The sequence below is a fragment of the Pelobates fuscus genome, chromosome 3 (genome assembly GCF_036172605.1).
Source record: "Pelobates fuscus isolate aPelFus1 chromosome 3, aPelFus1.pri, whole genome shotgun sequence".
NCBI classification, from domain to species: domain Eukaryota; kingdom Metazoa; phylum Chordata; class Amphibia; order Anura; family Pelobatidae; genus Pelobates; species Pelobates fuscus.
The window spans coordinates 176,284,575-176,428,753 of record NC_086319.1 but is presented as its reverse complement, the minus strand read 5'-3'; the positions used below and the strand labels follow the sequence as shown (position 1 = coordinate 176,428,753).

Below are 144,179 nucleotides of genomic sequence, written 5' to 3'. Positions count from 1 at the left end.
TTGCGGCCCCGGCCCGCGCGGCAAACCGCCGGGGCCGCATATGGAGGGGTCCATCGGGTGGCCCATGCTGTCAGGGCCACCCGATGGATGTGGATTGTGTGAGGGGGCCCGGTCAGCGCTGGGCGCTTTAACAGCGCAACCGGGCCCCCTGTGATGACATCACAGAGCTGGGAGGAAGTGACTGCACATCACTCCTCCCAGCTAACACTGAGAGCCGCGTGGGAGGAAGACCAGGGAGTAAGAGTGGGAACTCTGACTCCCAGGGCCGGCGCGTCCATAAGGCGGCCCAGGCGGCCGCCTTAGGGCGCCCAAGCAGGGGGGGCGCAAAAATCAGAATCCCCAGCCACCGGCTAGGGATTCGGATTTTTATACAGCCGCCCGCAGCCTACCTTGCCCTGCTCTCCTGGCTGCTGGCTCCCTCCACAAACGGTCCGGTCTTGGAGGAGGTGAAGTCTGTGCTGTGCCGCCCGGGCCCGCCCCCTCCTGATGATGTCAGGAGGGGCGCGACTTTCACCTCCCCCAGAGTCCCCTGCGGTCCGATGCTGGCAGGGACAGGCTCCCCCTGCTGGCTGGCTCCAATATGGCGGCGCCCATACAGTGGAGCCCGCCCGGAACACAAGTGAGAGGGAGTGAGTCAGTGACAACACTGAGGTAAGGGGAGGGAGACAGGGAGGAAAGGCAGGCAGACAGGCCCAGCGGATACCTGCTAAGGAGAAATAATAGAAAATAGGGCCACCAAGCAGTATATATTCTGGGCACAGTGTATGCACCCTGTTTGTTATGTTCCATGGAGGGGGTAGACATGTGGCAGGTTGTGGTGGAGTGTAAGCAGGGTCAGTGACTTTTGGCCAAGGCAACAGCTTGTGTAAGCTCACTGAGCAACTGACTCCGTGAGTGTTGTCTTATCACCCTATGCCTGTAGCGGACAGGCTGGGTTCCACTCTGTACTTGAGAGGATTTGTGCCATCCATGGTGCCATGTCATGTGGCATCATTGCAGCCGCCGGTGGTAGTGGGAACCATTTCTCCGAGTCCATGGGCCCTCCTCACCCGTATATCGGGATCCCAGGTGATGGTGTGTGGACTGCGGGCGGGTATATGGCCCTTCTTGGCTCCCCACCTTGGAGGAGGGCGCCAAACCAGTGCTTTGTGTATATGCTGTGTCTTGGGAGTGTGTCTGTCTGGTCTCTAGGCTCCTCCAGAAACGCTGACATATTGCTTCATACGCTGCGTGGAAAGTAGTTTCCCAGCTTCGGATGGTTTCTGTGGCGTCCGCCATTTTGGAGAGACCACGTTGCAGGTCCCTTAAAAGTAGTCGCCAAAAAGCAATCATGAGGTAAGTGCTTGCTTGGTGGAGACCGGGATGACCCCCGCCAGCCCAGAGGGGGAGGAAAGGGTAACGGGACCTTGGAGTTTCCACTTGAGGGCAGTGTCACCGAGGATGAGGGTTTGGCCGCCTGTATGCATGTATGTCTCTGTATGTATGCATGTATGTCTCTGTATGTATGTCTCTGTATGCCTGTATGTATGTCTCTGTATGCCTGTATGTATGTCTCTGTATGACTGTATGTATGTGTCTGTATGTATGTATGTGTCTACATGCCTTTATGTCTTTGTATGTATGTTTCTGTATGCCTGTATGTATTTGTCTGTATGACTGTATGCCTCTGCATGTCTCTGTATCCCTGTATGTCTCTGCCTGTATATCTCCGTGTGACTGTGTCTGTATGTCTGTGTGTGACTGTTTGTGTATGTCTCTGCCTGTGTGTCTATATGTCTCTGCCTCCATATCTATGTCTACATGACTTGGAAGAAAATAAAATACACACAAAGGGATCTGGAGGGGAGGGACACACAAAACGGACTAAGGGGAGAAATGGCCACATAGAGGGTGGAGAAAAAAAAAACAAAGAAAGCGGCTGGGGGTAAGAGACACAAAAAGGGTCTGGGTGTAAGTAAGAGACATACAAAGGAGGTTGTAAGACACACTAAAGAGGGAATAAAATACATTAAAGCACAAAAGGGGTAATACATTCAAAAGAGGGGATATGAAACACTAAAGAGGGTAAGAAAGTAAGAAATCCAAAACGGGGGGGTTACAAGACACACAGGTGAAGATGCACTTTTTTTGCGGGGGGATGGGGAGGGGTGGGGGGGGGGGGGGGGCGGCTAAATGCATCTTTGCCTATGTAGCTAAAAATCCTTGCACCGGCCCTGCTGACTCCCATCCACCTGAGCCACCACTGGACCCCAGGGAAAGTCACCCTCCTGAATCTAAAAGGTAGGAAACAGGAGGATGACTTAAATATAATGTGTGTGTGTGTTTGTATGTATGTATGTCTTGTGTGTGTGTGTGTGTGTCTGCATGTGTGTGTGTCTATGTATGTCTTATGTGTGTGTCTGTATGTATGTGTGACTGTCTGTTGGTATGTGTGTCTTGTGTGTGTCTCTATGTATGTGTCTTGTGTGTATGTGTGTCTGTCTGTGTTCCTGTATGTGTCTTTGTGTGTGTCTGTATGTGTGCCATGTGTGTGTCTGTATGTGTGTCATGTGTGTGTGTGTATGTGTCGTGTGTGTATGTATGTGTCGTGTGTATGTATGTGTTGTGTGTATGTATGTGTCGTGTGTGTGTATGTATGTGTCATGTGTCTGTGTGTATGTATGTGTCTTTGTGTGTGTCTTGTGTGTCTGTATGTGTGTATGTATGTGTCTTTGTGTATGCATGTGTTGTGTGTGTGTCTGTATGTGTGGTGTGTGTTTGTGTCTGTGTGTCTGTATGTGTGTCTGTGTGTGTGTGTCTTGTATTTGTGTGTGTCTTGTGTGTCTTGTATGTGTGTGTGTCTTGTATGTGTGTGTGTCTTGTATGGGTGTGTGTCTTGTATGGGTGTGTGTGTGTCTGTATGTGTGCCTGTCTGTTATAGTGGACTATAGTAAGTGGGCTACCTAGCTCAGCCTTCCTACTGGGCATTGCTACAAGGAAGGTTAAAAAATAGAAAAAAGGGGGAAAAAAGGTGGGGAGGGGAATTGAGGAGGGAGAGGAGATGAGCTGACGCACAAATGAGAAATCATATTATGCGCAAACAGAGAAGTCGTCTGAATATCACTGAAAGAGACCTTCGTTTGTTCCTTACGAAAATCGAACCAGATATCAAATATTTAGTCTCGCAGCATCAACCTCAAGGATCTCATTAATCACTAGTAAAGGTAATTTCAATTTACTTTATTGTTTTCTCATTAAACTTTATAAAGTTAAAAACCTTATAAACCTGCATTAAGTAGAAATAAAAAGATAAATGTACGGACATTTTTTTTTTTTAAAACACCCTCCTTTCTAAAAAATATTCTGCATTTGCGCGAAAACTGGTGGGCGGTAAGGAAATTTTTTCAACCAAAAAGATGCATTAGTGGGCGGTAGGTAGAAAAAGGTTGACTACCACTGGTTTACAGTGTGTTATTCCACAATAAGATTACATGAGGAGTGTTTATACATAAAGTAAAACTTTTTCAAGACAAGTGACAACTGTGTATTATATAACATTATGCGGTAATTTGCGCTGTGATGGAGTCTAAGCAGGGGGTACGCTCTTTTCAGTTAGGGATTCATGTGTTTTGTCTGTTGGGCCGGGTCTGCTGTGTGTGCCCCGCGATGCGTGAGCCAATTGTACCACAATACCTGCTGCACTTTCCCTTTTATCCTCAAAGCCATTTGTTAATATAAGCAGGCATTATCTAATATCTTTGAGATCTCCTCCAGGGAGGGGATCGCCTTGTTCTTCCAATGAAAGGCTATGGCCATTTTAGTGCCCGTTAGTAGGTTTACTATCAGGGGGGTATGGTGTTTCTGGTACAGAGTGAGCAATATATGCAACAAATATCCCCCAGGCGTCAGCGGAAGGGAAATGTGGGTAATCATGCAGATCAGAGCTTGTAAGCCTATCCAAAGTGGCTTACTATCTTGGCATTCCCTGAAGACCACTCCTACACTCACTACATACACATTTTCTCTGTCTCAGACTATATACCAGGAGCTTCTGCCTGCTAGTAAGACTCTAAGGAGACAAGTGGACATGTGAGTGCTAGGGGACAGTCCTTAGAAAGCATGGAGTAGGTGCATCATTTGATGCATTTATGCCAAGCTCAGGGTACTGCCTGCATAGTATGCCCTTAGTTGGACAGCCTGAATGATTGGCAGGCAGCTTGACATGCATTCATGCTAGGTTGGCCTTCCAATTCTTTGAACAGACATACCTCCTTTTTGGGCATGTTCGCCTCTTTTGGCAGTTCTGGTCATGTGATTCGCATCAGTGAGACACCCTTTTACCGCGCCCATTGACTTCCTGTTTCACTGGACACTGCTGTTAGGGGGTATGGATTTACTTAAAAGATGAAAGCATAAATTAGAGCGAGATTAGCATTGAGTATGTGTTTTCTTTTAGCTGCATCCTTTGAGTTCCCTCCAACATCATCTCCATCAGATACGTGCTTGGGGGGTATGATTGTTTTAGTGTTTTTGGTCGATAAGATTCTGTAATTTGGCCCATCATAATTGTCAGCACCAGGCCCACTGGGCTCTTAATCTGGCCTTGATGGCATACCATTTGTAAAAGTAGACAACCCACGGTATTCAAAATGGGGTATGTTCAGTCTTTTTAAGTAGCCACTTAGCCACATACCCTAGCCAAAATTAGCATTTGTATTATTTTTTTTGCCTTTTTCACACATAAACTGCCATTTTATTGATAATATTATCAGTATAATACATTTTACTGCTCTAGTAATGGTGACTTGGAATGTTACAGGGTCAAACATAAGATTTGCCAATTTCTGTTTTTGTAAATTGCTATTTGCCAGATTGGCTAAATCGTCTATGAGACAGTATGGCAGCCCAGAAATGAAAATTAGCCCCACCATGACATACCACTGGAAAAAGTAGACAACCCAGGGTATTCAAAATGGGGTATATCCAGTATTTTGTAGTAGCCACTTAGCCACAAACACTTGCCAAAGTTAGCGTTCATATTAGTTTTTTGCATTTTTTTCATATAAAAACTGCACTTTTACTGATTTCATCGTCATGATAAGGTGTATTGTCACTCAGATTTGAGTTCAGAGAAGTCTCCCGAGTATAACAATACCCCCATGTACAGGTTTTATAGTGTTTTGGGGTCCATCCAGGAGGGCCGGAACGGAAGCAGGGGGACTCCCTGGGATGCCAGGTGAGTCCCCACACCGCGATCGCCGGCGTGGGATCGCCGGCGACCGGGTAAGGACAAAGGACGGCGGGGAAGTGCTATGCCACCCCCCGGCGTTTAGAGCCAGGTCCCCATGGACGGCATAGCACGCCTGCCGTCCTTAAGGGGTTGAAAATAAAACCTGTTATATGTTTGTGTGTTACATACAAAAAAACTTTTTTTACTACAATATTTATCAGAGACTGGCTACATAAAAAGTGTCAAAATACCCTTAGGTAAACAGTCTATTTGTCTACTTTATTTATATATATATATTTTTGTGTGGGGCGATTTTGTTTTCTGTGATTGCAATTAAGTTTACAAAAGAAACATACAAAGTTCTAACATCATTTCACATTGAAATGCATTCTACTCCATGTATTTTGTGACCTATAACTACCAAAAATAACCTGAAATCGTTGACATATCATGTATGTAAATCTGGACAAATAAATGCACTTATTTTTATAAACTTTTTTTAAGCTGTACAAATGAATTTTTTTTTTACATTATTTATTTTTACGGTGCACAGATTAACATACAGGTATGTGTTAACATGTCAGCGAGGTCATAGAAAACAAGCAATGTCACTGATGTGAAACATAACATGTCAAGAATGCTGCACGTTTTAGAAATGAAAAAAGAAAAAATGTAAGGGTAAAGACAAGAAAAACACAGTGCAGGTGAAGTGTAGTGTTAGGTTAATAAGTATAAAAGCTATATGCACTGAGATTAACTGATTGTGTAAGAACTTACAGGAGCCCTTCCCCCTCACTTCCTCCAAGCTTCCTAGCTATGAGTCCCACATAGAAAAATAAAAAATAAAATTCCCATATAGCATGTATTAACATTGGGTGTATTGTCAGGGATGGAGTTGAGCCTAGCTTCGAATTCTACACAGAGTCCCATCACAAGAGTTCCGGTGTTAGGCCTAGTAGCCTCCATGAGAGGAGACATGTGTTCTCAGTGTGGAGATCGGGCAGGCTTATATTGATTTGCATGGGTTGTATTGATGGTTTCTAATTTAAAATAAGAACACAAGTACAGAAGCTAAAGAAAAAACTGAAATACTAATGTGTTTTATGGGACAGTTCAGCTTAAAGGGACACTCTACTACCAAAATACAAAACCAAAACATAAAAATCACTGTTAAGTAGATATACTTTCTAGTAGATATACATTCATTTAATTCTGCATTATTTCATATATAAACAGCTTGCAAAATCTGCAGTTTTCTTGCCTGCAGCCTCTGCAAGCCCACCCCTTGTAACCCAGTTCAGACTTTCTGTAGCTGTCCAATCACAGGCTTCCCAGTGCAGCTCAATGAGAGGTTTTTGCAAGGCAGGGGCTCTACACAATTGCGTTAAATTGAGTTAAACAAAAGGCTAAAAGTAACAGTACCTGGTGTCAGGTGGGTGTAACAAGGTTATTTTATAAAAGTGCCAATCTGCACTTTTTGTAGAATGAAAAAAAGGACATACTCTTCTTTACCTAAAGTGCCATAAGGTTTACACAGTGGCAGAACTACCAGGGTCGCAAAGTTTGTGCCTGGACTCAGCAGAGTTGAAAGTGCAAGCAGGGCAGCAGCGGGTGGCTTACTTTACTTAAAGGACCAGCTCAATGAAGTAGTCTGGGTTCCAGGTCCATCTAGTGTTAACCCTACAGCTGTAAACATAGCAGTTTCAGAGAAACTGCTATGTTTACACTAGGGTTAATCCAGCCTCTAGTGGCTGTCTCACTGACAGCCGCTAGAGGCGGTCCCGCGCTTCTCACTCCTTCCCTATGAACTGTTTGAATGCGTGCGTGGGTCTTGCTGCGCATGCGCATTCAGCGCTGACGTCGGCAGAGGGAGGAGAGTTCCCCAGCGCCAAGGGAGCCAGCGCTGGAGAAAGGTAAGTGATTAACCCCTTCAGCCCCCTTCAGCCCAGCGGGAGTGGGACCCTGAGGGTGGGGGGGAACTAAAGACCCTATAGTGCCAGGAAAATGAGTTTGTTTTCCTGGCACTATGGTGGTCCTTTAAAATAAGAAACAAGATGCGCCTAATGGTGTAGTCATAGTTATAATAGGTCAATAAGCAATACATATTTATAATAACAATAATATAAATAGTAGGACACCATTAGTGGGTGAGGTTCTTCTGTTGGTATTTGATAACAAATGGTGTGAATTAGCACTTCATACTCCATCAGACATCTATTTTTTTTTTAATTTGAAGTTTATTGGTTTTCAAGATATCATAAAATGGGGGGGGGGGGGGGGAGAAGGGTAGGTACAGAAGAAAAAAGGGAAGGAGGGGGGGGGGGGGTAAGCAGTCACAATACAGATTTACATTTCATTTCCATTTCGGCTATACAATCCAATTCCATCAAAGTTATAGTGTTACTTAGAAGTCATTGCTAACCCTGCTTTTCAATTACGTCATAACAGGCTAATGGGTGAAATACAGTTAGTACACATTCCTATTGCTTTGAACCCTCGCGTTGGCTATCAATTCTTGGTGCTTCTCCTGAGGGCAAGCTCGGCCCTTCATATATTCCTATCTTCCCCTCTGTTTCTTTCTCCCACCTCTGCTATTTACCCAAACCATGTCTGTTACTCGTCCTGTATATAAAGACATATCTGAGTACGTATCGTACACTTGTCCTATGTGTGTTACGAGGAAGGTATTATTGTGCTGTCCCCGGAGCTTGCGGTACCGGGGAGTCTGCGTTTTTTCGTCTCCAGGAGCTCCACAGCTCCCATGTTTCTCCATAACATCGTGTATGAGAGTGTATTGTCTTGTATTGTGTTTCATAGATTCGTTGTTTATCTATGTCTTGTAGGAGATGTTGGATGCTAGGGACAGTGGTGGACTTCCAGGACTTTGCTATTACTCTTTGAGCCGTTAGTAGGATGTGGTATATTAGCTTTTTTGGTACGGCAGGTAAGTCAGGTGGGGTGTCTAGTAGGAGAAATACTAGGGGGTCTAGGTCGAGGACAACGTCTGTGGTGTCAGCTATGATTTGTTGTACAGTCTTCCAATACCTCTCCAGTTTGGGGCATCTCCACCAGATATGCATCACTGAGCCAAGGTCTTGTGCGCATCTCCAGCAGGTCGGGGGTGTGAGGGGGTACAATTTGTGCAGACGGGTTGGTACCATGTACCACCTATACACAGTTTTGTAATATTGTTCTATAAGTGGGGCAGATTTAACTGCTTTCCGCACCGAGGATGCTATATGCCTCCATGTGTCCTCTGATATACTAGTGTGCAGGTCAGAACTCCAGTGTTGTGCTTGTGTGGAGTCGTGATACGACTGGTATGGTTGAATGAGTTTGTAGCTTTCAGATAGTGGTTTGAATGTAAGCGGGGGTATTCCAGAAATCCCTATTTTTTCCCATATCGAGAGTTTCTCTGTTTGTCTGTGATTGCGTGTTTGTTCTTTCTTACGTCCATGTAGGAAGGAATGGAGCTGTATGTAGGAGTATTGGGATGTTTGTGGTATATCGTAAAGCTTGCACAATTTCGAGAAGGGCAGTAGCTTGCCTGCCGCGTGTAGATGCGAGAGGTGCGTAGCTCCCCTTACTTGCCATGGTGTTGCATGGAATGTTGGGATACAATAGGTGATAGCTTCTACAGGGGTTGCCATAGACAGGGGGTGGTTCGATTCGAAGCAATTCCTATGTGCCTCCCAGGTGTGCAGTGCTAAGCCAATTTGTGTAGGCAGAGTCGGGATGCCTGGTCTAATGGACTTATGCAGCCACAGTAGGTTAGCAATCTGGAACGGAGCTATAGCTTGGTTTTCCATTTGTACCCACTGGGGTTGATTCTTACTAGTGAGATGTGTGAGCAAGGAAGTCAATATCGCTGCTTGGTAATATGATTTAACATGGGGGAACGCCATCCCCCCCTTCCTCACAGGGGCCATCAACACTTTTTTGTACGTCTTTGAAGTAGGAGTTTGGTGCTCGCCAAGGGAGGTTCCTGAATAAGTACTGAAGTTTTGGCAATATGGTCATTTTTTAGTGCTATTATGCGCTCTGTCCATGATAGGAAGAGGCGACCCCAACCTCTGAGGATCTCGGCACACTCCCTCCAGACTCTATTGTAATTGGAAGGGAACATTTCATTCGGGTTTTTGGTGAATACCAGGCCTAGATATTTTATGTTCCCAGTTCTCCATTCAAATGGGTATTTCTCCTGGAGGCCTGCTAGTGTTTGTGGGTCTAGGCGGAGGCTCATAGCTTGTGTTTTGGTGGTGTTAAGGGAGTAATAGGACAACTCTCCGTATTCGGTGATGATCTGCATAATGTTGGGTAAGGATTTGTCAGGGTTGGTTATATATAGCAGAATATCATCCGCGAAAGCGCTAATCTTTATGTGTTTCCCATGCCAGTCTACTCCCTCGATCCCCCTATGTGTTCGAATAGCTGTAAGTAGCGGTTCCAAGGCCAGCACATAGAGCAGGGGGGACAGAGGGCACCCCTGTCTCGTGCCATTCGAGATCTTAAAGGGTTGGGACAAGAACCCAGCTTGTAGCACCTGGGCCGTGGGGCTTGAGTACAGGGCAAACATCTGGGTAATAAATTGTTGTGGGAATCCGAACCTCTCCAACACTTGCCTGAGGAAGGGCCAGCCCAGGCGGTCAAAGGCTTTTTCCGCATCCAGAGCCAGCAGCAGACCCCCTGGGCCCGACCCCCTCATCTTTTCCAGTACGAGGGACAATTTCCTAGAGTTATCTGTTCCCTGTCTCCCCAGTACAAACCCCGTTTGATCGTCGTGTATTAGAGTCGGGAGGATTCTGCTCAATCTGGTGGCCAGGATTTTAGCATAGATCTTAGCATCAGTGTTTAATAAGGAAATAGGTCTAAAGTTTTTGCATTGGTCTGGGGGTTTCCCTGGTTTGGGCAAGGTAACAATCGTAGCCAGCAGCATCTCGGGAGGGAGCTGCCCTGTGTCCGCCGCTGCGCGAAAGGTCCGCACCAGCCACGGGCCAATTAATTCTGCGAATGTTTTGTAATATGCGTTGGGTAACCCATCTGCCCCCGGAGACTTCCCCGCGGGCAGATGCTTGATGGTGTCCAGGACTTCATCTAACGTAATGGGTTCGAGAAGGGCTGTGAAGTGTGCGTCGTCAAGTTGCGGGAGGGGGAGCTTCTGTAAGTACGAGCGAATCGAAGATTCGTTCAGCGGGGGGACGTTAGGTTGGTCTTTTAAGTTATATAAGTTCGAATAGTAATTCGCAAATGCTTGCGAGATGTCTAGGGGGTTTTGTACCTTTTTGCCTTCAGTGGTGTGCAGATAAGATATTTTAGACGCTGCTAGTCTTGCCTTCAACCTATTTGCAAGATATTTAGTGGCTTTACCACTATGGTGGTAAGAGGTTGCTTGCATTTTTTGCAGAAAGTAGGCAGTTTTTGTGGCATTTAGCTCAGTCAGTCGGTCCGTCAGGGTCTGTACCTGATTAGCCAGTGCACTAGAAGGGTTTGTTTTATTTTTGGCAGTCGCTATAGCCAATAGTTTCTGGCATTCTACCTGTGTTTCCTGTCTACATTTTTTTAGGTGTGATGCGCGTCCGATAAAGAGTCCTCTCACCACAGCCTTGTGTGCTAACCACACAGTTGAGTCTGACACCTCTCCCCTGGAGTTCGTTTGGAAATAATTCTCTAATTCCTTTTTTACCCGGGACAGGAATGTGTGATCTTGTAACAATGTTTCATTTAACCGCCAAGTCCCTCTCCCTTTAAACTGGAAGGAGTCAGAGAGATCTAGATATACCGGGCTGTGGTCCGACCACGTTATCTCACCAATGTGACATTTCGAAACCTGTGCCAATGTCGCTTGGTCTACATAGAATGTATCTATGCGAGTGTAGGTATTGTGTACCTTGGAATGGAAGGTATAATCCCTTTCCCCAGGGTGGAGGACCCTCCAGCTGTCATATAAGTTGTGCAATGTAAGATGTGCAGTTAACGATTTACCCAAGGCTACCAAGTGTCCCCGTCTCACGCTTTGGTGTATCGCTGACGTGTCTTCCTCAGGGGAGGTAATAAAATTGAAATCACCGCAGAGGACCAACCCTCCTATTTTTATTTTTTCAATTTGTTGCAAGAGGCGCCGAAGGAATACCTCTGTTCCCGTGTTAGGGAAGTATGCTGAGACAAGTGTGTATGGGGCGTTATTGAAAAGGCCTATCCGGATAATAAATCTGCCTTGCGGATCAACCAATTTCCCCTGTTCTACAAACGCCACATCTTTGTGAATTAGAATAGACGTCCCTTTGGACTTAGTCTCTGAGACTGCATGGTATTGAACCGGGAAAAGTTTGGTATATATTTCGGGGGTTTTGGTGTTTTTGAAATGAGTCTCCTGGATACAGGCAACATCAATCCCCTTTGTCCTAAGCTCTTGTAGCAAAAGACGTCGTTTACCTGGGGTATTCAACCCTTTTACATTATAGGTCAATAATTTCATAATGGTTTAATAATACTATGTAGTACCAATTGCTAGGGTGTACTCTATCGAACTGGAGTGATGCCTTGCGCGTGGTGGTTATTGTCAAGTTCTGGTACTGTTTGTGGAAATAAATTGTCTGGGTAGATAACATGTGATCTGCATACCTATGGATGGGGCGGGAGGGGTAAGAGGGGTAAGGAGGGTTTAGGACAATTCGTGGGTGGTGTACCCAGTATGACTCCCAAGTGCAGAGTCGCGTTCCGCCGCCTAGCCAGTAGGTGCGGTTGGTGGGGGGGATGTCGGTGAACCCGTCTAACATGTCGGATATTCACCTAGGAACCTCAGAGCATTTGTAACATCAACATCAATCAGTTCTTAAATATCTAAACAACTAACAAACAGAGCTAATACAATTATGGTTCACTTTCCTTAAACATCATGTGAGCTATTTCAGGCTACATATCTGTCTGTCTCAGCCACTGCTGCTCAATCTGAACCCCGTTTGGTTAACCATGCGTAAGGGGCAGAGTCATAGTCTAACCAGCAGTGTATGTTTCCTAGTTATAGAACTATACGTGATACAACCAGTAATAAAACAAAGTTCATGTGTCACCATAAGGCGAAATGTCTTTGGCAATGTCTAGTTGTTCAGCTCGACATGTAACTGTGGAGTTTAAAGTGAGTGTGTGACATAGTTACGTGTATCTTGGGTGCTTCATTGGGTCGACCACTCCGGCGACATTCTCGGGACTTTCGCTGCTTTAGGTGGGCCAGTGGATGGAAGTGGGAGCCCCCAGTCGCGTAGCTTGTGGATTCCTTGGGTCGCATCTGTGATCAGGTGGATCGCCTCTTGGTGGGATATTAGGAGTTTAGCCGGGTACCCCCAGCGGTACTTCACATTTTGGTCCCTCAGGATCATGGTGATGGGCGCCAGCGACTTCCGAAACTGTAAGGTGGCGGCTGAGAGGTCTGCAAAAATTTTAATAGACTTGTAGTCTTCTGGCATGCCAGCGGTTCTGCTTGCTCTCATGATCTTCTCCTTAGCATGGAAGAAATGTATCCGCGCTATGACATCTCTCTCCGCCGTCGGTGGCAGGTGCTTTGGTCTTCTCAGTCTATGCGCTCTGTCTATGATCAATTGGTCAGGGTGGATTTCTGGGACGAGTGCCTGAAATAGGTCGGCCAAATAGTTGTGTAAGTCTGCATTTTGTATTGATTCCGGTATACCACGGAATCTGAGGTTGTTCCTCCGTGCTCTGTCTTCTATGTCTGCCAATTTTATTCTATGCTCTTCCAGGATATTATCCATCTCCTGGATTTTATCTGCCAGGCTATTGTGGGCTACAGCATATTCGTCCATTTTGGTTTCTATCTGTGCTGTGCGGGACCCAATTTCTTGAACCTCTTTGCGGAGTTCTAGTGTGAGCTCCTGAAGCTGTTTTTTCATATTTTTCTGTATGTTTGCAGTGAATTCCGCCATCATTTCGCGGATTCCTCCCATCGTCAGTGGTTGTTCCTCTGATGTGCGCGAGGGTGAGGGGGAAGATTCCCGCGTTTCCTCATCGCCGCCATCTTGGGTAGGCTCCTGATCCTCTCTCCGCTTGGAGGCCGCGGTTTTTGTGAGGAAGAATGCCGCCCGGTCGGTCTTTCCAGTTTTGGATTTTTGTCTCTGGGACATGGCTGACCTGTTCACTGAGCAGTAGGTAAGGCTGTAACTCGTGTTTTCGCTCGGTATACCGATTATTTATTGCTCTTTTGGTTCCTTGTAGCCGGAGCTTTCTCTACATGCGTCTGTCCAGCTCCGGTAGCAGGCCACGCCCCCCTCAGACATCTATTTTAAGACATGAATGGACGACATGGGAGGATATTATAAGGCGTCAATATAAACTTTGACCATGTTTCCCACCCAACTGAATAGTTGTTGATCATTTTGATAAAAAATGTACCATTTATAACAAAATTTATATGACATATTATTTTACATATGATTCATATATTTTTACTTTCTTCTGTATTTTATGACAATTTACAGTAATATTTTGTTGGATGTATATTACTGTCAGTATTCCCTGTTTTTTTGTTTGTTGTTGTTTTTATTTTTAATATATTATTGTCATTGTCAAATTATACAATTTAATTTATTACTATTGTAATGTACAATTCTCTCTAAAAATTATCAAAAAAATGTGAACAGTATAAATAGTAGGAAACAATATATGTAAAAAAGCAAAACAATGGTAAATAAAAAATATATTGTTATTAATAATATTAGTACTACTAATAAAAAAGTAAAATTTTCTAAAAAATATAGTAATTAAACAGTCCCAAATTAATGTTCTTCCCTTAGGGAAGCCAAAATGAAGCTTCTTATGGTAGCTTAAATCCTTAGATACACATGAAAAAGAACAGATATAAAGAAGATTCAATAGTGCAATATGTCAAATCAAATGAAACACACACAACCCATAGGTGTGTGATTGCCAACTCTCATGAAGTGGAGCTAACACCAGCTCCAGTATATGCAACGTACAGTGGTATAAATCCCCACTTATGGATTTGTAAGGGTCTGTAACGTGACCTTCAGCAACAGGATAGTGACCATGGAGACCATACAAAATAAGAGACATAAACAAAATAGAGCTCTCCACTTGGGTAAGTATAAAGGCGATAGTTTCTTATATGCATACTTTTTATCTAATTCTTATAAAGATATCTATAAATATTTGTTTACACTTACGTTCCTCATCCTGAGTTCCTGATTCCAGCACCTTTGCACTTTTGGGACTTCTACCATTGGAGAAATTTACCCTGTGTCTGCGAGAAGACATATATGCGCTATAAGTTCAGAGCCAACTTTTAATGGGCTCTGAAAAGTGTGAGTGTTTTTGGTCTCTAACACTTATTTATATGCTGTATATACAGATTACACTATGTTGTGTTCTGCTTTTATCTTTATATAGGATAGTCTAATTTTATTACAAGACACGGAGGCTCATATTGCATATCCCTTTCTTTACTGTCCACCAATAGCAGCAAAGGATATAAACAGAATGAAAAAACAATGAACATACAGTGACATAGGCCCCTCCCTGCACAGGTCCCAGTATAAAAGGCAGCACTTCCCTTCCATTTTTCTCTTTCTTTGCTGCTCCAAAGATAAGTAACAGCTCACATTTTTCTCTCATAGATTACTTATTTATTCTGTCAGTTATGGTTGTTATTCTGCTATTTACTGTCATTTTGTCACGGTTCTCGCCGCGACATCCAGACTGCAAGACGAGGTCGCCCCAGAAGTGCCCAACAGGGGATTTGAACCTGGGTACTTTGCAGTCCTGGGCCTGTTGTTTCTCCTCAGAGCCACCTTACAGTTCTAGTATTGCCCCTACTCCGATCTTGCCTTGTATCCAGCACTGGGGGCTGGCCGTTACCCAGAGCAATCCTACCTTCCTCCTGACTCAGATGAACCTATGGAAATAGGATTGGCCCAGCTCAAGGTGACTTGTGAAGAAAGAGACCGGCGGAGAAATCATGGCCTTTGTTTTTACTGTGGTGAAAGAGGGCACTTTATCTCACTCTGCCCAATTCGCCCACATCGGCCAGAAACCGTTAAAGTTGGGGTTATGCATACCCATCCGGCCAAGTCTGCACCTCTGCCTGAGAAACGCCAAAGTCGCTGTCAGTCTGGTCCACGCTCCGTGACACATAAGAGTACTCAGACCACAGCAGTTAATACTACCTGTGTTTCTCTAGAATCAACTACCAGTACCCCTGAAGAATCTCTGCCTCCTGCTCCGGAAACATCTGTACCTCTTCTTGAGGAAACTGCTGTTCAAGCAAGCACCACTTCCTACCTGCCCAAAGGAGAATTACCTAGCAATGCACCTAAGGAAAAAGGTACAGAGATACTGACTCCTGGGATCAAGGTACTTACAGCCTGCTCCAAGTCTGGTACCATAAAATCCCAGGATGTAAAAGGACTCTGCTCTGGATACCTGAATTATAAAGACTACCTGAGTGAGATTGAGACCGAAGATGAGGAGTACGATTTCCAAGCAGAGCCTGTTCACGCCCGGAGGGCGTTCTTGACGGGAGGGTACTGTCACGGTTCTCGCCGCGACATCCAGACTGCAAGACGAGGTCGCCCCAGAAGTGCCCAACAGGGGATTTGAACCTGGGTACTTTGCAGTCCTGGGCCTGTTGTTTCTCCTCAGAGCCACCTTACAGTTCTAGTATTGCCCCTACTCCGATCTTGCCTTGTATCCAGCACTGGGGGCTGGCCGTTATCAGTGTCTGCTCCAATATTCTCGCACACCTGAAGCTGATGGCCGTTAGCCAGGTATTTAACACTGCCTCTCCCAGAAGGCAGGGTCAGTTCATTGACTCTGGTTCACTTGTTTAGTTCCTGTCTCTCCGTATCTACGTTCCATTGTTTCCTGTTTGATTCCGGCTTCTGACCTTGGCTTTGTTCTTGTTGTTCCTGTATTCTGGCATCCCCTGACCTCCGGCTTACCCACGACGATTCTCCTGCTCTTGTCCTTGTCTGTACTTCGACCTGGTTATCCTGAAACAGCCCCCGTGCACAGACTCACAGGCCAGGTGAGTTCTTCCCTGACCACCTTGGCCTGTGTTTAATTGCAAGGGTAAGCATATCTCTGCACACTGGACTCCCACCAAGGTAAGCCCTGACAGAATGAACTGACCATAATGGAGTCTGCAGAGATGTCTCAATTGCTTACCCAGCAAGTATCCAGCCTGGCCCAGACTGTCTTGGAGCTGCAGCGAGAGGTTCGTTTTCTTAAAGGCACGGTACGCCCAGCCCTGGAACCTGGTTATCCTGAACCGTTTACAGTTATGCCGGAGAAATTTGATGGTAACCGTGCTTCCTTCCTATGCTTTAAAGTGGATTGTGAATTGGTGTTTTCCCTGAAGTCTCGGACTTATGCTAATGACTTCATAAAGGTCCGAGCAGCTATTAACCTGCTGTCTGGTAAAATTAAACAATGGGCTCATGAAATGTTGCAGTCTCAGAGTCCTGTCCTTGCTGGATGGGATGCTTTCATGACTGCCATGGAAGCACAGTGCAAGACTCCTAGCAAGACCACTGTGCCTAAACCAGCACCACGTCCCAGAGGATCCCAGATTCCCAGAAACAAAGGGAACCTGTACCAATACCACAACCCCGTGCTGCCTCATTATGCTCCTGTTCCTAGGAAGGCCCCAGAGCAATCCTACCTTCCTCCTGACTCAGATGAACCTATGGAAATAGGATTGGCCCAGCTCAAGGTGACTTGTGAAGAAAGAGACCGGCGGAGAAATCATGGCCTTTGTTTTTACTGTGGTGAAAGAGGGCACTTTATCTCACTCTGCCCAATTCGCCCACATCGGCCAGAAACCGTTAAAGTTGGGGTTATGCATACCCATCCGGCCAAGTCTGCACCTCTGCCTGAGAAACGCCAAAGTCGCTGTCAGTCTGGTCCACGCTCCGTGACACATAAGAGTACTCAGACCACAGCAGTTAATACTACCTGTGTTTCTCTAGAATCAACTACCAGTACCCCTGAAGAATCTCTGCCTCCTGCTCCGGAAACATCTGTACCTCTTCTTGAGGAAACTGCTGTTCAAGCAAGCACCACTTCCTACCTGCCCAAAGGAGAATTACCTAGCAATGCACCTAAGGAAAAAGGTACAGAGATACTGACTCCTGGGATCAAGGTACTTACAGCCTGCTCCAAGTCTGGTACCATAAAATCCCAGGATGTAAAAGGACTCTGCTCTGGATACCTGAATTATAAAGACTACCTGAGTGAGATTGAGACCGAAGATGAGGAGTACGATTTCCAAGCAGAGCCTGTTCACGCCCGGAGGGCGTTCTTGACGGGAGGGTACTGTCACGGTTCTCGCCGCGACATCCAGACTGCAAGACGAGGTCGCCCCAGAAGTGCCCAACAGGGGATTTGAACCTGGGTACTTTGCAGTCCTGGGCCTGTTGTTTCTCCTCAGAGCCACCTTACAGTTCTAGTATTGCCCCTACTCCGATCTTGCCTTGTATCCAGCACTGGGGGCTGGCCGTTATCAGTGGCTGCTCCAATATTCTCGCACACCTGAAGCTGATGGCCGTTAGCCAGGTATTTAACACTGCCTCTCCCAGAAGGCAGGGTCAGTTCATTGACTCTGGTTCACTTGTTTAGTTCCTGTCTCTCCGTATCTACGTTCCATTGTTTCCTGTTTGATTCCGGCTTCTGACCTTGGCTTTGTTCTTGTTGTTCCTGTATTCTGGCATCCCCTGACCTCCGGCTTACCCACGACGATTCTCCTGCTCTTGTCCTTGTCTGTACTTCGACCTGGTTATCCTGAAACAGCCCCCGTGCACAGACTCACAGGCCAGGTGAGTTCTTCCCTGACCACCTTGGCCTGTGTTTAATTGCAAGGGTAAGCATATCTCTGCACACTGGACTCCCACCAAGGTAAGCCCTGACACATTTATTGTTCTATTGTTTCTTCTTTATTGACAGATTCAATACTATTCTTTTATTTGTTTCTATTAAGGAATCTTTTCTCCTCAGTTTATCTATTTATGTTCATTATATGTCATATTATTGTCTCCCAGGGTTCCAGACCTTCTGTGTGAAATATCTCTCTGTGCACTCTCAGTTTGGCTTTTCTATGATTTGCTCTTACCTTTTCTCGCCATCTCTCCTCTCCCTGTCCTCCGGCTCCATTTTGCGCTGTTTTTCTCCATCCTGTTCGGCTGTTTTGTGCATGAATCATGCCGTCTGGCTAAATTCACGAACACAGACCATTCGTTAGTTTTACCGGCATATAGCAACATTCACCTATTTGCCGCATTCGACTAATTGGTTCGTCCGGTTTACTCATTCGTCTGTTTTACATTCATCTGTTTTATTCACCCAAATTCGCCTTTTTTACCGCACGTTCGGTTCTTTTCTATTGACGAATTCACTGTTTTTTGCCGCGAGACTCGCAGCGGCCATTTTCCGACTTCCTGTCTCTCATACTACCTCGTGTGTGTCTGTGTGCCTCTGGTCTGGACCCTAGTGAGATCCCTATCATTCTCTTTCCCTATAGTTTGGGTGACTAACCTTACTACCTTGTAAACTCACTAGTAGGAATATTGAGCTGCATCCAATATGCCCAAACCCAGGATTCCTTCCAGCTCACCACCCTCTGGGGTGATGGATGCCCCTTTGCCTCTGGGAGAGACCCCTGTCATCTATGACAAGCCATCTACTCTGGCAGATAGACCCACCCAACCTGAAGGGGACCAATTCTTGGCGCTACAGTGCTCGATGACAGATGCCATTATGGCAGCCATGGGGTCCATGTCTTCTACCCTCTCCCATACCATCTCCCAGGCCCTCCTGCCACATCCTTTGGACGCGCAAATGTCAGGTTCCACGACGCCTCTTCCGCGTCCCACTATGGACCTGTCTGAGGGCGCACCCAAGAAGGCGACCCATAAGTCCGAACACCCCTCTGCATCCAGAACTGTTACGACTAGCGTACCTATGAGCGCCCCAGAAAGTGTGTCCCACCCACGCAAAAGAGCCTTTCTGCGCCAGGCAGAACGGGCGCGGCTCTGGAAATGTGCTAGAGCACAACCTGAGAGTGACTCCGACTCAGAAATTGGGTCAGGCGAGGAGGCTATGGTTGAGTCGGATGACAACTCTGATATTGAGACCGCTGAGCTGGGCCTTGACCTCCTTCCCTCTGCTCAGGCAGAGATGTCCGGAGGTGACATGGGGGCGCTTCACCCCACAACTGCGGGGTCTACCCTCTTGGGTCCGTTGGACGAACCTCTCTTCGGCGGAGTGGCTCCCAGCGGACCATGTAGCCAAGTACCTTGAAAATTGGGTACGACGCCCGCTCAGTAAAGCAGCACGGAACAAACTGAGGGCAGAGTGCCCAAGGCCTACGGTGCCATATAAAGTCTGTGATACCCCTGAAGTTGATCCGAAAATTACCCAGTTCCTAACTAAATTGGGCTGGAACCCACGTAAGGGCCTAGACTCTGCCTTGAAAGCATGCCAGGATAAACATTTAGATATATTTGGCCCACTGGCAAAACTTTTCGAACTGGCGGAGGATGCCAGAGCTGGAAACCATATGGTTGACTCCGAAGACCTCCGTGGTTGGGTCCAATGGGCTATTTGTATTGCCGGGAGCACAAACACCTCCCTCTCTATTGAACGGCGTAAAGCCATTTTGTTTAAAATAGAGCCTAAACTGGCCAACCTTGCCCTAACAGAGGCTGGGAAGGACGCCCAAGGATTACTATTTGGCGACTTCTTCATTAAAGACCTGGGACGCTTTGTGGGGGCATTTACGGCCCTTGACAAGGCCCAAGCCTCCATGAGACGGGTCTTTCAGGGACAGGTCTCCACCAGGGCTGGCAGATCCAGCAGCCGTCTGTCCGGCCGGTCCTACTTTCAGTCCCGTGGCTCGGGATGAGGCTCTTTTCAGCACCGCTCCAACTTCCAGGAGACAGGTACTCGCTCCCCATTCTTCCCATCACGCGGACGCATGTAGCGATCCAGAGGCTTCCATTGTAGCACCAGCTCCAGAAGACCCTATGGTGAGTTTACTCATACCTCATGTTTATTCGCATGTTTATGTAGGAGGCAGACTCCAACAGTTTTTCCCAGCCTGGGCACAGATAACCTCTGACCCCTGGGTACTAAACACCATTCGAAGTTTCCACATAGACCTTGTAAGGAACCCTGTAACTATCCCTCCTCCTCGACTGATCTGCTTCTCCCTCCGGGATCGCAGGTCGATCGACGACAAGCTATCCTCGCTCCTCACCAAGAGAGCGATAGAACGGGCACCCCTGGGCTCCACGGGAGTCGTAAGCAATATTTTCCTAGTGGAAAAGAAGGGCGGCCAAATGTGCTCAGTCCTAAACCTGCGCCCACTCAATGCTATGGTCAAGTACCGCCATTTCAAGATGGAGGGTATCCATCTGCTGAGAGTTCTATTCCTTCAGGGGGACTGGTTGGTAAAGCTGGATCTCAAGGATGCATATCTCACCGTGCCTAAGCATCCCGAGATCTCTTGCATTTTCATTGGCGGACAGGGACTTGGAGGTTCACATGCCTGCCCTTTGGCCTGTCATCAGCACCATGGTGCTTCACAAAACTGCTGTGTCCAGCTATGGCCTGGCTACGCAGTCGAGGCATTCGTCTAATCATATACCTAGACGACATCCTACTCATGGCCCAGGATCGCTCCATACTTCTGGCACACCTGCGGCTGGCAATGAACCTGCTCTCTCGTCTGGGTTTCATTATCAACCAGGAAAAGTCATGCCTGACTCCTGCCACTCGTATGGAATTCTTGGGATTCCTAGTGGATACGGAGGCGGCCACTTTGAGCCTTCCAGGGTCCAAGACTTGTTCAATATACAACGAGCTCCGCAGGGCTCTCATACGGCCGCAACTCACCTTGAGGCAACTGGCGCTCCTCATCGGCCTCTTAGCATCCTCCATTCAGACAGTGTTCCCGGGTCCGCTCCATTACCGTGCGATGCAACTCTTAAAAATAGCTCGCCTGAGGGCCGGTGCATCCTACGCGGACCTGGTATCGCTCGACAACGAGACAAAGGACGAATTGCGATGGTGGATCCTCAACCTATCTGCTTGGAACGGCAGGGCAATCTTTGGCTCCATGCCGGAGTTCACCATCGTCTCAGATGCGAGCCTCCATGGCTGGGGGGGCTCATTGCGAGGGTGTGGCGACAGGGGGTCGCTGGTCAGAATACGAATCCCGACTCCACATCAACGCATTGGAACTTTTGGCAGGCTCCTTTGCGATCCGCAGCTTCGCGAGGGACCAAGCCCATACATGCATCCGCCTCCGCATGGACAATGTATCAGCGGTGAGGTATGTCAACCACTTGGGCGGTACTCAATATGCGGTCCTGGCCAGATTGGCGAAAGACTTTTGGGACTTTTGCTTAGACCAGAACCTGGTGGTTCAAGCGGAATACCTGCCAGGACTACACAACGTCCAGGCGGACTGGGGCTCACGATATCTATCGGATGCCAGCGACTGGAAATTGGACACGAATGTCTTCTCCAGTATATCGTCTCTTCGGGGACCTTTTGCTATAGACCTATTCGCCTCCCGGCTCAACACCCAGCTCCCACGATTCTTCAGCTGGAGTCCGGATCCGGCGACGGAGGCAGTGGACGCCTTCCTGTAGGTTTGGAGCGGAGACCTCCTATATGCTTTCCCCCCGTTCTCCATGATCCCTCGCACCCTTCTACACTCTTGCACATATCAGGCCGAACTGGTCCTAGTGACCCCATTCTGAGAAACACAATCATGGTTCCCTCAACTTCTTGAGATGACAGTGGATTATCCCAGACTGTTGCCAGCCTCCCAGGAACTTCTACTGGGTCCGATAGGGTGTTGCCACCCTCTCTGGTTAGAGGGCTCCCTCCCGCTCCTGGCTTGGCTGATTTCAGGGGACCCTGGGAGGCCCAGGGAGTTTCGGACACTACTAGACGCCTACTGGCAGCGGCATGGGCTCCTTGCCATAGACGGGCATATGGGTCAGCTTGGCGAGCTTGGGCTGGTTGGTGCCTGGCTTGGGACATGGATCCCGTTTCAGCCCCTGTAGCTGCGGTCCTACAGTTCCTGACTTCCCTCTTTGAAGCAGGTAAGGCATACAGGACCATCAACCTATATCGGTCGGCTATCTCCTCAACAATTCAGGGGTTCGATGGCTGCCCAGCGGGCCAGCACCCCTTGGTGTGCTGGCTCCTCAATGGTTCTCGCCTCTCCCGGCCGCCCAGACCGCGCTACACCGCGACCTGGGATGTATCTGTGGTGTTATCCTTCCTCGCTTCTTGGCCCACTAATTCTGCGCTCTCCCTAAGACAACTATCAGCTAAGCTGGTCTGTTTGTTTTGTCTCATCTCCTGTAAAAGGGTCTCGGATGTCCGAGCACTGGACTTTAATGCCAGATCTTATACACCAGAAGGAGTGACATTCAATATCAGCAGACGCACCAAAAGTCTATTAGGTCAGTATCTTATCCGAGTTTCCCCACTACACCGGCGCTATGTCCGGTGGCGTGCCTATGCGATAGATCTATTTTTATCTACCCGTCCGCCGTTTCAACCCGTAACTAGCACCACTTTGTCTCGATGGGTTAAATGGCTACTGTGTCAAGCCGGCATTGACACTGCGACTTTTGGCGCCCTTTCGATCTGGGGGTGTAGCGTTACTTACCTTATCCGTGGGCCGGCCGCGGTCCTCTCTTCAAGCCGCGCGCGGTCCTGCGGCTGCACGAGCCGCGCGCGGCTCATCTGACGCTTCTAACAGGAAGGCGGGCAGTGACCGCGAGATGCGGTCACGTGTCCCGCCTGAATCTAAGAGCGCGCCGCGAGTCTCGGGCGCGCTCTTAAAGAGACAGTGGGAGCCTAAATTGCAAAAAGGCTCCCATTGACCCCTGTCATGCCACTCACCCCATACACTTACCTTTTGGGGGTGTGGAAGTGACAGGAGCCAATCACATTAGTTTGGAAGCTACTTATACTTACCCTTTTCCCTTAGTTCCTTGCCCTATCGTGGTTTCTGGTTCAGTTCCCTTTAGCGCTTGTTGTGTTCAGTTGTGTTCCTTTGTATTTGACCTTGGCTTTGTATTCTGACTTCGTTTTCGCTTTATCCTTGTCTGTTCTGTTTGCCGGCTTGCTGTTTCCTGTGTACCAGACCCCGGCTAGTCCTCGTTTACGCTGTCTCTTCGTGCCCTTGACCTCGGATCGTTCCTGACTCTGTACTTCTCCTATATACGTTGAGTCCGGCCATTCTAAGGTCCGGTAGACGTATCTCTCCTCTGTGCTGTCTTCTGTTTAGCTGGATCCTGCGTTTAGGGGTATATTCTCGTTACATTACGATAGGGCCATGGACCCCGCAGATTTAGCTCAACAGATGGCGTCCCATGAGGCTAGATTTGTAGAGCAGGATCACCGAATGGATCAGATAGCCCAGGCTCTCCAGACGCTCTTAGCTAGAACCATTCCAGCAACCACACCTAACCCTCCTACACCCCTTATTCCTAAAGTATATATTTTGCCTAATACTTCGGCCCATTTAACACCTCCTCCTAGGTATGGAGGGGACTCTAAGACATGCAGAGGGTTCATTAACCAAATAGAATTTTACTTTGAGATGTATCCACGTTCATTTCCCACAGAGAGGTCTAAAGTTGGGTTCTTTATGCACCAACTTACCGATAAAGCCCTTGAGTGGGCAAATCCTATTTGGGAGGCTAATGGACCTATGGTACATGATTTTCACAGTTTTCTTACAGCTTTTCGCAGAACTTTTGATACAATGAAAAGGTCTAAGAATGCCGCAAGAGCATTAATGAGAGTTAAACAGGGTTCTAGGTCTGTGGCTGATTACGCTATTCAGTTTCGTACCCTTGCCTCACAGGTAGATTGGACCAACAATGGGTTAACTACGGCCTTCATGGAAGGTTTATCAGACTCTATATTGGATGAGGTAGCAGCTAAGGAGCTTCCTATTGCCGTAGAGGACCTTATTGACTACCTCATTGATATAGATAATAGGATTCGTGACAGGCTCTATACTAAGAACAGGAATAGACGTTTTGTTACACCTATTCACCCCAGAGTTAATATACCGGAGAGTGTTAAAGTATCTGAAGAGGAACCTATGCAATTAGGGGTTGCCAAACTCTCAGATACTGAAAAATTACATAGGAGAAGGGAGGGACTTTGCCTATATTGTGGTAAGAGAGACCATATGGTAAAGGAATGTCCTTTGCTCCCGGAAAACTCTCGCACCTAAGACCTTATAGGGGACTGGCCTTGGGTGTGATTTCTAAGTCTCCTACATTGCTGTCAGGATCGGGTCAGGGATCCAACACGCAGAGTACAAAGAGTAGCAGATACGTATACCGGTCCTTAGAATGGCCGGACTTAACGTATAACTACGATAGAATGGTCAGAGACAAGCCGAGGTCGAGGGAACGAGAAGACAGGTAAGCGAGAGACAAGCCGGGTCAAGGATAACAGAAAGACAGGAGAGTAAATATCAAAGCCGGGTCGGAACCAAAAGACAAGAGAATAACAAAGCACTGTGTGACTAGGCGGACTAGAACCACGACAGGGCAATGAGTAAATGAGATAGCCACTGTTAAGTATGCTGGTTAGGGAGAGAAGACACGCCTCCGGCGAGTCCTGATTCGTCTCCACTGATTTGAGTGACAGGGTGTTCCGGGTTGGCGTCATGACGTCGGCCTCTGAGCCTCCTGCTATAAAAGGAAGTGGCTCCCTCGCGGCCGGCGTTTGCAAGACCGGGTGAACCGCGAGGAACCGAGGAGACATGCCGTCCGGACGGATAAACTTCTAAGTCTCTACCTCTCTTAGAGGTAGAGGCTTCAGGTACCCTGACAGTACCCCCCCTCTCAGATACGCCCACCGGGCGGAAGGAGCCGGGGCGAGATGGAAAGCGGGAGTGAAATGCCCTGCGAAGGTGAGGAGCATGAACATCCTCTTGTGGTACCCAACTCCTCTCCTCAGGACCATAACCCCTCCAGTTAACCAAATATTGTACTCTCCCCCGGGAGACACGAGAATCAATAATGGAGTTAACCTCATACTCCTCCTGATCCTCCACCTGAACAGGGCGCGGAGGGGCGATTGTGGAGGAGAATCTGTTACAGATTAGAGGTTTCAGCAATGACACGTGAAAGGAGTTTGGGATGCGTAAAGCGGCTGGGAGAGCTAGACGATACGCCACTGGATTAATTCGAGTCAAGATCCTGTAGGGACCAATATAACGAGGAGCGAATTTCATGGAAGGAACTTTAAGGCGAATATTCCTAGTACTCAACCAAACTCTATCGCCTGGAACAAAATTCGGAGCCGCCCTTCTACGTTTGTCAGCATGTTTCTTAACCAGCATAGAATTGTGTAGAAGAATCTGTCGAGTCTGATCCCACAACTTCCTCAAATTGGCCACATGGACATCAACCGACGGCACTCCTTGGGAAGGAGAAACCGAGGGAAGAATAGATGGGTGAAAGCCATAGTTCATGAAGAAGGGGCTTGAATGCGTAGAGTCACAAACGAGATTGTTGTGCGCAAACTCCGCCCAAGGAATCAAACCGACCCAATCGTCCTGGTGTTCGGAAACAAAACAACGTAGGTATTGCTCAATCTTCTGGTTGGTACGCTCGGCAGCTCCGTTAGACTGAGGATGATAGGCGGAGGAAAAATTCAATTTGATGCCTAATTGAGAACAGAATGATCTCCAAAAGCGTGAAACAAATTGGGAGCCTCTATCAGAAGTGATCTCCGAGGGAATCCCATGCAAGCGAAAAATTTCTTTAGCAAAGATTTCCGCCAATTCAGGAGAAGTCGGGAGTTTAGGCAACGATACGAAATGTGCCATCTTGGTAAACCTATCGACTACGGTGAGGATAACAGTGTGCTTTTTAGAAACAGGCAAATCCACAATAAAGTCCATTGCCACACAGGACCAAGGTTTGCCAGGAATTTCCAGAGGCTGCAGAAGACCACAAGGAAGCGAATGCGGTAATTTAGTTTTAGTACAGACCACACAAACTCCGATAAAATCCTTAATATCCTTCCGTAGCGAAGGCCACCAGAAATCTTTGGAGATCAAAGAATACGTCTTGCGAACACCCGGATGACCAGCCACCTTACTCTCGTGAAGACACTGTAAGAGCTCCAATTGGAGTTCAGGAGGAACGAAAAGTCTGGAAGCCGGAGTCAGTCTAGGTGCCAGATGCTGCAAGCTCCTTATCTGATCAAGTAGCGGAGAATGGACTTTGAGAGTAGTGTTAGCAATAATGTTACATTTGGGTACTATAGAGGACAAAACCGGCTCAGATACGGCAGCAGGTTCATACTGGCGAGATAAGGCGTCGGCTTTAGAATTCTTAGAACCTGGCCTATATGTGAGTACGTAGTTGAAGTGAGTGAGAAATATGGACCAACGAGCCTGTCTAGATGATAGTCGTTTAGCCTCTCCAATATAGGATAAGTTTTTATGATCTGTCAAAATAGTAACAGGATGCAAAGTACCCTCCAATAAATGTCTCCACTCCTTCAAGGCCATTATAACCGCTAGTAGTTCCCTGTCACCAATGTCATATCTGCTTTCAGTACCTGACAACTTTTTGGAAAAGTATCCACAAGGATGTAATGGTTTATCTACACCCAACCTTTGGGACAGAACAGCACCTATACCTGTCTCAGAAGCGTCAACTTCGAGTAGGAAAGGTAGTGTAGTATCAGGGTGAACTAAAATTGGTGCGGAAGCAAACAGCTCCTTGAGTGTCTTAAAAGCCAGAAGTGCTTCAGTAGACCAATTCTTAGTGTCAGCCCCTTGTTTGGTCATATTGGTGATGGGAGCAATGATAGAGGAGTATCCCTTAATGAAACGTCTGTAGTAATTGGAGAAACCAATAAATCTCTGGATAGCCTTGAGACCCTTAGGTAAAGGCCAATCTAATATGGATTGGAGCTTCTCCGGGTCCATTTCAAACCCTTCCCCAGAAATCACATAACCAAGAAAGGTAGTTTGTGATTGGTCAAAGCTGCATTTCTCTAGTTTGCAGTATAAGCCATGCTGAAGGAGTTTGTGTAAAACCCTTCTGACTTGTCCGTGGTGAGTCTCAATATCCCTGGAATGTATAAGTATATCATCAAGGTATACAATCACACAGTCATCTTGAAACTCCCTAAGAACCTCATTAATAAGGTCCTGAAATACCGCCGGGGCATTGCAGAGACCAAAAGGCATTACAGTATACTCATAGTGCCCATATCGAGTATTGAATGCAGTTTTCCACTCGTCACCGTCGTGAATTCTCACCAAATTATAAGCACCTCTAAGGTCTAACTTAGTGAAAATTTTAGAACTTTTTAATCGATCAAAAAGCTCGGTGATCAAGGGAATCGGATATACATTTCTGATGGTTATCTTGTTAAGACCTCGGTAGTCAATGCAGGGTCTTAAAGAACCATCCTTCTTTTTAACAAAAAAAAAATCCAGCCCCAGCAGGGGAGGAGGATCTTCTAATGAACCCCTTGTCTAGGTTCTCACGAATATACTCCTCTAGAACTAAGTTTTCATTCGTAGACAAAGGGTATACATGACCCCTGGGGGGCATGGTACCAGAAAGTAAATTAATTTTGCAATCAAAAGGCCTATGTGGTGGTAAGGTATCAGCCTTTCCTTTGTCAAATACTGCCTTTAAATCTTGATACAGGGACGGTATCTGTACTTTGGTAGAGTCGGTAGCGTTATTAAGTGAGTTGACACTACAAAGAGGTGACACTTTCTTTAAACAATTCTCTTGACAATCCTGACCCCACGAAACTATCTCCCCTGATCTCCAATCTATAACGGGGTTATGTCTCTTAAGCCAGGAGTATCCCAGGACTATGGGAACAGAAGGAGATGAAATGAGTAGTAGGGATATTTCCTCCTTGTGTAGAATACCAGTAGTTAAGTAAAGAGGTATGGTCTCCCGGAAAATCACAGGCTCAACTAAAGGTCTACCATCAATGGCTTCAACAGCCAAGGGTGTCTTCCTTAACTGGGATGGGATAGTGTGTTTGGTGAGAAACTCTTGGTCGATAAAACTCTCAGCAGCGCCGGAGTCTATCAATGCCATAGTCTCTAAAGTTCCCTTCTCCCAAGTTAAAGAGACCGGTAATAGGAGTCTATGTTCTTTGTAGTTATGAGTAGAGGACAAAATCGAAACACCCAAGGTCTGTCCTCTAGAGAAACTTAGGTGCGAGCGTTTCCCGGACGACTGGGACAGCTCAAACGTACATGACCTCTGGCCCCACAATACATACACAGTCCCTCCCTTCTCCTGTACTGTCTCTCCTCCTCTGATAGACGAGTAAGGCCTAACTGCATAGGTTCTGAAACCTGTGGATTTTTGGTTTCAGAAATTTGAAATGATGGTGCTAGTGTAAAGGAAGATTTACCGGTTCTATCTCGAGTATTTTGTCTCTCCCTTAGACGTTCGTCAATACGAGAGATAAAGGAAATTAAGTCCTCCAGATTCTCGGGAAGCTCTCTTGTCGCTACCTCATCAAGTATTACATCAGATAATCCATTTAAGAATACGTCTATATAGGCCTGTTCATTCCATTTTACCTCTGCCGCCAAAGACCTGAACTCTAGTGCGTAATCCACAAGTGTTTGGTTGTCTTGTCTAAGGCGCAACAGTAATCTGGCTGCATTGACCCTCCTGCCAGGGGGATCAAAAGTTCTTTTAAAAGCAGCTACAAAGGCATTATAGTTATAGACTAATGGATTATCATTCTCCCACAACGGATTAGCCCATCTCAGAGCTTTCTCAATGAGTAAGGTAATAATAAATCCCACTTTTGCCCTATCAGTAGGGTATGAACGAGGCTGTAGTTCGAAATGAATACTAATCTGGTTCAAAAAGCCACGACACCTTTCAGGAGAACCAGCATAACGTACAGGTGGGGTAACTCGGGAAGAAGCACCTACAGTAGCTACCTCTAGCCCTGAACCCACAGAAGAAGCAGACATATTACGCATCTCTTCAGGTGGATTAATAGGACGAGACAGCAGCGCCTGTAGTGCTAGAGCCATCTGATCCATCCTATGATCCATGGCGTCAAACCTAGGATCAGGAGAACCAAGCTGACAATTTGTACCTGCAGGATCCATGGCCCTGTCGTAATGTCAGGATCGGGTCAGGGATCCAACACGCAGAGTACAAAGAGTAGCAGATACGTATACCGGTCCTTAGAATGGCCGGACTTAACGTATAACTACGATAGAATGGTCAGAGACAAGCCGAGGTCGAGGGAACGAGAAGACAGGTAAGCGAGAGACAAGCCGGGTCAAGGATAACAGAAAGACAGGAGAGTAAATATCAAAGCCGGGTCGGAACCAAAAGACAAGAGAATAACAAAGCACTGTGTGACTAGGCGGACTAGAACCACGACAGGGCAATGAGTAAATGAGATAGCCACTGTTAAGTATGCTGGTTAGGGAGAGAAGACACGCCTCCGGCGAGTCCTGATTCGTCTCCACTGATTTGAGTGACAGGGTGTTCCGGGTTGGCGTCATGACGTCGGCCTCTGAGCCTCCTGCTATAAAAGGAAGTGGCTCCCTCGCGGCCGGCGTTTGCAAGACCGGGTGAACCGCGAGGAACCGAGGAGACATGCCGTCCGGACGGATAAACTTCTAAGTCTCTACCTCTCTTAGAGGTAGAGGCTTCAGGTACCCTGACAATTGCCTCCTAACCGACTGCTTCTCGCTGTTTCTTTACATATGGGAGAGAGTTGTATAGTTGAAAACATATACGCTCTGGTTGACTCCGGGGCAGCTGAAAATTTTATAGACTCTGGTTTTGTAAAGAAAAACAGCATTCCCATCAGAGAGAAGGAGATACCCTTGGCCGTTGAGGCCATAGATGGCAGACCATTAATTTCTCCAGTAGTTACTCATGAGACTGCACCGTTACACATGTACACAGGGGTTTTACACTATGAAACCATTCGGTTCCAGGTCATCACCTCTCCCTCTTCACAATTAGTGTTAGGGTATCCATGGTTACGTGCCCACAATCCCATTTTGACTGGGAGACAGGGCAGATAAAATCATGGAGTGAAGCCTGCCACGAGTCTTGTACTATTGAAGTCACGCCTGTGAATTCTATTAATGTTCCTACCATTCCTCCTTTGTCTACGGCTATACCCTCTCAGTATTTATCTCTAAAGACTGTCTTTGATAAAAGAGAGGCTGACAAATTACTGCCTCACAGACCCTACGATTGTGCTATTGACTTGTTGCCTGGCACTATACCTCCAAAGGGCAGGGTGTACCCTCTATCGGTTCAAGAAAACCGTGTCATGGAGGAATACATTAAGGAATCATTAGACAAGGGATTTATTAGGAGATCCTCTTCTCCGGCTGGAGCGGGGTTCTTCTTTGTATCAAAAAAAGAAGGTGATTTAAGACCGTGTATTGATTATAGAGGTCTAAATAAAATCACCATCAAAAATGCATACCCTATACCGTTAATCACAGAATTATTTGACAGGCTCAAACATGCCACGGTATTCACCAAACTGGATCTTAGAGGAGCATACAATTTAATACGTATAAAGAAGGACCACGAATGGAAGACAGCATTCAACACTAGATCAGGCCATTATGAGTATACTGTTATGCCATTTGGGCTTTGCAATGCCCCAGCAGTATTCCAAGAATTTATTAATGATGTCTTAAGAGACTTTATTCACACGTTTGTTATTGTATACTTGGATGACATTTTTATATATTCTACAGATTTACACACTCATCACAGACATGTTACGACAGTTCTGAAGACCCTTCTTGCTAATGGTCTTTATTGTAAACTAGAAAAATGTCTATTCGACCAATCCGAAGTCCAGTTTTTGGGGTATTTGATTTCTGCTAAGGGTTTTCGCATGGATCCCCGGAAGCTCGCTGCTGTCATAGAATGGCCTCTACCGCAAGGTCTGAAAGCCATCCAGCGTTTTCTTGGTTTCTCCAATTATTATAGACGTTTTATCAAAGGTTTTTCGTCTATTGTAGCACCTATTACCCGTATGACAAAAAAGGATGGCAATACTCGTGTTTGGTCTACCGAGGCACTTCAGGCTTTTGAATTTCTTAAAACTACGTTCGCCTCTGCACCTATTTTACAGCATCCTGTCCCCTCATTGCCCTATATACTTGAAGTTGATGCTTCCGATATCGGGGTAGGTGCTGTCTTATCTCAAAGAGAGTCGCCTGAAAAACCATTGCATCCTTGTGGCTTCTTTTCTAAACAAATGTCCAAAGCAGAAAAAATTATGATGTGGGTATTCGCGAACTCCTTGCTATCATTTTAGCACTCAAAGAATGGAGACATTTGTTAGAAGGCACTAAAGATCCCATCCTCATATTTACGGATCATAAGAACCTATCCTACCTTAGCGAAGCTAAAAGATTGTCTTCCAGGCAGGCTAGGTGGTCACTGTTCTTGTCTCATTTCAATTATATAATCACCTATAGGCCAGGTGATCGGAACACTAAAGCGGACGCTCTGTCCAGACAGTTTGAAACTATTGACAAACAGGAGATTGATGTTACTCCTGTCATTCCCCCAGACAGGATAATAGCTACTACTATGTTGTCTATTTCCTCGTCCCTCTTGCAGGCCATACAAGCGAAACAAAGCATGGCACCTAGCGAGAGGCCTAATGATAAATTGTTCATTGACGTTCCCGAGAGACGGGATATTCTGTCACTTTATCATGATACTAAGACTGCTGGACATCCTGGTATTTCCAAAACGGTGTCAGCTGTTTCTCGGTATTTTTGGTGGGATTCCTTACAAAAGGATGTCACTGACTATATAAGTGCTTGTACTACTTGTGCCTGTATGAAATCCTCTCGTAGAGTTCCTTGTGGACTGTTGCATCCATTACCCGTTCCCAAGAGACCTTGGTCTAACCTATCAATGGATTTTATTGTTGAATTACCCCCTTCGAATGGTAACACTGTCATCCTGATGATAGTAGATCGGTTTTCCAAAATGGCTCACTTTGTGTCTCTTCCCAAGTTGCCCACATCCAAGGAACTGGCTCTTATCTTCGCTAGAGAAGTGTTTCGGTTACATGGTATTCCCTTATCTATTGTATCCGATAGGGGTAGCCAATTTATATCCAGGTTCTGGAAAGCCTTTTGTTCGGAAATGGGTATTTCTCTCTCATTTTCTTCCGCTTACACTCCCCAGTATAATGGAGCTGCTGAACGTGCCAACCAGTCTCTGGAGCAGTACCTCCGTTGTTTTGTGTCTCACCATCAGGACAATTGGTCTGACCTGCTTCCTTGGGCTGAATTTGCTCGGAATAACGCCACTCATGATTCTTCCGGCAAAAGCCCTTTTTACGTCGTCTATGGCCAGCATCCCGTTGTTCTTCCGGCTGCATTCTCCTCACAGGGCATGCCAGTTCTGGATGAGCATTTGGCTGGTTTGCGTAATACTTGGGAGCAGGTTCAGCATTCTTTGGTGGACTCTGCTGCCCGCCAGAAGGCTCAGGCTGACAAGCATCGCAGAGCGGCTCCTTCCTATGCTGTGGGGGACAGGGTTTTGCTTTCCACACGGAATATTCGCCTCCGGGTGCCTTCTATAAAATTGGCTCCCCGCTTCATTGGTCCTTATCGTATTATACATAAGGTTAATCCCGTTTCTTATGCCTTGGGTCTGCCTAAGAATCTGCATATACCTAATGTCTTTCACACCTCGTTGTTGAAGCCTTACGTACGCAACCGCTATACCCGACATGCTCCTCCTCCCCCTCCTGTCTCTGTGGAGGGTCATGAGGAGTTCGAAGTGTCTGCTGTTCTTGACTCTCGTTTCCTTAGGGGTCGGCTTCAGTACTTGGTACATTGGAAGGGTTATGGGCCTGAGGAGCGCAGTTGGATTTCTGCGGATGCTGTTCATGCTCCCCGCCTTGTGCGTTCTTTCCATTCGCGTTTTCCTGCCAGGCCTGGTCCTGCCCGCCCGGAGGGCGTGTCCTCAGGGGGGGGTACTGTAGCATTACTTACCTTATCCGGGGGCCGGCCGCGGTCCTCTCTTCAAGCCGCGCGCGGTCCTGCGGCTGCACGAGCCACACGCGGCTCATCCGACGCTTCTAACAGGAAGGCGGGCAGTGACCGCGTGATGCGGTCACGTGTCCCGCCTGAATCTAAGAGCGCGCCGCGAGTCTCAGGCGCGCTCTTAAAGAGACAGTGGGAGCCTAAATTGCAAAAAGGCTCCCATTGGCCCCTGTCATGCCATTCACCCCATACACTTACCTTTTGGGGGTGTGGAAGTGGCAGGAGCCAATCACATTAGTTTGGAAGCTACTTATACTTACCCTTTTCCCTTAGTTCCTTGCCCTATCGTGGTTTCTGGTTCAGTTCCCTTTAGCGCTTGTTGTGTTCAGTTGTGTTCCTTCGTATTTGACCTTGGCTTTGTATTCTGACTTTGTTTTCGCTTTATCCTTGTCTGTTCTGTTTGCCGGCTTGCTGTTTCCTGTGTACCAGACCCCGGCTAGTCCTCGTTTACGCTGTCTCTTCGTGCCCTTGACCTCGGATTGTTCCTGACTCTGTACTTCTCCTATATACGTCGAGTCCGGACATTCTAAGGTCCGGTAGACGTATCTCTCCTCTGTGCTGTCTTCTGTTTAGCTGGATCCTGCGTGTAGGGGTATATTCTCATTACAGGGGGGCCTCGCCATCTTCAATGATGGCTTCAGGCGCGCGCCTGGAGGACCTCATGAAGATGGCTGACTGGTCGAGGGAATCGTTTTTTCCTCTTATGGGTCGTGTGTATGCCACTGTCAACATCATTTCTCTGCCACATTCTTTTAAAATATGCTTCCTCATTCTAATACGTTTATCTAGTCTCCAGTTGTGCAAGCACTCTGTAAAAACCCACTACATCAGTGAAGATGATTAACAATCATGTTCATTTTTCTCCAGGTAGCTGTCCAACTTGTCTATTGTCTGCATTGACCCTACTTCACCCCTTCTCTACAGATACCCAGTCAAATAATGTATACATGCTATATTGTTAATACATCTGGCATTCAATCTTGTGCAATACATTGCACATCACCTTCTGTGTAATTATGCACCACATCCTTTAGCATGAGAGTTCATTTGAGCAGGGTCCTTGTCAATTTATATTCTCATATGCCAAACTTGATTTGTCAGCCTTGCATGAGTGTCATTGTTACCCATTATACAGATGTGTGAGATATGTTGGCACGTTATAGATGATAATATATACAATTGCTGTTAAATGCTTGTGACCGAAAGCAAGGAATTGTGCTGGAGGGAATCTATATACCTCCCCAGATTTTGCAAGGTTCCTACTTTGTGCAATTAGCCCCAGGGAAATGTGTTATGTTAAAATGAATTCCCATGGGGTGGAGCACTTGTAGAGCAGGGTGGGCCAGTGCTCCACTCCACATTTTGGAAGTTGCTTGGAACCTACAGGTGAGAAGTCCAGTTCTAGAGTTTCAATCCTAATTTAACTCACCTGAAAAGGATTGTTAAATACAGGTGCTATTAAGTACTCCCCTGCCAAGGAAGGAGGGAGATTGTGTTTTGATTTCTGTGAATGGAAACAGAGAGCTGAAAACCCTGAAACAGTAAGGTTGTTGTTTATGCTTATGTTGGGAAATGGACAAGACATCCATCCCAGTTAGCTAATTATTTTGTTTCGTTAGTGCTCAGAAGAGCAAGGATTTGGTTTTATATATTTTGTTACAACCTTTTATACCTTACTGTGCATTTATTTTGGAACCACAATAAAAAAGCAAGTCCTGTTACCTCATCCAGCGTGTGAAGTGCCTCTAAAGCCTGAAAAGACTGTGTGTAACACCCCAATGCCAAGGGTGTTACCAATGTACCAAGGGAAAGGAGTACTTTTGCCACAAAGGGTTGAGGGTTTTTTAACTCGAGAATTCTGGAGAATTTAAAAAAGGAATTTCAAAGTTTATGTCAAAATTGCCAAAAAAGCTATGTTGGGGAATGTTTAAATTCAAATATATTAACTTTCCCATGTCAGTTCTCCACAATTACCTGACGATAGAATTAACTCCAGTTGTGACAGAAGGATGTAGCTACTACGTGTGAAGATCGAGTTATTACCTATAATGAGATAAGAGCAAAAATTCGTATGGAAAACGCGATTAGTGATAATTTAATAATCCAAGCTGGATTTCATTAAAAGGTTCCCTATCGTAGACCATTGTCATTATTCTAGGGGACATAAATTTAGAGGAATATCTTCTTCTGATACAATCTTGATACATTAAGAAAAATGCATACATTTGAGATGGAATTACATAAACCTGTCAAATAATGCATGCAAGTTATTTTTTCACATTTTGAACTGATGACATTATTTATACAAAATCTTTTGGACTGCCTACTTGAGTGCTGCCCACCTTGGCCGCTCACTGTAATTAAAAACAATCTACGGGCAGCCATTGCACTGATCAGCCACAATATTAAAACCATTGACATGTGAAGTGAATAACATGTATTATATATTTATAATGGCACCTGTCAAGGGGTTGGGTATATTAGGCAGCAAGTGAACAGTCAGTTCTTGAATTCTATGCATTGGGAGCAGGAAAAGGTTTGGAGTTACTTTGGCAAGGGTCAAATAGTGATGTCTAGACCGGTGTTCTCAACCCAGTCCTCGTGGACCACCAACAGTCCAGGTTTTGTCAGCATCTCCATTGGAATAAAACAGGAAAATACATAAATCCTGGACTGTTGGTGGTCCATGAAGACTGGGTTTGGGAACACTCATCTAGACGACTGGGTCAGAGCATCTCCAAAAGAGCAAATCTTGTTGGATGTTCCAGGTATGCAGTGGTTTGTACCCACCAAAAGTGGTGAACCAGCATCAGAGTAATGGGGGCCTAAGGCTCATTGATGCACGTGGGAAGCGAAAACTAGCTCCTCTGATCTAATCACACATTAAAGCTACTGTATCTCAAATTGTTGAAAAACATAATGCTCACCATGATGAAAAGTTGTCAGAACACACAGGGCATCACAGTGCATTGCATATGGGCATGCATAGCCGCAGGTAAGTCAGAGTGCCCATGATGACCTTTGTCCACTGCCAAAACCGCCTTCAATGGGAACAAGAGTATCTAAGTGGACAATGGAGCAAAAAAAGGTTGCCTGGTCTGACAAATCATGTTTCATTTAGATCAGATGGATGACCATGTGCGTTGTTTACTTAGGGAAGAAATGGCAGCGGGAGGCACTATGGGAAAAGGGTAGGCCTTAGGCAGTGTTGTGCTCTGTGCAATATTCTACTGGGTCCAGGCATTCATGTGGCTGTTGTTTTGTTACATACCACCTACCTAAAAATTCTTGCAGACCGCATACACCCCTTTCATGGCAGTAGTGCTCCATGATGGCAGAGCCACATTTCAGCAGGATATGTCAAGCTGACACACAATTTTTTTTTTCAGGAATGGTTTGAGGAACATGATAAAGAGTTCGATGTGTTCATTAGTAGGGATGTGCATGGGCACAAAATTTGGTTCGGCACTTCAGAAATTTGGGACTTCGGCACTTCGGTTTGGTTCGGCACTTCGGTTCGACACTTCCAAAATTTGGGACTTTGGCACTTTGGGAATTCAAGACTTCAGCAATTCCATAAGCCTACCTCTACCCCTAACCATTACCCTACCTCTCCTACCTCTACCCCTACCATTAACCCAAAACCTTACCCCTAACCCTACTAGGGTTAGAGGAAGGTTGGGCTAAGGGTTAGGGTTAGTGGTAGGGTTAGAGGTAGGGCTAGTTTCTTGTCATTATTCCCTTAATTTTACCTCCCTCTCCTATTTTGCCACTTTTAAGAAATCCGAAACACTACGGCACTTCTAAAATTCGGCACTTCGGCTCGGATCGGCATTTCCAAAATTCGGCACTTCGGCAATTTGGTTCGGCACTTCGGAAATTCAGAAGCATCCTAATGTCCGAATTGCCAAATTTAAATTCGGACTGAAAAGAATTGCATATGCCTATTCATCGGATCTCAATCTGATTGAATATCGATGGGATGTGCTCGCACAACAAATTTGATCCATGGAGGCCCAACCTCTTAATTTGCAGGACTTTAATGTTTTGCTGCTAATGACGTGGTGACAGATACCACAGGACACGTTCAGAGGTCTTATTGATTACTTGCCTCAACACATCAGAACTGTTTTGGCAGCACAAGGGGGACCTACACAATATGAGGCAGGTGTTTTTAATGTTATGGTTGATCAGTGTAATTGCATTGGTGGTGGCAGCTTTTGATACTTGAGTTAAGTGTGGGTGGTGTTAACAGGGATATTTTTCATCATTATTTTTAGGCTGGTGTAGACAAATAATGATTTCAACTCTTTCACAATCAAAACCAAGTTTTGGACACACTTGTAGTGTGCTCCATGACAACTGATGGCTTAGCAGTGGGAGACCTAAAAAACCTTTTTAAAAAAAAAAAAAAAAAAAACACAAACACAAAAACGAATTATATTATTAGATTTTAGTATTTCTGGATTTGCTAGTAATGCAGGCACTAAAATAAATTGTTTCTCAATTGTTAAAGGCTGAACTCATATATAGTGCATATAGTATATTGTATATAGTATATTTAAGCATCAAATAGCACCCCGTTTTTCTTTGCTATCATTATATTAGCTGCTTTACTAAATGGATTACCAGACACAATCTGACTCAGTGATAGACCAGCATTGCTGGGAAAGACTGATTCCCTGTTGTGGAAAAAGGAGTATGACTATGAAATCACGGCAGGGTGATGGCTCAAAGACTGCAGAAGAAGGCTTAACCACAGAGGAGGTGTCTGTAGCTGGTTAGTTATGCACCAAGCTCTAAAGATTCCTTGGACTCTTATTTAGTAGATGTTTAGAAATATGTGTATCCAGCAGATGCAAACATATGGCTTCAGCTTATTCTAAAATAAGAGAGAGAGGCTGTAGAATACCAGTAGGAGAGAGAGAGAGAGAGACTGCACAGCGCCAGTCTGTGAGAGAATGCCAACTAACACTCGCCTTGTTGGAAAGGTCAATGGTCTTACGTGCTGGTATTAACTCCAGAGACTCAACTACACTCAGACCACATTTAGAGAAATTGGGCATCTGGGCAAGGTATATGACCACTGGCCTGAGAGTCCTGCAGTGTAAGCATTCGCAGAGCTCCCAGCAGAATCTGACCAGGACTATGAGGTGATTATGGATGTATTGTAGAAACAATGCATCCTTACTCCTGAGGTGTACTGGAAGATTTTCTGGATTTTGCAGAAATGTTCTACAGAGAGCTACACTGAAGTTATGGAACACCTTACATAGCAAGCGCCACTTCTGCGCCCATTCTGACACCTTGCTCCCTGCATGCATCATTACTGACGTAGCATGTATCCTCTTGTGCTACGTCAGTAATATATCATACAAATATGTCATCTCTCTCACCTTCATCTACATCTATCTCTCTCCCTAAACCAGCTGCCTTATCTTGCTCTCAACACAATTGATTGGCATTAGGTATTAATGAGAAAATAAACCTCACAAACAACATTTTAAGGACCTACATTTTACTATTTGTGTCCTTAAAATGTGTGATACCCTCATGCATACTGCTGTACATTATACTGCTGTGGATCTCTGTGATATAATCACACAAATCACAATACTATGAGTTGCATTATAGATATGTGACGCACTCAAATACACATTGAAGTGAGTTTCATCAGGTTCTGTGATACACTCACACACATTCCACATTACTGCGGGTCTTATTGCTGTGTTCTGTGATACTCCAAAAGACACTACATATTAATAAGGATGTATTACTTGCATTAACGGAATGCACACTTATTGCTGTGCAGCCGGGCTCTGGTGTGAGGAAGGGGTTAAACTTACCTCTTTCTCCAGCGCCGGACGGGGAGCTCTCCTCCTCCTCTCCGCCTCCGATCCTCCCTTTCGGCTGAATGCGCATGCGCGGCAAGAGCTGCGCGCGCATTCAGCCGGTCTCATAGGAAAGCATTTACAATGCTTTCCTATGGACACTTGCGTGCTCTCACTGTGATTTTCACAGTGAGAATCACGCAAGCGCCTCTAGCGGCTGTCAGTGAGACAGCCACTAGAGGATTTGGAGGCTGGATTAACCCATTTATAAACATAGCAGTTTCTCTGAAACTGCTATGTTTATAATAAAAAGGGTTAATCCTAGAGGGACCTGGCACCCAGACCACTTCATTAAGCTGAAGTGGTCTGGGTGCCTAGAGTGGTCCTTTAATGTATTTGTTCAGGTATGATCTATAGCTCCCTGTAGGAAATCTACTGTAAACACTGTATTTCCAGAGAAAATACAGTGTTGACATTGATTGATAGGAATACCTACAGTGGGACTTCCTATCATGTAGGGCCCTAAAAAGGCCTTGTACACGTCTGACGTGTGCAGGAGAGAGCGGAAGCGTCTGATTGCTCCCTGCTCACGCCCGCCTATTTCGTCATTTTGACGAAATAGGGGGCGCGGCTTCACGAGGCTCCCGGCGCTGGAACCAGGTGAGTAAAATACTCTGCCTAGAGAGTCCCTTTAATTTCTTGAAAATACATATATCAGGTGTTAGATGGTGAATCGAATCAGCAATAGTTTTCATTAAGTCATGACTTTAATTGCAGAATGAACACAGCCCGCCAAAGGACACAGTATGTGACACTTACCCACACCCCCTCCAGCAAGCATTTGGGTTTTATAATTGTAAATTATATAATCTAGAGGGAGTGAGATACCAGCGATGAATGATCTTGTAGTGGGACTACAAATGTGCCACATACTGCGTAATTCCTTTCAACGCTGTTGCAAAGGTAATCCAATCTGTAAGATCAAATTCTTTATTTAATTGTATTTCACATTTCAAAATCCAGTCAAAATTTGTGAATAACATTCCCAGCTAAATGCGTGTAACATATGGAAATGGTCTGAAATATATATATATTTTCTTTAAAATTGATAGTTCAAATGTACAATTATAGAAATTCTGCTGGGAAAGGCCACAAGTTGATATACATCCAACGTATATGAATGTATGTATATCAACTTAGTCTCTCTTGATATTCTGATAAAGACCTTGGCTTGTACTTTACTTTGTGTATTTCTGGAATCCTGACCTGGTTTGTTACTGACTTTGAGTAATTTTGGAATCTTGACCTGGCTTGTTTATTTGTTTATCCGTATTTATATAATCCTGACCTTGGCTATTACCGACTTTGTCTTTAGTTTTATTACATTAAGTCCAGCCACTCTAAGGCCTGGTAATACATCTTATTTAGAACCTCTGTTTGTGGGATTCACCATTTTCTTTAACCCCTTAAGGACACATGACGTGTGTGACATGTCATAATTCCCTTTTATTCCAGAAGTTTGGTCCTTAAGGGGTTAAATTGGGGTATTACCCCATGACAAAACTCCCTTGCCAGTGTGGGGATTAATCATGTGGTGAGTGGCTGGCTAGCTGCTACATTAAAATGTAAAAAAAAATAAACCTAATACAAAAAAAAATAATAAGATGCTTATTTCATCTAAATCTACTTTCCTTCAAACCAAAAATGGACACAATAAAATCCATAGTAACACTATGAAAATTAGTGAAAATATAAAAACACTCGATTTGCAAAAAACAAAAGAAAATCATGTGGTTGACCTCATAGTGCCTACGTTTGTTTTCCCACCATTTCACTACTGGCTACTAGCGGGCAAACATGATTTTTTTTAAATTCAGACCAAACTGGAAAACATCAGCGTCTGGATTTCAGACTTAATTCAGGTTGCTTTGGAGCCTGTTTTGCAAAATCCGGACATTGTTATCCCCTTCCTGACCGCAACGTCCAACAGAAAGCGGTCCTTAAGGACCGCGGACGTACCTGATACGTCCGCGGCTAATTTGATCGCTAGAAGTGATCGTGATCGCTTCCAGACGCTCTGATAGTATTACAGCAATGCCTCGCTGTTGAGGCATCACTGCAATACCCCCCTTACTGCCGGGCATTCGGAGAGCACCGGGTGATCACTCCCCCCAAACACTTCCAGGTTGCTCCACGTGGCACCTGGCAGTACAGCAGAGCACCGGAAGCCATCAAACAGGCTTCCGATGCTCTGCCTGTGCTGAGTGCCTCGAGGGGTCGAGGCACTCAGTGAAGAATTCAATAAAATAAAAAATAAAAATCTATAAAAATTTAATAAAATAAGTCCTATTAACCCCCCTTCCCCAGCCATGTGGCTCCCAAGATGACGCTGCCTTTCTAAAGGCAGTGCATCATGGGGCTGCTGGGGGTGTCCTTAGCCTGCCTCATCATAGAGGCAGGCTAGGGACATACAATCAGGGCTTGCCCCTACAATCATATTAATTATAACTATGATCCCCATTTCTCTGATCAGGTCAATATTAGCAAATATTGACTCTGGTCAGTGTGGATCTCTCTCCCTCTCTTCACTTATGTTTTAGGTAGAGAGATTTAGGTAGTTTAAGGTAGGGATTTGTAAAATTGTTTTCAGAGCCATTAAAATTGTTTTCAGAGCCTTTTCAGAGCCATTAAGCACTATCTTGCCAGTGATCACTACAATCACTGGCTCTTGCACAGCAGCACTTTTTTGCTGTCTGTGCATTTTGTTAGGGGTTCATTTTGTTGTGATTTTTTTTTTTCGAGATCCAAAAGCTCTTTTCAGAGCTATTAACCCCCTATCCTGCCAGTGATCACTGTATAGATCACCGGCTCTTGCACAGCAGCACTTATTTTGCTGTCTGTGCATTTTTTTAGGGGTTCATTTTTTTATTATATAAATGAGAAAACAGGGGGCTGAAGTTTCTGTTTAGGGGATAATGGAGTGCGCTGGATTTTCTTTTTTATTATATAAATTGGCTCCCAGCAGATCCCTATTTATGCATATTCAGGTGAGTGCAGCCAGCCCCCTGTTTTCTCATTTATATATTTGGGAGTCTAGCCAATTCCTTGGCTTTGCAATCCTCCCTGTCACAGGTGCCTCATGCCAGGGTCCTATTTAGCCTTGTACTGCAGAGAACTCTAGATGGAATTTTTGTCCCCAAGTAAGTAGCTCATGAAGCAGACACTAGGCTGGTAATGTAGGACCTGCCAAAGATGGGGTACATTGACGTTATGGCAGGCTTATGCAATGTATTATCATATAATGTAACTAAACCCCCATTATTTTTTGCCTGGATTAGGTGTTTTTAAAAAATGAAAATAAACTAACTAAATCTGTCAGCACTGAAGTTGGAGATCACTAAGTAAAGTGATTGTGATCATGTCACAGAGGTCATACAGCGCTGAGGAGGCGTATGCCATCCTTGCGCTAAAGTCTGACGCGTTTATGTCTGACTCCGACCCTGATTTTGACCCTGCCAGGTGCTCACATACATCACTAGATACAGTGTCTGCTGCTAGTGATGTATCTAGTTATGATGTATCTGTGGCTGCTAGTCCCCCTGCCAGAAGGAGACATGCTGATCCAGCTGGCAGTAATGCTGAGTAGTGGGTAGTTCCTCATCGCCAGAGGCCAGATATCCCACCCTTCACTGTAAATCCTAGCATCAATGTGGATGTCGCAGGATTTAGCCCTCAGCAGTTTATGGTGGTGTTTCTGGGCGATGATGTATTGGGGAATATTGTGGCCCAAACTAATGTATATGCCCATCAGTTCCGTGCTGCAAAGCCCCACTCTTTTTTGGCAAAGCAGCAATGGACCCCCATCGATGTGCCAGAATTAAAAAGATTCTGGGCATTGACTATGCTGATAGGCATCATAAAGAAGCCCTCTATCTGCTCCTACTGGAGCAGTAGCCCCATCTGCTCTACCCCCATTTATTCCCAGTGTATGTTTAGGAAGAGGTATAAAATGATTCTACATTTCATGCACTTCAGTGACAACAGCCTGTGTCCCCCTAGGGAGCATCCCCAGTTTGACAGGCTGTATAAAATCTGCCCCCTGATTACCCACTTCGCTGCCAGGTTTGCAGAGACTTATACACTTGGAAGGAATTTATGCGTAGATGAATCCCTGATGAAGTATAAGGGAAGGCTGGGATTCAAGCAGAATATACCTTCCAAGCGCTCCAGGTATGGTGTAAAAGGTGTATAAGCTCTGTGATAGCGAGACTGGGTTTACTCAAGCCTTCTGGGTGTACGAGGGAAATGCCCAGAACATATGGGTACCAGTGGCAAGACTGCCTGGGACCTGATATTCTCCTAGATGAACAAAGGGTACCACTTGTATACAGACAATTTTTATATAAGTGTCCCTTTGTTCAAGCTACTGTATTGTTTTGATACAGTAGCTTGCGGTACAATCACAAAGAACTGCGCAGGTTTCCCAGGACAAGTTGCACGCACCTGGCTACGAAGGGGGGAGACCTCAGCTCTGTGCCAAGAGGAGCTGTTGGCAGTTAAGTACAGAGACAAGAAGGATGTGTACCTTCTTACCACCATCCACACTGAGGGGACTGTGGAGGTCTCTGTATGTGGCAGAGCTGAGAGCACAAGGAAGCCAGTGTGCATCAAGGCCTATAACCGGCATATGGTGGAGTTGATCTGGAAAATCAGCTGCTGCAGCCCTACCTAATTATACGGTGGACAAGGGACTGGTACAAAAAGGTTGCAATTTACTTAATGCAGATTGCAACCCACAACGCTTTTTTTGTTTTTCAAAAAAGCAAACCTTGGAATCAGGGTGGATTTGATTTAAATCACGATTTAAGTCACTAGTCAGTAAGGCTTGATTTAAATCATAGTTTTCTACATAAAGACTAATTCTTGCTGGTATAACTTTAATATGCAAGTAGATGAAGATTTTTAGAATAACAACTTTTCATATTAGTTTTTTTATCCCCAGTTTAATAGGTTAATCATTCATATTTGGACAACTTTTAGGTTGTACTTAGGAAGGAGAAAAATAATCATTACCTTAATAATAATTTAAATAGATTTATTCAAGTGAAACAATAACATTACAGCATATGTTATTTGCTTAAACAAACATCCATGCTTGTTAACTAATTTGGCTAAACAAAATGAATGAATGAGTCCAAAGGAAGAGAATATTCCTTCAACGCCTGCAGAAGAAGCTACTGCTGTTAAAAGTGAAATCATTACTTGAACAGTCTCTAAATCCAAGTGCTTAAGTGACTTCCACCAGTTCACTGGTGTGACTTTCTTTAAAATATATTCAGCAAACATATATTTATTGAATGGTTCCCCCTTAGCTTTGAAGTTTATTATAGTTGGCATTACAAATGGATGATTGCTGGATACCCATGTCATAGCTAACTCCTCTTCCTCAGCACTTAAGTTTTGATCCTGGTACTGGATATTGACAATATTTGCCAAAAAATGAGCTGGAGACAGTACTTGTCCCATTTGTTTTTTTAATGCTTGTAATTTAATTCTGTCCATGTGTAGTTCTGTTTTTAAGTGTTCACTCCTTTCCTTCCAAATTTCAACAGCATCAGCAATAAAACAGCTATTTTTCTGTATTTTGTTTAAAGCTTCAGAGATGGGTTTCAGGATGCTCAGCATATGTTCAACATTTCTCTTAAGCCCAATGTTGAGGATTTTGGCCGTGACAGTGCCGTCTATTTTATCTCGATTTTGTTCACCAACTGTCATCAGAATAGGCCAGTTCTTGATATACTGCTCAAAACAGCCCACCACAGAGTTCCATCTAACATCTTGTGGGAGCGTTAGCTTGGTTCCACCCATCCTTTTCAGAGCTGCTGCAGCAAAATGATTGTTACGGAAGGATTTAGCAATTTCAACAACATTAGTCTTTATTTCTGGAACACTTAAGTCTTTGGCTAAGAGGTGCAGCAAATGAGCACTGCAACCATATGTTATAACCTTTGGATGGTAATATATTTTCCTCAAAAAGCATTTTATTTAAAAAAAAAATCCGATTTAAATCAAAAAAATCTGATTTTAAAAAATTTTTTTTTTTAAATCATTGATTTTTATCCACCCTGCTCGGAATGCAACTGACCTTTTTACAGTTTCAGCTCCAGATCATTTCTGGGATTTTGTACCGTAATGCACCTGCTCCCTGGGCAGTGATGGGAGAGAGTAGAGTTGGGGCTAAACATTTTATTTTTTTTAAATACCCCAACTGCAGCAAAGCAGAATCCCCCAAAAATATGCAGAGTCTGTTTTAAGAGGGGGCAGAGAAAAGATACTGTATATAACTGTCCTGATTGCACTGGACAGCCTGGACTCTGCATTGGGGACAGATTCAAACGATACCACACAATGGTCCATTTAAAAAAAAAAAATATATATATATATATAACATTTGCTGTTCAGTTTTTTTTGTTTTTGGTTATGTTTACTCTATGTATGGGGGGCATGGGTGTACTCAGGAGGCCTTGTAGAAAACAACCTGGAGTGCTTTCTTACAATAATCAACAACAGGCTTTCCTAAATCACAGTCAAAAAGCAATGTGTGTGTAAAAATGAAAATTGAAAAATTACCACCACACACTTTCTACAATTATTTGGGCTAAAACTGTTGCATCAAAGCACTCCATATAGAATACCTTGGGGTGTCTACGTTTCAAATATATACCCTTTCATGGCAATAAATAAAACTGGGGTGCGTGATAAGCCCCAATCTAAAGATAGGCTTTTCAGAAGAAATACTTTCAGTTTCAACTCAAATTACAAGTCATACAATTGTAACTGAACCTTCCCAAAATCCTGGCAAACCTATGCATGGGGGGCATGGGTGTTCTCAGGATGCCTTGCAGAAAACAACCTGGAGTGCTTTCTTGCAATAACCAACAACAGGCTCCCCTAAATCAAACACAAATGTGTGTGTAAAAATGAAAATACAAAAATTACCACCACACATTTTCTCCAATTTTTTGACTAAAACAATTGCATCAGAGGCATCAAAACACTCCATATACAATACCGTGGTGTGTCAACTGTATAAATATATGCACGCGCATGACAAGAAAAGAAATAAGGATATCTAGTTAGGCCCCCAAAAAGAAGATATGTCAAATTTAAAAAACACATGTCAGAAGTTTGGCATTGCACCCCCCAAACAACCCAACAAATCTATACATAGGTGGTATCACTGTACTCAGGAGATGTTGCGGAACACATATTGGGGTGTTCTTTGGTAGTAACACCTAACAGGAGCTGAGAATCCATGCCTAAAGCAGAATGTGTGTGAAAAATAACGCAAAAGATGACTACCCAAACGTTTGACAAAGACTGGTGGAATAATTAGTGCATGGAAAATGTTAAAATACCACCATTTGAAATACCCTAAGGTGTCTACTTTTCAAAAATATATTGTTTGATGGGGTAAATTACATTGGCCGGCTTAAAAATGTGCCACATGGGATATGGGTGCATGATGGCCAGCTGTGAAAATTCCAAGTTAGAAAACTGGAATGCGCACCCTCCAAATAAGGTCTTTTAGCCCCCAGAGAACCCGACACACCTGTACATGGGGGGTATCACTGTATTCAGGAAATGTTGCTGAACACATATTCAGGTGTTCTTTGGCAATAACCCTTAAAAGTCTTAGTACATGTATTTGGAGACAGACGCTCCACCTTATAATGACAGAGAGTCTGACATGATGACATGCCTGCCCCTTTGAGTGATGGAAATGCCAATGTCAGTATCCAAACTGATGAATGACACATGTAAGAAATTTGTTTTCTACATATTCTTTCATTATGTCATTTAGATGGATTAACTTTAATATGAATTAGGATTCTTCGCAAAAAGATGCCCAAGTCTACCCTCCTGCCTGGGGAGGGAGCTGAAAACGGTGCTGGAGGCAATTTAGGGATTAAAACTGTTCGAGGTAAAAGTGATCCTGGTGGCCCAATAAATTATTTATAAAGTGCCAACAAATTCCTCAGCACTGTACAAAGGGTTTAAATTAAGTTGCTATGGTGCCTGGTGTGTTCCTTTACTGAATAAACCTTTGGATTCCTAGTCTATGAAGTGATTTGCAGTAATTGTACAAACTGAAATCAGTTTAAAATGATTTAGGCTCAGTTTCCTACTACAACTCAATACATTTATCTAAATGCAAATATCACTAATTGTCTGATGGTTAATCTATGTATAGTGCCCTGTGTGATAATAATAATAAGATTCCATTGGAATAGTATGTGCATTCCTGGGATGGATTCTTCCAATGTGTCCTGTCACCCGGCCTCAGAATGCTCCCAGTCACTGACACACACACCCATTCATAAATGCAGGGTGCAGCTGGATTCCAGAGCGATCAGGAAGTGAGTGGGAGGAGCCAGCCATGCGTAACTCGCACGCAGGTGACTCGGTTACCAAGACGCGCCTTAGTAGTTACCTGCCAGTGACGTCACGCAAGAGGCGGAGCCCTGCTGCCTGCGTGGAAGGTTTAGCCACCTCAGGTTGCGCGAGCAGACAAACCCGCGGCTCGCTCTTACTGCGCGTGCGTCGTGCGACTGGCAGCCGCGCGCCCATAGACATAGAATACGTCTATGCGCGCGCCTACACCCCCTAGTCTTCCCAACGCGCACGCTCCGTTCCCCCTGGCGGTTGGCAGGTCTGCGTGCGCAGCGCTGTGACGCAAGCGGAAGCGGTTCAGTGCGCGTGCGGATTGCGGTCGCCATAGGTCGTGACGTAGCAAAGAGTTGCGAGAGAGGGTGCGCAGTGTGTCATCGGCAGGTCTCCGGTGAGAGAGAGAGATAGTGCAGCGAGTCCCCGGGGCCGGTGGAACTGATCCGGAGCGAACATGCTCAACATGTGGAAAGTGCGGGAGCTGGTGGATAAAGCGTGAGTGTCCTCCATGATGGGAGGGGGGAGAGAGAGAGAGGGGCCCCCAGCGCTGTCACCGAGAGGGAGCTCAGTGCCGGGCCTGTCAGCTCACTGTAACCAGGCACTGAAACTCTCCTCAATCTCAGCCACCAATGGGAGTTGGAGTCCGCCAGCAGGCGGAGCCAGGCCGTGTTCCGGTATCAGCTCTCATACCTGGTATGATATGATATGCCGGGAGATTAGCAGGCGGTGGGCACAGCGCTGTGACACTGGCTGTATAGGGAAATCCTGGCTCCCTGGGCACACTAACCGCTACCGGCACACTATCACACTTCTTAGTTATTGTAAAGATATTGTGTAACCACTTCGGCAGCCATTAGGCTAATTATTCAACATGAAACTAAGTTTACATAATAAAGGGCCCACATGAGGTGGCTGCCAGCAATGTAATGGAAAAGCAAATAGGAAATTGGCCCCTAGTTCAAACCCCCACTGCCTATAGATAGGAGAGATGGCTACAGTAATACTTGGTTACTAGTTATGCTGGTTTTAGTCTAAATGTCTTTTAGTTATATGCTGTGACAGTGTTTTATGTGATTTCTGTGGCCTTTCTCAAAGCTCAAACATTGCTACTTTGCTTAGGGAAGAGTTATTCCAATCTGGATTTCCTCACTCTACTTATCCTTGCAATCAAGTGAAAATATTTATCCATGTTCTTCAGTCAAATTATAAATGTTCTGCCCGCTGTTAACATTGTTCTGCTTGTTATTTGAATTGTCAGCATCCTGGCACTTTTATTTTTATTTTTTATTCTAAGTACAAATCAGAAAATTACTTGTGAAGCCATGTGACCAGAACGTTTGAGTTAATCATGGCTTAAAACCAGTTTATACAACTTAAATACTAGGAAATCCTATGTATAATATAGTAAAGGACAGCCTTTTCCCCCTCACATCATCTGTTTTCAATTTGTATAGATCAATTTACATCCATAACACTAAAGAAGTTAGAATTTTGAATTGACATGGGACACACATGAGGTCCAGCAGTGTAATAGAAAAGCAAATAGGAAATTATGTATTTATATTTTAATCAAAATTGTTATAAGACTTTAGTGTACTGAGTGAGAAAAAAAAACTGTAATGAAATAATGTATTTCATAAGCCAAAATTGCAATCAACATGTTACTCCCCGGTTATTGTTTACCTACAACTCTCGTGGTATTCAGCCATTGTATACCAATTTAATAGGTGTTCAATAGCTGAATAAATACCCACTGATAAACTCTGCACTACTGTTTCCTGTTAATGTGGATAACAGAGGGACACTAAGCAACAAAACTGGTTAGAGCATTTGTAATATGGCCTTAGAACCAGAAAACCAAGGTTTGAATCCCAGTCAGACCACCTCCTCCGCAAGTGTCCTTGGGCAAGACATCTAACAATGTATTCATGAGCAGGGCCTGGTGCTTTATACATGCTAATAATAAAACTACTTCATATAGTAGTATTGGTGTGTAAACCCTTTAGTCTGACAAATGTAGACATTGTTTTTGAAAAATAATCTAAACCTATATTTTTACACCTAGGTTGTACATTTAAATGACCACTATAGTGCCAGAAAAACAAACTAGTTTTCCTATGTATATAGTGCCCTGAGGGTGCCCCCCCCCCCCCTTCATGGCCCCCTCCCGCTGGGCTGAAGTTGGAGGAAGGGCTTAAACACTTGCCTTTCTCCAGCGCCGGGCTCCCTCGGCACTGGGGACTCTCCTCCTCCTTTGGACGTCATCGGCTGAATGCGCAGCAAGAGCTGCGCGCATTCAGTCAGTCCATAGGAAATCATTCTCAATGCTTTCCTATGGATGCTGGTGTCAATGAGACAGTCACTAGAGGCAGGATTAACCCATATGTAAACATAGCAGTTTCTCTGAAACTATGTTTACAGCAGGCAGGGTTAACCCTAGAGGGACGTGGCACCCAGACCACTTCATTGCGCTGAAGTGGTCTGGGTGCCTATAGTGGTCCTTTAACCCCTTAAGACCGCAGCCAAATGTACAAGTTGTGAACCAAAAAAAATGTAAACAAACCACAGATTTTGACTATATGTCTGTTCAACAATAATTTACCTCTTTCATATTAAATGCACCCACACTTATTATATATCATTTTGTTCAGGGGAAACAGGGCTTTCATTTAACATCAAATATTTAGGTATGGAACATAACGTAATATGAATAAAATATGATTTTTTTTTAAATTTTCTTAGTTCTATGTGACATTCTAACTGTGAATGTCATAATACTGTTTGCTTTTACTGCAATAAAATACACATATTTGTATTCAGCGATGTCTCACGTGTAAAACAGTACCCCCTATGTACAGGTTTTATGGTGTTTTGGGAAGTTACAGGGTCAAATATAGCATGTTACACTTTTCAGTTTTTTCACATTGAAATTTGCCAGTTTGGTTATGTTGCCTTTGAGACTGTATGGTAGCCCAGGAATGAAAATTACCCCCATGATGGCATACCATTTGCAAAAGTAGACAACCCAAGGTATTGCAAATGGGGTATGTCCAGTCTTTTTTAGTAGCCACTTGGTCACAAACACTAGCCAAAGTTAATGTTAATATTTGTTTGTGTGTGAAAAATGCAAAAAACTAATTTGAAAGCCAATTTTGGCCAGTGTTTGTGACTAAGTGGCTACTAAAAAAGACTGAACATACCCCATTTGCAATACCTTGGGTTGTCTACTTTTGCAAATGGTATGCCATTATGGAGGTAATTTTTATTTCTGGGCTACTATACGGTCTCAAAGCCAACGTAACCAATCTGGCGAATTTCATTGTGAAAAAACTGAAACGCAAGCCTTATATTTGACTCTGTAACTTTTGAAAACACCATAAAACCTGTACATGAGGGGTACTGTTATACTCAGGAGACTTTGCTGAACACAAATATTTGTGTTTCAAAACAGTAAAAAGTATGACAGCAAAAATATCGTCAGCGTAAGTGCCGTTTGTGTGCGAAAAAGGCAATACATTTCACTTTCCCTGACGATATCATTGTTGTAATAAATTTTACGGTTTTGAAACACAAATATTTGTATTCAGCGATGTCTCCCGAGTAAAACAGTACCCCCCATGTACAGGTTTTATAGTGTCTTGGAAAGTTATAGGGTTAAATATAGTGCTAGCAAATTAAATTCCCTATACTTTCGGCCTGGGTTGTTAGGCAGGTCCCGCTAATTGTAATTAATTAGGATACCTAATTATGTAAAATTATTACATAAATATATATGTAAAATTATTATATATACACGTGTGTTTGTGTATATATGTGTATATATATGTATATAATTTTTTTACTATTATTTTTATTTATATATAGGTATACATATAGTGATGTATACGTATATACTTGGGTATATACATATATATTATTTCGTTCTACGTGTATTTTGATATCTATATCTATATATATATATATATATATAGATATATATATTATCAAAATACAGTTAGAATGAAATTACACACATATATATTTTTAATTATTTATTTTTTTATTTTAATTTTTTTTACGTATTTACATATTTTTTTATTATAATATATATATATATATATATATATATAATTATAATTATGTATATATTTAATCAATATCCTTCTACGTGTATTTTGATATTAATATATATAATTATATATATAAATATTAAAATACACTTAGTGTATGTGTAAATGTGTGCGTATATATATATATATATTATATATAGATCATATATATAATATATATATAAATTATGTAAGTGTATTTTATTTTTAACTTTAATTTTTTATTTTATTTTTTACATTAAGGGGTTAATAGGGGAGGAGAGGGGCAGAGACAGTGTCAGCCAGTGATTTTACATCACTGGCTGACACACAGGATCAGTGATCACAGTGACAGGCTGTCACTGTGATCACCTCCTGCAGATCGCGGTAATTGGCCACAGGGGGAGTGCCTGGGTGGCCAGGCATGCCCCCCACCGCGATCTGCAGGGGGATCCTGCCTGAAGTTACTATGGGTCAGCCAATCGGCTGACACATAGTAACTCTGATCGCAGTGACAGGCTGTCACTGCGATCAGATCGCAGGGAGAGGCTGTCTCTGCATTCAGATCGCAGAGACAGCCTCTCCCTGCGATCATACTCTGCAGATCGCGGTCACTGACCGCAGGGGGACTGCCTGGGGGGCCAGGCATGTCCCCCGACCGCGATCTGCTGCAGAGAATTCCGCCGGCTCCATGTGTCAGCCGATTTTAAAATCGGCTGACACATGGTAAATACCGATCGCAGTGACAGCCTGTCACTGCGATCGGAAGCTGCAGACCGCGGTCCCCAGGCACAGGGGGGCTGCCTGGGGGGCCAGGCATGCCCCCCGACCGCGATCTGCAGCGGCCATGTTCCGCCGGCCACGTGGGGGGTAAGACCGCCCAGGACGTACCATGCCGTCCTGCGGCGTTTAGAGCCGCCCAAATAAGGACGGCATGGTACGTCCTGCGGTCTTAAGGGGTTAATGATTGAGGTGTGTGTGTGTGTGTATATATATATAAGCAAACAAAAGAAGAAGGGTCTGTGTCAGTAAGGTTTACACTTTGGATGGGAGGTATGCGTGGGATAGGCATAAGGCTATCCTAACTATAAGATAAGGCCAGGGACTAATGAAAGTATTTAGAAAACTGGGCAGACTAGATGGTCCGAATGGTTCTTATCTATGTCTATGTTTCTAGTAAATTGATTAATGAGTTATAAGCCCCTGTAGAAAATTAAGTAATAAACTAAAACTTGCCTTTAATCCAGAGTTGTCCCAGTCCTACCATAGCTGCTGCTTCTCCTCTTGTCGAGATAATCTGATCGGATGATATCTTGAGGACCTCCTGTGCATATGTAACAATCCCAGAGGTTTAACGATAGGCTTCTCCTCAGAGATGCATTACAATGCATCTCTATGGAAAATCTTAACTGGTGCCATATTCTCTGCATCCGGTCAAAGAATCTAGATTACTCTGTAGAGCAAAGAAGGATAATGTAGAACTGTACTCACTGGGTGATAGTGCCAGTTGCACACTTTCCTCTAATGTGTGTGCTCCTGCATATCCATACTTTATTATACTGAGACATCACACTTCTGCACGAGGAGACATGATGCAGAGAATGCAGCCGCTGATGTCTGGCAGAACCCTGGTAAATTTTCAAACCATGCTAAAACTGTTTGATGTCTTACCGTGGGACAGCGCCATTATACTCCCAACAATAAAAGCACTACAGCAAGTTATTTCTAGCATTTAAAATGTTTACATGTATCCTTTTTAATGAACCTAGTGTGTGTCAGATTGATATTTGAATTGTAGAATACAGATGACAAACCTTTTATCTTTTGATCTGCATCTAACTAGCACAAACTCATACACACAGGTATGAAGTGTTTATTATTTATATGGTCACATGTTTTTGAAAAAAAATGTACAGTGACATCTGACCTACCAGCATGTTTTCACTACTGGAATTGCCTGAAAGTCATAAATGCTTTCTTCCAGCATGGGCTAGTCCCATTTAATTCTACTTGTAATTGAAGGAATAGTCCAAGCACCATAACTACTTTTGTAGGGATATTTACGCTTAGTGTTTAAAGTATTCAACTATGTTATAAAACTCCTAAGTAAGTTTTGGCACAGCCAGTTGTCTTAAAAATAGCAATCAAAACGCACCTCGCGCCCCACTCTCACGCGCACTGCGTGCCCCCCGTCACGCGCCCCACTCTCACACACATACACACACTCCGCACCTGTAAACACATACACTGCACCCCTCAATGCAGTGTGTGCATGTATGCAGCGGACTGTGCGTGTCGGTGTGTATGTATTCAGCAGTTGGTGTGTGAATGTGTTCGTCTGTGTGTATTTTATGTATGTATTGAATTTGGATGGAGGGCAGCGAGCGAGCGCTGACTTATGTGCTGTTCCAGCACTGCTCCCTCCGCTGATGTTGCCGGGAGACAGGAGATGACGTCAATAAGGCGCCACCGCCTGATGGGCATCATTTCCTGTTTCCCGCGGCATCAGCGGAGGGAGCAGTGCTGGAACATCAGGTAAGTCAGTGCTCCCTCGCGCCCCTCACAGCAGCGGGAAGGAATCGGATCTACCAGGTAGGGTGCCTGGGTGTACTTCAAACCCCCACACGCACAAAAACAATTTAAACATTACTTATGTGCTTGGAGGGAGAGGGGATATGCTGGGGTCGTGAAGAGGAGAATTAGTTTGGACAACTGTATGAGTTGTTTTTTCTAAACTTAAACTTCAGTATTCAGGTTTAATTGCTGTGTTGGCACTTTGAGGGAAAAAGGTTGGCATGCATTGCGGTTTGGGCACCCGGGCTCAAAAAGGTTCGCCAACACTGGTTTGACCTACTTGGACATTAGGTAAAAATGTTACAGAAGTAAATAGGAACTGACCTGTTTCTGTTTAAACCAGAATCATCACCTCTCTGGAAATTAAACCATGGGGGAAAAAAAGCAAACAACCATGAAAACCACCCATAACTTGTGATAAACCTTGTTTTATTTTTTGGGGGTTTTTTTTACTATTATTATTTGGTACGCCATATACATTTGTATTTAAGATTTAACAAATCACATTGCAAATGAGGAGGATAAATACACTGATAGACTAAAGTACTAATAGTGAGACAATTACCGTGGAAACCAGTGGAACCAGCAGACACATTACATTGATGATCCTCTCCTTTTTTGTTTGCACCACTTTTCAAAACAGTCAGTCTTTATACACAACCCCACCCACCCACCTCTTACCTGCACCTAGCAATCAGCATAGAGAAAATATAAAGAAAGGCAGTGTTAATGATTGACAGACATGATGTAGGAGCCTGGTTGCATGATAAAGAGGTCTGGATTTCTGTTTTAATTTTATTAATCACAATGTACGAATTTCAAATTTGAATACAATAACAAAATATTTAAAATCCTGAGAAGTCACACTTCTCCTTTATGAAAAAACAAGTCTATAGAGAGCGCAAAATAAATATAAATTATGCAGTGAATTTTCTAAGCAAATGCTTCAAATTGCAATCATCCACAAGAAAAATTAGTAAAAAATTTTCAATGCTTTCCTATGGACGCTGGCGTATTCTCACTGTGAAAATCACAGTGAGAAGCGCCTCTAGCGGCTGTCAATGAGACAGCCACTAGAGGCTGGATTAACCCATTTGTAAACATAGCAGTTTCTCTGAAACTGCTATGTTTACAGCAGAAAGGGTTAATCCTAGTTGGACCTGGCACCCAGACCACTTCATTAAGCTGAAGTGGTCTGGGTGCCTATAGTGGTCTTTTAAAGTAAGTTTGTTATGGATAATGAGTGCCTGGCAAAGTTACATTAAAACATCATGCTATAAGGAAACCTGTGAGGTTTAGCCTTCTTTATAAACTGTCTGTCTTGGTTATGAAGCCAGCTAATTCCATTTAGAGAGCTGTTGTTTGTTTTAAACAGGGATAACTTTAGAATCTTGGTGCATTATTTGTTCATATATTGCAGGAAGTAAATACTGTATATACTAGAGTATAAGTCGAGACCCCTAATTTTACCCCCCCCAAAAATGGGAAAACGTATTGACTCGAGTATAAGACTAGGGTGGGAAATGCAGCAGCTAGTGGTAAATTTCTAAATAAAATTATATCCCCCAAAAATTATATTAATTGAATATTTATTTGCAGTGTGTGTGTGTGTGAGTGCAGAGCCTTGGTGGGGGGTGGGCATTTTTATTATAATTTTTTTTATATCATTATTATTATTTTAAAATGATTATTTTTTTTTAAATATTAATATTTAATTTTATTATTTTTTACATTTTAATTTTTTTTTTGTCCCCCCCTCCCTGCTTGTTAGCTGGCCAGGGAGGGGGCCTCTTATTCCCTGGTGGTCCAGTGGATGGGCTGTAGGAGGGGGCCTGGCAGGAAGCATTTACTTACCTCTCCTGCAGCTCCTGTCAGCTCCCTTCTCTCACCTCTGGTCCGTGCAGCTCCTCTGTCAGCTCCCACTTTAAGTCTCGTGGCTCTCGTGAGACTTACAGTGGAGCTGACAGAGATGCTGCACGGACCGGTGCGGAGGAGAAGGGTGCTGACAGGAGCTGTTGTGAAGGTAAGTAAGAGCTTCCTGCCAGCCCCCAACAGGACAGCCGGGCTAGTAATGAGCCCGGCTGTCCTGGTCTGTATTATGGCAATGTAAGTTGCCATAATACAGACATTAACTCGAGTATAAGACGAGTGGGGGTTTTTCAGCACAAAAAATGTGCTGAAAAACTCATCTTATACTCGAGTATATACGGTAAGTAGATTTAGTGTTCCTTTCAATGTTAGTGTTCTTTTAGCGCTTGTTTGTCGGGGTGTGTTTTGTATCGCATAAAGCTAGTTTCTTAATGCATGTGTGTTTTAAGATCTGATTATTTGACTCTAGCGAAGAAATTGTCAGATTGTTGGCTTTGTTTCCACCAAATTTTGCTAGATATTTGTAGAATCAATTACTTTGACATATCTATTTATTATTAAACAAATTTATTTATAACAAAGGAAGACGTAAAGACTGAGCAAAGGCAGACATCCACAGTAAGTTTTTATGTTGTCATGATTTATTTTTAATTTTTTTTTTTTTTTTTTTTAAGGTCCTCAATTAATGGCAATTAACTTTATCTTCTACACACAAGAACCACCCTTTTTTCACTTTTTAGTTTTTATATTTTCATATTTAGGTTATTGAACTTTACAGTGTAGCTATTTGCAGTATAATGATTAACATGTGTTGCCCTCTGTGAAAGAGCAGGTTGTAAATGCCAGAAATATTATGATTTATATTCCAGTAATTGCCTGTTCTGATGTCAACTATGCTCACTGCTATCTTTTTATTTTTTATTTTTTTACCAGCCCTTGTTTTTTTTTTTTAAATCTGATTTTTATTTTTTTCATTCTTATAAATCCAACCATGAGATTCGCAGATCTCTGAAGAAATAGGAAGTTTACAAACAATTGTGTGGTGTATCCGTTGACGAATACAGTTATCTGGGCTCGCAGGCCCACCATATTGACGGACACACATGTCCCTTGTGGTATCGCCTTTTTTTGTGTGTGTGATTTTTACGTTTACTTTATATATAAAAACTGAACAGTAAGTCTCGCAAGTTTCTTTAACCATAATGATTTCAATAAACAAACTTATACTGTTTGTACATTGGGAAGGTTTCAAAATGTATGCAAGCTTAGTAGACCGTAGGCTCTAGTTCTGGTTAGTCTCGTGAATCCCGCGAACCTCAGGGAGTCATTGTGAAAGCATATGTTGCCTAGGTTGTGTCTCCCACCTATCACAGTCCGTTTTAATAATGTTCTAGACCTTGGGTAGTGATATTCCCAAGTTCCTCCTGGGTCGAGATGGGTTGATGTTTACCAGCCCTTGTTCAATACATTGGTCCGCATTATAAAGTATTTCTGTAACTAGGTAACTTTACTAGTCAGTGGGAAAAACAGTTCTAGCATATTTACTATTTCTAAGTTGTATTAGGACAAGCACATTTGTCCCATTCTTGGTTACCCTTTGTCTAGCACAAAAAACAGTGACTAGCTATGTCCGGTTCTATAAAGGGTTTGATGTCACAGACACATGAATAAACTAACAAATGTTAGCTGTATTTTGTCCAGTACATATAAAGATATAAAGGATCCCCAGAGAGAACCTTGCTTCTAACTTTGCTAACTTTTTTTATTACACACACAATTTCATTGTAGTACTTTGTCATAATATTAAAAAAAAAAAAGAGCTATTGAGACCAGTGTTTTTTTATTTTTTTACTTTTTATTTTGGGAACACAAAGGGAATTAAATAAAATAGTCTCCGATTTGAAATTGTAAGAATTATGGCAGCAGTGATTTTTATTCATAAAAAGAAAACCATGCGCTTTAAAGGAACACTATATAGGATCAGGAACACAGACATGTATTCCTGACTCTATATTGTTAAAACCACTATCTAGCCCCCCTGGCCCACTTTGCCTCCCTAAAGATAGTAAAACCTTACTTGTATTCAAGTATGAAGCTGCTGCCTCTGCCTGTGAACTTCCTCTGACATCATCAGACGTGGTGGCCTGATCCAATCACAATGCTTCCCCATAGGATTGGCTGAGACTGACAAGGAGGCAGATCAGGGGCAGAGCCAGCACAATTCAAACACAGGCCTGGCCAATCATCATCTCGTCATTGAGATGAATTGAATCAATGAATCTCTGAGGAAAGTTCAGTGTCTGCATGCAGAGGGAGGAGATACTGAATGTTTGGATGCATTTTATGCAGGCATGACCCAGGAAGGATCTCTAACAGCTATCTAAGGAGTGGCCAGTGAAGGTATCACTAGGCTGTAATGTAAACACTGCATTTTCTCTGAAAAGACAGTGTTTACAGCAAAAAAAGCCTGAAGGTGATTTTCAGGCCTGACCGCTTAACTGAGCAGACGTGGGAGACTCTGCTCCTGCCAAACGGGCAGAAAACAGGGCACAAACTAGGACAAAACAGCCCGAGAACTTACCAGGGAGCATCACCCACGGGGGTGCCCTCCTGAATCCAGCAATACCTCTTGGATGCCCGTCGGGACCAGTAAAGAGGGACACTAAGCGCTGCCTGCGGGGGATGGAGTCGTGCAGAGGCGGCCGCTCTGTCCGATGCTGGACCCCCGAGGCGACATAGCTGGTCTCCAATCCCCCCCCCCCTGGACCGGTGTGGGTTATCCCGGTCCCCACAGGACACGCGGACCGAAGCTGCTGATGAGCTCCCTAGCCGCACTGACTGCAAAGTCACCGACAATCCGAGGCAAACCTAAGGTGGCCTCCCAGCAAGGGCCAGAGGCAACGGGTATAAGCCCTCAACCATACACTCACCCCCTGGAAACTTTTGATTCGCTTTGCAGGAACCTCTGGTCCATACTTCGCCGCCGTGGAATGTCACACAGCCGAGCAGCTAAAATGATCGCCTCGTGAATCCGCACTCTCTGGCTATCTATGTAATTCAAATAATCATGGGAGTTGTAGTCCAGCAACATCTGGGGGGGCCGGAGTTTGAGGACCCATGCTCTTGCCTATCCCGTTTCCCTGTATTTCAGTAATTTTATGATTAGGATATTGTACATCCGCACAAGAACATTCATACTGAAACTGTTTTAAAGGTGCATCTCAGATATGTGAAGCTTGGCAAGCATGTTTTAAATACTCCTTTGGTGCAAGTTCAGGCCTGCCTGTTGTTTGCGTTTTATGTCTAACTAAAAGAACATACACCAAAAATATGACAGATTTATGCAAATACAATGTAAACATGACTTACAGCAAAGGGATGTGGTATGATTTTCTAGATCTCCTTGTCTTGCTGTAGGAACATTAGGAGGAGCTGCACTTGTTCTTGAAATTTAAAATCTTCAGAGTTAAAGGAACACTCCTTGTAACGGACCGTTTTGCTCAAAAGGGGATAAAAATCGTTTAGGCGATAATCCCCTTTTTCCTAGACCAGCAGCTACTGCAAGCACCAATCTCCCGAACTGCAAACTGTACGAATTCTGGAAACACACGAACCCTGGAATCAGCCGAACAGGAAAAGCATACAATCCGCTTACACTCCTGGCAGTCAGCATACAATCCAATTCCCCCAAAAACGAGACGACACTTCAGTTTGAGGGTCAAGCAGAATCTCAGGTGCTGGCACACCCAGCCTGTTTTTTATTGCGTTTGTTACAAATACAGGTCCGCCCACAGGGAGGTATAAAACAACCACTCACACATCAGTTACATCCCACATATTCCCTCCCCTTATCCTGAGAGGAAACTCAATTATACATACAGTTAAAACATATTTTCTACCCAACTTTCATAACTCTAAAACCATACATCACATTCACATAAAAATACATATCCACAATCAATCCATTCAGGGGAACAACATATTAAAAAATGGCATGAATCAGACCAGGGGTTCAAAAGTTAGTAAAGTATCTTTTAAAACCCCTGCCAGATTCTCTTCTGGAGACAAGGTAGAAGTAATCTAATTACCTCCCAGGACAGAGACACATGGAGCACATGGGGACACAAAGACAGTAAAACACTTTAAAATACATAAAGTCACCTTTTACACATAACACACAGACATTTCACATATCCCCAGATAGCTGGGATCTGAGCGCACAAAACTACCGAATAGCGCGCAGATCCTATTCACACAGTTCAATTGCCATGGAGCCGAAGTCTTTAACTACACAAATGGGCTCCATGGCATAGCTATCTGGGTTAACACATTCACCTAAAGTCTGGTCCATAGTCCAAAGGCAAGAGGCGGGCAAGCAGCCCCCTCCAAGGAGACGTGGCTAGGTCGGTTTCACCACACTCCTCAAATAAATGAGAAATTTAGCACACGGGAAGGCAATATTTTGGTTGTGCTGTGCCAAAGCAGAACTTTGAGTATATGTGCAGTGTACCGTAGTGTAAAGCATTGTTTGGTATTGTGTGTGTGTGTTAGTAGGTGTTTGCTATGATCTGTAAATAGATTTAAAGATCAGGAAAAATCTACATATCCAAGGACTGGGGCCCTGCCAAGAACCTTGACCATTGAAAGGGCTTGTTGCCGAACTCTGAATTTGACTAAAATCTTAAAGTAAAAAAATATAGCCCCAAATTGGTTTTCTGGAGAAATTCACCATCTCTTCACCATTAGGGACTCACCCAAATTTCGGCTGCTGAAAATTCAGCCGAAAACAGGTAAAAAAAAAAATCAGAAATTAAAATATAAAAAACATTTACGGGGTGGAGAAGAACATTATGGGGGAGGGGGGGGGGGTAGAAGAACATTAAGCAGGGGGACCACAAAAATAGAAGGGGGAGGGATGTTTTTCATATTAGATTAATTCAATTCAATCAAAAGTCTAATATTAATAAAAGTATAGGAAAAAACTTTTTTTTTTTTTAATCATTTGGGGAGAAAAGTAATTTTCGGTTTTCGGCCAAGGGCATCCTGAATTTTTAGTTTCGGCCCAGAATTTTCATTTCGGTGCATCCCTATCTGCTATAGTTGCAACACAAACTACACATTCTCTGACACTCACAGATTATCGAGATATGACATCACTCTGAATCTCGGCTGCCATGGGTCCTAAGCATTATGAGCGGTGGGCTGCTGCCACTTCTCACTTGTCCCTTTGAGGGACTGCCTCTGCACCTGCTGGAGGTACTCTTCTTACGTGGTACCAAGTCCCTCAAGGTAGGGCTAAAAGAATCGAAAAACAGACTGCCCAGAACTGCATGTCCCAGGCATTGGGCGATATATATATTCCACATCCCTGTTGTTTTTTTGTGTGTTTTATGTGTATGTGGGCTGATTGCACTTGAGAAAGACCTATTGAAAGGTTGAAACGCGTTGTGCTGCTAAAATATATATATCTTACTGTGTATATATTTATTTTGTATTTTAAAATAATTTTTGGAATAAAACACTTTTAACTACACACCTGCCTTGGACTTCTTGGAGCATCACTGCAAGCTACCAGTTCCAAGTTCCTGTGGATATACACATCTTTCCAATACTGGATATCTCAAGAGTGAGATGAAAAGCGCTATAAGTCTAGAGCCAACTTTAAATGGGCTCTGAAAAGTGTGAGTTTGATGATATACATCATTTTTAAAACATTATTTGTTTTTTACAGTTTACACTATGTGTATTTTATTTACCTGTATATAGGTGATACATACTGTATGTAGTGTGAACACACAAGAATACCCTGTGCAAGAGGTAAAACTCACACCTATCTTTTCTGTGTGTGCAAATCACTTTATTTTTTAGAATTTATCACATTTTAGTGTAAGTGGTGACATTACACTTCGGTGATTTTTGCTGCACCGGATCTTATTAATTTAGCGCCATTTGTGTCCTTTCTCTGTTTTAAATTTTGTACTGATTGCATTATTGTTAACGTGTGTGTGTGTTTCACAGGAGTGGTTTGTGGAATTGTATGTATGGTTTTCTTTTTTGCCTCTATTTTGGCCAGGGAGGGGGCCAAGATTATTTATTAATCTGTTGGTGAAACTGTCTGAAGTGCAGCTTTAATGGGCGCCTTCTGGTTCTCACTCCATTCCAGTGATTTCCAAGTGAATGGGAGCATTGCCATGGTAACCAGCAGCAATACTATGGTTCACGAGAAGTGCCAGATCATGATGGAAAGTTACCTGTGGTGTATTCCCACTGGTTTGGAAACTATAGGCTACCTTATACTCTAATCTCTTGGGCATTGGTTGCTGACCCCTGATTTAGTACGTATGTGCACAAATAAAACCTGCATGTAATTCTTTGTATGTACAATCAGACTTCTCAGTGAGTTGTATTAAAGCTCACTGAGAAGGCTTTCAAAGGTAGACACACTCTGCTACAGCAGCTACATTTTGTGTTCAGTGACACATAACTAAACTATTAAGAAGAATCTCCTCTCTGCTGTGTGACTGTAGGAGAGATGTATCCATGTTTATTTATAAAATTGCTGATTTTTAGTATAAGTGATGTATATGTTTGTAGTTTTCCTTTAACAAATACAGATATGGTGAGCAGGTTCTTCATTGGTACGCAGGCAAAATGCTTCCAACATACATAGTGCAAGTTTTAGCATTGTTTATTTTCCAACAAGCAAGATTTTGTCCTAGAAAAAGAATGGTTGGATGAAAACTCTAAGTAGATCTATTGGACTGTGAAGTTTAATTTTCTTAATTTGATCGTGCCTCACTTCCTAGCCACACAAACTACTAGACAGTGCCTTTGTGTTTACTTGGGTACGTCACACCAGAAATTGCCAGGCTTTATGATTACTGCATGGAACTGGAGTGTTAAGAACGTGATCACGTAGTCTGATTAACAGCTTATATAGCAGTTAAACAGAAGGTCTAGATTTAAATGTCTGACTGTGAACATCGGGTGCACAGACCCGATTATTCTACTATAGGAATTGAACTTTTACATAAAAATGCAACTGCTTTTCATAGACCTCCTAAAGCATACCTCATAATATCAAGAATCCAGAGATACCCTAGTTTGCATATTCTGCAGCCAAACTTCATAATAAGCACTCTTAATTTTGGAAGTCTGCACCTATGCCATAATGATATATTTCACAGAAAACAAAACCCATCCAAATTGTAAGGCTTGTTACTGTCATTCACTGGAGCCAGCATAAAGCTGATATGATTGCTGGGTCACAGTGACCTGACATATTGCTGGTGATTAGGGTCTTGGGCCTCGTATGTTTTCTGTTCTCTCTGGTGTTTCCAGAGATGGTTTGTGCTACATGTTGTAGTCTGATAGATTTGTACCAAAGACTAATGGGAAATTGTTCCAAATTTGACTTCAAGGATGTATGTGTCAACCAACTAACATCAGAAAATAGATTTTAAAAACATATTTTTTTTTTCATTTTTGTCTCATTTTAATGTTTTGTTTCAGTTTGAAATGGTTTAGTTGTGGCTCCATGTTTTAAAGCTGAAATCCTCTGCTAAACACAGTTCCACCTATAATGTCTTTGGTTGACAAATGACATGCCAACATTGATTGGATATTTTTTTTTGGTTAATGACAGCTGTAGGGATGGTCAGTCGGGCTGCATGTCAGAATTGCTGTCCAATTAGAGAGATTAAAAAATGCTACTTTAATAGTTTGTTCTCTTTTGCATTTTCTTTCTTCTGTGTTTCTATATTTTATTTTAGAAATCATCCTCAATTGTCCAACATATGCCATTCACAAAAATAATAGAATTTAGACACATCCATAATTAATATAATTCTAAGTGGACAAGTTCATAATAAAGTGGGCGGTCTTCCTCAAAGCATATGGATGGCAGTGCTTCATAAGTTAGATATTAAATTTGAGTCTATTTTTGTGGTAGCAGTTGTGTTGGCAAATGCATTATAAAAAAAACAAAACTGCAGGTGGAATGTTAAACCTACTAGAGAACGCATTATTAAAATAGAGCAATCCTATGGATGTTCTCACATGCACGTATTCTTTTTCAGAGGCATCTGGAATCCCTGCTGTCCCACTTGTTTTCAGAGAGCTGTACTGTACAACACTTTGTTGCCCCTTCTCCCCCATTAACTATCCTTTATCTTTTTCCAGTCTAAAGGAAAGTGTTCATGTTTGCACCACTTATGGTCATTAAGATTATATTCACAGGTTTCTTAACCAGCAAACTGACTTTGTAGTTCAAATAATGTTATGCTGTTCTGTATTGATTTGCGAAAAGGTGTGCTGGAAATAGTTCCTCCCAAGTGTTGTGCATTAACATCACTCTTGCTATAGGTTACAAAATATATAGACTGGACAAACGAGTTTGTCACGTCATATCACCTGACAGAAACCCTTCCTCAATGACTTTGAGCGTGGTTACTCCTGCACTACTCTATTGTGTTATCTATTAACCCCATCCATGAGTGCCATTTTATGTGTTGTAAAAGGCCAGATGATGCAGCAATATTTTTTAGATTTCCATGGCTTCTTTCCTTTTAACTCCTCTCTCACTCTATCCTTTAAATTTTTTTTCCCATTTAAATTTTTACTCCTTTACTTTCTTTCTTATTAATGCATAGAAATGCATTTTATGTTTTACTTACCTTTGGTAGTGCATCAGTTGTGCACTATTATGCAGATGTAGGCCACAAAAGCTTTAGTGCTAGAGGTTAGCCATCACTGCCTTAGCCTAATCAACGGGTATCCGTTATTAACAATATTGTAAAGCGCTACGGAATCTGTTGGCGCTATATAAATGGCGATAATAATAATAATAATAATAATAATAACAAGGGTTTACTATTGCTTTTTTATGTGAAAGGAATATAGTTATTCTTGTATGTACCAGGATCAGTGTACTACAATGGAATGTCAGTCATGACCTAGCATTCCATTGCTGCTATAAGCCAAAGCACCATTGCTCTCAGATTTCACAATCCTTCTGGAAAGTATTGTCATTTTTTCCGACAGCATTTCAAAGATGCTGAAGTCACAAACTTAGTAGTTTTAATCTTCTTTAAAGTGTGCCAGGCATGCAAAAAGTTACATGATGGAAATTTACAGGTTTCAAATGTATGCTTTTAATGCCATCTGGATTATGGAATAACTACAGCCAGACTAGTCGCAAGCATTTTTATGTTCAATGTCACATTGTCTTAATTCATTGTTTAATTATATTTTCGGTTAATGACTACAGTATGATGGATTGCTGCCTACTTACTCTACTTGTCTTGTAATACACAAGACATCCATAGTCAGTGTCCTTTCCATGTTCAAGTCACATAGTAACAGTAATCTTCATTCTGACATCCTGAATCTCCTCTCCAGTCTGCCTACTTCCCATACTTGTCATGTGATCTAGGTTGGAGCGGAAGTCTGTTGTCTCCTCCCCAGTCTGACACTGATAAATATAGGTGCATTAGTCTTCAATATGTTTATCCTCCACTTGCACCCTGTCATTCTTTTGGCACCTTAAGCCATTTTTGAGCTTCGCTTGTAATATCTCCAGGTCACATTTTGGCATGAGCACCACTTTATCTTGTTGATGAATTTGCAGGATAAAGAGGTGTGAATTTCTAAATTTTTCACTTTATTTTTCACGCCTCACAAATAATTTTTTTTTAAATATAGGAAAAGTATATTCTATATTTTCCCATGCTGTGTAAAATGACTCAGAACACTCTGGTTGGATTCCAAGCCAACCAATAAGAGTGCTCTGGTTGGTAAATAGTGTGCCCTACAGGTACCCAATCAGGTAAGGCTCACTATTTACCTATCAGAGCGCCCTTATTGGTTAGATTAAACCAACCAATCAGAGCGCTCTGAGTCAAATTGCAGGGTGTGGGAAGTCTTTTAAAAGCCTTTCCCTGCCCTGCAGAGCTCAGTCTGCGCAGTGCCCTCGCTGGGTGAAGATGGAGTCATTTTTTAGCGTCAGGATTTTTTTTTATTTATGATTTTAAAAAAGGTTTTAGAAAAAATACATCTAATGGGAAGTATAATTTTTAGGGTGAGGGGGTAGGTAGTAATTTTATTTAAAGGGGGGATGACCCCTAGTCACCTTGTGAGGGGCGGGGATGTTTTCACGTAGCCCCCACCCGTCGCCCATGGGTGGGGGCCGAGTGGGAACGAAAGGTCCCCCCATTGTAATTTAGGGCCCTGGGCTGCCGCACATGGGTGGGGCGTATCATCTTAGGGTGCCCACCCGCAGCTCATGGGTGTGAGCCGGGGCGAAGGGACAATAGGTGTCCCCTCCTGTTTCATATTAGGCTCTCAACCGCCGCTCATGGGTGGGGGCCCGGGAGGGGAAGGGACAATAGGTGTCCGTCCCCCCCTGTTTCATATTAGACCCTCACCCACCGCTCATGGGGGGTGGGAGGGACAATAAGGGCCCCCCACCCCATTTCATCTTAGCCGCACATGGGTGGGGACCAATCATCTTGGGGTCCCCATCCGCTGCTCATGGGTGAGGGCCGGGGGGGGGGGACCTATGTCCTCCTCCCCCATTGTCACTATTTAGATTGTTCAAACGAGTGCCTATCGTCCCGTCCCTCCTTGACCCCCCCACTCCCCGAGCATCAGGGGGGAGCTATAGGCACCCGTTTGAACAATCTAAATATGGAGGACTTTACAGCAGTGAGCCGATCTCTGATTTAGCTCACTGCTCGTAAATGTGCAAATGGAGCGCATGCGCAATAGAGCGTTCACAGTTTCTCATAGGGAATCATTGAATACACTGATTCCTATGATTGTAATTTGATTGACGCATAGCGGAAAATCAAATGCTGCGCGTGCGGTCCGTAATGCTTCTCTATGAGAAGCTAGTGGTTGGACCCGAACGATAAGTAACTGATGACACAAAAGGGGGCGGGGCATAATGCTGTGAGGTCAACTAAACAACTGTGAGAAAACCAGGTAAATGCTTATTTTAATAAACTGGACGATAGTACAGTGTTCCTTTAAGCATTAAAACAATAAAATCTGTTAAATGCTGATTGAAAGGTGGCACCTGGAGACTCAAGATACAATAACTAGGTTCATGGGATGAAGCAGATACAGTGTCCCTTTAATGCTCTCTTCTTTGCTTAGGTTACAACACATAACCCAATAACAGTGTAAACAAATAAAAGCCAAAGTTTTAGCTTTCAAAGCAAACCTGCTATTGAAGTAAATGTTTGCTTTGATAATTCTAGAATGCTGTTGAGGGCAGATCATTTGTTTGTATTGCAGTGAGCCAAATGGATAAGTTTTGGGTCATAGGAAGAATTTGTACATTAGCAACTCTATCAGTGCCTAGCAATGCTTAAAATATTTCTGCATTTGAAACCACGGGGTGCGCATTAATGATGTACAATTACTACACAATTACAATTTCAATGACTGAGTTGGCAGACCATGCAGCAGTTAGCATGTGTAGCAAATAATATACACAAATGTGTTTTACGGTTACAGCTGAAGCAATAAAGATTTTATCTGATTTTTTTGAAATGTGTAGGGTATTTAATTTATAATTTTTTTTTTTTTTAAACCTGTTATGAACTGCAATTACACTTATGAAATGAATCAATTTGTATCTGTTCCTTTGACCCATTGCCTATTATAGATTAACTGGATTTGTTGCTTTCTACACATTTGACTATAAATCTTAATTCACGCATGAATCAGACTGTCACTTTCATCCTACATGATATCAAGTTAAAACCAATGTGGCTTAGTGGAGAAGTAAAACAAGAGATTAAAAATAAGAAAAGGGCTTTTAAAGCATTTAAATCGGACCAATCAGATGCATCCTATATAAGATATAAGGAAGCCAATAATACTTGCAAAGGGGCAATTAAAGTGGCTAAACTAGAAAATGAGAAATTGATAGCCAAAGAATGCAAAACCAACCCCAAACATTTTTTCAAGTACATTAATTCTAAAAAAACAAAAAATTAAAGTGTAGGTACACTGAAAACAGAGATGGGTCTGTTAGTCAATGAAGACCAGGAAAAGGCAGAAATTTTAAATAACTATTTTTCTTCGGTATATATTAATGAGGATCCTATGGCAAGAGATATGCATATGATTGCTGCAACAAACTTGCAGATAACTTGTGATTGGATAACTCGAGACAAGGTGCTACAGCTATTAAAGAAAATTAATGTAAATAAAGCTCCGGGGCCTGACGGTATCCACCCACGAGTACTTAAGGAGCTAAGTGGGGAAATAAGTGAACCTCTGTATTTACTTTTTCAAGATTCTTTTGTTTCAGGTATTGTACCGGAGGATTGGAGGAAGGCAGATGTTGTTCCTATATTTAAAAAGGGTTCAAAATCCTTGCCTGGAAATTATAGACCTGTGAGCTTAACTTCTGTGGCTGGTAAAATATGTGAAAGGTTATTAAGGGATAATATTCAGGAATTCATTGGGAAGAACTGTTATTAGCAATAATCAGCATGGGTTTTATGAAACAGGTCATGTCAAACTAACCTAATTGCATTCTACGAAGAAGTAAGTAGAAATATAGATCAGGGTGTTGCAGTGGATGTGATCTACTTGGATTTTGCCAAGGCATTTGATACGGTTCCTCACAATAGGTTAGTCTTCAAACTAAAAGAAATTGGTCTAGATGAATATTCTTGTTCTTGGGTAGAACAGTGGCTTAAGGATAGAGTACAGCGAGTTGTCATAAATGGTAAATTTTCAAGCTGGACAAAAGTGGTAAGTGTCCCTCAGGGTTCTGTTTTGGGACCGCTTCTATTTAACATATTTATAAATGATCTTGAAATGGGCATTGAAAGCCATGTATCAGTGTTTGCAGATGACACAAAACTTTGTAAAGTAATAAAATGTGAGCAGGATATTGCCTTGCTGCAGAGGGATTTGGATAGATTGGGGGACTGGGCACTAAAATGGCAGATGAAATTTAACGTAGAAAAATGCAAAGTTATGCACTTCGGGGTTAAGAATGCACAAGCAATTTACACCCTAAATGGTAGTGAACTAGGGATAACCACAAACGAGAAGGATTTGGGAATTGTTATACACAACAAATTAGGTAGCAATATGCAATGTCAATATGCCGTTGCTAAGGCCAGTAAGGTTTTGTCATGTATAAATAGGGGCATAAATTCTCGAGATGAAAATATAATTTTGCCTCTTTATAAATCGCTGGTAAGACCACACCTTGAATATGCTGTGCAATTTTGGGCACCTGTTCTAAAGAAGGATATCATGGCACTAGAAAAAGTGCAGAGACGAGCTACAAAATTGATAAAAGGAATGGAGCATTTTAGTTATGAAGAAAGGTTAAAACATTTAAATCTCTTCAGTTTGGAAAAACGGCGCCTTAGAGGGGATATGATAACATTATACAAATATATTCGAGGCCAGTACAAACCATTTATCTGGAAATCTATTCATAAACAGGGCTATACATAGGACACGAGGTCACACATTTAGGCTTGAAGAAAGGAGATTTCATCTAAGGCAAAGAAAAGGTTTTTTTACAGTAAGAGCAATAAGGATATGGAATTCATTGCCGGAAGAGGTGGTTTTGTCAGTCTATACAGATGTTTAAATTGCAATTGGATAAATACCGTATTTATCGGCGTATAACACGCACTTTTTTCCCCTGAAAATAGGGGAAAAATCGTGGGTGCGTGTTATACGCCGATATCCCATAATTACTTACCTGTCCTGAAGCGTGGGCCGGCTTCACAGCGCGCACCGCGGTACAGGAACTTTAATTTAAGGTTCCGGTTTCCGGCGGGACTGAAAGGAAGTGTGCACAATAGTGTGCACACTTCCTTTCAGTCCCGCCGGAAACCGGAACCTTAAATTAAAGTTCCTGTTCCGCGGTGCACGGTGTGAAGCCGGCCCACGCTTCAGGACAGGTAAGTAATTATGGGAGGGGAGGAAAGTACACTATGGGAGGGGAGGGGAGGGGGAGGAAAGTACACTATGGGAGGGGAGGGGGAGGAAAGTACACTATGGGAGGGGAGGAGGGGAAGTACACTATGGGAGGGGAGGAGGAGGAAAGTACACTATGGGAGGGGAGGGGGAGGAAAGTACACTATGGGAGGGGAGGGGGGAGAATACTATGGGAGGGGAGAGGGGAGAATACTATGGGAGGGGAGGGGGGGAGAATACTATGGGAGGGGAGGGGGGAGAATACTATGGGAGGGGAGGGGAGGGGGGGGAGAATACGAGGGGAGGGGGGGGAGAATACGATGGGAGGGGAGGGGGGAGAATACTATATACTATGGGAGGGGAGGGGGGAGAATACTATGGGAGGGGAGGGGGGGAGAATACTATGGGAGGGGAGGGGGGGAATACTATGGGAGGAGGGGGGAATACTATGGGAGGGGGGAGAATACTATGGAAAGGGGGGAGAATACTATGGAAAGGGGGGACACTATGGGATGAGGGGGGAATACTATGGGATGAGGGGGGGGAATACTATGGGATGAGGGGGGAAATTTCCTGGAATTTCTTTCTAAAAATGAGGTGCGTGTTATACGCCTGTGCGTGTTATACGCCGATAAATACGGTACTTGCAAAAACATAACATACAGGGATACAATTTCTAATTAGTGGGATAATAGCTGCTTGATCCAAGGAGGCATCTGACTGCTATTTTGGGGTCAAGAAGGAATTTTTTCCTAGTTTGTTGCAAAATTGGAAGCGCTTCAGACTGGGTTTTTTGCCTTCTTTTGGATCAACAGCAAAAGCATATGTGAGGAAGGCTGAACTTGATGGACGCAAGTCTCTTTTCAGCTATGTAACTATGTAAGGCCTCGAAAGATCAACTGTAAAAGGACTAAGGGCCATTAGTGTTCCATGGTTTGAGAACGCCTCATCTAAGTATGATTTGAATGATGCTTAATTGATATATATATATATATATATATATATATATATATAATTTGCTTGACATGTTTTGAAGTCCGCTTTGTATAGGCAAACCCATAGCGATTTGTTCTTTTTGACCTCATGTAATGTTTATATAATTATGGGCAACTATTATAAATATCCCTCTCCCCCCAAATAAACAAATTGGTGTGCTACAATGGCAAGTTTCGTGTTGCACTCTGTTCTTGCCACAATAATATATTCCTCCTGAAACCAGCACAGACAGATGAAGCCAATTTCGAGAAGTACGGTATATTATCAAATGATTAAGGAACACTAACTATAGTGTTCGGAATACAAACCTGTGCCATAAAAAAAACAAAAACCCTTTTACATTGCTTAAAAGGACATGGCCAATGCACCCAGACAACTCCTTTAAGGCTAAGTGGTCTGTGTGACTATAGTGTCCCTTTAACATATTCTACATTTAACTTTCACTTATTATCTAAGAAATCTTGTTCTTATTAGGCTGTTAAAATAAGTTTACCCTAATGGCAATGGAACTGGCAGACGTGAGGTACATGAGAGATCAGCTGGGATAATTTCCACATGTCTACCTGACCTACCTAATATTATGAAAGCAGAGCCATCAGTTTAAAGTGCAGCCTCTTACAACTCCATTTTAAAAGTATCGGCATTCAATCATTGTAATCACTGAATTAGGAAGTATGCACTCACTAAATCCTAATACAAAGTTCCCACCACCTTTACCCATGGATACCCCAAATAGTAACCCTTTATAAGTATTCTCAAAGATTAGCCTCATATCCCCAGTAGTGATGTCGCGAACATAAAATTTTCCGAACGCGAACTTCTGCAAATGTTCGCGAACCGCCATAGACTTCAATAGGCAGGCAAATTTTAAAACCCACAGGGACTCTTTCTGGCCACAATAGTGATGGAAAAGTTGTTTCAAGGGGACCAACACCTGGACTGTGGCATGTCGGAGGGGGATCCATGGCAAAACTCCCATGGAAAATTACATAGTTGATGCAGAGTCTGGTTTTAATCCATAAAGGGCATAAATCACCGAACATTCCTAAATTGTTTGGAATAACGTGCTTTAAAACATCAGGTATCATCCATCCGCTATACCACTTTATCCCACCTAGAACTAGTGCCCAGTTAAAATACTTGACTCTTACTTACCCACACTCAGTCATGCCACACACATTTCACCACTACTGTTACTGAATCCCTCTGACTACGGCTAAATTCATCTTCTACATCAGAACACTACTCCTAAGATTGGGTTGTATCCATGTCTCGGGTCTTTCATGTAGAATAGGGGCAGCTTCGGTCTACTTCAACACTGACACTCCAGTGCATATTATTAAAAGATTGGGCAGATGGAAATCCTCAGTCTACAACCGATATATTCCTCATCCCAAGAAAGAAATGAGGAAAGCTTTTAAAAGCTTTTAAATGTTTGGCTTTGTAAATTTGATGCAATAAGTGTGTTTTTCTTTAATACCTTTTCACCCTCTTTGCATGAAACCGATTTACATATATTACTAATATGTTTCTGAACATATATATTATATTATTCACTCACTCTCTGGGCCGGCCTAAGACATCATGCTGCCTAGGTCCAACGATAAATGACTATGGGGGATAATGTATAATAAACACAGGTTACTGGCTATGGGAGGGATAATGTATAATAAACACAGGTTACTGGCTATGGGGGGATAATGTATAATAAACACAGGTTACTGGCTATGGGAGGGATAATGTATAATAAACACAGGTTACTGGCTATGGGAGGGATAATGTATAATAAACACAGGTTACTGGCTATGGGAGGGATAATGTATAATAAACACAGGTTACTGGCTATGGGGGGATAATGTATAATAAACACAGGTTACTGGCTATGGGAGGATAATGTATAATAAGCACAGGTTACTGGCTATGGGAGGGATAATGTATAATAAGCACAAGTTACTGGCTAGGGGAGGATAATGTATAATAAGCACAGGTTACTGGCTATGTGAGTGATAATGTATAATAAACACAGGTTACTGGCTATGGGAGGGATAATGCATAATAAACACAAGTTACTGGTTGTGGGGGGGGGATAATGTATAATAAACACAGGTTACTGGTTGTGGGGGGATAATGTATAATAAACAGGTTACTGGTTGTGGTGGGATAATGTATAATAAACACAGGTTACTGGTTGTGGGGGGATAATGTATAATAAACACAGGTTACTGGTTGTGGGGGGATAATGTATAATAAGCACAGGTTACTGGTTGTGGGGGGATAGTGTATAATAAGCACAGGTTACTGGTTGTGGGGGGATAGTGTATAATAAGCACAGGTTACTGGTTGTGGGGGGATAGTGTATAACAAGCACAGGTTACTGGTTGTGGGGGGATAGTGTATAACAAGCACAGGTTACTGGTTGTGGGGGATAGTGTATAACAAGCACAGGTTACTGGTTGTGGGGGGATAGTGTATAACAAGCACAGGTTACTGGTTGTGGGGGGATAGTGTATAACAAGCACAGGTTACTGGTTGTGGGGGGATAGTGTATAACAAGCACAGGTTACTGGTTGTGGGGGGATAGTGTATAACAAGCACAGGTTACTGGTTGTGGGGGATAGTGTATAACAAGCACAGGTTACTGGTTGTGGGGGGATAGTGTATAACAAGCACAGGTTACTGGTTGTGGGGGGATAGTGTATAACAAGCGCAGGTTACTGGTTGTGGGGGGATAGTGTATAACAAGCGCAGGTTACTGGTTGTGGGGGGATAGTGTATAACAAGCACAGGTTACTGGTTGTGGGGGGATAGTGTATAACAAGCACAGGTTACTGGTTGTGGGGGGATAGTGTATAACAAGCACAGGTTACTGGTTGTGGGGGGATAGTGTATAACAAGCACAGGTTACTGGTTGTGGGGGGATAGTGTATAACAAGCACAGGTTACTGGTTGTGGGGGGATAGTGTATAACAAGCACAGGTTACTGGTTGTGGGGGGATAGTGTATAACAAGCACAGGTTACTGGTTGTGGGGGGATAGTGTATAACAAGCACAGGTTGCTGGTTGTGGGGGGATAGTGTATAATAAGCACAGGTTACTGGTTGTGGGGGGATAATGTATAATAAACAAAAAAAAAGAATGCAGCTTCAGAATTAATCTAACTTGTATGCTGTCTAGGAGGTGGGAGGGTCTGGGAGGGAGGGTCTGCTGCTAATTGGCTGGAATGTGTCTGCTCACTGTGAAGTACAGGGTCAAAGTTTACTCAATGATGATGAATAGGGGGCGGACCGAACATCGCATATGTTCGCCGTTAGTGGCGAACGCGAATATGCGATGTTTGCCAGGAACTATTCGCCGGCGGACCGCTATACTTTTTCAGCAAAACATTTACATGAGCTTATTGCAAACAGTATAACAATGAGCTAAAACAGTGGCCACTATGAGCAGTCAGACCTAATGCTTTTAACCGAGTTACATTAATTAGTTAATGATTAGGGTGTAGTGGTTATAATGCGAAGAGTGCTCTGGCTCCTCACGATTGTAAGAAGTCAAACCGTTTTAAAATCGTTTACCTGGGGCCAGTAGCTCCTATTAGCTTTCCTGAGCTAAGCCCATACAGTACATTCTAAAAATGTTTAACTGCTTACATTAGTAGGGGTGCAATGGTTCCTGGCACCATAACCACGTACTGTAGTGCAGCCTCTTACAATCTCTTAAATGGAGCTATGAGAGTCTGCACTTTTAGCTGACCGCTTTGAGTATTCAAGAAGGATAGGAAGTATATTTTATACATGCATGTCTTTTTCTTGCTTTTTCTTTATTGTAAAGTGTTGCAGAATAGGTTGGTGTAATTTAACTGTTAATTCTAATAACGTTAGATTAATAATTGTTTACTTGCCTCGCTTCCAGTGCCTAGACACCTCCTCCCACTTCACCTCCAATGTCATAAGCATGCTTGCATGTATCCGATTTCGTCCAATCTAATGCTTGTTGTAGAAAAGCATTGTGGACATGGTACGCATGCGCGGCAAAATGCTACACTCCTTCAATCAAATGCTCTCTATAAGCATAATTTGATTGAAGAACAAAATTTGTCTCTGTTCTGAGCACAGAAGAGCTTCTAGTGGCTCTCCCAAAGACGGCCACTAGAGGTGTATTTAACCCTACAATGTAAACATTACCGTTTCTACAGAACGGCAATGTTGTAAATAAAAAGGTTAAAATGATAGGGCCACTGCACCCAGACAGTTTTGTTTTGATTAAATTGCATTTGTGGTCTTTTAATAGATCACAGAGCAATTTAAGTGATTTGTGCTGTGATGTGCATTACAACGGAGAAATATATTCGGAATCAAATGGAAAAACACCTATATGTGCATTCTCACTCAAAACCTGTAAGAGTCATGATGACCAACAAAACTTTTGCCTTGCACCAATATTTTTTCAATATGTAACTAACTGGTAACCATGAGCTGTTATTTAATCCATGTACTTGGGGAAGATTGAAGTACATCACATGTTTATAGGACACCACCCTTTTGTTCCAGCTCTTATTCTTTGACACACCAAATGTTGTGGACTACATCTCCTTTAATACTTTTTTAGCCTTATGAGAAATGTAGTCCACAGCATCTGGAGTAGGCTGCCTATTCTTACCCTAGGCCATTGATTCACAAATGTTAAATGTGTGCTTATGTACTATATTAACCCCTTAAGGACCGCTGACTGTTCAGGACGGTCATCGGAAACATCCCCATGAGCACCGATGACAGTCCTGAACCGTCATAACGGTAATATTTACTTACCTGATCGCCACCGTTCCCCCGGTGGCAATCGGCGTTGCTCCCGGTGTGGGGGGGACTGCCTGACAATCCAGACAGTCCCCCCTTTGGCGAATTAGGCGGTCACATGGCCGCAATAGGCATCCGTGAATCTGCCTGCAGGCATGTGTAAAATAAAAATATAATTTTATATATATATATATATATATATATATATATATATATATATATATATATATATATATATATATATATATATATATATATATATATATATATATATATATATGTGTGTTAAAAGGCCTGAACTTGTGGAGGCCTGAATTTGTGGGAGGAGTAAGTCCCCTACTTAAACTCCCAGCCCCTACTCACCTCTGCCGTTCAGCTGATTGTCTTGTCCCCATCGCAACCAGCACTTCCGGTCCAGCTTCCCGCCAGAATTTCTCCTGTTTCCAGCAGTCTGACGTCCTGAAACAGTTCTCCGTCCGTTTGAGGCCCTCCAATCGGTTTTCCGGTCGAGGTACCCGGCTTCCCGTCACGAGACCGGCACTTACACGTGAGTTAGGCGAAGGAAATAGCGTTCCGCGATTTCCCACCGTTCGGGCCTAAAAACGTGGGGGTAGGCTCCCTCTAAACCTACTCGTACTATTACATGCTCGTTTAAACGAATTCAGCGTTCGCACTAAACAGACGAACGCTCGGCACTTTCTCACCTCGTTTACATATTCGTACGTAATTTACCGATTTAGCATATACAGTTTATACACAATATTATTACCGGTATCCTCTTATTCCGTTCGGTCAACCAGGACCAATATATTTTGTATAATTTAAGCACGAACACTATGCTCTAACACATATTCGGTTAGATCTTATTGAAATAGGCTACAGTATGCACTTAGACCTATTTTACACAAATTCTACCTGCTTTTATGTATATTCCCTGTTCAGTTACTACTGATACCTACTCATCAGTTTGGGGTTATATTTAACTTGTTTAAATACCAGCCTTTTGATTTTCTATCAATGTTAACCAGTTAAATTTATTTTACTAACCTTAAAAAACATCCACTACCATTATAAACATACGGTTTCTATATATAAATTTAACTAATAAATACATACTGTCCTACGTCACATATACAAATAAATACTTTTTCTAAACATAATACCCGTTACATCAACATATGTACTAATCATTTCCCATATAATCACGCTGTCACATATTTTTGGCTTTACAGAGTGCATCGGTTTCTCGCTTTTCTGCGCTAAAGTTATTTCAAGGTCTTTATTACAGGAACAGGTATGGTATTTTTATCACTTTGAGTCATCAAGGTCTAGGCCTAAAAAATTCATTTAAACTATTAAGTTTTATTACATACCATCACATCTGTTGTTAACTATGAAAATTTTCTTCGGTTAACCCTTAGCTCCAGTATTAACCTAGGCTTCCACCGGTTCAACACTGTTAAAACCTACTACATTTAACACAATTTCTGTACGTCTAACCAAGGTATAGTTCTATATTTCCACTTACAACTGTTAATACAAAGACCTCACGTGGTCTCAATTTTTAGAACTACTTTGTCAAAGGCTTACGTCCACGGTACGTTAACTCTTTATTATCTTCTACCCAGACATACGGTCTTACGGCCTTCAGGCTCTGGGAAAACACCAAATCCTGACCCGGTACTCAGCCATACCTTCAGGTACTTACGCCCTTCCCAAATACGTCCATTGTCCAACCCAAGGCCTCATTCAGCCTTCTCTAAAAATATCTAAATCATCCCATTCACACACCCTAAACCTTCCAGATCCCTCAACGCAGGATCACACGTTGCGCCCCTAACAAAATACAAATCATACGCCACCACGATACGCATAAATACATCAACATCTATCTTAAATTCCCAGGATTCTTCCTCGAGCACAACAACAAGACAAGACTCACTACATTAAATACTACCAAAAGGTTCCAGAGACCATTTGCGACCAGTCATGGTTAGTATCCACATACCACTCCAGTCCTCGCACTATACCCTTTAGTATACAGTTGAACTGGCTACAGGGTCTAGGCTAATGCCTTAGCTCACCCTATTAGGAAATCCAACCCCGCGAGGCCTTCCACCCCCACCCCACCTCAACACGGAGGTACGGCCCCACGCCCAAATCATAGTTAGAAGCCTCGCATGCCCTATATAGGGCTCTAGTCAGGGCCTCACCTGTCACGGCCACACGTTTTGATCTCTCTTTCTTTACTGTCACCGAGAGGCCAACATCCCGCCACCACGTCTGTGGCAACTACGTCATAAGCCAAACCATAGGTAGAGCCTCTCACCGCCACTTGGCATAAGCAGGGCCTCACCTACCCAAACATTCAACAGTTAAGTTTTTCGCTTCGGCATCCAGCATTACAGTCCAGTTCTTCCATATACTCCAACCCCCACACCCCTCCAACTTACCTTACTCCCTCACTAATATATCTTCACATAATAATTCCTTTCAGAATGTCCCAAGAACCAACTCCAACCGAAGAACTGACAGAAGAGATACCGTTCACGCCAACCAGACCCGAGTCTCCAGGCGAATCACTCACCCTTTCAACCCCCACGTCCTTGAGAGCATGGGCTATTCCCAAAATTACGGCCGAGCTTAGGCTCAGGGGAATCCCCTTTCCGGCCACAGCCAGAAAGGCTGAACTCTATAGGCTACTTACCCACCAAGCCCCCGAGCCTAGGCCAGGCACTAGCTCTCAAGGACAACCACCAAGCTACAACACGGCCACTCAGGATACCCTGGCAGAGATCTTGGCCAATCTACAGACCCTCAATAACAGGCTATCTAAGGTGGAGAGCGCCATCTCCTCCCCAGGTACTACCACGGTAGTCCCAGTCCCTATCACGGCCGTACCCGACATACCAATATGCCCTCCCATACTTCCCCCCTTTCCCCCCCCCCCCCGCACCAGGCACAGCCATTACACCATTTGAGTCACCAGCACACTCCGTCCCTGACTCTATCAAGAAAGATATCCTAGACGGGAAGGATGTGTGTCTGGTGTCTCTGCTCATAGCCTCTCAGGATGTACTTGAGAACAAGGCTTTCAACTATGGTGACATTTCTGTGGTGCTCAAGACAAGGGATCCCAGGCTTAATAAAAAATTGTCGATACCTCAGTTTGTGATAGCCTTCGGGATATACCGCGATGTTATTTGCACGGTGTATCCCCACAGGAGAGAAGAATTAGACCTTTATCTGCACAAGGTGGTGGATCTAGGCATCAAGTCTTTCTATGACTACCACAAGTCAGTGTCAGCGAAGGCGGCAACCCATCTGAAGCAGTTCAATATTAAAATGAACTGGGGTCAGATGGACACAGAACTGTTCTGTTGCCACTTCGCTGGACTCAGGCCCCCGGCTTGTGCCATATGCAATTCGACATCCCACATGGCGGACTGATGTCCCGTCAAAGCAGATCCCACCACCTCCACTCCCTCCTCTCACTCCACTTTCACACCTCACTCCACTTTCACCCCCTACAACAAATCAGCGGGTGGTCTTCGGGATAAGCTAGGTAGGCCCATCTCCTTTCTAGGGAAGGCGCAGGTGTGCAATAATTTCAACGCAGGCTCCTGCAGTTTCAGCGCCTGTAGATTATTGCACATCTGCTCCATATGTTTCAGGGCACATACAAAGACCATGTGCCCAGCCAGGTTGTCACCAAACAAATGACTAACCGACATAAACATCGACAACCTGTTTTTTTTATCTAAGGTCTCACCTTAGCAGGCATCTGTTGGATTATCTCCCCACAGGGTTCACTAAAGGGTTTCTCACGGGTATAGTAGCCATTCCCCCAGGTACACTAGAATGCCCTAATCTCCAGTCAGCACGTTTAGACCCAGTCTCCACAGACACCCTCATTGCCTCGGGAATGACCAACGGTTTCATGATAGGCCCCTTCACCTCGTCACCATTTTCCTCCTGGCGCACTAACCCCATTGGTATTGCTATTCACAAATATTCTAATAAAAAACGTCTAATTATTGATTTATCGGCACCGCACTCCTCTTTTGTTCCAAGCATAAACGCACTCATTCCAGCAGACGAATTTTCACTTCAGTACGTAACCATCGACGACGCCATACAGTCCATCATATCATTTGGTAATCGACCCTGGCTTAGCAAAACGGACATTACAAACGCTTTTAAATTACTACCCATGCACCCCTCACTCTGGCACTTACACGGTGTTAAATGGCGTGGGAAATACTACTTTTCTACACGACTCACTTTCGGTTCTTGTAGCAGCCCCAAACTGTTCGACATTTTCGCAGAGTCACTATGCTGGCTGCTTCTGAACATCACCAGGTGTCACTCCGTTATCCACTACCTCGACGACTTTTTACTTATAGAGCCAGGGTCACCATCACCCACAGCAATCAGAAGCACTACTGCACTATTTACCACTCTTGGAGTCCCTTTGTCCCCAGCCAAAACTATAGGCCCCACAACTAAATTGACCTTTCTGGGGATAGAACTGGACTCGGTTAACCTCTGTCATGCCTTAACTATGGTATCCTCTTACTTCCTGGTTCCACGGAGCCTAGCCACACCCCTTTATGACACGGTCTGCCTATTTAATCTGACTGCACCAGCTGATCTAGGCTGGATTATTGAACTACGTTCCTTACTCACAACCCGGCTACAACTTCGTTGTGACAACCTCTGTTACCAGACCGGACTGAAAGACTCTGCAAGTTCCCTTCACCTCTCCTAATCCATAACTAAAAGCTTAACACTCTCCATCCAGGATAAACGCCTCTGAGGAGATCTCGGGAACCAGTGTTCTATGTGCCGGAAGCTAAGTAAAACCTCTGTGATAAGCATTGCATCTCAAACTGTTATTTCCTGTCTCCAAAATCCTTCGATAATACAAAACCGTTACAGCTAACTTCAACTCATACTTTATCTCAGTTAGCTGCATCTGTCTTGCTTCGGTTAAAGTCTATGGAACAGCTATTGTGACTGCTTATCACCTAAACCGTTGATTCTACTAAGAGACTCTTTATTGATTCAGTGTCTGCAATTTACTATCATTTACTACTTAAAGCTACAGTGCCTGTAATTGTGGACTTCAGTTATCATTTACTACTTAAAGCTACAGTGCTTATAATTGTGAACTTCAGTTATCGTTTATTACTTAAAACTACAGTACCTGTAAATTGGAATTAAAGTCAATACCTTTTACTTTTTATAATAAATATTCAAACTATACGAAATCTGCAGTTGTGTTCCTTCATAACAAATGTTTAGACGTGACAACCTCAGAGCTAGCCTCCCTCACGACAAACTGGCACGTTTGAGAGGGGAGATAGACTTGTTCCTGCGGAATGATGTTTGCACTAGGAAGGAACTTCAGTCCCTTCTCGGATCCCTGAACTTCGCCATTCGCATCATTCCGCAGGGAAGATCTTTTATATCCAGACTTCTTTGCCTGATGCACGGAGTTCCGGACTCTGGCACAGTTTCTTTGGACCCCCACGCCAAGGCTGACTTAGCTATGTGGGGGAAGTTTTTGAAGGACTGGAATGGAATCTCCATGTTTATTCCCCCTCTCTTCACCCATCATCCACACAGACGCGGCAGCCAATACCGGTTTTGCAGCCATTTTCGGGAACCACTGGTTCAGGGGCCATTGGCCCACTGAGACGGATGCCTTGCCAGGATTCAGAGAGACCTCAGCACTATTTGAAATTTATCCCATTGTGGCGGCCGCACACACCTGGGGTCATCTCTGGTCTGGCAAGGCAGTAAAATGCTACTCAGATAACTCGGCAGCTTGCGAAATCGTTAACAAAGGGCGATCATCTTCCCTGACCATCATGCGGCTGATTCGCAAGCTGACCTGGTTGGCAGCATCCGGCCAGTTTCACTTAGTTTGTTTTCACATCCCGGGTATTCACAACACGCCCGCTGACGCTCTTTCTCGTTCTCAATTTCAGGCATTCTCTCAGGCACTCCCAACGGCTCACATACAACCATCCAGGACTCCACGGTTCCACGAACTAATCCTGGATTAAGCACACTCTTGAATCACGCTAGAGCATTCACTCACCAAGCATTATCACCCAACACGGCTATCACTTTCAATAGGGCACTTAATATATTTAACAAATTCACTGCAGAGTTCGGTCTACAAGGAGACTTCTCTATTCAAACCATGGTGTCTTTTGCCTCTTTTTGCCACCTACACCTTAAACTATCTCACAACACCATTAAACTTTATCTCACGGGGGTTCAGCACCACAGCCTCACATATTTTCATAACAACACTCCTTTCCTGTCATCATACCCCATCAAAAAGGTTTTGAAAGGAATATCAAAGGTTTCACCTCCACTCTCTACCATTAGATTACCTATAGATGGGCCTATCTTCAGATCACTTAGCAATCTCCTTGACACAGCCCCATTCGACATCGGCACAAATACGGTGATCAAATCTGCTATATATCTTGCTTTCTACGGTTTTCTCAGACCTAGAGAGTTCACCGTGATTTGTCAAGGAGATATTAAGCTAAGCCTTAAAATATCACACCTCACTAAAATAGAGGATCACTACCTACTTTCGATCCCTACAACAAAAACCAACCGGTCACTACACCCTACAATAATTCCTCTCTTCCCCACTGATAATGCCTGGTGTCCGGTAAAAGTACTAGACCACCTATGGGCAACTCTGCACGGTCACCTACCGGACTCTCCGCTCTTAACATTACAAGGGCACCCGTTAACCACCGCAAAATTGATGGTACATCTCAGAACTCTATTATCTAAGCTCGGACACAACCCGACTGCATTCTCCGGGCACTCCTTCCGTATAGGAGCCGCCTCGGCAGCCTCTAGCACTAACACACCGGTCCATATCATCAAGAGACTGGGGCGGTGGAAATCCTCCATATATACTGCATATATTCCACAGCCAGAGAAAGAGCTTTGCCAAGCTTTCAGGAACTTGGTCTTGTAAAAATGCAATAAAGTGTGTATTTCTCGAAATTATCTTTTGCCCTCTTTTATTTACAGGCCCACTCGTACGTTGGTTTTGGCACACCACAACCAACTTTGCTCACAGTTACAATCCATTACGTATTTAAATTCCGAGCACAAGTTAAAAGGCCTGAATTTGTGGGAGGAGTAAGTCCCCTACTTAAACTCCCAGCCCCTACTCACCTCTGCCGTTCAGCTGATTGTCCCCTCCCACCTACACCCAGTTATAACTACATTCTCCTTGGTGGGCCCTCTTTTATTTACAGGCCCACTCGTACGTTGTGGTTTCGGCACACCACAACCAACTTTGCTCACAGTTACAATCCATTATGTATTTAAATTCCGAGCACAAATAAATATATATATATATATATTTTTTTTTATTTTACACATGCCTGCAGGCAGATTCACGGATGCCTATTGCGGCCATGTGACCGCCTAATTCGCCGAAGGGGGACTGTCTGGATTGTCAGGCAGTTCCCCCCCACACACACACACACCAGGAGCAACGCAACATATATATATATAGTCATACTAAGTGTATTTTTATATTAATATAAAAATACACTCAGAATTAAATTATATATTATAAAATATAAATAAGTAAATAAAAAAATATATATGAAATTTTATTCTAACCGTATTTTGATATTTATATACAGTATATATATATTTATATCAAAATACACTTAGAATAAAATTACATATATACACACATCTTTGTATATATAAATAAAAATACGAAACCTATATATCATATACAAAATAACATAAATAATTTCATAAATATACATGTAGACTTCAAATATAGAATGTGTGTGTGTGTGTGTGTATATATATATATATGTAAATTCTACATGAATATTTATGTAATATTTTTAAATGATTAATTTTAATGATTACAATTTGAGGGACCTGCCTGATAACCCAGGCCAAAGTCCGGCGAATTTAATTTGCTAGCACTGTATTTAACCCTGTAACTTCCTAAAACCTGTACATGGGGGGTACTATTTTACTCTGGAGACTTCGCTGAACACAAATATTAGTGTTTCAAAACTGTAAAACATAACACAGTGATGATATTGTCAGTGAAAGTGAAGTTTTTCGCATTTTTCACACACAAACTGAACTTTCACTCATTATATAATTATGTTTTACTGTTTTGAAACACGAATATTTGTGTTCAGCAAATTCTCCCGAGTATAACAGTTCCCCCATGTATAGGTTTTATAGTGTTTTTAAAAGTTACACGGTCAAATATAAGGGTCAGGTTTTTTCACACTGAAAGTTTCCACGTTGGTTATGTTGCCATTGAGAGCATATGGTAGCCCAGGAATGAGAATTACCCCCATGATGGCATACCATTTGCGAAAGAAGACAACCCAAGGTATTGGAAATGGGGTATGTTCAGTCTTTTTTAGTAGCCACTTAGTCACAAACACTGGCCAATCTTAGCATTTATAATTGTTTTTTGCATTTTTAACACACAAACAAATATAAATGCTAACTTTGGCCAGCGTTTGTGACTAAGTGGCTACTAAAAAAGACTGGACATACCCCATATTGAATACCCTGGGTTGTCTACTTTAAAAAAATATTATATACATGTGAGTTGTTTTGCAGACACTTATGACAGATAACAGTGTTACAATGTCACTATTGATCAATCTAAAAAATATTTTTTTTTAAACCGCAATGTCCTACTTTGCTTTTTATTTTTTAGTGTAAATTATATGACATGATACAAATAATGGTATGTAAAGAAAGCCCATTTTGTCCTGAAAAAAACAATATATAACTTGTATGGGAACAGTAAATGAGAGATAGGAAAGTTACAGCTAAACACAAAACACGACAATAGTGTTAAAACAGCTCTGGTCCTTAACGTACAACATGGCCAAAACAGTCCGGTACTGAAGGGGTTAAAAGACAGGAAAAACAAAACAAATAAGGCTCTAAATACAAGAAATAGGCAACTGAAACTTAAAAGTTTAAAACCATTATAAATAAGCCAAAAAAAACAAAGATACAAAATAGATGTAAAGTAAAATCTATATATCTTGCTTGAATTGATCCTTGTAGCCATGTACCCAAAAGAAAGGAAAACAATTGAATGCAGTGAAAATCCATATGACACAAAAGTGTATCTATGAGCTACTACGTGAAAGAAAACCCCATTAGTGGCATAAACCCCAGTGAATTTCAGACCGGATAGAAAGGGTTACTCAGACCCCCCAAATTTATTTATTTTTTAAACACACAGATTTTATTGTCATAACAATGACAACATATAGTGTACATATAAATAAAATAAGCATCTGTGTTGGGTATTAAATCACATTGAAAAGGTACATGATAGAATTCTAGGTGAGCTAGACTAGTTATATCAACTTGTTTACTGTATTGTTTCAGGGCATGCAGTGATGGTCTTCCAATGTTTATGCTGCAACATTGTCGTATCTCGAAAGCGATAATGTTTTCATTTGCAGGCAAAAAAATAAATAAAACTAAAAGGGCACTGCACAAAAGACTTGGGTACATATCAATTATAGAAAACTAGACCTGGTGAAACTACACATTTTGAGCAAAAGTCTTCAAAGTTAACATTTATTTTGGGGGTATTATTTCAAGTTCATTTTGACACAGATACATTGGAAAACAATGTTTCAGTCCTTTTTTTTCTGCATTTATGATGTCCAAAGTCCCTGAAGAGATGTGAACATTTATAACCTTTGTTCCTTAGAAATCATGTGAAATGTTATATCAGCTCCATTTAAACCTGATTATACTATGCCTCCCACAGTCCTTTGTAAGTACTGCATCTTAAAATTAGCTTTTTTTTTTTTTTTTTTTAAAACCACTTGCTGTAAAGAAGTAGAACACATTGCTAATGTGTTCACCAGGGAAAATGCTGCTGCATTATTAATGAAGGCTGATGGGAGAAACGGTTAAGGGGGATAAAATATACTGATGTAACAGATTCCTGGAAACCAAACTTGTAGCTTTTCGCCACTCGCACCTTCCGGGAATCTGATGTGTAAGTTACCCGGTAATCACGTGACGATAGGGCTGGGCATGGCTGGTTAGTGATACATTAGAGCACATTGCAATGTGGCTAAAAATCTATGTAACCATTTCTTAAAAAAGAAACTTTCACAGTCTGGGAAGGTGCTTCATATACGCTTTGTTTATAAATATCTAATTTATCCATGATGAGTTTTTGGTTTGTTCAGTAAACAATGAGTTGTGGTAAATGCAAAATTTAGGGCAAAACAAAAGAGCAAAATATCATATTTTGCAGGGTTTTTTTTTCTTTTTGTTGGTTTTGTTTTTGCTCACATTTTAGTGCAGAAGGATGCAAAATTAAGCCTTTGGGTGAAGTGTCAGCTGCAAATAGATGGAATGTGTGGAGGGGTGAGTGATTTAAGGAGAGCAGGAAAATTACTTCTCAAGTGTTTTGCTAATCGTATAAACATTAAATTTGTATAGTATTTTAGCAGGATTGCCTATAGCACCTGTAGATGTTCAATGCATTGCCCTCTACACAATTCATTGTGTACCCCACGATACTGACTTCTTGCGCAAGTATCGTGGGGTATATGATTAAAATCCTGGATCGCCTACTTTTCCATCCTTGACACAATTTAAGTCTGTATCATAGTGATATTGTGTATCTTAAAGTGCTTTGTTGTCTATCAAGGTGAGAATACCTAGTGTAAGCACATTTATCTAGTTTTAATCCAGTGTGGTAAACCTAATTTTGCTGTAAATACATTTATTTTACCAGATTGTTAGAATTGATAAAACATTCACTTATTGACCTCAATGTCCTGTATAATGCACTGGCACTCTTTTTTAAAATATTAATGCACTTCTGACATCTTGCACTGTGCACAAAATGTACACAATGCTCTACACAGCATTTTCCAAGGACAAGCAGTTGTCACCCTTCATGACACATTGTTTTATCTCCTACACAAGTGCTTTCCAAAACTAAACGTGTGTGTGTGTATGTATATGTATGCAGAAGATGGCTGAAGATCCCTAAGGTCTGTACGGCAAAAAAAAAAAAAAAGAAGATAGTATATGTATGTATGTAAAAAAAGAAGATATTATATATATCTTCCTTTTTTTTTTTTTTTTTTTTTTAACATACATATACTATCTTCCTTTTTTTTTTTTTTTTTTTGCTGTACAGACCTTAGGGATCTTCAGCCATCTTCTGCAGGAAAGGCAGTCTATTTTGGAGGGAAATTTAAAAGTCAAATCCCTCCCCTGTTGCCTCCTCTCTGCACCATAGAGCTGCCATATACCTCTAGTTTCCCTGGTATCTCCCTGTCCTGGGCAGAGCAGATATTCTAAATTTGTATCAGCAGCACAGTGTGAGGTATGCTGATGCTCCTACAGGGCTTTATCTGGTTCTTAAAGGGACAGTCCAGACACCCAGACCACTTCTGCCCGTGGAGTGGTCTGGGTGCCAACTCCAATCACCCTTAACCCTGCAAGTCTAATTATTGCAGTTTTTATAAACTTTTATAAACTGCAATAATTACCTTGCAGGGTTAAGTCCTCCTCTAGTGTCTGTCTATCAGACAGCCACTAGAGGGACTTCCGGGTTCTTAAAGCACTAAAAGTGTTTTAAACGATGCACTCCATTAGGCCCCTGTTCAGCAGTAATGTTTCCCCAGTGCTATAATCATACCATCGGGGAAACATTCTGCGGCACCCCTGTGTGCACACAGTTTGGGAACCGCTGTTCTAGATAACAACGGTTTGCTTTTCACATGTGTCACATCTGCTTAATCAAAAGGGTAAACTAAATGACTTTTTTTAATTTTATTCATCTGTCACATATATTGTGTGTGTGTCTCACTCTTTCGATAGAGAATGTGTGTGCTTTTCCATAATGCATTAGAATCGTTTTGTTTTCCTTTTTGCAAGTTTAAATGACCACCGAAGTCACCCAGACAACTTAATCGCAATGACGTGGTCTGGGTGCAGTGGTCCTGTACTTTGAACCCTGTAATGTGTAAAAAATAAATAAAATGTTTTTAATAAAAACCTCAATGTTTAAAAGCGACACTTCAGAACCCTAAAACACTTTAGTTTGCTGAAGTGCATCATGTGTGAAGAGGATTTCTTCTTTTGTTTTTCAATTTTGAAAAACGTCCAGATTTCAGTTGAAATTGGCACTTTTTAAAAATAAACTAACCTTATTATGACCCCTGGCTATCAATCAGACAATTGGTCGTGCTCCTGGTTCTTTAGCTCAGTGGAGCTAAACTCAAGAGGCAAACAATTGCTCAGAGTGCCTGTTTTGCAAAGTCTTCTCAATAAGTTGTATTGGGAAGTCTGTGATTTAGACAGCCACAGAAAGTCTGGGCTGGGTTAGAAGGGTAGGGTTTGCCAAGGCTGCAGACAAGAGATCTGCAGGTTTTGCAAGCTGTGCTAGCTATATCGCCAATTAAAAAAAATGTATAATTAAATCAATGCATGTTTTCATAGACATTTGTGAGATATGATATAGGTTTCCTTTAAAATTATTTGAACAAGTCGTTTTTTAATAGAAATTTAATACTGAGCTAGCCAGTCCTCCCACTCCTTGATGAGATGCAATATTGTGAAGGGATCACCTTTCTCATTCTGCTAAGCCATAAGGATGCACACAAAATACTGTTCCACACATTTAAAAAAAGAGAGAGAAAAAAAAAAAGGGAATTGTTTTACTTTGTTTTAGCCTTAACACTTGGATAACATATATTTTTTGTGACACACCGTTCTGTCCCAGAAACTAAATCAGCGTTTTTTATGAAACTTGCGAGATGACGTTTGTTTGGAAATTATTTTGTTGTTGGGATTCATAGTAATACGTTGAATTGGTGTGGACCAATGTAATAAACCTTTTTTTGTAATATTTATAATTTATTATCTTTGCAGTTAGCGGTTTCCCACAAGGCATGTCTCTATTCAGACTGCTGAATGTGCTACCTACTGCAAAAACCTTTATTTACCATTTGTGGGTCTCAAACAGTGAAGGAGTTTAACATGCTCCCAGAACGGGGTCAGAATCCATATGCTCAGGAACACTGTATCCTTCCATGCAACTTGATTTATTTCTTGTCATACAAACCTAATTCACTGTCAGTTATATCTTGAGAGTGCCAAGAATCTGTCATCGGCCTGATTACCCCAAATACCATCATTGCAAAATAATTGAACAGACCCTCAAAAAAAAAATCTACTCCCCAAAACTCGGACATGTTAATATCAAATACCTAACAATCACTTTAATATTCATTTACTGACCAGCTTCTTCTACTTCCTTCCTATTTGTCCACCGCATCTGGAGTCATAAATTCCTTCTGAGAGCTGAGGTCATATGGAAAGGAAAGAGGTTTGATCTCAAAAAGAGGTGAAAAATGCCTGCAGCCCGTCTCCTCCTTGTTATATTGTTTTGAAACAGAGCCGTTTAGTTTTTTTTTTTTTTTTTTTAATTGAAACCCATCTTCTGCTGAATAATTACGAAAACTATATGGCATTGATGCGTTTTAGTCTGGTCACCTTTCACATTTTATCTCCTGATTGCATAATTGTTTCTCCAATTGAATACAGCATCTTGTTAATATAAGACTAGTGGATTGTGGCACAAACTACTCTCTTAACTCTCACATCTGAGGGAGATCAAATAATTTAGCTTTGTTGGGCAGGGCACTAATCCACCTGTAAATCTGTAGGTTTTGTGTGTGATGTACTGTGGATTTATTGAAAAGGTGATATGATCCATAATCTCGTTTGTATTCATGATTGTAATGATAGAAATGCCTCCTCAATGGTATCTTAAATATATTGTAAGGTGTCCTTGGGGTATCAGCAGTAGTAAGCGTGTCCTGTCTCAGTGTTGTTGAAGGCACCTAATTAAGGAGGCCAACAGTGTCATTATAAAGTCTCTGTGTGACTTAGGACCAATGCTAATAACCTGTATTTTTTTCCTGTTTTGCAGCACCAATGTGGTAATGAATTATTCAGAAATAGAGTCTAAGGTTCGAGAGGCAACCAACGATGACCCCTGGGGACCTTCTGGGCAGGTCATGGGAGAGATAGCCAAGTAAGTAATCACTGATTTCCCAAGAGGAGTTAGAAAATTATTTTCGAGTTACAGCTTCTTCTGAGCGAGGGCCTGCAGAAAGTTGGAATCCCCCACTCCCCCTACTTGCTTGATGCTTTTTGTTTCTGTTGTCGGTGGAGATGCCCTTGGTACATTTTCCCCACTTATTTGGTTTTCAGTTAGACAAGTCTCTCTTTCTTTGACCTAATTGTAGGGACTTTTTAAACTGCGACCATTTCAAATTAGTTATTAGTTCGTGTTTGGTTTAAAAGATCTTCTTTGTGAGTAAGTCGAAATATATCTTATTCTGAGTTCATTTTTTTTCTATCAATTTATATCATTTTAGCAATGTTACTCCGTAGAACTGATTATTGTAGAAAAGGAGATACTGATATCCTCAGGTGTATAATTAAAAAAAGACAAACAAATAATATTGGGGAGTTAGCCAGCTCTGTTGCAGTAGTCTGTTAGTAACTTGCTCATCTAGGAAGCCTTTTGTAATGAAATGTTCTACATTTATAATAAACCCCATGTCAAATTGTTTTCAACTATTCATTTAACTAAAATCGTTCTCTATTCACCTGTCACATACCGTATATACTAGAGTATAAGCCGACCCGAATATAAGCCGAGGCCCCTAATTTTACCCCCCCAAAACTGGGAAAACGTATTGACTCGAGTATAAGACACGGGTGGGAAATGCAGCAGCTACTGGTAAATTTCTAAATAAAATTAGATCCTAAAAAAATTATATTAATTGAATATTTATTTACAGTGTGTGTATATAATGAATGCTGTGTGTGTGTTGCAGAGCCTTGGTGGGGGGGGGGGTATTTTTATTATTATTTTAATAACAATTTTTTTGTTAATTTTGTTAATTTTTTTTATTTATTATTATTTATATTTTTATTAAATTTTGTCGTCCCCCCTCCCTGCTTCCTAGCTGGCCAGGGAGGGGGGCTCTCCTTCCCTGGTGGTCCAGTGGCATTGGTAGTTCAGTGGGGGGGAGGGGGCTGGCAGAGCTGTTACTTACCTCTCCTGCAGCTCCTGTCAGCTCCCTTCTCCTCCGCGCCGGTCCGTGCAGCCTCTCTGTCAGCTCACACTGTAAGTCTCGCGAGAGCCGCACTATGGCCCCACGGCTCTCGCGAGACTTACACTGGGAGCTGACCGAGGTGCTGAACGGACCGGCGTGGAGGAGAAGGGAGCTGCAGGAGAGGTAAGTAACAGCTCTGCAGCCCCCACAGCCCCCAGTCTGTATTATGGCAATGCAAATTGCCATAATACAGACATTGACTCGAGTATAAGCCGAGTTGGGGTTTTTCAGCACAAAAAATGTGCTGAAAAACTCGGCTTATACTCGAGTATATACGGTAGTTGTAATGTTTGTTTCTTTAAATGTTAGTGAAAGTCTGCCTTATCTCCATTTCACTTAAAGGGACACTCCAGGCACCCAGACCACTTCTGCTCATTGGAGTGGTCTGGGTGCCAACTCCCACTACCCATAACCCTGCAACTGTAATTATTGCAGTTTTTCATAAACTGCAATATTTACATTGCAGGGTTAACTCCACCTCTAGTGGCTGTCTATTAGACAGCCACTAGAGGTCACTTCCTTGTTTCTAGCACAGGTTTCCTGTGCTAGAGCGTCGCTGGACGTCCTCACGCTGTGTGAGGACCTCCAGCGTCGCTCAAAACCCCATAGGAAAGCATTGAAATGATTTTTCAATGCTTTCCTATGGGGAGACGTAATGCGCATGCGCGGCATTTCCGCGCATGCGCATTAGGTCTCCTCGGCCGGTGAGCGAGATTAGTCTCGCCCACCGGCCGACGTAATCACTAGGAGGAGCGTCGCGGAGGCGGAGACAGCGGCGAGGGACATCGCCGCTGTCCCAGGTAAGTGACTGAAGGGGTTTTTACCCCTTCAGTAACCGGGGATTGGTGGGTGGGAGGGAGAGGGACCCTCCAGTGCCAGAAAAACGGATCGTTTTTCTGGCACTGGAGTTTCCCTTTAATTTTTCTTGTTTTATACCTATGATGAATAAGCATGTCCCATGTCACTAATGGCATTGTATAGTTTATTTTTCTTGCGATATGCTGAAATGACGTATGGAAGCTTTCCGGGGCGAAGTCAGAGCTCACTTGATGTGTGACCGGAGAGTGCAACAACTATCTGAAGTAGTGTAATCCTGCTATTCTTTAAAAGACCTCAGATAGCCAAAGTGAAATAGTTAGTTACATAGCTCTCCCTACATGGAACAAATATGCTTCATAGCACAGGAGCCAGCTTCAAATAGCCTCTCCTTACAGCTCTTGCTCAATTAAATGAACTGTATGGGCACTATAACAACTTCATTGAGATTAAGTTGTTAATGTGCGCAGAGGTCCCTAGCACTTTCTTACCTGAAGGGGTTAAACTGTTCTTGAATGCTTAACCCCACGGTTTGCACTCCAGGGCAGGATCTCCTTTTCCCCAGCGGCATCCAGCTATTTCAATAGAGTTTCAGGAAGAGCCGAGTACTTCTGGGCAGAGGCGCCGCTCATTTGCTAGAGTGGTAGCTCATGCTCTAAGCTAATGAGTAGCTCATTACATAGCTTGCAAAAAAAAGTAATGATGGTCCAGGCACTTAAGTTCAATCCAGTGGTTAGATTTATTGGAGCAGAATCAAAACAATGTTTTGGCCCCCTATAGGGCCTTTGTCAATCCATATCGTTAATTACAATACATAACTTGGCATGTGATTGACACCAGACTGCCATGGCATGTCTAAAACTATACTCCCTTAAAGCTGAACTGTCACCATCTGGGAACTTTGTATAATGGGGTGTGCAGGCACAGGTAATTTTAACTTAACATTTCCATCGTAAGCGCTGCCGTCTTCTTCTGCTCTTGGCGCTTAAGCTGTCAGGAGCCAGCGTCACTGCAGTGCTCTCGCGGTGACAGCTGGACGATTTTACACTCTTGATGGCGGTAGCTCTGCCCAGTTTTAACTGTCGGAAATAGAAAAAATACTGAGACAATGTAGTCCCTGCTTTGTCTCCGTATATCTTTTGACTGGGTTGGAATTTTAGTAAAATTCCAACACAGTCAGTATGAGTATTTCATAAAGAGTTTATGAAATGTTATGGGGGGATTGGGGATGACTGTGGTGCTGTAATGAATTTTGAGACTTTCATCTCAAAGAAGACAACCAAAAGCTCTTATGTACAAAACTTAAAATAATGTTTGTTTTCAAAAAAGACCAGCATGCTTTATAATGGGTAGAGCCCTGATGATCTGGAAAGCATGGACCTGTCATCTGTGAATGTGTGGTTGACAAGGTTCTCTTCATGCAAGCTCTAATATTTTATTTGTAGTATTTATTCCATGTGCTAACAAATTTACAAGGAAATGTACAGATTAATTTCCGTCAAAAAAAAGAGTAGTTGTACAGACTAAATTTAACCTGTGCTTTAAATTTAAGCAGCATAAAATATAGGTAGAATGGTGTGCTCCATCAAGTAGCTTGTCACAGCTGAATGGCAGATGCATTCACAATTTTTTTTATTCAATTATTCTATGTCTCCTTTTAAATCATTCATCCTGTACCCAGTTCGTAAAGACGAACAATATGGCAGGAATTACCAATTTCTTTCCCATTAAATTTGGGGTAAATTATTGTTCTTCGTATAGTAGAAGGTAAGCCAATGCCAAGTGACCACAGTAATTTATTTTAGCTGTTGAAATTCCTCCACTGTGTGTTTTCTAGCTGTGCACAAGTACTGCCCCACTAAGTTATACATGGGTTGAACTTGTGGAAGGGTGTTAAGTTAATGAACTCTGTACTCTTAATTGCTTTAAATGTAAAAATATTTTGAAAGAGATGCTTTCTTCATTGTACTGATAAGAAATGGGGCTGTAATATTGTTTTAAAGGGAGCATAGTTTACTGTCTGGCCTGCCGAGTAGGTATCCTGCTTATTCTTTCTTTGTCACGTCACTGTCTCACAGTTAATGAGTGTTAGCATTTAATAGACTCCTCCGGACTGAAAACCACTGGCGTATGTATAACATTCATTACAGCGTGCATTGGCAGTAGTATGCAAAATCTAATTGAATGAATTAAACATGAAACAACCAGGAGTTCATGCTTGTTATGTCAAATGACAGTAGACGTCTGGAACAGGAGCAAAATGGTTCACTTCTGTTGTTAATGTTGATAAATAACTATTCAAGACCTGAGTGGCCAGATCAGCATCACAGAATAAGAAACAACTTGATCTTGTGAAAACTAATCTGAACAACTGAAGGGGACCAGGTACCTACAGAACATTTCTGCATTATAGAATCAATTAGACATTTTTTGTATCTATTATACCCAAATTACCATGCTGTTTTCCAGACTTGAATCTGACATCTCCTTCCCTATTGGCTGCACTTTAATTTAAAAAGACAGATACATTTCTAGCTTTTTCAGTGACCAGGAATTGAGAAACTGCTCAGCCAACCTTGGTCCTCCCTTTGTAATCAGTGAAAGTAATGTCCATATCCCATAAAATAAAAACATCTTTATCATGGATTATGGAGTTCAGCTTTTTCTCTACTATTCATTAACAAATGTGTTTGCAAGGCGCAGAAATTTCCACCTACCCGCTAGCCATTGGCAAGTGAAAATTCTGCCGTGGCAAGTAGAAACCTATTCCCGATGAGTGTGTCGTGGGACTTTTAGGCTTGCAGTGACTAGTAACCTTTAGGCCTGACAAGTAGTGTTGAGTATTTGTATGAAATCATCCTGCAAGCTTATAAAAGCAGAAATTGTCATGAAATTGGGCATTCTGAATTGTGACTGAGACTTTACAGGCTCTTCCATAGAGAACAATGAAAATACTTAATCACTTAGGATTTGCTCAGCTTGAGTACACGTTCTGCACGAGAAGTATACATCCGTAGGTTCCCCTGTAATTGCTAATCTGCAGTATATATACATTTATAATCTATACAAAACTTATAGGACCTGATGATTTTTGCTGTTGACCTGCATAGATATATATGTAACATGGAATTGAGTTTGTAATTCCAAAGCCCACAAGTAGAAAGTTAACTAACGTTTATTGCAATTATGAGCTGCTGTGGTATATCAAATCTGAAAGTGTAACGTTTGGGGTAAATAAGCTCGGTATCCAGAGAAAGAACAAAGCAAAGTCTCTGAAAAATTAGTCACAGTAGGCAGGATAATCCAGAGGCAAGACCAGGCAGCAAAGGTCAAGGACCTGGAAACAACCGGAAAGTCTTTAGTAGGATAAGACTGGCAAAGCTTGAAGCCAGGCAGCAGAATTCAGGATCTGGAAACACAGGCAGAGGAGGCTTGTAACCTCTAGGGAGCTCAGTTTAAATAGAAGAGGGAACACCTTCCATGAGGAGGCGTCTACAGGCCTATTTCAGTAGATGGCCCCCCTCAGAGTAGATGTCGACGCCCCCTTTGTAGATGGGACGCAATGCTGTATTTCCAGCTTCTCTTGTTAAAGGGAAACTCCAGTGCCAGGAAAACGATCAGTTTTCCTGGCACTGGAGGGTCCCTCTCCCTCCCACCCCCCAATCCCCAGTTGCTGAAGGGGTGAAAACCCCTTCAGTGACTTACCAGAGGCAGCGACATGTCCCACGTCGCTGCCGGCTCCTCCCCCGCCGCTCCACCTTCTGCTTACGTCGGCCGGTGGGCGAGACTGATCCCGCCCACTGGCCGGGGAGACCTAATGCGCATGTGCGGCAATGCCGCGCATGCGCATTAGCGCACCTCATAGGAAAGCATTAAAACAATTAATTTCAATACTTCCCTATGGGGAATAGAGCGAAGCTGGAGGTCCTCACACAGCGTGAGGACGTCCGGCGACGCTCTAGCACAGAAAACCTGTGCTATAGAGCAGGAAGTTCCCTCTAGTGGCTGTCTAATAGACAGCCACTAGGGGAGGACTTAACCCTGCAAGGTAATTATTGCAGTTTAAAAAAAAACTGCAATAATTACACTTGCAGGGTTAAGGGTAGTGGGAGTTGGCACCCAGACCACTCCAATGAGCAGAAGTGGTCTGGGTGCCTGGAGTGTCCCTTTAAACACACTGCTCCCATGTGCACGTAGTTGGATCCCCCAGGGTTCTGACACCCTGAGGGGATCCTGAAGCAGGGTGAGGAATGGCAAGCAAGGACCCACACTGAATTCACGCCAGAAGAAAGGCAGGCCCTGCACGCCGCAACCCATTTGGAGTGGCTGCGCGGGCCAGCAGGAGAGGAGCAAGACTTACTCTCACGAGGTGGAATATTAGTAGACTTTGCTGGCAGCAAAGGAGCAAGCAAGATTGTTGCGCGCCTCCTTTTTCGCAGCACGCTGTGACAGTAAGTGTCTAGTTGCGGTGAAAAGAGAATTCAGTAAGATTGTCCAAACAAGCAAATTACATAGTTACATAGCTGAAAAGAGACTTGCGTCCATCAAGTTCAGCCTTCCTCACATATGTTTTTGCTGTTCTTCCAAACGAAGGCAAAAAAAACCTAGTTTTGCAACAAACTAGGAAAAATGCCTTCTTGACCCCAAAATAGCAGTCCGATATCTCCTTGGATCAAGCAGCTTTTACCCCATTTATTAGAAATTATATCCCTGTATGTTATGTTTTTGCAAGTATTAACCAATTGCTGTTTAAACATCTGTATAGACTCTGATAAAACCATCTATTTGGGAAGAGAATTCTATATCCTTTTTGCTCTTACTGTAATAAAAACATTTCCTTTGCCTTAGATGAAATCTCCTTTCTTCCGGCCTAAATGCGTGACCTGGTGTCCTATGTATAGCCCTGTTTATGAATAGAATTCCAGATAATGATTTGTACTGGCCCCAAATATATTTGTATAATGTTATCATATGCCCTCTCAGGTGCTGTTTTTCCAAACTAGAGAGACTTACATTTTTTTAACCTTCAGCTTAATGGCAGGATCCCACAAGTGGTAACGTATGAAAAAAAATATTTCCAAAATGAAGGCGATAGAATGCAACTTGTTAGTCTAATTTGAGTGTTTACCAAAAAACTAGAACAATCTACAAAGATAAAATGCATAGAGCAATATTGTGTATATACACCAGTGTTATGGTGGTCGCATTTATTGCACCAGCAAAGATATACGGTAATTGATTGCTGATATGTTCTCACAATTGAGTATCCTCTTACTGCTTTATTTTCTTTATGCACTCATCACATGGCTATTAGAGGTGCTACTTGGGGCAGTACTGCAGTGTGCAGCACTGCCATTCAGTGTGTCCACAATGTCCATGGAGACATTGAACTTTTCTCATAGATATGTATTGATTCAAGGAGATGGTGATTGGCCAGGACTGTGTTTGGCTTGTCCTGGCTCTGCGCCTAATCTGGCTCCTTAAAGTGGCACCCCAGGCACCCAGACCACTTCTGCCCATTGGAGTGGTCTGGGTGCCAACTCCCACTACCCTTAACCCTGCAACTGTAATTATTGCAGTTTTCATGAACTGCAATAATTACCTTGCAGGGTTAACTCCTCCTCTGTCACTAGAGGGACTTCCTGCTTCATAGCACAGGTTTTCTGTGCTAGAGCGTCGCTGGACGTCCTCACGCTGTGTGAGGACCTCCAGCGTCACTCAATTCCCCATAGGAAAGCATTGAAAAGCATTTTCAATGCTTTCCTATGGAGAGCTTTAATGGCCGCGCATGCGCATTAGGTCTCCTCAGCCAGCAGGCGGGATCAGTCTCCCACGCCGGCTGACGTAATGAAGAGGAGGAGCGGCGGTGACCTGAAACCACCGCCGAGGGACATTGGTGGGGGTCTCAGGTAAGTCACTGAAGGGGTTTTCACCCCTTCAGCAACCGGGGATAGGTGGTGGGAGGGAGAGGGGACCTGCAGTGCCAGGAAAACTGATCATTTTGATTGGCCAATCAAATGATTTCCTATGTGAAAGCATTGTGATTACCTGAGATCACCACTTATGATGATGTCAGGCAAGGAGGCAGATCAGGGGCAGAACCAGCAGACTGGAATAAATGTAAGATTTTACTATATTTAGGGAAATATGGTGAGGGGGCTAGCTAGTGATTTTAACACTAGGATCAGGAATAATGTTTGATTTTCTTGTATATTTTGTAAGTGCAATTTATTATTAAAGGAACACTGTAGAGTCAGGAACACCGACATATAACCAATATGGATTAGATCTCAGCTAGCACAGCCTCCTGGTCTTTCTTCTTTCACAGAATACTAAGGGAAACTGGTGCAGGAAGCCCTTTTATGATCCACAAAAGAGCAGCATAAAATTTCTCAATGGAACAGGATAAAATCATATGTGGTTTGTCTGGTCTGCACAGACTTTCTCACGGGTGTAGAAAACGTTGCAGATCCCAGTGCTCTTTAAACACCTGAACATTAGTCCAACCGTAATTCTGCTGTCCTTCTGATCGATCCTCCCATGTGGGTCATCTTGCCAGTTTATTTGTGGACTGACGCAGTCACACACATGCCTTCTAGCAACCATGTTAAACTTCTGTTTTGTATTCCATAATTAATGTGTGTTTCACTCTGATCCAGTGCATATTATAAAATAAACTGGTATGAAGAATTCCTTATCAAGAACTAGTTCAAACAATTACGGTATCCTCTTCATAGAATAAGAGATAAGACTTTAAGGATCACATAAACCATGCAGAAATAATAAAATTTTAAAAGTAATTGCAAAATTAAATGCTCAAAAATAAGGATGGAAATAAAATAATAAACCGTAAAATAAGGAAATGCATATTAAGAAAATAAAAGTTTTTAAAAATTAAGTAAAATATAAATAAAAACAAAACAAAATAATTAAAAATAATGTACTAGTAAAATAAACATGTTTAGGCCTTTAGGCATTTTGTTCTTCCTTGTTGGTTCCTTTTTTTGGACCCAGTTGGCTTATATCTTTGATCAAGAAGACTTGTACTCTGGTTATCAAACCTGCCCTGGAAAATAACTTGAATGAGATTGTATTGTAATAATTAATTAACTTTGGCATTGGCTACCTTGTCAGCCACTTGATCATATTTACATACATTTTCCAAATTTTTCGTGTTACTTTTGGGTAGAATGTACTTTGGGAAGTTGTTCCCCTTTTAGTCAGTGTCACAACCTATGTTTTGAAGGCATATTTTTTTTTTTTTTGCTATGTTTGGTATGGGGTCCGATAAATCATGACTTATGTGCTCTCTTCATCCAAGGAAGGAAAACTGTATGCATGTCTTAAAGGGATTCTATAGTGACAGGAAAACTAACCCGTTTTCCTGGCACTATAGGCTCTTGGAGAGCCCCCCTCCCTCGGCCAGAGGTGTGCGCGCATTTAACCCCTTAAGGACACATGACATGTATGACATGTCATGATTCCCTTTTATTCTAGAAGTTTGGTCCTTAAGGGGTTAAACTCGCCCATAGGAAAGTACTTTCCTATGAGAGTCGTATTTGACGCTGGACTCCGTGAGGACGTCCATCGTCAGATAAGTGTGATTTACTCAGTGTAAATAGCGGAGGCGGCCATTAGTGACTGTCAGGGAGACACCCTCTAGAGGCTAGATTAACCCTGCTGTGTAAACATAGTTTCTCAGCTGCAGGGTTAAAACTAGGGGGACCTTGCACCCAGACCACTTAATTGAGCTCAAGTGGTCTGGGTGCCTATAGTGGTCCTTGAACTGTTAAATTAATTTCCATTCTAATAGGGAGAGCCCAAAAGGCCTTTCATTGGATTGCAGTGCGTTTGCTTGTGATTCAAATGTCCTATTAACTTTGTTGTTTATGCCATTCCTCCTCTTCTGCTGGATGAGGGAAGGGGCTAGAGGAGGATTTACATGCTGAAAAGTTGGGAGGGACATTATCACATATGTCACAACTTTTAGGCTCTCGCCATCTGTCATATAAGATCCTGAAATGGCTTCCTTTTTTATACTTTTCTATATTATTCTATATTATTCCATTGTTACTGTGTTTTTCTAACTAGTGTATTTTTTTTTTTTTTTTTTTCAAGATGGTAGATTGATTTGGTCGCAAGTATAGCAACACAAACAAAATTTTTCCCTAACCATAGATATACAGTATCCTTATTCAGCGGTCTTCCTCCATCTAGTGGTTGAGTTGCAAAACACATAAAAGCTTTCTAATCATTCTTTGTTTCAGGGCAACATTCATGTATGAGCAGTTTCCAGAATTGATGAACATGTTGTGGCAGAGGATGCTGAAAGACAACAAAAAGAACTGGCGTAGGGTTTACAAGGTAAGAATTGTTCTGCAGTATTTCTACATACTTATAGGGATATTAACTAAACTCCAATTTATAGTGCGTTACAAATACAAATGGCAAACTTTCAGCAAAAATCTCTAATCTGATAAACTTTTCCAACTACGTTGTAGTCACAGCTAGGCTGTTTTGGACTCATTTTTTGTGTGGGAACTTGTAACTCTCCACTTGTGTGATAATCTAACCTTGCAGCACTTTTTTACTTCATTATATTCTAAATATTCAACAAATGTCCTATATCCACTGTGAATGGATTTAAAACCTACATCAATAAATAGCCTGGTGTAAACATTTTATTGCTCATGTGAGAGTCATTCTGATCCTGACTGCAACATTGTGTGTATCTAGAAAAAGAAAGGCACATTGTATTTCATCTTGGTCTCTGTTTCGGACCTCTCCAAACAAATCAATGAAATGCATGTAGGCGCAAGTATGATTAGTGGGCATAGAGAATTCTTGCACTGTTGTATAGACAACACGTTGACATGTTGCCTTTACTTTATTTAAATTTTATAGGAAACTCAAAATAACTACTTTTATTACACATCAGACCTCCAATTTTATATTATACGAGCCATAGGCTGGTGGTAATCCTATAATCGTGCCTGCAATGTGGGAAAAGGGTAGAATGGTTGCAATTTAAGCATCGTGCTTACATTTGCCAGTGTTTTTTGAAGTTATTATACAGCAGATGATATGCTGCTCTGAGTGAGGGTTTACAAAAGCTCTGTGTAGGCAGTGTAGGGGCCTGCAGGGTGCTATGAATTTTCTACTTGTTTCCCCATGAGAATTGTGCTCCTTAATATTTAATGCTTTCATACACACTACTTATTCATCCAGCTAGTCTTCTGAGGATTAGCTGCCGGGCTCATCCAGGCTGCCTCTTTTTATTACTAACGTGTCTCTCTGTTTTTATCCCCCTCCTATAAGTAATGCTCAGTTTCTGTATTCATCAGCTAAGAAAGAAGAGTTGACACTAACTGGCTTTGAATGCTGTAACTTTGCCTGTTGTTTTCAGATAAGTTGTTGTCATGTAAACCAAACCAAGCTTGAGGTGTGAGTCTCTTCACGCTATCAAGGCAAGCAGACTTTGTGCAGTGTGTGCTTACAGGCAATACATCATTAGTCGTAGTCCACATAGCCCACAAACTTACAGCATTATAGGTTGCCTACCCCCCTTCTGCCAATGTGCATGAAAATAAGCCAAACCTTTTATTTATCTATTTTAACTATATTTTAATCTGCATCGTCTCCTCCCTGTAGTTTAATCCTTTTTCTGTAAAGTCATCAAGCATCAAATGAAGTAAAATAGATTCTATTTTAGTCAAAAGCTTGTGGCAGCATTGCAGAAAGAAAACATCACAGATTTTAAATGCAGGGCAGGATCTATACTTCAAACGCATGTGATTGAGTGATTTAAAAAAAAAAAAAAAAAAAAAAGTTTTTTCCCTATTTGGTCTATCCATTTAAAAAGTATTTCTCGATTGGAGAGTTGAGGGAGGCACAGTGTGAATATCCTCCTATGCATGCATTCCAAGGTACTCATTAGAGTTTACAATGTCATGGAGTAGAGTAGATGCTGGCTATTGCTAGCGTAGATGCTGGCTATCTTGTGAACAAAACTCCTCTAAATGTTGCCCTCCCATCTACATATCTCTAGGTTTTATAGTACCTGAGCTGTTTTATTTGTATTCTTTGTTTTAAAGATGTGTCACTGTGAACTGTAACATTTTTGTTAGGTTGTGTCTCACATGCCTCCAGAGAGAAACATTCTTCACAGGTTTTTATTGAGTTACATTTTGTCCATGCTCCATTTTTCACATGCTATTAAAATTTCAAATAGAATTAAGTTCTATGCTCCCCCATCCAGTTTTTCATTCAGTTCCCTTATACATGTATAGTGGTTAAAGGACTTATGAATGCATTCTTGCATGCACATACTGTCAATATATATTCTGACTCTGGCTGAAACTTGATTCGCATTCAGCAGGATGGATAAAAATGTATAATAATTAAAAATCCTTTTCTTTTTTTATATTTAAATCTGTACTATAATGCAAAAAAAAAAAAAAAATGATATATTTCCTCCAAAGGCATTTTTATAAAATAAATCAAAGATTATCCAGCATGAAATATAGATTACTAGCATCAGTAAGGGCAGTATACACATACAATATTTTTATTTCTTGGAAATTAATCCACATTAATTTTAAGTTATGTTTGAAGAGATAACGTGCACTTTTTTCTGAAATTTATATGCTTATTTCATACGTTTTTTGCTGTGAAAAAGACCTAATTCCCATTGTTCTGCAAATCTATGTACACACAGTGAACACCTTTTATTTCAAGTTTAACGTTGTTCTCCAAATGTGAGTGATTAACCTATTAAACGGGAGATAGTACACCTTGCTATGATTTCATCATCTATCTCAATTAAACTGTTAAACTAATCTTCAGATTGTATCGAAATATGAAATCATCATCTGCTTGGAAATATTATGGATTATAACAACAACCAGGAAGGATAAGTCTTTAAGTTTAAAAATCATGATTTAAATCTAATCTTACTGACTTAACATACATCAAATTCACCCTACCAGTTAGCATTGCATTCTTTGTGTGACATCATTCTTGATCTGTACTTTTGCTCAAGAGCCTTCCACCAACTAAGAATCTAGATATCAAGCACAAGGACAAAATACTAATATGAAGGTGTGTGTGTGTGTGTGTGTGTGTGTGTGTGTGTGTGTGTGTGTGTAAAAATCAGCAGGGGCACTTGTCGGGCAAGCAGCCCTTAGGTGCAGACACATTTGATGTTCTATATAATGAACAAGTCAATAACTGAATCACTCAGTCTTGCACTGTATCATGTTATGGTTGTTTAATAACTGGAGTTTTGTACATATAAATTTTACAAGCTGCTGTCTCTACAACAATCATTAGAAAGTAAGTTGGGCAAAGAGTGCAGATCTGTTTTGGCATAAATGATTTTATTTGGCACACCATTTCCAGTTGATAATCGCCCAAAAATTATTTACTTTGTTAGTTTTTTGTTTTTATGTTTCTTATTATACAAAGACTCTTTGGCTGTATGTTTCCAATACTTAGCATGAAAGCATGGACAAAGGTTACTATGTTTACATATCAACTTACAACACAACTATGTATGTTGTTGCAAATATTTCAATGTAACAATGATGTGCAAAGCTTATGTAATGAATGTTAGTCTGCTGCATTGCTATATAATATGTTGGCTGTCAAAGCTAAAATAAAGAAATAAAAAAAAAAAAATATATATATATATATATATATATATATATATATATATATATATATATATATATATATATATATATATATTTTGTTTTAAATCAAATTCTCCTAAAAGATATGTGCCTGAAATTTAATCTGTGCATCTAGTTTTGTTAGATTCTGCATTGCAAGGTTTAATCTGTAATAATTGTCAAGTTAGCCTTAATTCTTAGCTTAATAAATCTACATAGTTACTAAAATGCACCATGACTTACCATCTAGTCGATTAAGGAGAAAAGTGAAAGATTCACTTTCCAAAATCTGAGTGTGTCAAAGCTAGCTACAAAATGTTGGCAATTGTTTTTCACATCAACGTTCAGCTGGTGTTGAATTCTAGTATGACATATCTGCAGTGTATCCATGTTGTGACTAAGAGATTAGAATGTGTTGCCAATCTACTAATGCAAGATCAAGTAAAACCGTGCTCACTGACTTTATGAGCAGTTAAAATATATTTTGTGTGTTTAGGAGTTTTGTCATGTTATTAGCTCTTCTGTTGCCATGAACACGAAAGTGTTCTGGTTGAAGAGAGGTTACTGAGTGCTGTGGTCAGTTGTTTCTGACATTCACTCTCTTTTGCAGATCTCTTTGCTAATTTCTATGTTTTATTCTCTCCTTATCCCAACAGTCCTTGCTGCTGCTGGCGTACCTCATACGGAACGGATCGGAGCGAGTCGTCACAAGCGCTAGGGAGCACATTTATGATTTGAGATCCTTGGAAAATTACCACTTTGTAGGTGAGTATTAAAGGGGGAGAAAGAGAGAATGTGATGAGGGAGGGCGGGAGAGCAAATTAAAGCAGTTGTCGGACTTGTCACTCACCCGAATGTCTTCACAGGCTGCAGAGGCCTAATTGGGCCCGAGCCGCTGCAGGCTGTGTGAAGAACAGATTCCAAGACGTGGGGCCCTAGAGTATTAATTAGTGAGGAGAAGAACTTTTTGCCGAGAGGAGAAACCTAATAACACAAGCAGCACAACACGAGCGGCCCAAGTTTATATTAAAATATGCGCCAGAGGCTGCTCCCCTGTGGCGGTAGAAAGAAAAGGGAGCTCTTTAATTATACACTGGGAAAAAAGGTCGGCCCTCGAACATGCACGCACTGCTGTTTGAAGCAGAGTTTATTCTAGCTCGGTCTCCCTCTAGCCTACGCCAAATATTATTTACAGTGCAAAGGAAAGCCGGGGTGTGTTTTGAATGCATTAAAATTAAAAAAGAAAGGAGTAAAAGAGAAGGTAGAAACCCAATATTATTCTTCTCTAACGTAAGTAGCTGCTGAGCTTTCACAGGCAGGTTATCAGCAATTAGCAGACGTGCAAGCAACGCGTGTGTTGTCTGCACAGTAAAATGTGTTAATTTGCAATTGGCTCTTTGAGCAGGTTTAACATGTTCTTTAATAGGGACAAAAAGGCTTTTGTATTAATGAGTAGGAAGCATGGGTAGTGCTTTTAATTTTTATTTGCTTATATTTTAATCCTTAAACATGAAGTTAACACTTTGATTGCCAGTGCTATGCACAGGCTTATTATAAAATCATGGTATGCAATTGGAAAAAGCCCTTCTGCTGTAGATTTAAAACTCACAGAAGGTTAGTTGGTGTCCTTCGTAAGGCATGCTTGGCACCATATTAATTATTACTGATCACGCTAAGCACCGTAACCATTTTATCAGAGCATTGTAATACCTGTCATTCCTTCCCATAGCCTACAACTATTATTCTCAGGGATATTTTTGCTGAAGCTTTTTGACAGGCAAGTCCTGTCCATACCTCGACTTACACTAAGCTCTTTTTGGCTGAACTGCGTACACTTACTTCCAATCACTGTTTTGGGAAAAGAGGAGTGGCGGCTAAGGGGCAGAGTTATGTTGCAGAAAGCCCCACACATTTTTCAGAAAAATGCAGCCTGATTATGAGTCCAAAACCTCTCAAATGCAGTTCTGTTTAGAATACAAGGTATACATGCTTTCCTCTTGGAGCTGTTTGCAGGTCAGTGCAGTCAGATCCTTAATTGACATGCATTGTCAGAACAACAACTAAAATGTATACAAATACAGACTCAGGAACAGGACACAAGCAAACAATTTTATTAAATCTTACAAAGTTACTTAAAATCTGTTATTTTAGCTGTATCTTATCTTAAACTGTATTTTGATGATTTTACCAACCCAGCTATTGTGGTCTAACTTTTGCATTGGTTTGTCAGCAAATTTTACTCTTTAATGAACAGGCCCTAAATGTGAACTTTTTGTACAATAAAAAGAATTCCTTATTAATAAGTATTTAGACATATAACTTTTTTTTTTTTTTTTTTTTTATTGGGAATGCCTGAATATTCTAAGTAACATATAATAACATTATATTTCTAATTGCACAAACTTCTAAATCTGGTGTAGGCAACCTTTGGCACTCCTTATGTTGTGGACTACATCTCCCATAAAGCATCTAGATTGTAAGCACACAGAATTTTTGCATGTTATCTTGTTGAAAGTTGAATCCCACAGGCAGGTTTTTTTTTCTCCTTTTGTAGCAGTGTCTAATCATATATCCTCTGTTTGTATTACCAATGCTCATTTTACATAAGTTAGATAAGAGTGATAAATAAAATAATTATTTCTTTGCAGATGAAAACGGCAAAGACCAGGGCATTAATATAAGACAGAAGGTTAAAGAAATGGTAGAGTTTGTCCAGGATGATGACCGGTTACGAGAGGAAAGGAAAAAAGCCAAGAAGAACAAGGACAAATATGTTGGGGTTTCCTCGGACAGTGCTGGGGGGTTCAGATACAGTGAGTTCTGTGTTTGTGCTGCACATGACAGAAGGCATTGGGGCTCCATGTGATTATAGCTTAGCATTGGGACATACTGCAATGAAATACTGCCAGGGAGAGATTTGCACAATTTGTTACTGAGCTGTAGAAGACACTTGCTGTTTGCAAAATAGCACTACTTGAGAGGCCCAAGCGTTTCAGAGGATAGTGAATGTTACAATTCTAGTCATTGATCCTAGGCAGCCTTACCTTGGCAAAGCCCTTTCTTGCGCATAGTCAGAACCTTGGAGTCTGCAGTCGCACATAACATATATGAGCAATTTGGCCAGTGCAGTGTATAAGTGAGTTTTAGACACTATATAAAGTAGCCCCATTATTCATTGCATACAAGCTGCCCTTTAGAATTAGAAATGGCATTAATCCTAAACATATAGACTATAGTTTCTTTTTTTGTGCTGTAATTTATTCACTGGCAAAAGAGATGCGTACCAGATCCATTCGCCTTCCACACTTAGAGTATCTCCTTGCAGTATGTCCCTTAAGCTTTTGCTATCTCGCTGTGCTTCCTATGGCATCTCCTGCTGCATGTGCAGCATGGACACAAGTCATTGCATCTGTACTTCTCTGTGCTGCTTCCTACTTCTCTGTGCTTCTTATTCAGTTAATGGCAATTTGCAGCTCTCAGGCTTTTGATGTTCCACTGTTTCTGTTGTCCCAACAGCCTATATTGCAGACAGCGTGCCTGTAACAAAAAAAAAAAAAAATGAAAGTCAAATGAAAATATAATCTATTTTTTTTACACTGTCAAGTAATTGATACAGCAGTATTTTCCATGCCCAGACTGACATTTAATTTTTTTGGTATTCATTGATACATGCGCTGTGAAGCTATTCATTATTAATTATATGCTATAATTTTATTTGATCCATCTAATCACGTATGTATTCAGGCATTTCAGGGGGGATGCTGGGGATTTAACCTCTTCACTTTGAACACGCTGCAGGTGAAAGATATGACTCTGAGCCCCGGGCAAAGTGGGACGAGGAATGGGATAAAAATAAAAACAGTTTTCCATTCAGCGACAAGTTGGGAGAGTTGAGTGATAAAATTGGCAGCACCATAGATGACACCATTAACAAGTTCCGACGGAAAGACCGGGAAGATTCTCCAGAGAGAGGGAGGTCAGTAAATTGTGTTTTAAGGTCTCTTCACATAATCGTTAACGTGAGTAGTGGGATATAGACTTCTTACAAAAAAGTACTTGGTACCTGTTGGGATATACTACACCATTATTTGGTGTCTTTTTATTTTTTCATACGGATCTCACGAATGTCCCATGCCCATACCTTACTGAGGAATACTTCCCCGGACAAGATTGTGATTGACTTCTTATACAAGGTTTTTATTTGGACTTTTTGCTGTATTTATCAGGCATAGACTCTTTTGGACTTACTTTTTGGACTCCTGATTATTAAATATGATCTATATTCAAACTTTTTGTTTTATCTTGTATGTATTTTCTCTTATTTAGTGTGTTGTATATGTGCTTGTAGAGTTTATAATCAGGTTTATTTCACCTGTGGCGCCGCCTTCCCCTGCACCTTTTTTTGCTCTGTCTACTCTATAGGGCCTTTGAGGGAGCCCTATTTTTCATGTGTGCTGCCTTATATTTATCTCTGTAAGGTCTAGTATATTAATGTTGATTCTTTGTACATATTTTTATTGTTGGGCTCTGATTTATAGGTTAGCACCCTCAGCCTATCACTTGCATTGGTAAAATTGCATGAGAAAGTTACGCACATTTACGGATGGCATACTTAACTTCCAGTAGAGTATGGCATCATTATGCTCATCTAGACATTATGTACTGGTGGCATTTGATGCTATCAGGTTCTTGAGAAATACCATTTTAGGGTATCTATTCATATATGATAATCTATAGGCTCTGGAGGGCTCTGACGTGGTGGTGCTAATCAGATCTGTGCACAGTATTACACACAGATCAATGTGTTGGTGTAGTTACCATGGTTCATAAAGACCTCTGCTCTTACACCAAGAGGCTGGCCACCAGGTAGAACCCTTCCTTCCAGAATGAAATGCAGATAGAAGAGATCAACTTTTCAATGGCAACTAGACACTGCTGATGTACTGGTAGCATGGTTAAAAGGTTACTCCAACCCTTTTTTGGGGAGACAATTTCCCATGTAAAATGTTCTATTGGGCACTATTGATTAGTGTCTCGACCTCTCTCCCTATTCCCCCACCCCAAAAAAAGTGTAAACCTGCTCTGGGCAAAGCTTCCCATGTCCTTTCCTTTCTCATAGAGGAGCCTGTGATTGGAAGACACTGTACCCATGCGGGCAAACTGAGTCGTGGTGGAAGGGAGAAAGTGGGGATATTTAAAAAAAATAAAAAATGTTTTTTAAATGAGCAACTTAGGATAGGAGGCGGGGAGAAAAACGCTTTCTGTTGCAGGTTTGAGGGCAAAGCCGATTACGTCTGTCATCAACTTGAAGTGCATGCTGAGGACAGATGTATTTTATGGCAGAATTGACATTACGCAGGCTGGAGTTTCAAGCTGCCAAAGTCACGTGCCAGGAGTGTAACTAGTCCCCATCACACAAGTTCAGATTACTCTGTATATCCAGCATTTCAAGCAGAAACGCTACTTATACAGACTCCTGCCACCATAGCCACTTCAATTCACTGAATAAGGTAAGGATTGGAATTACAAGGAGGAAAGTAATAAATAAATAATAATGACGGTTAGGGAATTAATGCTGTTGCCTCCTATTTTGTGTTCAGCTGCAGCATTTCTTAATTCACCACCTTCTGCTATATGTAAATGGGTGGTTTATAAAATGTATATAGTCCTTTTATTACCTTTTGTTATCCTCATCGTGTTGAATTTGTGGAAAGACACAAATCAAGATTTAAAAAGATCACACATCTCCATCTATTACTTTTCTGATTGAGGAAGTGAAATTTTACTTGTTTTTTTCTACTTCTCAAGATTACCTTTTAATATTCTCACCTGGAATATCAAGCCAGGTGTTCTCACTAAACAAGATAAAATTGTGGCAGTTCAGGGAATGTCTTCTCACATTCCAGAGCAAAAGAAGTACAGGACTTTCAAGAATGAGAATATTATTTAACCTCTTAAGGACAGCGGGCAGCGTACTATGCTGTCCTTGAAAGAGTGGCTCTAAATGCCTAAAATAAATATATATTTTTTTAAAATAAAATAATCAATCAATTTTATATATACTCTATATGGGGGTTAATAACATTGTTTTTTCGTTGTATATATGTATAGATATATTTTTTCTTTTTTGATTTGCTTTGAGTAGTTCACTCTATATCACGTATTTAATGAATCACTTTAGCAACAGCTATTGCTGTTTGTAATTCATGATTACACATGTGATATACATTCCATATAATTCATTGAACCTCGCTTTCATCCTTTCACCCTCCAATCAACTCTTCACAATGTATATTTAAATGTAATGACTCACACTATCAAATTGTCTTGAGAAAAGTCCCTGGAGGACTGAAACGTTGACACCATTTACTGGAAATTTGATGCTTTGAATAAACAGCACGATTTGAAATAATTCCGAGTCCTGTGAGTGCACTTCAAACAATCTCTCTCAAAATCCAACTAGGTTATGGTGGGGGAAAATTGTGATTGAAAACCCCTTCCACCTGAAGTCTGTGGATAATTAATACAATGTTAAACAAAAATCTGCACACCAGTCAAGCCATAAGACTTGCTTTTCCCACAGAAATCCCCAAACTGCAGTGATGTTACAACCGCAAAGGATTCTGGGTGTGCATATGCAAATTAGTTGAACAAAGAATCACATTTTTGCCTCATTCCATTTTAAACATGGATTCCTTTTAATCTGTGTTTGCTGTATACAACAGCTTGAAACACAATATAGGAAACGATGCAAAACCAGTGAACCACTCATGGACAGCTGTTTCATTGTTAATGCAACTCATCAGCATGAGGTTGGTTACTGGTTTGCTTATTGAGGCTTGGTAGTGCCAATGTGATTCTTTGTTAAACTAATTTGCATATACCCACCCATAATCCTTTCCGGTTGTAACATTGCTGCAGTTTTGGGATTTCTGTGGGAAAAGCAAGTCTTATGGCTTGACTGGTGTGCAGATTTTTGTTTAACATTGTAATATATATATTATAAAATGCATATATATATTATAAAATGCATATATATGATTTCATTATAATTGTATTTTGTATATATAATATACAATGTATATATCTCAAAGTACTCTTATAATGAAATCAAATACATGTATTATATATTCTAAAATGATATATATATTTTAGAATATATAATACATGTATTTGATTTCATTATAAGAGTACTTTGAGATATATACATTGTATATTATATATACAAAATACAATTATAATGAAATCATATATATGCATTTTATAATATATTCTAAAATGCTTTAAAGCGGCACTGTCATGCCGAATTCCGTTTTTTTTTTAACCCCCCTCCCGCCTCAACTACATCCAATCGACCCCCTAGTCATCCCCAAATGCCCCTATGTCCCCCACATTACCTATTTTTTATTCTTTATTTTCTGCCCGATCTTTATTCAGGGCGCCGCCATCTTTGTGTGGGTAGGTGAAGTCCCTATGGGACACGTCATCTACCCACACTACACAGACTGTGAGATTCCCGCACATGCCCAGTGAAACACCTGGACATGCGAACGGGAATTTCACCTATTCATTCATTCATCAGACAGACGAATGAATGAATAGAAAAAATCAGACGAACAAACTAACACTGTGTATCAGTGTTAGTTTGTTCGTTCAGTTTATTACAAGAAGGGAGCTACCGGCGTGCAGCTCCCTCCTTGTAATATGTAACTATAGAAGCGGCAGGGAGCAGAGCTCCCCACCACTTCATAAGCCCCCCAGGTCCCCACCTCACTCTATGGGGGTCAATATGACCCCCATAATAGCACAAGGGAGATTAAAATCTCCCCAATGCCCCTACTCGCTATATCGCGAGTAGGGGCATGTCCACTAAACAGTGAGCAGCCTGTGGCTGCTCACTGTAAAAAAAAAAAAAAAAAAAAAAAAAAAGGGTAATAAGGGGGGGACGGGGGGCCTACTGTCCTCCCCCGCCGGCCCCCACCCCTGGACGGCGGGTGGGGGCCATAATGGGAATGAGGGGGGACCTACTGTCCTCCCCTCAGGCCCCCACCCCTGGGCGGCGGGTGGGGGCCATAATAGTAATAAGGGGGGGGGACCTACTGTCCTCCAGCCCCCGGCCCCCACCCCTGGGCGGCGGGTGGGGGCCCTAATGGAAAAAAGGGGGGGGGGGGGACCTACTGTCCTCCCCCCCGGCCCCCACCCCTGGGCGGCGGGTGGGGGCCATAATAGTAATAAGGGGGGGGACCTACTGTCCTCCAGCCCCCGGCCCCCACCCCTGGGCGGCGGGTGGGGGCCCTAATGGAAAAAAGGGGGGGGGACCTACTGTCCTCCCCCCGGCCCCCACCCCTGGGCGGCGGGTGGGGGCCATAATAGTAATAAGGGGGGGGGATCTACTGTCCTTACCCCCCCCCCGGCCCCCACCCCTGGGCGGCGGGTGGGGGCCATAACGATAATGGGGGGGGACCTACTGTCCTCCCCCCGCCCCCACCCCTGGGCGGCGGGTGGGGGCACTAAGTAAATTCCCCCCCCCCCCCATCAAGGTGACTAGGGGTGCCCAAGCCCCTAGTCACCCACCCCCCACCCAAATAAAAAATGCCCCTACCTACCCCCCTCACCCTAAAAAATAGTGAGGGGGGAATAAAATTGCTAACCTGTAAAGTAAAATTAAACTTACCATTCGACGTCTTCTTTTTTCTAAAATCTTCATTTTTCAGCCCCAAAAAAGGCCAAATAAAAAACCATCATAGCCGTCGAACTAAAAATAAAATAAAAAACCCGAGCGCAAAAAAAAAACCCGACGAAAAAGAAAAAACCCGAGCGCACAAAAAAATAATCCATCTTCACCCATGGAGGGCTCCGCGCAGACTGAGCTCCGCAGGGCGGGGCAAGGCTTATAAAGCCTTGCCCCGCCCTGCAATTAGCCTAAGAACACTCTGATTGGTGGGTTTAAGCCAATCAGAGTGCTCTTTGTCATTTTACAAGCGTGGGAAAGTTATTTGGAATTTTCCCACGCTTGTAAAATGTCACAGAGCACTGTGATTGGATGGCTTGAAATCCATCCAATCACAGTGCTCTGTGTCATTTTACAAGCGTGGGAAAGTTCTTTGGAATTTTCCCACGCTTGTAAAATGACACAGAGCACTGTGATTGGATGGATTTCAAGCCATCCAATCACAGTGCTCTGTGTCATTTTACAAGCGTGGGAAAGTTCTTTGGAATTTTCCCACGCTTGTAAAATGACACAGAGCACTGTGATTGGATGGATTTCAAGCCATCCAATCACAGTGCTCTGTGTCATTTTACAAGCGTGGGAAAGTTCTTTGGAATTTTCCCACGCTTGTAAAATGACACAGAGCACTGTGATTGGATGGATTTCAAGCCATCCAATCACAGTGCTCTGTGTCATTTTACAAGCGTGGGAAAGTTCTTTGGAATTTTCCCACGCTTGTAAAATGACACAGAGCACTGTGATTGGATGGCTTTCAAGCCATCCAATCACAGTGCTCTGTGTCATTTTACAAGCGTGGGAAAATTCCAAAGAACTTTCCCACGCTTGTAAAATGACAGAGCACTCTGATTGGCTTAAACCCACCAATCAGAGTGTTCTTAGGCTAATTGCAGGGCGGGGCAAGGCTTTATAAGCCTTGCCCCGCCCTGCGGAGCTCAGTCTGCGCGGAGCCCTCCATGGGTGAAGATGGATTATTTTTTTGTGCGCTCGGGTTTTTTCTTTTCGTCGGGTTTTTTTTTTTGCGCTCGGGTTTTTTATTTTATTTTTAGTTCGACGGCTATGATGGTTTTTTATTTGGCCTTTTTTGGGGCTGAAAAATGAAGATTTTAGAAAAAAGAAGACGTCGAATGGTAAGTTTAATTTTACTTTACAGGTTAGCAATTTTATTCCCCCCTCACTATTTTTTAGGGTGAGGGGGGTAGGTAGGGGCATTTTTTATTTGGGTGGGGGGTGGGTGACTAGGGGCTTGGGCACCCCTAGTCACCTTGATGGGGGGGGGGGGGGGGAATTTACTTAGTGCCCCCACCCGCCGCCCAGGGGTGGGGGCGGGGGGAGGACAGTAGGTCCCCCCCCCATTATCGTTATGGCCCCCACCCGCCGCCCAGGGGTGGGGGCCGGGGGGGGGGGAGGACAGTAGATCCCCCCCCCCCTTATTACTATTATGGCCCCCACCCGCCGCCCAGGGGTGGGGGCCGGGGGGGAGGACAGTAGGTCCCCCCCCCTTTTTTCCATTAGGGCCCCCACCCGCCGCCCAGGGGTGGGGGCCGGGGGCTGGAGGACAGTAGGTCCCCCCCCTTATTACTATTATGGCCCCCACCCGCCGCCCAGGGGTGGGGGCCGGGGGGGGAGGACAGTAGGTCCCCCCCCCCCTATTACTATTATGGCCCCCACCCGCCGCCCAGGGGTGGGGGCCGGGGGGTGGAGGACAGTAGGTCCCCCCCCCCTTATTACTATTATGGCCCCCACCCGCCGCCCAGGGGTGGGGGCCGGGGGGGTGGACAGTAGGTCCCCCCCCCCCTTTATTACTATTATGGCCCCCACCCGCCGGCCAGGGGTGGGGGCCGGGGGGGGAGGACAGTAGGTCCCCCCCCCCCCTACTACTATTATGGCCCCCACCCGCCGCCCAGGGGTGGGGGCCGGGGGGGAGGACAGTAGGTCCCCCCCCCTTATTACTATTATGGCCCCCACCCGCCGCCCAGGGGTGGGGGCCGGGGGGGAGGACAGTAGGTCCACCCCCCCTTTATTACTATTATGGCCCCCACCCGCCGGCCAGGGGTGGGGGCCGGGGGGGGGGACAGTAGGTCCCCCCCCCTACTACTATTATGGCCCCCACCCGCCGCCCAGGGGTGGGGGCCGGGGGGGAGGACAGTAGGTCCCCCCCCCCCTATTACTATTATGGCCCCCACCCGCCGCCCAGGGGTGGGGGCCGGGGGGTGGAGGACAGTAGGTCCCCCCCCCCTTATTACTATTATGGCCCCCACCCGCCGCCCAGGGGTGGGGGCCGGGGGGGTGGACAGTAGGTCCCCCCCCCCCTTTATTACTATTATGGCCCCCACCCGCCGGCCAGGGGTGGGGGCCGGGGGGGGAGGACAGTAGGTCCCCCCCCCCCCTACTACTATTATGGCCCCCACCCGCCGCCCAGGGGTGGGGGCCGGGGGGGAGGACAGTAGGTCCCCCCCCCTTATTACTATTATGGCCCCCACCCGCCGCCCAGGGGTGGGGGCCGGGGGGGAGGACAGTAGGTCCACCCCCCCTTTATTACTATTATGGCCCCCACCCGCCGGCCAGGGGTGGGGGCCGGGGGGGGGGACAGTAGGTCCCCCCCCCTACTACTATTATGGCCCCCACCCGCCGCCCAGGGGTGGGGGCCGGGGGGGAGGACAGTAGGTCCCCCCCCCTCATTATCTTTATGGCCCCCACCCACCGCTCAGGGGTGGGGGCGGGGGGGGGGGGGGGACAATAGGTCTCCCTCCCTTATTTTACTTTACGGCCCCCACCCGTCATTTAGGGGTGGGGGGCAATATTTTTTTTATTTTTTTTCTACAGTGAGCAGCCACAGGCTGCTCACTGCTTACTAGACATGCCCCTACTCGCGGTATAGCGAGTAGGGGCATATTATTTACTAATACCAAGTCATTTTTACTTGGTGTTAGTAAATTTGGCTGAAAGACCAATTTAGGTCTTTCAGCCTTTTAGTAGATAGCTCCCTGATACCGTGGGAATTAGGGAGTTATCTACTAAGCGGCTGCAAGATGCAGCCACAGCAATGAATAGCATCGGAGTTTCATTCATTTGAATGAAATTCCGATCCGAACAAAGTACCGAATTGCATCCTAACACCAATGGAGAAACTCTTCTCATTCTGTTAGGATGCAATTCGGCAGTTTTGCCGGCGTTCTGTCTAAGTGACAGGACGTTCGGCAATACTGACAGGAAGCATTGTGGGAACTGGGAGGAAAGCTAGGGATCATGGGAAAATTGCTCTGACCAGCGGAAATGAAGCACACTTTGCTCCTCCGCTGGTCAGAGCTGGTCAAGCGGAGGAATCCCATAAGACAAAGAGTCCCTACTTTGTCTTATGGTTTTAAAGAAAACTAAAGAAGACAGGAAGAAAAGAATAACAGATCCTGAGAGAGGGGGAGAAGAGGAAGAGATTGAGGAAAGGTAAGTTCGGCATGACAGTGCCGCTTTAATTATTTTATAATATATATTATCAAGTGTGTGTATAGATAGATATATTTGCACACATGCATGGATACAATACGTGTGTGTGTATATATATATGTGTGTGTGTGTGTGTGTGTGTGTATATATATATATATATATATATATATATATATATATATATATATATAAAACAGATAAAATTTGTATCGTGTGATACCTTTTTTTATTGGACTTACAAAAATGTTTAATGACAAGCTTTCGGTAGATCCTCCCTTTTTCAAGTCTTAAGCATTTCTGAACAAGATGCCACATAGCATTCAAAGTTGAGTTGTGATACAGGGGTTAAAGCGACATGAGTGCAGATAAGACAAGTTTGATAGAAATTAGACACCATTCTCGCATAGGGTCATAAATATCTTGCGTGAAGATCAGAGTGAGGGGGGAGAAAAAAAAGCAAGCAGTGCAGAAGATGGTGCTAGAAGGGGAGAGTAAAAACAAAATAATTGCATATATAAAAATGCATGAATTCCCATCCAAGAGTTACAGGATATGCATGAAGGCCTATATCCAGCATACACAGACGCTCACACTCACACACATGTACATATACACAAGTATACATAAGTACATACACATTATGCACAAGTACATACAACAATATACAACCAAATGCCTAAATATATGTACATGCACCAAGACATGTACCTGCACATACATAGACTGATGTATATGTACACATTCATACATGTATGCATGTATATAAACACTTTATACATACATACACACAAAAATATATATATATATATATGTGTGTGTAAACGCATATATACGAACTCATACACAAATATAAATGCACAGTAACATAAATAAGCATACATGCTTTAAAGTATGGTAAAGCATAAGTCTACACATAATACTTTGTATATTGATAGAATAAACCTATCATTGGAATGCTTTTTAAAATGTTGATACTGTACATATGACATAACAGTAAGATAATGCTGGGGGAGTGTTCATGTAAAGTGTTGGTAGTGGGACTGCAAACACAAATCAATATTCAGTCCACTATTCTTGCTGTTAAACAATTTGATAATTCTGGCTTCAAACTTTTTTTCTTCTTCTTGGGTATTTCTAAAAAACAGTTTAAGTACTTTGATTTTTAGGTCTTTCATTGAGTGGCCAGGCTGGGTAAAATGGTGTCCCACAGGAGTGCAGTATGATCCTTCTTTGTGGTGTGTAATGGAGTGCCTGCATATTCATTCTGCCATTTAATTTCTGGGTAGGTTCCACAATGTAGCATCCTATGTGGCATTTGGTGCATTGAATCATGTATACCACATGCTGGATGTGCAGGAGTATGAACCTTTAATGCTGCAAGTTTTATTGTTGTGTGCGGCTGTCGCTCTCATGTCACTTTAACCCCTGTATCACAACTCAACTTAGAATTCTATGGGTCATCTTGCTCAGAAAATGCTTTAGATTTGAGTAAGGGAGGCTCTCCCGAAATCTTGTCATTAAAAAAATTCTGTTTGTCCAATAATTAATTATAATTTGAGGGACCTGCCTGACAACCCAAGCAGACAGTCCAGAGAATTTTATTGGCAAGCCCTATATTTAACCCCGCAACTTTCCAAAACACCATAAAACCTTTACATGGGCGTATTGTTATACTCAGGAGACTTCACTGAACACAAACATGAGCATTTTAAAAAGTAAAACTTATCACGACAATGATATCACCAGTAAAAGTGCCGTTCTTGTTTTAAAACATTTTTTGGCCAGGGCTTGTAACGAAGTGGCTACTAAAAAAGATTGTCTACTTTTACAAATGGTATACCATGATGGGGTTAATTTTCATTCCTTGGCTGCCATACGGTCTCAAAGGCAACAAAGGCCTAGCAAACCAACATTGCAAATTTCAATGTGCAAACATGGAAAAGGGGAAAGCACTACATTTGACCCTTGTAAGTTTCCGAAAACCCATAAAACCTGTACATTAGGGGTACTGTTGTACTCGTGGGACGTTTCTGAATACAAATGTGTATTTTATTTCAGTAAAATCCAACAGCATTATGACATTCACAGTTAAAATGCCATGCAGAACTTAAAGAACATTTCTTAATTTCTCATACTTTTTTAGATTTTATTTATATTAAATTGTTTCATTTATAAATATTTAATATGAAATGAAAGCCCTATTTCTCCTGAACAAAGTGATATATAAAAAGTGTGGGTGCACTTAATATGAAAGAGGTGAATTACGGTTGAACAAACATATATATGTAGTCAAATTCCAAGTTTTGTTTACGTTTTATTTTGACCAAAACGTGTACATTTGGCTCAGTGGTTAAGGGGCTAATAAAATGACCCTTATAATATTTTTGTGTTTTGTTTTTTATTTTTGTTCTGTGCCACAGATGTGTTAATGTTTTATTTATTATACAGTATGCACAGCTAACCCAATGTATATGTATATTGCTTTATATGAACTGGATCAAAATATTCAATAAGAAGTCTGTGACATAAACCGATCATGACCTGGGGATATTTAAATCATGGCTAGTTTCATTTTTGTTTTGCTGCCCCAACTTCTTAATTGACTGCCTCCAACATCTTCCAACAAATGAGGGCAGTTCACTGATCTAACAGTCTGTCAAGCAGAGTACGTTTAAGCTTAAAACGAGGTTCACACAATTTGACTTTGCATTGCTGAATTTCTCCAATTTCTTTTCTGGCAATCCTAAGCGTTTCAAGCACACGCTCCATCTGCTCTCCCAGCATTAGGACACCTCCCACGAAATTGTTTATCGGGATAGTGATTGTTTTCACCCACTGACTTGAAGCCTCTTTTAGCTGAATTAATTTAGTGTTGGCCATATTGCCCCCTCTCCTCCATGAACATATGTTCTGAACTGTTACCAATTTTTTTTTTTTTCCCGTATCCTTCATACATTTTTGTTTTTCAGAATGGAACTTTTCCGGACCTCCTGTTGTACTTAATGTGTGGCTTTCTATTTTTATTAATGAGCGGGACTGTGCATGTTTGGCAGTATTTGGTGGACTCTAAAGGTCCTGTGGCAGTCTTTATCCTATTCTGCGTTGCATTGACATTTGGGGTGTTTTTGGAATTTCTGTTTGGGACTATTTTTTGCTATTAGCTGCATTCTGTGCATGCTGCTCCTACAATTGTCTATTCTTGCACATTAGCCCATTCATTTCCTCCGGGCTGTGGCTGTCATGGCTAGATTTCCCAATAGGGAACAACCATACATTAATTGCTGATAGTGATCAGCTCCTTAAATACTCACTTACATGGAATATATGTTCTAAATGGGACCACCAGTAATTCTATAGAGCAGTGGTTCCCAAACTTTTTAGGTTTAAGGTGCCCTTAATATTTCAGTATTTTTCCAAGGCACCCCAAGTAAAAAATTCTAGGTTGTATATCTGTACAGCGTTGCTGCATTTACTGGCACTATAGTGTTATGTACAGTGTTGGTGTTTAAAGGGGTGCTTGTATACTTTTGTGTTTTAATACAGGGCTGTGTTTGATTGCAGGGGTGTGTCTGAATGTAATGTTCACTTTTAAATGTGGATGTACATTTGTGTGAAGGGGTCTGTTTGTATGTAATATTTGTGTTGGATTGCAAGAGTATGTTGTGCTGGTGTTTGCTTGGATGTATGTGCATACATATACAGCTATTCATGCAAATTAACAGACATGCATATTAATACACACACACACACACACGGATTCATATAGACACCGACACATATACACACATGCACCCTGACACACACATTGATACAGATACACACGGACATAAACACACACCCTGACACACAGATGCATATACATATTTATATATATATATATATATATATATATATATATATATATATATATATATATATATATATATATATATATATATATATATATACACATACACATACACATACACATACACATACACATACAGTTGCAAGGAAAAGTATGTGAACCCTTTGGAATGATATGGATTTCTGCACAAATTGGTCATAAAATGTGATCTGATCACATCATCATCTAAGACACAATAGACAATCACAGTCTGCTTAAACTAATAACACACAAAGAATGAAATATTGCCATGTTTTTATTGAACACACCATGTAAACATTCACAGTGCAGGTGGAAAAAGTATGTGAACCCTTGGATTTAATAACTGGTTGAACCTCCTTTGGCAGCAATAACTTCAACCAAACGTTTCCTGTAGTTGCAGATCAGACGTGCACAACGGTCAGGAGTAATTCTTGACCATTCCACTTTACAGAACTGTTTCAGTTCAGCAATATTCTTGGGATGTCTGGTGTGAATCACTTTCTTGAGGTCATGCCACAGCATCTCAATCTGGTTGAGGTCAGGACTCTGACTGTGCCACTTCAGAAGGCATATTTTCTTCTGTTTAAGCCATTCTGTTGTTGATTTACTTCTATGCTAAGGGTCATTGTCCTGTTGCAACACCCATCTTCTGTTGAGCTTCAGCTGGTAGACAGATGGCCTTAAGTTCTCCTGCAAAATGTCTTGATAAACTTGGGAATTCATTTTTCCTTCGATGATAGCAATCAGTCCAACCCCTGACGCAGCAAAGCAGCCCCAAACCATGATGCCCTCACCACCATACTTCACAGTTGGGATGAGGTTTTAATGTTGGTGTGCTTTGCCTCTTTTTCGCCACACATAGTGTTGTGTGTTTCTTCCAAACAACTCAACTTTGGTTTCATCTGTCCACAGAATATTTTGCCAGTACTGCTGTGGAACATCCAGGTGCTCTTGTGCAAACTGTAAACGTGCAGCAATGTTTTGTTTGGACAGCAGTGGCTTCCTCTGTGGTATCCTCCCATGAAATCCATTCTTGTTTAGTGTTTTATGTATTGTAGATTTGCTAACAGGTATGTTAGCATTTGCCAGTGACTTGTAAGTCTTTAGCTGACACTCTAGGATTCTTCTTCACCTCATTGAGCAGTCTTCGCTGTGCTCTTGCAGTCATATTTACAGGACGGCCACTCCTAGGGAGAGTAGCAGCAGTGCTGAACTTTCTCCATTTATAGACAATTTGTCTTACCATGGACCGATGAACAGCAAGGCTTTTGGAGATACTTTTATAACCCTTTCCAGCTTTATGCAAGTCAACAATTCTTAATCGTAGGTCTTCTGAGAGCTCTTTTGTGTGAGGCATCATTCACATCAGGCAATGCTTCTTGTGAAAAGCAAACCCAGAACTGGTGTGTGTTTTTATAGGGCAGGGCAGTTGTAACCAACACTTCCAATCTCATCTCTTTGATTGGACTCCAGTTGGCTGACATCTCACTCTAATTAGCTCTTGGAGATGTCATTAGTCTAGGGGTTCACATACTTTTTCCACCTGCACTGTGAATGTTTACATGGTGTGTTCAATAAAAACATGGCAACATTTCATTCTTTGTGTGTTATTAGTTTAAAGGGAAACTCCAGTGCCAGGAAAACAATCAGTTTTCCTGATACTGGAGGGTCCCTCTCACTCCCACCCCCCAATACCCGGTTACTGAAGGGGTGAAAACCCCTTCAGTCACTTACCTGAGGCAGCGGCGATGTCCCTCGTCGCTGTCTCCTCCTCCCTGTGATTCAGGTGGGCGAGACTGATCCCGCCCACCGGCCGAGGAGACCTAATGCGCATGCGCAGCAATGCCGCGCATGCGCATTAGCGCTCCCCATAGGAAAGCATTGAAAACTAATTTCAATGCTTTCCTCTGGGGATTTGAGCGACGCTGGAGGTCCTCACACAGCGTGAGGACGTCCAGCGACGCTCTAGCAAGGAAAATCCTTGCTACAAATCAGGAAGTGACCTCTAGTGGATGTCTAGTAGACCGCCACTAAAGGTGGAGTTAACCCTGCAAGGTAATAATTACACTTCCAGGGTTAGGAGTAGTGGGAGTTAGCACCCAGACCACTCCAATGAGCAGAAGTGGTCTGGGTGCCTGGAGTGTCCCTTTAAGCAGACTGTGATTGTCTATTGTTGTGACTTAGATGATGATCAGATCACATTTTATGACCAATTTGTGCAGAAATCCATATCATTCCAAAGGGTTCACATACTTTTTCTTGCAACTGTGTATATATATATATATATATATATATATATATATATATATATATATATATATATATATATATATATATATATATATATATATATATATGCGCACACACTCACTCATACACACACCCAAACTCGTATACTCACAAACGTGCACACATAAGAGAGTTCTTTTGTTTTGTTTGTTTGTTGTGTTTTTTTTTTGTTTTTTGTTTTTAATATCTCCAGCTACCCTCCTGTTAGCTTACCTTATGTGCCACTTGTGTGAGTGAGGGGTCTGGAGCTCTTCATGTTCCTTTCCCCACACGCTGCGGCTGCTTCCTCTCCCGCGCTGTCTCCCTGCAGGATGCTGGGAGTACGTGACAGGGGCCTGGTCGCAGTCTTAAAGTTGAGCAGTAATGTTTTATGATTCTAGCACCGGGGAAATATTCCACTGCACCCCTGTGTGCACATTGCCCTAGGGCGCCCGGCACACAGTTTCGGAACTGCATACAATCTGAAAACCCCAATACCAATTGGATGACAAACTACAATGAAGAAAAGGCAAACTGCAAGCAAGATTAACAATTAAAGAACGAAAGGCCAACATGTACATCAACACAGTATTGTTTATGGATCAATCTGGATTGTAGCAGCCCACCTATCTTTCTCTAAACAATTTTTTTCTCTAAAAGCCAATACAGCATGGCAAGGGTCTCTTGTATGTGCAGTGGAGCTCAGCTGTGGCCTATCTGAAGTTGAACTTACAGCCCAAAGCTGGGATGACAAATTTTTCACTTTGTGCTTCTTGTGGGTGGTACTTTTAACAAGGAAATTGGTTACTAATACATTTCATATGCTCCTCCAAAGAGGAGCTTTTCGAGGCTATGACTAGAGCCCGTCAGACCCTTAATAATTTGTCAAATGGTTTCTTACTCTGGGAGGCTTCCAGGCACTTCTGGCACCATAACTGGAGAGTGATGTAGTGGCTATGGTACTTGATGTGTTCCTTTAACTGAATTTAAAATATTGCAGTGCTGTGGGTGGCAATGGACACATTTCGGTTCTGTAAAAACAAAATCTGTTTTTTCAGAATTTTTTATCTTGAACTTAAAAGAACATTTCAAGCGATTTTTTGGTTTTTATCCCAAGTTTTGGTTATTAATTAAATTATAGATAAATGTGATCTGGTTTCAGCATGTCAAAGCCATTTTTGCAAATCCGATTAGATTTGCAAAAAATGTCAGCATTCATACTAACTTTACTGATTTAGAAGCGTGGATGAAGCCATTATTTTCACATTGAGGGGATGCCTTCATGTTAATATGTACTTAAAGGGACACTCTAATCAACAAAACAACCTTGGCTTAATATAGCAGATTTGGTGTATATGCAGTGCATCTGCACTCACTGCTCAAACATCCCTATGTCACATCTGAAGTCCACAGGTTGGCTTTGGATGCCAGAATATCCAAACTACGTAAAGAACTTCACAAAAACATGCATGATCTCAACCACAGTCATTGAACCATCACCACTTTACATTTTTACCATAAGCTGTTTCTATAGTGGATTAGTGACAGATCTGCTTTAAACACATTTGATATGTAGTTTTGTCATTTGTAATAAGTTGAATTCTACCTCCAATTAATTCAAGGCTGGAAAGGGAGAAGAATGATACATTTGTGTATTAAGTTTATACAACAATGTCCTATCTTTGTATTTTTTCTATTTTAAATAAAGCTTGATGCATATACATCAGAAGTGTACAGTGGCTTGGAATAGACCATCCTAAATAGAATATAAAATATAATATCACTTGGTTAAAGAACTGATAAGAACTTAAAAGAGACATGCGTCCATCAAGTTGAGCCTTTCTCAGATCTGTTTGCTGTTCATCAAAAAGAAGGCAAAACATCTGGTTGAAGCCCTAACAAATTTGCAGGATACTAGGAAAAAAAATCCTCTTTGACCTCAGAATGGCAGTGTGATTTGTATTAAATTTTGTAGCCTGCCTCTGCACTTTTTCTAGTGCCATAATATCCTTCTTTAGAACTGATGCCAACAATTTCATAGCATATTCAAGGTGTGGTCTTACCAGTGATTTTATAAAGAGGCAAAATTTTGTTCTCATCCGCAGAATTAATGCCCCAATTTTACACATGACAATATCTTACTGGCCTTGGCCACTGCTCATTGACATTGCACATTGTTGCCTAGTTTGTTGTCTGTAACCATTCACAAATTTAGGGTGTAAGTTGGTTGTGCATTCTTTACCCCCAAGTGCATAACTTTGCATTTCTCTACATTAAACTTCATCTGCCATGTTAGTGCCCAGTCCCCCTATCTATCTAAATCCCTCTGCAGCAAAGCAATATCCTGCTCACATTTTATTACTTTACAAAGTTTTGTGTCATCTGCAAAAACTGAAACATGATTTTCAATGTCTATTGCAAGATCATTTATAAAAATGTCAAATAGAGCAGTCCTAAAACAGAACCCTGAGGGACACCACTTACCATTTTTGTACAGCTTGAAAATGTACCATTAATGACAACTCTTTTTTAAGCCAATGTTCTGCCCAAGAACAATACTTTTCATCTAGACTTATTTCTTTTAGTTTGAACACTATCCTATTGTGTGGAACCGTATCTAATGCCTTGGCAAAATCCAAGTAATTACATGTACTGCAACACCTTGATCTGTATTTCTACTTGCTTCTTTGCAGAATGCAAATAAGTTAGACATGACCTATGTTTGTTTTTATAAAACTATACAGATTTTTGGTAATAATCATGTTCATCTCAATGAATTCCTGAATACATCCCTTAATAACCATTAAATATTTTCCTAGCCACATAAGTTACCTAGTAAGCCCTCCGTGAATACTTTTCTAACAACCTACGTTGTACCTCTACTTTTACCCTTTGTGTTACTATACACCACTCCCTCTAGAATATAAGCTCATTGAGCAGGGCCCTCCACCTCTCTGTTCGTGTACGTCCAGTTGTCTGGTTACAATTACATGGTTGTTAGTCCACCCATTGTACAGCGCTACATAATCTGATGGTGCTATATAAATAATAAAATAATAATAAGTAAAGCTCACAGGTCTATAATTTCCAGGCAAGGATTTTGAACCTTTTTTAAATATAGGAACCATTTCTGACCTACAATCCTTTGGTACAACTCCTGATTTTTTTTTATTTTTTTTAAATATGAAAGATTAAAACCAGGTGTTCACTTATTTTCACACTTCACCCACAAGTACTTAAGGGGTTAATACCACCAGGCCCCAAAACTTTGTTTATATACAATTTCCTTAGTTGCTGCAGTCTTGAGTCATCCAAAAACAATTTTTCTGGCAAATTAGTAATTGCTTCTCATAGGGTATATTTTACAGAGAAAATATTTTTTAATTTCTTGATTTACTTTCCCACTAAGCGACATTGGTTTTAAGTTGTTTCTTTTATATTACCCAATGGTACATACAGAGAAATGTACCTTTCTAATATTAGTTTGAAGATATTCCATTAATCGTCATTGGGTTTTTTTTTTCACTAAAAAGTTTATGCCAGTCAATATATTGTAAAGCTGCCCTTATTTTATTGAAATGTGATCTGTTTTAGTATACCACTTGCGCATTTGCGGTTTTAGTTTATTTTAAAGGACACTATATTGTTATCATTACTTGCTAAGTGTTCCCCTACTTGAATGTTGGTGAAAAGATCAACATTGTTTGTTATAATTATCGACAAGCGTCCTTTCTAAGTTGCGACATGAAGGTGTCATTTAACAGGTTCAAAAACCTGTTTCTCTCTTTGCTGAACTACTAGTCCCTCTATCTCAATTCATGTCTGGGTAATGAACATGTTACCCAGATGTGTAGCTTTACTAATTTGTTCTAACAGCTGTTCTTCCTCATCAATATTAACATTGGGTGGTTTATAACATATGTTAAAAAAAAAATACATCCAACACTTTATACAAATAAATAATGTGATGGAAAAACACTTATCTTAATAGATAGTGGTAGCCTTCTCCAGGAATATCCCAGACTATATTCCTTTTTATATAGTAAAAAAAGCAGCAAGTATATTGGAGAGTGTGGCTGTAGATCTACAAATGAGATTAGGGAAACACAAAAGGAACATATATAGTGTAACACTGTTTTGTAAAAAGTAAAGTTGCGCAGACACAAATTGCACTCAAAAGATGTTGTCGAATAAATCGCAGAAGGGTGCCTCCCCCGATGGTTTGGGGGGCTAATCCAGGACGCCTCTTCCTGTAGCAATTATGCTGCGAGTATGGAGAGTCGGACTTTAGGTGAAAAAAATATTTATTCTATAAAGTATATATAAAAACACTAAAATAAAATAAAGCTAAATAGCAAAACAATAAAATAAGTTGCTAGGAGTAATCCTACATGTTTTTGCCCCAAAGGACTTCCTCGGGGACTCTCCAAATAATTTTAGCAACAATTATAAAGATAAAATAGCAAGCAGAGTGACAAAATAAAACAATCACTATGCAATCAAAGCAATATACAACCCTCCCCCTGAGTCTCTCTTTATAAATGGCTCTTCTTATTGCTAGTTCAAAGGGTGTTTCCTCATGTTCCTCAGCTGTTCGTTATCTGTTCAATGGTATTTTGATCCCCAGTCAGATTGAAGCTTGTTTCCTGTTTTCGCGCATCACTTCCGGTGCTTCGATTTTCATTGGCGCATAACATTTGTGTTCCATTCAGCAATGATCGTGCGTTCCACCCATATGTATTTCTATGTTTTCTCTTCCCTGTTTAGTCTACAGAATAATAATAAGCTGGCAGAATGAAACGTATACGCAATGGATATGTATGTAATGACCCAAACATAAACATTCTTCTGTGGACAACAGTATTATATGTATTTGGGGAGAGCTTCTGGTTCCCAGTCCCCCTACGAAAAGAAAACCTAATTATCTTTTCACTATGCAGAGATTATAAAAATAAGTTATTCTTCTAAGTGTTTAAGTGCAACATAATTCCATTAAGAGATGGAACCAAAGTCTTTTACCACCACATGAAAATATACATTGTAGAGATTTATTTCAATATGAAAACAGTCAAAATATATATATAATGTGTATAGAGAAAAGTGTGTGTGTGTGTGTGTGTGTGTGTGTGTGTGTGTATGTGTATATATATATATATATATATATATATATATATATATATATATATATATATATATATATATATATATATATATATATATAGAGAGAGAGAGAGATTTTAAGATAATTAAAATAAAGATAGAAATCTAAATAAATGTGAAAATATAAAAGACAAAAACAAATTACAAATAAATTAAATTAAAAATAAAGATAAAAAGATGTATAAACCTAAAGATTGTATTGCATTACAAAAAACAAATAATATCAATATCCGCATTTAAACCTTCTGGTTCAAGTGTACTCAACTGGTGAATCCAAAACTTCTCTCGTTGAGCTAATTTACCATCACTATTTTCCTCCTCTCCAATGTGGTTTAATATGTTCTCTACCGGTGAAAAGTAACCTTTTCCAGTTAAACAGAGGGCAACAATTACAATGTGTGGGGACAGTATGGTTTATCACCTTTCTCTTGATATTATTTAAATGTTCCATGATCCTAATTTTGAGTTTCCTTTTGGTTTTCCCCACATATTGTTTGCCACCCAGACACTGCAATAGATATACCACACAGTCCATGTATGTGGCAATTGATGGCTTCTTTTATCCTATAACTCTTGCCAGTAGTAGCACTCGTAAAATCCTTTTTTTATTCCTGTATTTATTGAAGTTGTATTACAAGTTTTGCAATCTAAACAATCTTTAAAGCCAGACAATGATTGTCTGATATGCATTTGATTATTAGGTTTGATGCTCTAACACTGGGCCAAATAATTTTTTAGGTTTCAATTTTTCTTAAAAATCACGGGAGGGTGATGGGGAAGAAAGGGACCCATAATCTTATCCTCTCTCAAAATATGCCAGTGTTTTGACAACGTTTTCTTAATTTTATGATGGTCTATATTATATTTTGTAGGAAAAGGCATATTCAAATATATTAGTTGTATTGTTTTCCCCCCTGATTCCTTTTTGTTTGTCCATAAGCAAACAATTTCTATCCATATCTGCAACCCTTTTTATTTATTTCTTTAGATGGTTTTTATTATACCCTGTTAGGGAGCAATTTTTCCTTAAAGGGACACTCCAGGCACCCAGACCACTTCTGCTCATTGGAGTGGTCTGGGTGCCAACTCCCACTACCTTTAACCCTGCAAGTGTAATTATTGCAGTTTTTTATAAACTGCAATAATTACCTTGCAGGGTTAGGTCCTCCCCTAGTGGCTGTCTATTAGACAGCCACTAGAGGGAACTTCCTGGTCCCTAGCACCTCCAGCGTCGCTCAATTCCCCATAGGGAAGCATTGAAATTCATTTTGCCGCGCATGCGCATTGGGACTCCTCGGCCGGTGGGCGGGATCAGTTTCGCCCACCGGCCGACGGAGGAAGAAGGTGGAGCGGTGGGGGAGGAGCAGGCAGCGACGTGGGACATGTCGCTGCCTGAGGTAAGAGACTGAAGGGGTTTTCACCCCTTCAGTAACAGGGGATTGGGGGGTGGGAGGGAGAGGGACCCTCCAGTGCCAGGAAAACGGATTGTTTTCCTGGCACTGGAGTTTCCCTTTAACAACCTTGACTTGTTGTTGGAAATCTACAAAATTACGACGGACTCGTGTTTATAATGGATTTCCCTTCTTTTGCCCCAAGGAGATATCTACCAATAAAGTTTTCACATTTTCCTTGTCACATTGCACTTACTTGAGATTTGGGTTTAACTCGTGGATGACATACAAACATACCCCACCACCTATCCTTCCTAAATGATGTGTAACCAGTCATATGTCTCATCCCACCATGTTTCTGTAATGCCTTTTATGTCATATGGCATAGTGTACGCTATTGCCTCTAGTTCCCCCATTTTGTTACTTAGGCTCCTTGCATTAGTAAGCATACTTTTAATATTCTCACGAGCAGGGCCGGACTGGGGATACAAAGCAGCCCTGGGAAGAAAAAAAAAAATCTATGCCAGCCCCATAAGTCATTGCGCCATATATTGCCGCATGTAATATGTAAGGCTATGTCTTGCCACCCCAGATGATTGAGTGATTGATATATATATATATATATATATATATCAATTATATATTGCTTTTTCTAATATAAAATATTGGTCCTTTTAGAATAAAACCTTTAATTATACAGTAAGCATAATCACACGCAGACACAGACAATCTCACTGACACACACAAGCTCATTGATACACAGCCTCATAGACAAACAATTTCATTAATATACATAAGCTCATTGACATAAAAACACAAGCTCACTCACTAGCAGGTACACACATGCAAGCAAGCTCACTCACTAGCAGGCGCACACACACACACAGCTTAATGTAGTGGTTCTGGTGTCTATAGCCTGTCCCTGCAGGCTATTGAATGTAAACACTGACTTTTCAGAGAAAAGGCAGTGTTTACATTGCTTCCTAGTGACACTTCTAGTGACAGACACTCAGACGGTCACTAGAGGCGCTTCCTGTGTCAGTGCGGATTGGCTGAGATCATCAAGCTTGATGATCTCAGTCATAGAGGCAGAGACCAGCACGACGTTGGGGGGAAAAAAAAAAGGTGAGTAAAACACTATTTTTAAAAACACACACACACACCGTGACACAGACAGACAGACACACACACACACACAGCATGACAGACACACACACACACACAGCATGACATAGACACAGACACACACTCCCACTGACATACATACTTGTTGCTACCTGTGTGGGTGGGCAGACTGATAGGTGTGCTGGCGGCCGCAGGGAGAACTTGAATGGCGGCCGCAGGGGAAGCTCTTCTGGTGGCCGCTGGGGGAGCAGGCTGTTCTGTCTCTGCTCCCCCTCCCTCGCGCGCAGCTTAATGGGGCCGGAATATGACGTCATATTCCGGCCCCGGTCTCATTAAGCTGTGCGCGAGGGAGGAGGAGCAGAGACGGAACAGCCTGCTCCCCCAGCGGCCGCCAGAAGAGCTTCCCCTGCGGCCGCCATCCAAGTTCTCCCTGCGGCCGCAGGTCACCAAAACATCTCCCCGGCCCCAGGTGCCGACGGCCCACCGGGAAATTTCCCGGTATTCCGGTGGGCCAGTCCGGCCCTGCTCACGAGTCACTTTTACTTTGTTAATTTGTATTACTATTCCATGCTATGTAGTCGAAGCACAATGTAATTTAAACTACCAGCTTTGTTATCCCAGTGAAATAGATCTGTTATGTATAACATGCCACCATGTCATTTTTGCATGGCACGTGCATTTCAAGAGACTAACTAGATTTAAGACCCGACTGCCCTCTCTTGATAAATCTGTCATTTAACATTTTCTCCACAGTGATAGCGAAGAAGACAAAAAGGCGAACAGAGCCAAGCAGACAGGGGAATTTAAAGATGAGGAGGAAATGGTAACCACCAAACACGTCCACATTACTCAGGCCACAGAGACCACAACCACTCGCCTCAAACGCACAGCAAATCCGTCCAAAACCATAGACTTAGGAGCCGCCGCTCATTATACTGGAGACAAAGCCAGTCCTGAGATCACCTCTTCCACTCTGTCATCCAAGGTAAGTGGCCTGCAAACATTATCTCACTGCACGTTAATGTTATTGCTGGGAAATTGAGGCAGAGCTCATTTTAATAAGTAAAGGTGGTTGTTGTGTTTTTTGTCTATTCCCCTTTCAGCTTCCCTAAGTTGGAGCTGTCGCATAGCCTCTTGTAACAGGCTAAATACTTTTTGCAGCTAATTTTGTCTGAGATTGCTCAATTCCCTCATAACTAGGGAAGATCTCAAAACCACCTTTGAAATTTTTTTCCAGCTATATATTCAATGTTCTTATGAGCAGGATCATGTAAATTGCAGTATCCGTGAGAATGCTGTCAGATGACGCCCAAAAAGAGTTGGAAAGAAAAAGCTCCCAAACACACAATCCACAGGATGCAACTAAAACGTCATTGTTTTGAATAAGTGCAGAAACACATTTTCCATTTGTACTGTGCCATGAAAAGTCATGTATGCACCGATTCATCCAACAACCTCCTGTGGATAATTTGTTTTGAGGCTCTTTTGATACTGTGGTTTATAGAGAGACAAGTCCTTTTTTTTTTTTTTCCTTTTTTTTTTTTCTTCATTACTAACCTTTACACATCACTGTTCGGTTCTTTTTCTGGTTACAACACTAAATAAATTGACATATGTAGTGGGCATAGATAAAGCTGCACAGACACTGTTGTGAATTATCTAACGTGATTGGTGTAATATTAAACATATTCACTCTTTCTAGACGCCTAGTGCTGAATCTGTTAAGAAATCTGGAAATGACCTGGTGGATCTATTATTTGATTCTGGACGGAAAACAGGTAATGATCATTTATTATATATTTAAGATATTTGTAGAAGCTGGAAACTAGCATGAGCTCAACATTTACGTCCTCTTGCAAATTGTAATAAACCATATCTTGCATACCTTGTGTTATTAAAATCTTGTCATTTGTTTTTTGTTTGTTTTGTGTGTTGTGTATTCACATTCCAATAAGTTGCATAAGAGGCTCATGTGAGATGCACCAAAGGTTGCTTCCAACGCCGATCTTAAGGTTCCCCAGGGAGCCTCTGGAATCTGAATCTGAGTTACAGGAAGTGCCGCCAGAGTGAGGCGTCGCTGATTGGTCTACACCAAGGAACTCTAGCCCCTACCCCTGTATTACAAATATTAGGGTCCCGATCTGCCAACATGGGTAGGGGCCAGGGGACGAGACACTAGACACACCTCCTTTAATATTTATAGGATACCCATTGTCCACGGATGGGTGGACTATGTCCCCAGTTATAGTTTTAATGTTTAGTAGAGCTGACCTCACCTGCCGAATGGGGGCATATGGAGGTAAAATACCTCCATTGTAGCAGTCTTTTTGACCACCAAAATATTTTTTGCTATTTCTATGTAGCAACTGACTAAGAAGCTCTGGCCAGCCACCACATAATTCATTCTAGCACTACCAAGAGTTTTTAAACTATTTGCACGCAGGCTGCTAGCTCTGTCAGCGGGCGAGTAGTTCTTCACATTATCATTCGCATGCAATTGGCAAGTGAATGATAATTTTCGGTAAATCGGTGGTTCCCTCATCAGACCAATGTTGCAGAATTGGTCAGACTCACCAAATTCTGACTGCATTTGGCTTTAGTAAATATGAGAATTGCCACTTTCTGCGAAAGTAGGAGCAAGATTTTCAGGTATTTTTACATATACTTTATTTATAAATAATGTTTTATCTTTTCATTACATGCTGATATAAGGATCTTTTTTTTTTTTTTTTTTAAGAGAAAATTCTGCTGACGGTTCTTTCAATTTAGCCAGCACAACCCTTATGGTGTAGTGTTTTAGTGTGTATTTAGACTTTGCTGTACATTTACTAATGGAAGGCAGGATCATCTGCCATATTGTGTATTAATATATGGTCTTAATGATTTATAGCTTCTATGTTCTTACTGCAGTGCAGATTTCAAACAAATCATTTTACCTGACTCTCAAGGATATTTGATTTAGGGGATACAATGATATTTGTTTTAGGGGCAGACAGAAAAAGGACCATTGTAGGACACGGCCTCATCTTCTCACCTATTCGGAACTGTTCTTCTGTGTCTGGTTGGCAGAAACAGATGGGTAGAATGTCTTGTATACTTGTCATAGCCTAGGCATTCTGCCAGTTGTCAAAAATGTCTTTGGGGATATTTGAGTGCTAGGCAGATGTTATGATGCCACCTGCCCTGCCAGCTGCAGTGAAGGACAATTGCAGTGCAGACTTTGCTGTCAAGTAGGAACAGAATTCAACATATATGTGTGTGTATATATATATATATTTATTTATTTTTTGTATCCCAACATTCATTCTTTCTTATGCTTTCCTAAATGCGTATCTTTTTTTTATGAGTGTTAGTAATGTCTTTGTTTTATAATGACAAATACTTTACATTTAAAGTCGAGGTTGGTTCATGCACAAGCTGCTAACCAAATAATTTTATTTTTTTTAATCACATTGTGTATTTGTGATGCATATCACAGGATTTCACAATCTGAAGTTAAAGGGACACTATAGTCACCTGGACAACTTTAGCTTAATGAAGCAGTTTTGGTGTATAGAACATGCCCCTGCATCCTTACTGCTCAATCCTCTGCCATTTAGGAGTTAAATCCCTTTGTTTATGAACCCTAGTCACACCTCCCTGCATGTGACTTGCACAGCCTTCCATAAACACTTCCTGTAAAGAGAGCCCTATTTAGGCTTTCTTTATTGCAAGTTCTGTTTAATTAAGATTTTCTTATCCCCTGCTATGTTAATAGCTTGCTAGACCCTGCAAGAGCCTCCTGTATGTGATTAAAGTTCAATTTAGAGATTGAGATACAATTATTTAAGGTAAATTACATCTGTTTGAAAGTGAAACCAGTTTTTTTTTCCATGCAGGCTCTGTCAATCATAGCCAGGGGAGGTGTGGCTAGGGCTGCATAAACAGAAACAATGTGATTTAACTCCTAAATGACAGTGAATTAAGCAGTGAAATTGCAGGGGCATGTTCTATACACTAAAACTGCTTTATTTAGCTAAAGTAATTTAGGTGACTATAGTGTTCCTTTGGGAGCTTGGGAGAAAAGGATACATATAGGGGGAAATACACAGACACAATAATGCAAATGTATGCACCAGAATAGCTAATGCGAATTGCAACAAAACACCTTGCCAGTTATCTGTTGCAAGTCACCTGAACTTATTGAAAACACATTGGAAGATGCATAGCAAAACATAGTCTGTGTGTTATTAGTGTATTAATGTTTGCATTCATTAATGTTCAACAGCTGATCCTTTTGGTGAATTTGCAGACTTTAGCTCACCTGCTGTAGTGTCTTCCAGTGCCTCTGCATCACAAGGTAAAAACTACTGAATTAACAAGGCCATAATAAGTAATCCTTTTAATCAACTTTTTTCACCATGATTTATAAATCTAATATCGTCATTTGCTTTTGCTCCTCCGTTGTATGTTACATTCCCCTTCACTATTGAAGGATCAATGCACATATTATGATAATAACAACACACACCGCTTTGCTTAATGCTCTAAATATTGCGAATAATATCTGAAAATAGTTTTAAAACCTGAAAGAAAGTTAGGTTTTATCCTGCTGTCCCTCATAATAGTGATGTGAAGGATAAATGAATGTGTTGCCTTGTCACAATTAAGCAATTTTGAAAGCTTGCATCTGCAGTGAAGTATAACATAATAAACACTCTAAAGTTTCTGCTATACATTAAGCCTGGATTTGCATTGTTTTTCCTTATAATACGAAGTCCATATGTTTATGTTCTGCTGAAACAGTTTAACATCTTTAATAACTCTACATCACCTGGCAGTCTACCTATTGATTATTTTTACCACCTTCTAGCCAGCTGGAATCTAGATAAGATATCTCTGTGTAAGTAGAGTTTCACCTCTTTTAATTCTTCTTTGTTCTTCTGTCTTTTGTTTAGCTCCAGCATCAAGCGGCAATGGGGAATTTGGTGATTGGGGAACATTTAGTCAATCCGTGCCTAGTCCTGCTGTTCCATCAACAGATTTGTTTGGAGTTGTCTCGCAAACCAGTACAGACATGTTTATGGCATCTCATCCTCAAGCCCCTTCTGCTGACAGCAACAATGCTGATCTCTTTGATTTAATGGGCCCTACACACTCCACCATGAGTACCTCCCAGAGTATGAATTTATCAATGATGAGCTCCAACAGTATTGGGATGTCATTGCCCATGTCAAGATCTCAGGTAGGCAACTGCAGTGAATATACATTTTTCATATTTCTCAGTCTGTGTAATATAACCTGAAGTGTGTTGTCTTGTATTAAATTTTAAGGACCTTTACCTACCTTTTAATCTTTCACTTCTAGGTATAGTGCCAGAGGTGCTTTGAACAATTTTAATGTATTGCACAATTGACCTTTATTTCCCTTTTTTGTGAAATGTTTTATTGTTAAAAAAAATAAATACAGGATGCACTTAATATATTAAAAGTATTGCCTATCTTCTGACATTACTTTTTTTTTTCTCTGATGAAAAACGGATGACAATTTTTAAAACTGAACGTTAATTTTGATCAAATTCAAGGAAAACCAAGTGCATTCACCTACTTCCTGATTAGTTCTATATGAATGAATGCAGACATTTTACTACCAGACATTTGAGTGAGTGCTTCTTCTTGGTTATTTTTTTTTCTTAAATGCATGGCAGCCTTGATGAGCAGGACTTTATGTGAAGTAAATACTTGTTTGTTTGCTAGTAAAGCCGATATAGATAGAAATATCTTTAAAACTCTAGGTCTATTAAGATATGTTCTAGATTAATAGAGCTTTCTTTAAAAAAAAACTTTTTTATTTTTTTTTATTTTAGCCCTTACAGGCAATGAATATGGGTCTCCAGAAACAAAACACACTTCCTGCTCAAGGATTAGACTTGAAAGGAACAGGGAAATCGTTGCCCTCCACTTGGTCGGATCCCAGTGTTAACATCTCACTAGACAGTCTCATTCCAGGCATGCAGCCCTATAAACCCACACAGCCCACGCTCAATGCCATGATGCAACATCAAAGTGAGTGTTCCCATCTCATGCTTTAAAAGGTCATCATGTGTGTCATGCTTGCTTGCTTTTGGTTTTGTGGCTTCCAGAAAATTTTGATGGCATTACTTTACCATAATGTGTACATTATTCTGAATATCCCAGTGCCAATAATCTGCTATGAATCCATTTAAAAAATGTTATTGCATTTTTCTAGTCTGATTTTGTAAGTAAAGTGTCTTCAAAATAAACAGATGTATGAAACAAGTTAATTATTAACTACTTGGCAGATGGCACAATTACTCCCATTGCTTTACACAGCTTTTTCCCTAGTATCTCATGGGCCTGCAGAAGAGGGTATTGCTGCACACATATGGTGGCAGTGCAGTAAGACAATGCGTTTGACCAAGGGTCTCTGCTCTTCTTAGCCCAATTACATATGTCAGAGTGCCATTCTCTCCAGAATTTTTCTTTTGCCTTATACCACCACCTCTCTTCAAAATATAAACACCACCTCCTCCCACACTTGTTAAATACTGCAAAGGTTATGATTCCACTACATTCACGGACAGGTAAAATTCCCTCAATTGAAGGATGGATTACAGGCATGGAGAACATAAGATCCATGGAGGAAACAAAGGAAAGCTGCATTATACAGATTACCTGTCCATCTGGGACCTGTTAGACTCCCTTTCCTTGGTTCCAATCTAGCGACCAATTACACCCCTTGAGCAGTTAAGCCACCTAAGTATTCTGCATTCCCATTAAGGTATTACTTGAGAATTTTCATTTGAACTCTCCTAAGCCTGAAACCATTTTTCTTTGGTCAAACTCCTTCTGACTGCTTTTTGTTTCTTATTTCCTTATTGGTTTTAATTTGTAATTCTGTGCAATATTCAAGTCTGTCTGATACGTAATTCCATGCACCACGCCATAGCTTAAACTGTGATAATACAATTATTAATGTATAAATCCTATTTCAATGCTCAGAAGCAAATACTTGCTGTAATAATGTATTGTCATGTGTTTAGGTATTATTAAAATGCCAAATGCTTTTGTAAAACCCAATAAAAACGTAGAAATTTATTTTTAAAAAAAATAGACATAATGAAACTTTGTTTGTATAACAATATAAAACAAGGGGCACCACATATTTTAAGGCTGCCTAAAAATATGCCCCCACCTTCTTGTTAGACGTATTTTAACATTCTGTAAAGATATATATTGTTTTTGTCCTTTATCCATAGATGTTCAACAGCCTGTTGGCATGATGTCACAGAGTTTTGCAAGTATGAACATCAGCGCAAGCCCTGGCATGATGCCCATACGCCAACCAACAAGTCCCGTTATGGCAGGAGGCATGGGTATCCCCAGCATGATGACTGGCACCATGGGCATGACTGGAGTAGCAGTCCCTCCTGTGATGAACCAGGGCATAATGGGAATGGGAATGCCTAACACAATCGGGATGCCCATAGGATTAGCTCCAGGTGCCGTGCCGCCCAAACAAGATGCCTTTGCAAACTTTGCCAACTTCAGCAAATAGAAGCTTTATCTACCCACCCAAATCACTGGTGGGATATGAAGGATTTTTAGCTGCACAAAGGAAAGAGGATGTATTGGAGTACTGCATTAAAACAGAGCCTGATCCTCCACGTCTGACGAATACCTTTTTATAAATGAATAAAATAAACTTCCAGGCGAGCTCTTTTCAAGCGAGAGTTGGGGCCCCAGAAATGGGGTCACACCTAGCCTGCTCAGTCTTGAGCACTATTGCCTTTATGTATCAGACAGGTTTAGGCAGACATTGACTGGCTGCCATCAGGGTATGTAATAGGGCTCTTCTGGGTTTTGTATGACTGGTTTCTGATTTATGCCTGTGAGTAAACAAATACACAACCTGCATTTAACTTGACACATTCCTGCCCACGTGACCATTAGGCAGACTCTATACCAGGGATGGTAAAACTTTGGCTCTGCATACTGGGAAATGCAATTCATAACAGAGTACCAAAGTTTTGCCGTGATTATATACATATATATAGATCTATATATATTTATATAAATATCTCACTGAGTTACTTGCACTGTTATGTGTTTGCAGTTTTTAAAGATGACCTCCAGTTTTGAGATTTATTCTGCCCCCTTTTAACCAATAAAAAAAATAAATAAATATATATATATATATATATATATATATATCTCCTTTGCCCTCAAAGAAATATCTGTTCAGTAAGCGCATTGTTAGTGTTTGCGTGCCACTTTGCTACAGCTTCTGATCAGGTTCTACAATTTAGTTTTTGTTTTTTGTTGTTTTTTGCTTTTTTTTGTTACTTTTTCATGGTATGTTAATAGTTCTTACACCTAACAAAACAGTGTTTTGCTGTGCTATATTCCATGATTTACATATTGGCATCTACATTCATATCAGATTGCATGGGTAAGAAATTAATAGATGGTCTGCCAACCCATTGACGTGAATTGTGCAACCTGCAAGCCCTTCTGTGATTATTTTTATTTTTTCCTGGAATTGGGGCCTGAAATTGCTAGAAGTCTTGTAGTTTGATCAGATGCATATCTAGCAAACCAGGTTAGACCTCTATCCCTTCCAGTGACAGCAGAACCCTCAGCCCAATCAGCTGTTGGCCCAAATTACTGAAAACTATGGCTAGTACCTTCCCTGCTGGCAGAGAAGTCTGTGTCACATCGATCAATAGGCTCCTCCATCAGCTGTATTCCTCGTCTGCAAAACATGATTGATTTTAGATTTTATACAATATTTTTCCCCTATACTCTTTTCCCATGTATATAAGGCAGCAGTCGGTGTTGGGAATCAGTAATGATATAAATACAGATCTATATTATTATTAAAGATGAGCAGTAGCTGTCGGTAAATTTCTTGGCTTTACAAAAATAAAGGAAACCTAAAAAGATAGAAAGTTTTTTTTGTTTTGTTGTGGTGTTTTTTGTTTTGTTTTTGTTTTCTCACTGCAAACCTATATTATGTAACGTTTACTTTGATAACAGCACAAATTCACCAGTAATTGTCCTTTTTAAAATAATCAACCAGATTTCTCCTTGACACAGAAGTTATTGTCAAATAACTTTCTCTTTCTCCTATTACCTTTGGTTGGGAGGGGGTTATGGCACTGATCATTTACCTGTCTCAATTGCAGTCCATATGTTCTCTACCATTAAACCCTTCTGATCCAGGCTTGCTCCTGCCTTCCTCATTCCTTCCGCCGTTTCACACCCGCATTCACACAGAGGAAATAATTACAATTGGGCAAAGTAATTTCCATAAATAATTTAGGATTGTTTAATGACATCTCTTCGTTCTGACGGGCGCAGCGTCCTAACTCCATCTATACCGCTTCTAATTAGACCAGAATTCATGGGCTGCAGCTTAATGGTGATGGAACATGATTCATGTTCTGAATAAGAGATGAGAGCCAAGGGTAATTAGCAGGCTGCGGTTTTTAATCTTTCAACAATTCACGTGTTTAAATTGGTTTTAGAGAATAGAACCTTTCAAATATTGTTACATCAGAAATATCTAGCCTCTTTGCTTGCTCACCTTTACTACATGATCTGACTTTGTGTAGCTGTGCTTTGCTATGCTCTGCTGACCCTTCTGGAATTGTTAGAGTTAATTATGGAATCCTTTAAAAGAAAAAGGAAGAAGGCAAAGGTGCTGTCAAAATAATAGATTTCTGTTTGGTGGATACAATACACGATGTGAAGTAGTAAGCAACATATTGTCTTTCAATGTTAACAATAACTAAAATAGAATTGTGTGTGTATATATATATGTATATATGCACAATTTCACAGTTTTATTTTATTTGATAGTCAAAAAAAAAAAAAAAGTAGCTAATCAAAGACATGAGCTCTAACAGATCAGCAACCTGTTTCCTGCACTTTAACTATCTGTTTTCAGGTGAGTAGTCAGAGATCACATCAGTGAAAATTGCACTTGCATACTGTCTTACAGGTTCCATTTTTTTACCCCATTTATTAAACCATGTAGTGTGTTTCCTTATTTTTTTTCAGTCCAAACTATTCCCTGCAGTGTGCAGCCAGTGATAGGGGCGCCTAACCTCGTGGTTAAACCGTCCTAAAACAGTTTAAACCCTTAAGCTAAGGCACTCCTGGCACCATAATGACTGCATTGAGCTAGTTTGATCACATTTTTTTTATTTTTCATGGTAAATGGCAGTTTCTTTTTGACATGGTTAAAAGAATAGAAAGGAACATGACTTAAAATTTCTACTTGTCACTAGCCATTGGAGTGAAAATGTATCCTTGGACAGACTTGATGGGCCGAATGATTCTTATCTGCCGTCACGTTCTATGTTTCTTGGTGAATAGGTCATGCATTCCCCAGCTTTGAAGGCCTACCTAGTAAAGTAGCGCATCACGTTTTATATAAATAATTACATTCTGTGAACTTTGAAATTGCTATTTAGTGAGAGAGTCGGATGTTTATATATACAAGATCAGCTCACTCACTAACCTGCTGTTACAAAGCTCATAGAATGTAATGGCTTTTTTTCTGGGGGGCAGAGGAGTGTTTTTAAAAACACCTAAACTAGGCAAAAAAAATTGGGGTCTAGTTACAGTATATGGTCATAGATTGCATAAGCCTGCCACTGCATTGAACCCTGTTTATGGCAGGTCCTATTCTAGCAACCCAATGCCTGTTTATGAGATTAATCATCTTACTCGGTAAACACTTCCTCCCTGGACTCTCTGCAGTGTAAGGGGAAAATGGGCCCTGGAGTGAGGCACCTGTGATGTGAATGGGTGTAAACAGTTTTTTGATTGGTGGAAGATAATATCTGGTGATACGTGGTAGGCAAAAGAGAATCAAACCATATTCTGTGAACTTTTTTTTTTAAAGCTATAATGCAAAACAAGATAAAGCACCTACTCGAGGCTTTAACAAAGCACACATTAAAAGAATACTGTTTTGTTAAGAATAGACTGAAGGTCTATCCCTCTGCTTGGCCTCTTCATTGCAGTTCCACTGCTGAGAGTGGGCAGTGATATAAAGATGCGTTATTCTGCACCCTCTCCACTCACACAGCTCTGAAAGCTGTGACTGAACAGCGGAAAATCCATTCCTGCGGGCAGACCTACTTGGCTGCTTTTCACCTCCTGACGTATGAGTGCACCCTTTTACCTATAGCTACCTAGGGCAAATCTCCCCTCCACCCTCTTAGTACGCCACTGGCCTGGATCTCTGAGTGTGTATCTTGGTCTGTGACTGTATAAAGCACAGGGGGCATGGCCAGGTTGTAAATATGTACATTGCATATAAGAGGGAGATACAGACTGTACAAATAAGTATAACCGTATAAAACAATGGAGTGTTAAAGGGATACTCTAAGCACCAAAATGTTTGCTTAATGTAGAAATTGTGATGTATAGATCATGCCCTTCACTCTCACTGCTTGCCTATCTGCCATTTAGGAGTTAAATTACTTTGTTTATCCTAATGTGACCTTAGTCACATCTCACCTGGCTGTGACTCACATAGCCTCCATGAAAAGAAAGGTTAATTTGAATCAGCGTTTACTGCAGTGTGTTTATTTTAGAAATTCCTATCTCCTCCTCTGTTAATTAACCTTTAATCACACACAAAGCTCCACCAGGCTATTAATAATATATATATATATATATATATATATATATATATATATATATAAAATCATGGCCAGTTGTAAAGAGCTGTGTAAATCACTGCTATGGCTGCATGATCAGTGATTTAACTCCTAAATGGGTGAAAAGTGAGCGATGACATTACATGGCCTAAACTATATACCAAAACTTCATCAGTCTAAAGTTGTTCTGGTGCTTAGTGTGTTTGTTTCAAATGTATGCAAACTTGTCAGGCTTCCACAGATATATCACTTTAATATTTATGCAAAAATGGATGCATAGCTGGCATGTAAACTTTAGCCTATTTTGGAATTTTGTATATTAATTTCTCTTTAAAGATGCATAAAGATTTGTGTACATTTTATTTGCCACTTTTTTTTTTTTTTTTAAATACGAAGGAGCAAGGGTATGAAGTATTACTGGTTATACTGCATTTTACCCTTCTATTTCATACATATACCAAAATTAACCACAAATGTTTTCTATGGTGGAAAAAACAACAACTTATGATCATCTAAGCGCAAGCTTGTTAAGGACGCAAGTACAAGATGGAATACTACGTACTACATGATTAGCTGACTGACAGAACAAAGGTGGCCTGTAACTGCAATCCTGTCTGACCCATCCATCACCCAAAGTGGCAAACTCAAACTCTATCTTGATCTAGAAACCAGGCCAGTGGATTCTGCTTTGAAGAGCGTGCTACTACTATTAAACCTTTCAGATGTGCCACTCTGAGCAGATAGAAATATCACAATCTATTCAGTCCCTGCTCTTGTGAAGGGGTTGTTGAGGTCCATTGAGGATGCTGCTTTTGATTCATCTGCACTGAAGTTTTTTTTTTTTTTCTTCAATTCTCTGCAACAGAGCAGCTTCAAAGCCAATGGAAAGGGGTTATTGTTGAGCAAGTACCAATCCAAGTGATTCTCTCCACTGCCCTGGACACAAGATTAAGAAGGCTGAAGTTTCTGACAACTGAACAGATTATAAATGCACAAGGGCAAAAACAGTTGCTTGCTGTGAAAAGGGAGATGGTGCAACAGCTGTAAACATCCACATCAACCATAACTACAAACTGCTGCATCTTTGATGTCTGTCTCTTTGGATGAATGTCAAGGCAGCGGTGAGGAGAATAGAGGGGGCAACCTTAGGATATAAAACAGAGAAGTTAGGAAGGGAGTTCATGTTTACTTTAGGATGGCCCCTGCCAAGGACTGAAACCTTTCACATTGGTAAAGAGCTAACAAATCTATATATATATATATACCACCTTTGTGAAATTGTCAAAATTCTACTTCTGCATCCCAGGCAACTCAACATCTGAACATCTCTTGAAAAGAGAGCCAGTCTCAGCCAGGAGCTTGTGGACAAGTTGACATATTTACATTTTAATTAAAAATTTCTGCAAGAATGAATAACAGTAATAATTTAAACAGTAGCAGCGTACCTCTTTCTAGTTCTACCTCTTTAGTCACACCATCTTTAGCACAGAAACTTATATTGTGTCACTGCTTGTTACACTACCTCTTTCTGGTTTTACTACTTTTCAAACAGTTTCTGGTTATGTTTTGCTTAAAGCGGCACTGTCATGCTGACCTTACCTTTCCCCAATCCCATCCTCTTATCTTCCTTTCTTAGGATCTATTCGTCTTTTCTTCCTATCTGATCTAGTTTTCTTTAAAACATAAGACAAGGTAGGGACTTCTTATGTATTTTTCCTACGCTTGACCAGATTTGACCCACTTCCTGTGGTCAAATAAATTTTCCCACAATACTCACCCTTTCCTCCCTGATCTCGTGATACCTCCTTTCAATATTCCCAAACGTAATGTCAAATAGACACGACGCTGGCGAAACTTCCGTATTTTGATCTAACTGAATGAGTATAGTTTGTTAATTCCTGTTAGGACGCGTTTGGTACTTTCTGATCGGATTGGAATTTCATCCGAATGAATGAAATTCCGATCCTATTCGTGCCGTGGCTGCATTTTTCAGCTGCTTAGTAAATCGCGCCCTAATTCCCATGGTATTAGGAAGCGATCTACTAAAAGGCTGAAAGACCAATTTTGGTCTATCAGTCACCTTTACTAATACTAAGTAAAAAGCCAGTGGCGGCTCACTGTTGTAAAGAAGAAAAAACAAACGCCCCTACTCATATTCAAATAATTAACAGGGTGAAGGACATAGTGCCCCCACCCAGGCCCCGTGAGTGGGAGCTATTAAATTACACAGGGGATCTAATGTCCCCCTTCGGCCCCCACCCATGAGCAGCAGGTGGAAGCCCTCTGTGACAAGGTGTGGGGAGAGGGCAGGACCTACTGCCCAATAAGAGTGCTCTGATTAATTTGAGCCTTGCAAGTTACCAATCAGGCAAGGCTCAAAATTTACCTATCAGAGTCAAATTGCAGTCCATGGGAAGGCTTTATAAGCCTTACCTCGCCCGGCGGAGCTCAGTCTGAGTGGAGCCCTTGCTGCGTGAAGATGGATTTTTTTTTTTTTGTCTGGTTTTTCATTTTTCTCCATGTTTTTTATTTTACACAGGTTTTTCTTTTATTTTATAAGTTTGGGAATTATGGATTTTAATTTGCCCTTTTTGAGGCTGAAAAAAGGTTTAAGAAAAGAGAATACATCTAATGGGAAGAATGAGTGATATTTTTTTTTATTTTTTTTATTTAAAGGTATTTAGTTTACCTCCCCTCCCCCATCTCACTATTTTTGAGATGAGGGTTGTAGGTAGGGTTAAATTTTATTGGGGAGGAGGATGACCAGGGGCTTGGGGACCCCTAGTCACCTGTGGAGGGGTGATTTTTTACATTTAGCCTCCACCCATTTCCAATGAGTGGGAGTTTGGGGGGGGGGGGACAATAGAGCATGCACGGGAATTTCATAGCGCAAGCTAGTGT

The 144,179-nt window shown here is 41.9% G+C and overlaps 1 protein-coding gene across 2 annotated transcripts; it reads left to right on the top strand.

The window, feature by feature from the left end:
- Positions 1-47,943: 47,943 nt before the first annotated feature.
- CLINT1 (clathrin interactor 1) lies at positions 47,944-137,763 on the top strand. Of its 2 annotated transcripts, XM_063447758.1 has the most exons (12): positions 47,945-48,133; positions 89,932-90,036; positions 100,213-100,309; positions 104,274-104,382; positions 106,266-106,430; positions 107,416-107,593; positions 130,355-130,586; positions 131,304-131,379; positions 133,869-133,940; positions 134,539-134,825; positions 135,447-135,645; positions 136,860-137,762. In XM_063447758.1, the coding sequence occupies exons 1-12, from the start codon at positions 48,093-48,095 to the stop codon at positions 137,156-137,158; spliced, it is 1,860 nt and encodes a 619-aa protein (XP_063303828.1). In that variant the 5' UTR covers positions 47,945-48,092; the 3' UTR covers positions 137,159-137,762. The 2 variants fall into 2 exon arrangements, with proteins under 2 accessions (XP_063303829.1, XP_063303828.1); XM_063447759.1 differs by lacking the exon at positions 133,869-133,940 and having other exon boundaries at positions 47,944-48,133; positions 136,860-137,763.
- The last annotated feature ends 6,416 nt before the right edge of the window (positions 137,764-144,179 follow it).

Coding starts and splice junctions, on each gene's coding strand:
- CLINT1 (XM_063447758.1), top strand. CDS start 48,093: ATGCTCAACATGTGGAAAGTGCGGGAGCTGGTGGATAAAGC. Junction 90,037..100,212: donor GTCATGGGAGAGATAGCCAA/GTAAGTAATCAC, acceptor TCTTTGTTTCAG/GGCAACATTCATGTATGAGC. Junction 104,383..106,265: donor GGAAAATTACCACTTTGTAG/GTGAGTATTAAA, acceptor ATTTCTTTGCAG/ATGAAAACGGCAAAGACCAG.